This window comes from Phoca vitulina, unplaced genomic scaffold (genome assembly GCF_004348235.1).
Source record: "Phoca vitulina isolate PV1807 unplaced genomic scaffold, GSC_HSeal_1.0 scaffold164, whole genome shotgun sequence".
Classification (NCBI taxonomy): Eukaryota; Metazoa; Chordata; class Mammalia; order Carnivora; family Phocidae; genus Phoca; species Phoca vitulina.
The window spans coordinates 1-139,735 of record NW_022589867.1 but is presented as its reverse complement, the minus strand read 5'-3'; the positions used below and the strand labels follow the sequence as shown (position 1 = coordinate 139,735).

The 139,735-nt window shown below is 38.8% G+C and overlaps 2 protein-coding genes across 2 annotated transcripts; both read left to right on the top strand.

Annotated features, from left to right (window-relative positions):
* Positions 1–3,103: 3,103 nt before the first annotated feature.
* LOC116628985 (integrin alpha-1-like) lies at positions 3,104–15,765 on the top strand. Its single transcript, XM_032399283.1, has 6 exons — positions 3,104–3,463; positions 5,713–5,817; positions 5,980–6,084; positions 7,646–7,738; positions 9,854–9,970; positions 15,170–15,765. Exons 1-6 carry the CDS (start codon positions 3,374–3,376, stop codon positions 15,212–15,214), a joined length of 555 nt encoding a protein of 184 aa, XP_032255174.1. The 5' UTR covers positions 3,104–3,373; the 3' UTR covers positions 15,215–15,765.
* A 48,975-nt stretch (positions 15,766–64,740) lies between these two features.
* LOC116628984 (integrin alpha-2-like) lies at positions 64,741–139,681 on the top strand. The gene is made up of 26 exons (XM_032399282.1): positions 64,741–64,801; positions 69,241–69,361; positions 84,134–84,243; positions 85,198–85,289; positions 88,306–88,420; positions 88,593–88,720; positions 91,546–91,694; positions 96,453–96,603; positions 96,886–97,051; positions 99,053–99,129; positions 101,052–101,190; positions 102,645–102,790; positions 104,339–104,482; positions 120,512–120,715; positions 121,623–121,759; positions 124,240–124,379; positions 127,389–127,540; positions 129,283–129,393; positions 129,968–130,050; positions 130,478–130,619; positions 131,772–131,864; positions 132,450–132,526; positions 132,614–132,697; positions 136,105–136,207; positions 138,124–138,234; positions 139,185–139,681. Exons 1-26 carry the CDS (start codon positions 64,741–64,743, stop codon positions 139,302–139,304), a joined length of 3,156 nt encoding a protein of 1,051 aa, XP_032255173.1. The 3' UTR covers positions 139,305–139,681.
* The last annotated feature ends 54 nt before the right edge of the window (positions 139,682–139,735 follow it).

The following is a 139,735-nucleotide window of genomic DNA, read 5'->3' as shown; positions in this document are numbered from 1 at the left end:
AGCTTTTGCACAGCAAAGGAAACAGTCAACAAAACCAAAAGACAACCAACAGAATGGGAGAAGATATTTGCAAATGACATATCAGATAAAGGGCTAGTATCCAAAATCTATAAAGAACTTATCAAACTCAACACCCAAAGAACAACTAATCCAATCAAGAAATGGACAGAAAACCTGAACAGACATTTCTGCAAAGAAGACATCTAAATGGCCAACAGACACATGAAAACTTGCTTGACATCACTCGGCATCAGGGAAATCCATATCAAAACCTCAATGAGATACCAACTCACACCAGTCAGAATGGCTAAAATTAACAAGTCAGGAAACAACAGATGTTGGCAAGGAAGCAGAGAAAGGGGAACCCTCCTACACTGTTGGTGGGAATGCAAGCTGGTGCAGCCACTCCGGAAAACAGTACAGAGGTTCCTCAAAAAGTTGAAAATAGAGCTACTGTACGACCCAGCAATTGCACTACTGGGTATTTACCCCAAAGATACAAATGTAGTGATCCGAAGGGGTACGGGCACCCCAGTGTTTATAGCAGCAATGTCCACAATAGCCAAACTATAGAAAGAGCCAAGATGTCCTTCAACAGATGAATGGATAAAGAAGATGTGGTGTATATATATGCAATGGAATATTATGCAGCCATCAAAAAAATGAAATCTTGCCATTTGCAACAACATGGGTGGAACCAGAGGGTATTATGCTAAGCGAAATAAGTCAATCAGAGAAAGACAAGTATCATATGATCTCACTGATATGAGCAATCCTTAATCTCAGGAAACAAAGTGAGGGTTGCCGGAGTGGTGGGGGGTGGGAGGGATGGGGTGGCTGGGTGATAGACATTGGGGAGGGTATGTGCTATGGTGAACGCTGTGAATTGTGTAAGACTGAGGAATCACAGACCTGTACCTCTGAAACAAATAATACATTATATGTTAAAAAAAAAAAGAAGAAGAAGAAGAGAGTAGGAAGGGAAAAATGAAGGGGGGAAATCAGAAGGGGGGATGAACCATGAGAGACTATGGACTCTGAGAAACAAACTGAAGGTTCTAGAGGGGAGGGGGTTAGGGGATGGGTTAGCCTGGTGATGGGTATTAAAGAGGGCACATATTGAATGGAGCACTGGGTGTTATACGCAAATAATGAATCATGGTACACTACATCAAAAGCTAATGACGTAATGCATGGTGATTAACATAACATAATAAAATTAAATTAAAAAAGAAAAAGAATACCCCTGACCATAATCCTTTGTACCTTATTATTTTGCTGAGATAAAATAAAAAATTGGAGTAATAGAATTGAAAAATAATATGAACATTTTCTTAGGTGAGACCCAGTGAATGAATTTATTGCTTAAAATGTACCATAGAAAATTACTGGTGATACAAAGATTTATTCTCAGAGATACTCTTTATTTATTTTTGTACTTACTTATTTATTTATTTATTTTTAAGTAATCTCTACACCCAGCATGGGGCTCAAAATCATGACCCCAAGATCAAGAGTCACATGCTCTTCTGACTGAGCCAGCCAGGCACCCCTGGGAGATACTGTTATTAGTGTCATTTATAGTTTAAAAATTGAAACCTGGACACAATCTAAAAGTTTAACCACATATAATTGCTTAAATAAATTATCAGATAGTTATTCAATGGAAAGACAGCTAAAGAGGACACATTTTAGATTTTTAAAAAAAGTTAATTCTGCTATTTACTAGCTCTGTGATTTTGGAAGTTCTTCATTCTCATTCTAACCTTGTTTCCTTATAAGTAAAATAGGGATATTAAGAGAATCTACCTCATAAGGCTGTTAACAGGGTTAAAGGCAATAATGCAAGTAAGAAAATTAGCACAGTGTCTAGAATATAAATAAATGTTGAACATAAATAAATATTGATATTGTGGTTATTATTAAGCAGCTAATGAAAGTCATATTCTCAAAGAATCTCTAAGTTTATGGGAAAACACCATGACAATACATTTTATAAGTGGGGTGCCAAATCTTGTATTTTATATGATACATATTTTATAATATATATGTATATAATATATACATATATGATAGACAGGTAAGTTGTACACTAAAGTGTTACCAATGTAGTAGAATTATAGAAAACTTACTTCCTGTTTATTTTCAATATTTTCCAATGTTTCTGTAAATAACATTGTTTTTAATCAGAAAAAAATAAATGTTAATTACAGATTACATGATTTTTTATTCTTTAGCAGAAAACAGATGGAATTAGAGTGGGAGACCATGGCAGGCAATTTTAAGACATATTACAATAAGAAGGGGCAAGAGTCAAGGAGCGTGATTAAGAGGCCAGGCACAGCTGGTCAGAAATTCCTAGAATTCCAAGATTAAGGGATGCATTTAGTTTTAGGCAAACACAGGGAATTGCTTACTGTGTAACTCCCAGTCCAGAAGGCTCAATTAGATAGATCAGTTGATTTTCTGGCATCTGTCAATTAAGGAGCTCCCTACTCACCTAAGAATTCAGCCTAGGGAGGGTGTGAAGAAGGTGTAGGTCCTGGAAATTATGCTTGAGTGGGAAGAAGGGAGGGCCATAGCACCTGGTTGCTCCAATTCCATTGCACCTCTTCTACTTGTGAGGACTTTTGAATAGCAAATTCAGCTTTCTGCTGAATTTCATCCTGCCTGGCTTTCCTTCCCTATGAGCTACACTCACCATTGGCAGCATGATGTGATATTAAGCAGGAATTGTAGTTTAGTGGATAAAAACAGATGGGCATTGAAAGCAGAATCAATGTGACTCTCATCCAACTGGATTAACAATCATTATTGACACAGTAGCCTTAGCTGGAGGTAAAATAGTGACGGGAAGCGTATGGGTATCTGGTTTGCCTGTGCAGTGGTGGCAGATCCCATGTGGCTGGGCTAAGAAATGATTTGTAGGTTTAAGGAGTTACGGCAAGCTGGTTGAGGCATCCAAAATATGCTCACCTGTTCTGAGTGGATCAAGTAAATGTTCTCCCTCCTTCCCACCTTCAAAAAGACCAGTATGTCCAAAAAGATGATGAGCATAAAGAAATTTAATTCTGATTTTCCTTAATCCCAGTCCTACTTTGGGAGTGGGAGGATGAAGGAACAATATACATTATAGCTGATGCATACGGCCACTATTAAACATCCCTATTTTTTGCTTGTTTAATTATGCCAGTTCTCTATCCAGTGCCGTAAATTGCCTGCATTCACTTTCAGATTCAAAATATTACACAACTTAATTCATCAATTAAGAACAGATGTCCTACCTAATACAGAAAGGATGCTGTTGGAAGAGGAAGAGAGGTTACATTTTTATTTTTCTTTCTTGTAGATTAGAAAGAGTGGACATTTTCCAATGCCAGAACTTAAACTGTCAATTTCGTTTCCCAACTTGACATCAGATGGTTATCCTGTGCTATACCCAAGTGGATGGTCGTCTTCTAATGTAAGTAATGTGTGCCTTGGAATTACATCATAATTATTATCTTTTTCAATTTGTATTTAAACCCTTTTGTTCTGCATGCCAGTTGTGATAAAGAGCTTTACAAAAGCGACATGGAGAAGCATTTAGAAAATTTTAAATAATAATAACAATTTCCACTGGCTACTTAGTAGATGTATTAGTTTCCTACAACTGCTGTGGTAATAAATTACCCAACTGGGTGGCTAGAAACAACAGAAATTTATTCTTTCACAGTCCTGGAGGCCAGAGTCTACAATCAAGGTGTCAACAATGTTCGTTCCCTGTGGAGGCTCACAGGGAGAATCTGTTCCATGCCTCTCTCTTAGCTTCTGGGGGCTGCTGTCAACCCTTGGCATGCCTTAGCTTGTGGCAGCAGAACTGCATGCAGTCTCTGCCTCTGTCTTCGCATGCCTGTCTTCCTTGAGTTTCTGGGTCTTTGCCTCTTCTGTCTCATATAGCACACTCATCAGTGAATTTAGAGCCCATCCTAAATAGAAGGACCTCATCTGGAGATCCTTAATTACATCTGCAATGACACTGTTTCCTTTTTCCTTTTTTTTTTTTTTTAAGATTTTGTTTATTTATCTGAGAGGGAGGGAGAGAGAGAGAGAGCACTAGCAGGGGGAGCGGCGGAGGGAGGAGCAGACTCCCCACTGAACAGGGAGCCCCACACTGGGCTGGATCCCAGGACCTGGAGATCATGACCTGAGCTGAAGGCAGACACTTAGCCAACTGAGCCACCCAGGTGCCCCAAAATCACCCTTTTTCCACATAAGGTCACATTCACAGGTTCCAGGTGCTAGGACTTGGGCATGTCTTTTTGAAATACTATCCAATCCACTGGAGTAGATTTTAGATAACTACTTGTTGACTTGTGCCTTAAAATGTTTGTTACAGCTTTAATTTGTTTGAGATGATCAAACAGCTCTATAAAGAGACTTTTTAATTGCTCCTAAGCGAACACACAGCTGCACATAAAACAGTACAGTACTCTTTACTCACTTATCCCAAACAATAGCAATATCACTTTGTACCTATAGCTTTGAATGAGTCAATGTGGTAAATTGTTATGGTTCAGTCTCTAAGACATAGAAAATCACAATAAATGTTGAAGTAATGCATGCATATTATTAGCATTTGACAATCTGTCTTCTCTTCAGAGATTTTTTTTAAGTTAAAATACTCTCAAAAATCAAGAAGTAGAAAGAGTGATAGTTGGATTATAATCTTTAAATGTTTCCCTAAAGGCAAGGAAAAATTAAACCTCTACCATTTCTCTCTAATCCAAAAAAGCAGGTTTGTGAAGATGTAGGAAGACTAAAATTGTACTTTTCTTATTACTTATGAACTTTATCCTTATTACCTTTTATCAAGGATGTAGAGAGTCTTGATGAACGAAAGGTTTATTAGAGTAAGTCTAGTAAAACAATCCAAGAACGAGCTGTCTTACAAACATGGCATCTTAACATTTATAGGTCTGCTTACTTACATCTTCTTTCCACATAGACCAATTATCTTACCCTTGGTGTTTAGAGACTCCTAAAATATTATTGGATGAATACACAAATACAGATGAAAGCCCCTCTCTTTTTTTTATTTGTTTCACAAACCATCGTATGAGCCAACATAATGAATAACAAATGCTAACCTTTTTTTTTAGTATAGTTTTAATTTCTTTTCTCTCTCTGTATTATGGGAATTAACAACTAATGTTTGATGAAAACAATAAATTAATGAGTTATGTTATGCAATAGTAAGTTCCACTAGCATCCTTCCTTTTTGTTTTGTTTTTTTAAAGATTTTATTTATTTATTTGACAGAGAGACACAGCGAGAGAGGGAACACAAGCAGGGGAAGTGGGAGAGGGAGAAGCAGGCTTCCTGCGGAGCACGGAGCCGGATGCGGGGCTCGATCCCAGGACCCTGGGATCATGACCTGAGCCGAAGGCAGACGCTCAACGCCTGAGCCACCCAGGCGCCCCACATCCTTCCTTTTTGATAACAACCTCCCTGATATCTATTACAATTCAAAAGTAGCATTCTAACAGTAATTTTTATCTGGGAGTGGGTGTATATGGATGCTCCAGAACAGCTTCTTCCATATTGCACACTCCTGAAGATGGATCTTTCCTCTGTGACAATGGCTGTCAGATTCTTCACCTTATTGTACCGAGTCATTTTTCCCTCTGACACCTGGCATTGTCTGATAAAAGAAATATTTTCACTTTTTAGAATGCAAACTGCAGACCCAGTAGCCTTCAGGACCCTCTTGGTGTCAACTCTGGGAAGAAAACGATTATATCCAAACCTGAAGATCTCAAACGAGGCACAATTCCGGTAAATTCAGATAACCAAGACAAGTGCTAGTTTTATCTCATGCTTTTTAAGTGAATAAATTCAATATCAACCTAAAAATAGCTATCTTATAGAATACTTTAATATGGTATCTTTTTGTCAAATGGCAAAGATACTAATATATACCTCTGAACATTTAAACAGGACTGCAGTACGTGTAAATTTGCTACCATTACGTGTACTTTGATTCCTTCTGACATAAGCCAAGTGAATGTTTCACTTATCTTATGGAAACCAACTTTTATAAAAGTAAGTGACTGCATTGTTCTCTGTAATTATTGAATTATGTTAACAAATATTTGCTCATTACTTAGTATATGCAAAGCAGAGTGCTTCTGTAGGAAGAACTGGAAGCGTAAAAAAATGTGGTCCAAGCCCCAGCTCTACTTAACCAACTATTCGGATCTCATTTTCCTTGTTTATTAGTAACGAAGTTATCTCCAAGGTCTCCTTCCAGATGATACTTTTTTTTCAGGCTCTCTTATTCTTTTTTTTTTTTTTTTTGTACCTCTAGAAATAAACACCTATACAGTATCAAAGTTTGCATTTATCTTAATGCTGTAGAACTCAGTTAAGGGACAAAGAATTATAGAGAGACAGTGCTTGACTCCTTGACACCATTAACAATAGAGCTAACATGTATTATGGACTCACTGTATTAGATCAGATTTTACATATATATATATATGTATATGACACACATTTATGTATACTATGTATATAAACACATTTATATATACTATATACACACATTTATATATACTATATATATATGCACACATATATATGTATATATATAAAATAGGAGGACATTTTTTAGCTCCTAATAGTCAAATCTGTCTGACAACAAGCTACTTTAAAACTTAATCCATTGTAACAAACTGAGGGTTGCTGGAGTGGGGGTTGGGGTGGGAGGGATGGGGTGGCTGGGTGATAGACACTGGGGAGGGTATGTGCTGTGATGAGCGCTGTGAATTGTGCAAGACTGTTGAATCACAGATCTGTACCTCTGAAACAAATAATACATTATATGTTAAGAAAAAAAAAAAGAAGAAGATAGCAGGAGGGGAAGAATGAAAGGGGGGAAATTGGAGGGGGAGATGAACCATGAGAGATGATGGACTCTGAAAAACAAACTGAGGGTTCTAGGGGGGAGGGGTGTGGGAGGATGGGTTAGCCTGGTGATGGGTATTAAAGAGGGCACGTTCTGCATGGAGCACTGGGTGTTATGCACAAACAATGAATCATGGAACACTACTTCAAAAACTAATGATGTAATGTATGGTGATTAACATAACAATAAAAAATTTAAAAAAAACTTAATCCATTGTATTTTGTATGATTTCTTTCTCTCTTAGAAGTGTTTAGTTAATTATATGAAATTTCCAATTTTTAGGTTCGATCATATTAAGTTACAATTTTTATAAATCACAAACTGTTGGATGTTGGCAATTTCATGTTTAATCCTGCACGAACTCCTATATAAACTTCATTACCAGAGTGTAGCTATTTCATACCTAGCTATATGAAAGGGGGGCAGGGTTTGAGATTTGTTTTTGCTAAGGATAAATCTGGAGAAAATGATATAGAATTGTTTCATTCTATAACAAGGACCTAAGTGACAATTTGAGTGGAGAGAAGAGGGATGGGTCATCATTTGAAACCACCAGTTCCATTTGGATGTTAACAAAACCAGTGTTTTTAAATCTCTCGGGAAAATCTATATTTTAAAAATTGCACTACTCAAACATGACTAGCTCTCACTGTGATTAGCATAATATATTGAAAATAAATCCTGTTTGCTTTTCAGGCACGTTTTTCCAGCTTAAATCTTACTGTAAGGGCAGACCTTCAGAGTGAAAATACATCACTGATTTTAAGTACTGGCAATCAAAAAAGAGAGGTAAGAGCAACTCTAAGTTTTGAAAACATTATACATTTCACTCTGAATTTTGTGACATAATGTTTTATAATTGCTTATAGAACCTAAAGCAGTGACTAGCTAGTCACTAAGTAACAGACACTTTTTGCTTCAAATTATACTTAATTAGCTTCAAGTGTGATTTCAGTCTTCTTTGTAAGAAACTGGGAAAAACCATGATATTTACAATTAACATGCCATGTTTGACTTTACCGCTTGTAACTATCACAATAAATTGGTGTTTTTACTTTCACCTTGAAAACGAATGATGCATTTGTGATTTTCCTCCTTAAAAACTTACATTATAAAATGCAGTTGACATCTGAAGAGCAGACTTGAAAAACACTTTACAAAGTGTACACTGTACAGAAATAAATGTAAATTTTGAAAGGTTTTCTTCATTTAGTCATTGGGAAATCTGAAGCAAAAATGAAATATTATTCCCTCATACAAATTCACACTTCAGTCCTTGGTAAAAATAAAATGGTTTGATGTTTTTCCTCCTGTTTTATTATAAAATAAGGCCAGAATACTTATTACAGAAGTGGATATGTAAGCATTTCTCCTCTTATCATGGGAGAGTTTAAATGTCCCATGTGGATAGTATGAGTCATATAATTTTATTTGGAAGCTATGTAACATTCAGATGTTGTTTAAAAATTTCTTATTTCAAATTAATACTTATCTCAAATAATTCCAGTGTCAATGACCCCTGGTAGGTATTCACCTTTAAAGAACATATGCATATAATGTTTACTTACATTATAAAGAACACTGATAAATGCAAAGTTGTTCCACATGCAGAGAAGCCAAAATTTTACCAGTAGCACCGCCCCCCCCCCAAAACTGAGTATAAATTATATTGGAAAAGAGTACTTTTGATTCCTGGATATGTTTTGTTGAAATTTTATAACTAGCTTTATTTCCCCTAAATGTTAGCTTAAAATTCCCCACGGAACTATTATTCAACATCTTATCCTAAAAGAAAATTATACCTACATCGTTAAAATTACTAGAAGTGATCATTTTGTAATTGTGTGATCTTAGAGAAGTCACTGATCCCATCCAGAGTTCAGCTTCTGTATCTATCAGTTCAGGCAGTTGTTTTAGATGTATTTGAAATCTGTCTTCTAAGATCTTATTCTGTACATATGTACATTCGTGCCGGCTCTGTGTCCCCAAAGCATCAGCAGTGACCCACCCGTCGCCATCTGAGGAGTTTGTCCAGCAGCCAATATATATAAATATCTCCCCTGTTCTCTTTTTTACCTCCAGTCTTCCCTCTAGCTTTAGGAATTGAGATGTTCCCTCCAACAAGCAAACACAGAAACTTGAGCTATCATTAGTCATTGAGATCTACACTGAATTAGTTTTTTTCTCAGAAACCTTGGGATGAGACCCAGCGCAGACAAGTCTCGCTGCGGTTTGGGTGCCGCATTGAGTAGCTGCAACACTAACAGCTGTTTACCTCAAAGTTTTCCTTCAGTTTAAGACCTAATATATAGACTGAAGAGAAGTCGACTGGCAGAGACAGTGCAGTCTAATAAAAATACATAGGGGTGAATATATGTGCAAAAATTCATGTTATCTGTCTACTTGAGATTTGTGCATTTTATCATATGAAAATTATATGTAAATTTGTAGACAAAAAATAAAACACATGAAAATTAGAATTAGAAGACGACCTACTCAGGTTGATTATGTCGACAACCTGTGGTAACGCTCCAGCCTAGACTTTTACCATCATGATAATGCACTAAAGTCAATCAATAAATCCTTAAAATATGTAATACTTTTGGTTCTCACTGAGTTAAATTCACCTCTGCTCCCTCACATTCTGATTCATGGACAGTTTACTCTTTATGTGTACATTTCTAAAGCATAAGATTATAAATATTTTGGGTAATAATAAATTTGACATGCTTAGAGATTTTTAATAGATGGACATTTTTAAATGTAAACTCAAGGTTTTCTCTGTATGTAGTAATCAGATTAAGTACATTGTTTGGTAGAAAATTATAGCCTGCAAGAACTCAATGTACCAAGAGTTATAACAGGTGTTTATCAATGTTAACAGTCTTGTTTAATAAATTTCAGTTTGCTATTCAAATATCCAAAGATGGACTGCCAGGCAGAGTGCCATTATGGGTCATCCTATTGAGTGCTTTTGCTGGATTATTGCTATTAATGCTGCTCATATTAGCACTGTGGAAGGTAAGCACCAAAGTTCCTTTGACTTTCTATTTCAACTATCAACAGCAAATTGGTGAAATAAATTATTATTTATCCATGCTGTGTAATATGGTATTATACGACCATTAAAAATATTGAGGTGATGACCAAGACAAAAGAAAAAAATGTATATCCCAAACACTGCGCACAACTCGATCCCAGTTTTGTAAAAGAAAAAAATAAATAAACAAATCCAAAAATCATGATGGATCTCTCTGGAGATTGGGATTGTAAAAGACCTTTATATGTCTATAACATTGAGAATTGTAAATTAAGTATGCATTACTTTTATAAATAAAGAAGAATGAAAACTCTCTTTTATAAAAAAAGAACAAAATGAATTCTTATATCAGTTTAAGAATATATAAACAATAGAATGGTTAAGATGAGCCTTGTCCAAATACATATCTCTATGTATCTTAAAAACTAAGATTTCTTTAATATATGAAGAAATATGCCACATTTTATGCAATAGCTGTGTGCCTGAGTGAGAGAGGATAAATTTATTACTTAGTTGATGAAAGAGAAATCTTACTGTTTTACTGACTCCTATTTCAAATCCTCTTGTAAAACTATTACTATTGGATAAATCCATATATTTACATAGATATTTTGCTTATACTGAGGTGTGTGAGATTTTTCAAACTCTTAGCTGTATCACTTTCAAATTAAGCAGAACTGAGATGACAGAATTTACACTAAATTTAATAGAGAACAAAATCCTATCAAAAAGTTGAATTTAATGTTTTTTTCCAATGAAACATCAAATTGGTATTAATTCTAACATAATACCACCCTATATTTTGCCAAATTGCTTTATTAAATAACTAAACTCTGTTAAAAATACAGGTTGTGGTTACATATTCGTTTTTTTCTAATACCTGAGCAGCAGAATTCTCTTTAATCAAGTAGTTTAAATAATAAATTTCTGTCCCACCAAATTGCCAACAGTTCTACCCTTTTGACTCGCTTACAATGCCTAACTTCCTCTTTTGGGGGGATTGCACTCAGAGAGGATGATAAACAAAGCCATGTTAAAGGTGTAGGTCAGTAACATTTAGTTCAGTAAATAGAAACCATAGCTTTTCTCTCGCGAAGTCTCTAAGAATTCCTGGCTCTCTCAAACCTGCAGCTCCTTCTACGCTGCAGGGTCGTCAGTGCTCTGTCTGTAATACCCGGCTTTGCCACACCGTGGTCCCCAAGACCTGTCTTAGTGGTGTCGAGGTTGTGCTTGAAACAAAGAATGTGGTTTCTTCACTTAGATGCACCTCTATTCCAGAGAGCATTTTACGGATTTCTTTCAGTGTGCTTTTCTATTCTGAGCACTGCACTTGCCCATGTAGTTTTAGGAGACAGCTGACAAGAGAAAAGGAAAGCCAGAGCTGATATTTGGATAGATTTTCTCTGGTGGCATATCTCTGCTTAAAACAATTAAGTTTTATTCATCTAGTTTTTTTGGTCACCGGTCTGAAGAAGCGTAAAGGTAAAAATAAACACATTCTTCCATCCAGTAAATGTTTTGTTAATACGTTCTGCTGGCTTCTTGGATCCCTTTAGGCCCAGGAAGGAAGGTCATTTAGCAACCTTTGGACTGTTCTGACCAGTAGGTGCAGTTAGTTCAACCACTTCAGTGGGAGATCCAGTGATCAGATCCGTGACTCCACAGGGAGGGGGAAGAGAAGAGAATTTGGGAGGGAAGAGAATTAGGACATACCGAATGCTTTCTACATGCCAGGAACTGTTTTAAACTTTTCCACTTTAATGTTAACATCAGCCCTCTGAGAAAGACACGACTATGAACCTCATTTTATTAATGAGATGCTGGGACGTACAAGAGTTAAATATGTTCCCCAAGGCCACATGGTTTATCAGATGCAGAGTAAGGACCTAAATCCGGACCATTTTACTTCCTTGCCAACACTGTTAACCCCTTGCTTTGTGTTCCCTCTTGCTTTTATTCACTCTGTTGTGCTTACAACCTTTTCAACAAAGTATATTAACTACATGTTATATTTGAGGACATTAAAGCAAAGAGAAGTTAAGTAACTCTCCCAAGATTACCAGCTAGTAAAGGACTGGATGCAAGCAAAGATCTATCAGCAAAGCCCATCCCTTTCCAGTATCTCTCACTGCTAGAAACCTCTAGGCAGGGCTCTTTATTCTGGAGCTCCAGGAATTGGGTTTTGTTCAAGAGGGTCATGAACTCTCTGAAATGTATAAAAACATTTTGTTTTGGAATGAGAGTCCCTAGTTGGATTCAGACTTTCGGCAGCTCCATTATACTAAAAAGATTAATTGCCCCTCCACCTGCTTAAAGCCATATGGAACTTCCCTGAAGCATGTATTTGGTCTGCAGAAGACTCAGAAGAGCTACCCAGGGACTTTTTTTATACTTACTAGACCTGGAGCAGAAACCTCAGGACTATCCCTTCTTCCTCCTTCTTCCAAATCTGACCACTCTGGGGCACCTGGGTGGCTCAGTCAGTTAAGCGTCTGCTTTCGGCTCAGGTCATGATCCCAGAGTCCTGGGATCAAGCCCCGCATCAGGGATCAAGCCCCACATCAGGCTCCCTACTGGACAGGGAGCCTGCTTCTCCCTCCTCCCCTGCTCGTGCTCTCTCTCTCTCTCGCTATCTTTCTCTCAAATAAATAAATAAAACTTAAAAATTAAAATAACAACAACAACAACAAAATCTGACCGCTCTGGAAATTCATTGGAACTCCCGGGGTCCATACAGGGAACAGGCCAAAGATTCTTCCTGGAGCTGTGACTCTATTTCAAAAAGCACTGTCTTTATATAATTTATCCTTGCAGTACACATGGTAGAAAATAAAGTTTTTCAAAATGTTAGTAGTAGCTTGTTATACTTAATATTGAAGAGAGAAGGCTTTTAGGGGGCACAGGTTTAAATAGATTGAGAAACACGTTCCGGAATATAGTACCACACATTGAGGGAGAAGCCCAGTCAGGCCAATATAACCAATAGATTGAAATGAGACTCAGCCCACAGAGAAGCCCTAAGAAAGCAGAACGTTTTTCTCTCTTAACTTGATTTCATACTAATGGCTGAAGTTCCATCACTGACGATTTATTTACTAATCCGAAAGCTTTATTCCTCATCCAATATACATATCCTTGGTGGATGTGGACGGGGAATAGCGCCACCATTTTTTAGTCTTTTATATATTAGTTAAATTTATTCATTCAACATTTATTCCATATTATAGTCAGTAAGCCCGTAATTTCTACCAGGTACTGTTGAATCTGACCCTTTGCCATAGGGTTTTGAACTAGGGATAAGCATAAATAAGATCTAGCACTTACTGATAAGTAAATATGGAAAGGCAAAGAAGGAAAGTGAAAGTTGTAAGTCTGGGCACTGAAAACAAACTTAACTCATTTTTAATTTTAACTAGTATTGGCCCCAGCCAGTTTGAAGCTATGTACTGCATTCACCTAGTCTCCATTCTTATGACCCAACTTCCACTAACAACCCATGTTAATAGAATTAGTTGAGTGGAAAAGTTCAGATAACACAATTTAGTTTTAAAATAGAGCACTTAGGGGTGCCTGAGTGGCTCAGTCGGTTGAGCGTCCAACTCTTGATTTCAGCTTAGGTCATGATCTCAGGGTTGTGAGATGGAGCCATGCATGGGACTCCATGCTCAGCAGGGAATCTGCTTGGGATTCTCTCTCTCCCCCTCCCTCTGCCCCTCTCCCCCACCCCTACTACTCGCTCACTCTCTCTCAAATAAATAAATCTTAAAAATAAAAAATAAAATAAAATAGAACATTTAGTATGTGAAAGCAAAGGAAGGTTGAAAAGATGCAAAAAGACTTGAGAGGGAAAGGATAAGAGAGAGAGCAGGACAGGACAGGAGAGAGAAAAGTCTTACATTCACCACCTGTTCCTGTGAAAGCCTTGTTGGATTTATTTTCAACTCAGGACCTGCAGGCACAAGGTAAGGAGACTGATAGTTTGTGAATCCAGAACTTTTATTGTTGGCTCAAAGAAAAAATCCTGAGACATAGAATTGCCACTCGAAGCAGGACAAATTTATTGTTTTTTCACATTTATTTCTCTGTTGTCACCTTTTCCTCATCTACCACCAACTAGATTCTGACATAATGGAAGACATAAAGCTCTGTCATGGTGAAAGACATGAAGAAGTTACCTTCTGTAGCTTAAAACTGCATTTTGATCATTTATCCCATCTAAGCTCTCAATTATTCAATAATGATTTTTTTTAAATATACCATTCTCTTGCATAATTCACCATAACTTCATTATTAAAATGATATGGAGGTACTATACTTTCAAAGAATTAACTCATTGTCTGCTTGAACTATTATAATCCACTCTCAAATAAAAAAAAAAAATACACAGACTTAAAAAAACACTTCTCTAGGATGCTTAATTTCCTTTTATTTAAAATACCCACATTTTAGATGAGATTATTACAAAGATCCCTTCCAGCCCCTATACTTATTTTTATTATAATGTACAATAGGAAATAAATAAAGCACTTATAATTTTTATAATGACCCAAATTACAAAGTATAATGAAAAGTAACCCACATTCACCCCTTCGTGAAATTTCTTCTATGTTCAGTGAGTTCCTTTTCATATCCAAATGATACAGCATGTTTTCAAGAGGCACTTCCTGTCAAGCCTATAAAGGCAGATGTTCTAACACATTTAAAGTTAATCCAGACAACTCAAATCTCCCCCACCCTCAGCCATGGTGCATGTGCCAGTTTCCCTCCCCCAGCTCTAATGACCTCAATTTATGACCATCAGTTATTTGATGGAATTTCTCTGCCACATCCCTGAGAAAAAGGATGATGGCAAAGTGCCATTTAATGCCAGCTAACTGTAGTTTATATGTCTTTCCAAATATTTTCCCTAGTACTAGTAAAAACCACATGTACTAGTTTTTACTAGGAGACATGATATATTTAACCAACAAAAAAGTTTTTAAAATGAAATAGCAATTTGATAAATGTCATTTCTTGACAGTCAATATTACTTAATAGGTCAATGAAAAAAAATCTCAATTATATTAATTATTTGAGTGCCCAGAATCACTAACATAGTATTAAATTTTATCCAAGGAAATTAGTACTTATTATCTAAATTCAAATAATTAATTGTGTTATGTTTGGTATTTTCTCAACAGATTGGATTCTTCAAAAGACCACTAAAGAAGAAAATGGAGAAATGACATATTTTACAGGAGGAAGGAAAAAAATAACAATTATTCAATGATCTATCCTCAGGTTTGCCTCAAATATGTGACAAGAAATTTATTATTACAGTTAAAGATATAGTCACATAACTATATGTAATCCATCAGGGATTAATCATTTGGAAAATGACAGATCAAGGAAGATCCAAAAACAATACCATAAAGATATATTTTGTAAAATGATGAAAAATATTTTTAAATAATTACTCATTTGTGTTATTTAAGTAAAATTACAAAGTGTTTTGAAGATGAAGAATAACTTGTACAAATATGTTTATATATTAAATCAGCATCCAGAGTATTTAAGGAATGCATAAAAAGATTTTTATGATCATTGATAAATTAAACTTTTTCCATTGGTTCCTGATGGATATCCACATTCAGCATGATAGTCAACATTTGTAAATGACAAGAAAGGAATTAACTGAAAAAGATCACTTCTCCCTATTTAAATGAGAAAATTTCCTGGATAGAGTATATATAAAATATGGACTGAAAATAGAATTAAGTCACAGAGAATGCATTCAGCATCTTTGTGTTCGGTTCTGTACTTGGAGTTTTTTGGTTTTTGGTTTTTGTTTTCAAAGTGTTTAGAAACAATTGAGCTGATGGAAAACGAAGATAGACTTGTTTAAAGGCAACTCACTGGAAGGATTAATTTAAGCTTTCACAGAACATGCTTAATTTTGACATAAGCCCTAAAACTCAAAACTTTTATGCTGAAAACAACACTTCACAGCAGTTTTGTGGGGCATACCAGTGATTTGTCATGAAAAGCCGTGTTGTGCGTGGGATATGCTAAGATGGCTTCTGAATGGAACATGCAGATGCCGCGGAAATGCCCAGCTGGGCAGCTTTTGAACGTTAGCGGTCCCAGGATGTAACCCAAAGTAGGAGCTTTCTCAGCTCCTTGGCACATGGTTCATTTAAACCCTCAAGCTGTGAGAGTATGTTTGTTTTTAATTTTTTAAAAGGTATTTAAATTTCCAAACACATTTCTTATTTTTATGAAAGTCAGTATTCCATTTCAGTATTGCGCTTTACCAAGAAGCCACTGCTTTTTTAGTGTGGCATATCCATATTTAAATAGAACTCTGGAAATGTATTTTAAAGAATCTGAGGTTTGAACTTGCACCAACAGAAAGATATCACACCTCTGTATGAGCTTCTTTGCTCCTGAAGTGATCATTGTGGTGCATCGGACTCTACTGTAGATAAGCTCGTAGGTTGCTCCGTTTCTTAGGAAAATAACAGGGGATGAATGTATTATAGCCGCATGTGTGAACTACTGCTGTAAAATTTGCTGATACTTCTGTAACAGCTCCATCTCTCCACCGGGCTGACCATCACAAGACCAGCACCTGTCCAGCAACTTATCCAGGAAGTCCTGGACTCTACTATTCTCAAAAAGCATCAAATCAAGGGAGAAATTAAATGACATAGGTTTAATTTTTAAAACTAATTTCCAAGGAATTTCCAAGGCCGACTCAGAGTCGGCCTCCCTCGTAGCTCTCCACATCTATGTCTAAGATCCCAACAATCAAAGTCATGCACCTGGGAAGTGCTGAGGTCATCAATACTAGAAGAAAAGCTCAATCTTTCCAGAGATTTGATATCCTCCTGCTGGTCATTGTTCAGAAATATCCACTTCGGGAGTTTCCTTCACTCCCACTACCTATCTCCAGGTTCAGAAGTCATTCTTCCCACCTGTTCTTTCTTTGCCCAACAGAACTCAGGTCTCTCTTATTCAGAGTCGCCACATTGCACAGCCTGCTCAGCAGCTCAGCTCCAATCTCAGCACATTCTTAGAAGTAAATTGAACAGGTAAACTTAAATTCACACTTGGCCTCTATGACTGCTAGGCAAAGCATTCACTGAAGCAGGAATGTGCACATTTCAACCAAATACGATATTAACCCAGAGGGGAAAGATGGAAACAATGGCATTTTGAAGTTGTTAGGAAAGACAGGAAGAACCATTTGGACAGATCAAATAGCTACTTATAAGCCTGGCACAGTTCTTAACATAAGTTGTTCCCAGTTTTCAAATAGAATGTTTAATGAACCAATATCCCTTTTCCCTAATACTATTATTTGTTGAGCTTTATGTGTGTATATGTGTGAGCATCTGTATGTGTGTGTAAACACACATGTACACACACACGAATGGACAAACACAAATCAAATACGAAATACCTCAATAATACCAAATGACGGGGTTTGACAAAAACGACAAAAAAATAAACACAAAAGCTACACCAACAAGAAAAGTTTGATTCATCCATTTTCATTAATTCATTCATTCATTTTCATTAATATTTAACTTTAGTGCACAGTTCTGCAACTATCTAAAAGATGTAAATGTGGAAGCTTTGATTAAAATAATAAGTCAACAGTACAAATGTTCTAAAACATAATCAATGATTAAGAAATATACTAAACTATCATTTTATTCTAAAACACTTAATAAGAAAAGTGAGTGCTATTTAAGAATATGAGTTTATGCCAAAAACTTTTTTTTAACTTTGGTATTTTACAAAATTGATTATTTCTTCCATTGTGAACTAAAATATGTATGAAGTCCCTTTCCAGACCAAACTTAGAATGGTATATTGGTAAATTATTCAACAACTGGCTCTTCAGAAGGAAAAAAAATCCCTGATTTGTATAACTTGCCAATTTCCATGATTTAAATAGGCTTGCCATGGCCATTTTCAAGCTACCAATATAACCCTAACCAGCTTGCAAAATTCCTGAAAATTGATCTGTCAACTCTCATGAACCAGTATAAGCTGGCTTCAGCACACCATTGAAATAGATTAGATGACAATAATAGACAATAGATAGATGATAGATAGATAGTTAGATAATAGATACAGAGATATAACGTGTTAAATATATATACATACATAAATACACACCATATAATCATATTTCAAATTATGCTTTAAATGCTCATCTCAAGCCCAGCAGACAATGCTATCCCTCATTCTTCAATTTCAATTTCTAGAATTATAGCTTTCCTTTAATATTAATAAAATGATATAAACTTTCAGGCGAAGCAAGGAGTTGAAAGCAAGAAAATACAAAGGGTGACACAATGAAAATCAGACCTTCATAGGCACAAAGAAGCTGTCTTACTTTCTCGAGGAATCCAGAACCCTGAAACGATACTGTGAAAGTTCATCCTTTGCAAATATTTGTAATTTCTATGATCCAATTTGAAATTCAGTGGTCCAATTTATTCAGTTATTTTCTTTGAGCCTTAAAGTCATGGGCAATTTAATCTCTGAATATTTCCATGTCATCAGTATGCTTAAAATGAGGCTTATAGAGGGAGATATTTTTGTAAAATTTGATGCTTATTCAACCATAATAAATGTACCTACACTTGCAAATACCTATTAATACCTATAAATATATATATTCTCTTTTCCTTTTACAAAACCAATATCTAGACTCAATTGGAAAACAAATATCTGTACCAAAAGCAAAAGGTGGTTGCACGTGTTTGACTCAAGCTGGGTTGTAGCGGCCGTGAAAAGCTGTGCCCACGTTCTCCCCAGGCATCCCCTGCAAGGGCCACAGCTTGTAGGGTGAATGGCCGCACCTCCAGCTCCAGGCAGTGTGCTTTCATAGAGGATAATGCCTTTGTCAAACGTGGTAATATGCTCTGTGCGAATTAACTGTCTTGCTTGGCACAACACTGAGAAAACTAGGCAAGACCCAGGTTTAGAGCATGATTCATGTGCTTAGTGCAGTCACATTATTGTTAAAATAAGGAGGCTTCTGGCAAATCCTTTTTTAGAAAATAATACCCTCTGCATCCTTCGTTTATTTTCAACACCTCTCAAGTCCTCTGCATTAGTGATCACCCCTCCCCCCCACCACCACCAAGGGAGATTTTCAAGAAGACTACTGGAGGAAAATCTGTTTATATGTGCTCTCTGTTTGCTGTGAATACCAGCTTCAGTGAACTGATCATTTATACAGGATTTCAGGCCTCAGTTCTTCTGTGACACTCTAAAGGCATAACATGATATAGGCATAGTGTAATAGGGACAAAATGCCCTGTATTTCAGAGAAGTAATATCTTTAACAGATTTACCAACCTTTGTGGGACGCTGTCAGCAACTATGCCAAGGGTAGGATGTAGCCACCAGCACCCTACAATCTCCATCCTCACCCATGGACATAATAATCCAAAAAATTAAAAGAGGGCTCTAAAATCTTCAGACTGATACTATTTTTTAACGTAATTTAATTGTAAACAGCAGAAATTTTTTAATGCAAACACAGCTTCAAGATGAGTCCACTCGGCAACCCCTTAATATCAAACTGCTGTCCCTAAACCTCTCCTACACAGAACTTCTGAAATCACCCCTAGATGTTAACTCTGTAGTACATTACAAAAGGCTCAATTCTGCTGTTACCCAAATGGAAGCACTATTGTGCAACATCTTATCTAAAACAATAAAAATAGAGCTAACATCTAACATTGTAATCTGGTGAACAAGTCAGTATCTTTGATCATCATATTAAAATTTAACCTTGAATTTAAAAATTCCAAGATCTACCTTGAGGAAACCTGAAGGAGCTCCTAAGCCCCATCGTTCCCTGCGACATCTGGCACCAGGAAGTCCAGGTCTTAAGCAATGGGGATGGATACCTCTGCCTCTAGAAAAGGCCTGACCTTAACTCCTGAATTCACTGCACCCCAGATCAGCCTGGCCCCACTCCATATCAGATATACACATAAGCACTTCTTGCTGAAAATTTACCATACTGAAAAATATGCAAGGGTGAGTTATCACTTCAAATGTACTCTGCTTTGAGGTCAGCTTTTTTTTTTTTTTTTTTTGCCTTTTTAAATATATCAGAACCTTTCCCCCATAACTAATGAGTGCTGAACTTTACCTAAGACTTCCTTGCATTTGCCTCCTGCTGCGGGCTGGAGAATTTCCGTGCCGTGAGGACCGGACAGCAGGAGCTAGAGCCCATCTGCAGGATCTTTCTGCCTTCTGCCTTCTGCCTTTCAGTTGGTCTCTTCTCTTCTCAAGTGCACACTAGGGATGGTTTGTTTTGATTTGGAATTTCCTTGGCAAGGCCATTATAAACTTCGTGCCCCTTGCAGGACCTTGCATGGTTGCATGTTTTTTCTGGTGAGTTGAGACTTGGAAATCCTTTAATTATCTGACACACCACAGAAACCCTGGCCGTAAACTAGGGACCAGTGACACTCCGAACTATGATGATATTTGATTTTACTGTATTTCAAGTCACATCGTTAGGGGGAAAAAAAAGACTAAGTGGAATTTTAGAAACTCTTCTGCAAAAGACTGAGACTGGCAGTCTTCCTGTCATGCCCCCAAGGCTTCTTGCATCTTGAGAGACAGAAAAAAAAAAATGGAGGGGGTTGGGGAGAGGAAATAAAGCTATTTATCTTTTATATATACACCCTTCTTTCTCAAAATACCGCAAGCTTCCTTAGACCACATCGTACCCACATGCTATACTAACACATGTACTTTGCACAAGTAAATTGTTGATCAAATAAAAATATATTCTTCCTTGCTTATTAGCTGGGACTAATTTCCTGGAGTTTAGTACACTTTTTCTCAAGTAAAAACAATCATTTGAAGCAGCAACACATCAGATCTTCTTCATACTGGAATCATTTCATACAGGACATCCTGATACTTCGCATTTAATTCTGACATCTCTTGGCCTTATTGCAGGATGCAACAGCTGTCTTCATTAGGAAACATTGGCCTGTGAAGAGAATGGTGTACTGTGTATTACTACTGTGAGGGTGTAAAATTGTTAACAGTGTGAAGAATTGTATCCATTTGATTAAAAAGAAAAATATTGTATATAATAACTACTGCCCTGAAACGTGTATCATATCCAATAAAGTTTTCAACATGGTCTGACATAAGGTGTATTGCATTGTGTATTTTTTTATTTACCTCAGAATAAACTTATTAAAATGAATAACTTAAGGGTATGTGCATTTCTGTAAGACTTTTATTGGACAAACTCATTAGAAGAAAATGTTTTCATCTCCTCAAGAACAAAGAAGCACAACCTTTGTTGACTCTAGTAATTTATTAGATGCCTAACTTAAAACCATTTTTAAAAATCAGTTATCAGGTAACAGTCATTAAAGTGACAGAGTTAGAAATAGCTGAGAGAGTAAAAGAGTATTTTGAATATCCAATATATGGTGTATCCCGTACAGTGATTTGAGGTCAGAGGTTTGGTATTTTTGGAATAATTCTTTCTTATCTTGTGCATCAGCTGTGCATCTTACGTCAAGGTAAAGGAGCATCCTGTCTTATCTAGGAATTTTTTTTAAATGATTCAAAGAAGAATGTGATTGCTGTGATTTTAAGTACATAAATTTTATCCAAGATTAGTATTTCTTCCAAAGCTCCAGCTTTTTTTTTTTTTAAGCTCCTTAGTAGGTTTTCACTTTGATGGTCTAAAAGGAAAAAACAAAAGCAAATTAAGTGTGTCTGTGCTGTTTCCTGTACACAATATAGCAATGTGATTAGTCTTTTGCAAACTTGACACAAAAGCCACAGAATCCGTATTACTACATATCTTCTTCTAATGGGATGTTTTAATAATAAATTATCTGTTGTATAGCAATAGATTGGACCACATGGTGAGAAACAAAAAAAAAACTAAGAAATGAAAAAAAGTTATTTTCTTTATTTAATCTATAATTCAAAGAAATATAATTATTTAATATATAAGGACTGGAAGAAAATATAGGAAGGAGTTTTAGCAGTAATTACACAGGTTCATCTTGTCACTGTTTTCATCCTCAACCCAGGCTGAAGGATGACTGAGGTACTTTCACAGAAGAAATGGGCTGACTTAGGAAGTTATTTACAAAGTCTTGTACTAATTTGTGTCAGTACATGTCTCCAATGCCCTGTCTTTTCTCTCCACTGTGAGATAAGTAGTTTTTCTGCCATATCACCCTTCGCCCAGGATGAGAATACACAGCGGAGGTACTAGGAAAAAATCTAGATATATCCACTATAAAATAAATGGCATACATCAGAACTTATTATTTGTAAGGCCTAGGGCATAGGCACAACATTTGCTTTCCTGTCCTTTGTGGTGTCTTTTTCACTTTTATAAAATTAATGTAATAATCCACAGGCTGATGTCAGGAAGAATTTTCACCGAAGAGAAGTGATCAATGAGGACTAGGGGTGACTTCTATTTTCTTCTTTAGAATAGTTATATTATTTGACTTGTTTTTAAATAAATGAGTATCCATTTTTAAATCAGGAAAGAATTAGGGTAAAAGGGAATATATACACATTGTAGGATATCTGAAAAACAGAAAAATAATTTAAAAAGAGTCATAACACCAGAAATTGCTAACATCCTATTGTCCTTCTTCTGGGCATACATGCTTATTTTTTACATATTTCTACTTTGATATGCTTGATATCACAGAGAACATGGTACCCTGTACCTTCTAAAAATCTTACATTCTCAGGGCGCCTGGGTGGCTCAGTTGTTAAGCATCTGCCTTCGGCTCAGGTCATGATCCCAGGGTCCTGGGATCGAGTCCCACATCGGGCTCCCTGCTCCGCGGGAAGCCCGCTTCTCCCTCTCCCACTCCCCCTGCTTGTGTTCCTGCTCTCACTATGTCTCTCTCTGTCAAATAAATAAATAAAATCTTTAAAAAAAAAATAAATAAAAATCTTACATTCTCTTTTTAATTTTTCTTTCGTATTAAAATGGTGATAGCCATCAAATTCTTTCCCTCACTCTGGAGCTGACAACAAGAAGAAAAACTACCCCTCTCACATTCTCTCTAAGTTAATAATTATTATACACACATATATATGCTATACTAGAATTCTCCATAGTCCAGATGTCAAATAATTACTTTTTTTACCTACTTCTTCAAACAGGGGTGGGATGGGCCAGACACCAAGGAGTGGATATGGAAAGATGGGAAAGGTGGTCTCACTAAGTATAATAGCAAGTGTGGCCCCACTGATTATGCAAAATCAACTGGGTTATTTTATTAACAATCCTTGAAAAAGAAAGAATTTTTGCCAGAAACAAGAGCTGTCATCATTACATTACAAGCATTACAAACAAATGAAGACAGTGAAGGGGAAACAGAGGAACAAACAAAACACGAGGCATATAGAAAACACAGCAACATAGCTAATGTTACTCCAACCATATCAATAATTATGTTAAAGGTAAATGGTCTAAACACTCAAATCAAAAAGCAGAGATGGTCAGTCTGATAAAAGAATAAGGTCCATTTATATGCCCTCTAGAAGAGACAGACTTTAGATTCAAAGGCACAAATCAGTTGAAAGGAAAATGATGGGGGGAAAAAAATATGTCATGCCAAGAGGTACCATAAGAAAGCCAGAGGTGGCTGTATGAATATCAGACAAAATGAACTATAAGATGTGTACAATTCCAGACTTGGGAAGAGTCTAATTTTGTGAGAGAGAAGGAGATCCCTGGAATTCCTCAGTACACAGAAATCCAAGTTTATCCTTGAGCTGAATTTGATGTCTTGCGGATTTTCAAGGACTCGTTGGTGGCTGAAATGAAAATTTCTGTGTGGATTAGAGCAGAATCATGGAGTCATTCCACTCTGAGAGTTGAGTCTTAAATTAGTGTGTAGAGTCCCTGACCTGCACAAATTCCAGTTACAATGGTCCAATTCCTCCCTTATGGCAGGAGTAATAGAACGAGCACCATTGTGTGTAGGCACCCAGGCTGCCAGCCCCTTCACAGATGAATGCAGTTTGGTCATGTGCCGGTGCCCCAGTTCGTACTTGACTGGCAAGAACTGGCTTGAATTAATAAAAGCAGCATTGAAACATCTGCAGGTTTGGTCTTTAGCTTCCACTTTGCTCAGCTATTTTTTTTATTTTTGTAGTATCTTTCAACCGAGCATGTGTGGCAGGAATTCATTTAGATCCTACAATCCCAAATGACATTCCAAAAGCAAGAGTGGAAATGCCTCAACCTGGTAAATAAAGGATAGTATCCAGAATTGGTCATCAGACTATAATTAGTGGAGCTGGAAATTAGCCATGCTGGAGACTCTAACCGTCCTCGATGAAATGCCCAGGGCTCTTTAGTTTCACATGCTGAGTCTCTCATTTTCTATTTTCTTCCTTCCTTTACTCTCGGACTTTTATATTCTATTAGCACCCAAGTACCATCTGCTATTCCTTTTCATTCACTTTTCAAACCCTTCTTTCATTCCTACCCATTCTGCATGCCTCATCATTACAAGGTGGGTAATTCGGCAAAGATTCCAATTAGTGTATTATTTGACAGCACAGCAGTTTTTCACCTTTTAAGATGGACCATATCTTCATGAATGAAGATTGTATGTTTAAATGAAAAGTCATTTGTATTCTGTAAGAGCTATAAGAATTGGCACATGTGAAACAGGTAGTTTTGAATGGAACTGATGGGGCTGGGTGAAGTCTCCCATTTTTCTACAAGCAGAGGAAAAAAGGGAAGAAAATCAACATTTATTGCCTACATCTCACATGCCAGGCAATTTTCTAACATGTTATTTCATCTTATCACTAACACTGTGGTGATATTATTATTATTTTTGTTTTACAGGTGATGTAACTGAGACTCACAGGAGTTAAGGGGCTACTTCAAGGTTATAAAGCTAGTAAGTGGTAATGTTGAAATAAAAACCAAGTTCTATCTGGTTCCAAAATCATTTCCCCCAACAGCAAGGATTTCAGAAGTCATGGGAAGAGAAATGAAAACACAGAGAGATGCAAAAGAACACACATCTATCTTTGTAATTACTGGCGCATAGTAGGTACTCAGAAAATATTTGTTTATTATTGAATGAATGCCAGAATTGATAATCTGAGTAAAGTTTTATTTATCTGTATCTCTTTGGGAGGAAAACTGTGAACATATAATATGGTCATTAGTCATAGACTCGTAGATTTGAAGGCAATTTAAAAGTCATCCAGTACTGGAAATTTCTCTACAACATCCTGATAGTATGACCCAGCCTATTTCAGGCTCTTCCAAGAGTGAGGTTTTCACCACTCCAGCTGGAAATCCTGCTCTGCTTTTGAGAAGCACTAATTGTTTGAAAGCATGCTCTTGTATCTCAAATTCTAATATTAACTCTGTATTAACCAAAGTGTTAGTCCGTTTATCTAAATCTTATTTAACCTATTAATTGTATCTTAGAGTATTACATCCCATAAACTTACTACTTCTTGTGCAAAGTAACAGTTTAATTTTTCTGTCTCCATATTATTTTAATATCTAAAATTGCCGCTCAAGTTAATGTCTGTCAATTTATTTTCCTTCTACCAACTGTCAAGACTCTCAGACGAGTGTTTTAACTTACCCAAAAAAAAAAAAAATTCAATGTCTGTCAATTTATTTTCCTTCTACCAACTGTCAAGACTCTCAGATGAATGTTGTAACTTATCCAAAAAAAAAAAAAATCAACAAAATTGGAGATTAAGATATTAAGATCATTACAATATGATAAACTATTTTAAAAATCAAGACAACATATGACAGTGCAAACATAAAATACAACACAGCTATGATGCATTTTGCATCTAACAATCTTTTTTCATAGTGACAAGGTAGAATTATGAGAGTTTATAAAATGAAAGAACGCATTTTACAAAGAATATATTAGCTCATGTATGGCACTTCCATAGGTCGAGAAATTATTACCACTTATTTAAGATCTTAGATATAATGGTCAGCTCTTAGAAATCCTGATTCTCTTGGCCTTTTTGCTGGCCTTTGTCACAAGCCAGTTTGTTGCCCCTTCCAGAATGATATCTGTGTCCCAAGCTTGAAGAAGTTAGGTAGAAAGCCAATCCTTCTTTCTAAAAAATCAGAATTGTAAAACATTTCCGAGAAGTCCTTCCTCCCAGCAGACTTCCACTTATACCTTGCATAATAGTGTTACATGACCATTCCACATTGCAAGGGAAATAGAATATTTAACTTCCAGCGTCTATAACAGAAGTAGGAGATGATGGGTGAGTGCTCGCTTCAGCAGCACATATACTAGAGATGAGTTGGGTGGGATTTGGTATTAAGTGATTAAACCCATAATGTCCACTTAAATGGTATTTCAGATATAATCACCATGATTACTATCAAGTTTATTCTTATATGAATGGAACTTCAGACGAGGAAGGATCTCTGAAAGCCTTTTCAACTCCAAAACTCTATGGAAGTACAAAGGAAAAATTAAAAATATTTTTCACAATGATTTAACACATGTTCCTCATATCATGAATCTATATAGCATCTTTGTAAGGCTCATCTAACATTTAAAATTCTAAAACCATAATATTATTTTAAAATATTTAAGACTTTATTCATTTATAAAAATATTAATTTAACAGACATTTATTAAGTATCTACTGTATGCAAGTAATTTTATACCTGAAAACTGAGGAGCAGTCACCATTCCCCTAAAGAGATATCAAAAGATGGTTTTTACCTGAGGGTAATCTTTTCTGACAATTCTTTGGAAAATGCTTTTGGCAGAGTTTTGAGTTAAATGTGTTGACTCTCAAGCTCCAGTCTCTCTTTCTCAAGGAAGTCCTACCGAATGGCACACTATGATTTCTCTCTTCTCTAAATTCCTATGGTCTGTCCCAGTCCATATGGCACTAAATGACATTTTAGTTTTATACATACACATTTACGCATCTATACCTATTCCAGTCCCTTCTGAAGATAAAACTGGGCTCACATTAACAGTTACAAATATCCTTGGATGTATCCAACCCTTTGTTCTTTGACCTGCAGTCTACCTATTCCTGGTCCTTAAAAATATACCCCCTCCAATTCTTTCTGGGATTCCCAAAGGGCTGTCTTATGTTCATGAGCACAACTTCTTGGTTATCAAGTGGTGTCTGCCATTTTCTTCCTCTAGTTCTTGCCAGTGGCATCTTTTGCTGATGGCATCCTCAATACAAAGGTACTGTACTGTCTTCTCTTCTAAAATGGGGATGAGAATACCTTCCTTCTGCCTATATTTCTCTCTGATACACTTGTGGTCCCAATCCTTAAAAAAAAAAAAGAAAGAAAGAAAAGACACACTTTCTATCTTAACCAACCAACAGAAGCCAAGACAGACACTTTTCTGTAATCAAAGTTGTCCTCTTTTCAGATGCCAGACCTTGTTTTATCTAGCTCCTCCATTAGGGTAACTCCAATTATAAAGCTCCTCAAACTGAAAGCAGACTGACTCCCAGTGAATTCTCCCTTCGGTCCTCCAGACCTACACAGGCAAAGTCCAGGCAGGGGCCCTTGTTGCCTGAGCACGCCTTACCCTACAAGTCTCCTGTCAGCTTCCTGAGGGCAGGATGCTTTGTACTTCTGTTTTGCTCTGCGTCTGCTTTCTGTGCAGTACTTAGCCACAATAGGTACTCTGTAAACATGTGCTGGATTGAATGTGACCAGACCTATTTAGCATGAAGAGAGTAACTTTTCTTGCTGCACAGAATTCAGAAGTTAGCTGAGGCAAAAATGAAAATGAATACAAGATTTTCCCAGAAATGTTGATGGAATTGCATTTGATGGCATTGTCAGGAAGACATCCCGAACTGATAGAAATAAGAGAGGAAGAGGGGACTGCTCAGACATCCTAGGGCTACCTACTTCTCCAATGAGGCATTTGCATTATGTTTAAGTATTACTCCCACTGACTATAAAAGGAAACAACCATTCTCTTTAATCAATTTTTAAGGTCAAGTCAGGCAAATGTGCTTACATTGAAAGTGCCTTTTAAAGATGTAATTAAATATGAAGAATTAGTCTCTCTTCTTTCCTTTCCTAGACATTGTGGCATAAACATTGGCATTTTGTTTCCTTAACTCACTTCCTAAGTTCACTTCCCTCCGAGCTCTTTCCCCAGACGGCGTTTCTGTAGCCCAGACTTTACCCCACCTATCTCTCTTTCTATAAACATATTCTCTTTTTACTTTGGATTTTAAAAGTTTTTAAATCATGATGATTCAGATATTTACATACAGTAGTTTATCCTTTTCAAATCAGCAGTTCTACAGGTTGTGAAAAATGCACAAAAGCATGTAACCACCACCACAATCAAGATATAAAATGTTTCTATTGCCCTAAAAGTTTCCACATGCTCATTTTAGTCACTTTTCTCTCCTCGTCCCAGCCTTCTCAATGGGTCTGATTCCTGTCCATTTAGTTTTGCTTTTTCCAGAAGGTCATATCAGAGGGTTCATAAAGTATCTGCCTTTTCTCATTCAACATAACGTGTTTGTGATTTATCCATGTTCCTTATATATGTGTTTTCCCTTTTTACTGCTGAAAAGTATTCCATTGTATGGATGTATTTTGTGATTATGATATATTTATTAGTTAGTTTTTATTGTCTTTGAAACTTACAGGGTGGTGGCAGGAGGGGATTGTGATTATATTATAATTGGCTATTTTTGTTTTGTATTTCCTATGAGACAATATGGCTTTGAAAGACCATCATGCCTAGTACTCAACATAGTTATATGCCTTGTATTGCCTGAGTTGAAATGTACTCAGATTTTATAAGCTGCATGAACAACCTGATAAATGTATTTGATGCTTTCCTTATAAAGCAGTTTTGAAATATTGTATCTCAAAGTGTAATTTGGCCACCTAATAAAGAGAATGAACTTTGGAATAGGGGAGACTTGGGTCCACATGCCCACTCTGGCACTGAGAGCTGCACTTGCTTGGACAAGTGTCCTGACCTTGGCTTTCTAAGAATGAGCTTCACTCACACAGTAGAGAACATAATACCAGCCCATAAGTTGTGATGAAAAGCCAAAATCAAATAAATTTGGAATAATAATACATGTGGCATTCTTAGCACTTGGTATACAGTAAATAGTTATCTTACTCCCCTCTTCTCGGCTCCCTATCCTGAGTAGTCTCTTTGGTATATATGGATTTTTAATTTCTGTAATAATTTAGGGCAACAATTTAGGGCTTTTCCTTTAAATTTCAAATGACTTATTTAAACTATTTTAAATGGCTTGTTGTAATTCTCACTGTGGATGGCAATAACAAATGATTATTTTTTAGTCAAAAATATGCACATTTTCTTTTTTTTTTAAGATTTTATTTATTTATTTGACAGAGACAGAGATAGCAAGAGCAGGAACACAAGCAGCGGGAGTGGGAGAGGGAGAAGCAGCCTTCCCCTCAAGGAGGGAGCCCGATGTGCGACTCGATACCAGGACCCTGGGATCATGACCTGAGCCGAAGGCAGACGCTTAACGACTGAGCCACCCAGGTGCCCTGCACATTTTCTTTTTGCCCCAGTTTATAGAACATACATTTATATTCTAACCATGTAAAAGAGCAACAGCTGGTGTTTGTTTTGGTTCAAATTAAGTTATATATTAATGTACAGAAACTGACTATGGAACTGGTTGATCTAATCTTTTCTGATCAGCCTTGATGTTTGTCACTTATCTTCTTCATCCACATATTCACTCTGCAACCTACAACCCAAACATGATAAATACAGGAAGTTCTGCTGCTTTGCTGCAAATATGGAAAGCCAGTAAGAGGAGCATATAAAGTAACCCTAATTTGGGAGGTGGGATGGAAACAGACTATAATCAAAAATGAAAGGCAACTTATACACAGTAATGTATAATGTACCAAGCAGATGTGTATGTATCTTAGATTCTCAACCTGAGGCATTCAGTAGTTAGCTTATAGTATTACAATAACATTTCTTTGACTCAAGTCCTACTTAGAGATGTGTAGGAACCTCAGGCCTAAATCTTTCCTTCTGATCTTCTGTGGGTTACTAGAATGTATATCTCGCACATACCAATTAGCAGCAAAAGTGTCCTCTTGTCATCCTTTTCCTTGGCTCCTCTAACTACCATGATGGTCCCAACTTTCAACCTGGACTGCATGGCATGGTGTCCCGGTCATTGTGGTCTTCTCCTGCTCTTAGTGTTGATCACTTGTACATGCTTAGTGGTTTGAGGAAGGAAAAAACTTTTCCCTCTACTCTCCTAGGTGTTAGGGCTAGGGCCCTATGACTTATATGGACAAAGAACAGATTAACAAGAAAAACAAAACAAGTTTATTAACATGTCCATCAAGCATACATATGGGAAAATCAGTGATGGTAACTCAAAGGGGTGGTTAGAATGTGGGGATTATATAGCATCTTAACAAAGAACAACAATTTTGTAGACAGATTACAAGACAAAGGAAAAGTTAGGCTTTGGGGGCAGCAAATAATGGAAAGATAAATATATGGAGAAACTCATGAAAGTTAAGAGCTAGTGGATAAGGTTTGTTATGTAGATTTCTCTGGTGCCCTCTCCAGGCCAGTAAGAGTCTAGAGTTGTCCCTGGTGATGAAGAATTGTCCTGACCTTCCTGGTAGAAAGGAAAAGGCAGAGAGATTTTCTTGTGCCTGTTTATTCTCTATTGCCTTTACTCAAAATAATCCTTATGTCAAAGTGGCATATTTTGGGGGGTGTACTCTGAACCCTTTCAGGGGCTTCTAACTTATAACCATTTCCTCCTCTGGTCCATGGTCCAGTAATGTTTCTATTGAAATGAGAATATTTACCACTCCATTCATGTTATAACTTAGCCAAAAATGTCTCACTATCTTTTACTCTATCACTGGAATGTTAGTACCATTTTTACCGTTTTGCTTTGTAATCCTTTTAATATCTACCCCCCACTCCAGGATTTAGAATGGACACCTTGTTTTACTCAAATTAATCTTGCCCCTTAAAAACCTCTTGTTTCTTGGATCAATGTTTTACACCTTACCCTCCCCTAGGGGTAGTTCTTTTCCTGGAAGTCTCATAGCTCAAATGGATATATGAGTCTGCCAGACTAACCCTCAGTCTCTGTCTGGGTCCTCAAGTTAGCTTGCCTTCTCTGAGTACCTCCCCTGGGCCCTCTAGTTGAAGGACACACAGATATGCATGCATACATGAGTACACATACACACACCCCTACACAACTGCATGTATTTTTAAAAACCTTTTAATATTATTTAAAAGTGTACTAAGATATAAATATGTAATGCCAAGACATCAAATTGAACAACTTAAACATGTACAATTTATCGTATATCAGTTATACCTCAATGCAGCTGTTAAAATACAAATATAATCACTTAAAATCTTATACTTAAAAAAATATATATAAACATATGGAAGGAGTTTGTGCTAGGGCTGGAGCTGAGTTTTAGTCATATATGTCATGTGGAATTAGGTAGTTGGGGAAGGAGAAAGCAGAGAATGGAAAAGAACAGAAGCCAAATTGCAAGGAAATATGGTGGAAAAAATTTCTGAGCCAGACTCAAAAACAGAGCCAAAGGTCAAGAGGAAATAGTGTTTCTGGATAAATGTGGTAACTTGTTTGAACACTTTGTGACCCAGCTATTCTGGACCCAGCTATGCATCCTGGGGGGATTGGGGAGGAAAGAATGGCCACAGGTAAATCTGACTGGATCTTGTAATGCACTGGGGCATAAGAAAGCCTTCTGGGGATTCCATCTAAGAGAATGTCAGTCCAAGGGGAGGTAGCAGCCGCCTCATTTTAAGGCAGAGTCCCAAGCAAACCTGGCAACATGAAGCCTGAAGTCATCATAAGTTGCTGAAATGGAAAAGGATCTATGCCCATTTAGTGGTGAGGGAGAGCACGGGCCTCAAACAGCAGGGGCCAACAGCAACTAGCACTGATCTCCCAGTGCAGGTGTGGAAGTCATAACCCACGGACATAAGAAATAGTTCATGAGTTGAGAGCCCTAGTTATAAAAGTGGGAACAGTGAAAGGAGGACACTTGGGGGCATTTGCCTGAATGGGATCTCATCTGCACTCAGAGACTTGCAAGGCTGATGAGTTTCCGTTTATAACTGTGTGAAAGCCACTACCTCTATGTCTATGTCATGGGCCACAACTCTAAGAAGAAAATGAACTACATTACCATACTATACCATGTGAAAATGTATGGTTTTATAGACTTGAAAAATGTTAGTGCTCCATGAATTTAAGCCTTGAAACATCTTCATTTACCTTTAGATCTAGAGGTTTTTGATAGAAGAAACTACTTTCCACATAACTGTACTTTTATAAAGGTTCATACGGAGAATCTAAAGAAAATGTGCCTAAATATTCTTTCATTACATTAAATGGCATAAACCGGACCAAACTTCCGTATTCTCTGCTTATATATCTCATATGATTTCATCTATAGCAAGACTCTGGAGATAATATTAAGTAATGAGATTTCAAGCTCATAGAGGATAGCCAGGTAACATATTGGTTCCTACCACAGTGCTTAGACTATTATTTTGCACATGGTAGGTATGTGTTAAGTAAATGAATAAATGACAAAAGTGATGTTTTTGCAAGATTCTCAACTTAATCCAAGTGAAGGATCATGTTAGAAATTATAAAAATGTAAGAGGGAAAGAGAGGTAAGAAGTCTGGAGGAGAATTATGCAAAAAACTTAAAAACAAATACTAGAAGACCATAAGATGGACCAAAGTTTGTGAGCCAGGAATAAAAGTTTTGCTTTCTTATATAGCATAATAGAAGACGTAGAAGCAGAAAAGATTTAATGATTAAGACTAAGATGCCTGGCAAAACCTAAATTCCTAATCTTCTGAGGCTCTCCCATCTTCACTGATTTCATTCTTTTGATGTGTAAACAAAGCTCATTAACCTGACAGTCAAATAAATCCTAATGGCAAATTTGGCTCTGTTTGACTTTTTGATGTTAAACATTTGAAATGTGTTTCCATCTAAAAGGACAGACTCCAATCTAACTGGCACAATCAAAATTACTTCAACTAAAACAAGAGTTACCGTGATTCATAGGAGGCACTCAATGTTAAATTGCAAAATGGTTGAGAAAGGAGGGGTCTCGGCTTCAGAAAAGAGTAAAAGCTACCTGCAGAATCAAAGATTGTGTATTCTTGGCAGAGGACTTAAGAAAAAAAAAATTGTCATTGTGAGTGGTCTTATAAATGTGTCAAACTGAAGAAGACCATGTACTGAGTTAAAATTAGGTCTCATAGAATCAAGGCTACAGACGTGCCATGGAAACTAAAGGCACTCGCAGTTTGAAGATAGAGGGCCATGGAAGTGATGAAGAGTTAAAGAGGAAGTAAGTCCACAGTGAGGAGAATGGAGCAGGTACAGGCAGGGAGGCAAAGCCAACAACTCACACCATTGCTCAAAGTTGTATAAAATGATCTGTACTCTTGCCTTTTCCAGTCTCCATTTTAGGTCCCTGAGGCCAGGCTGTAATTAATTCACATCTTTGGGTTCTTTGAAATTTCCTCATATCCTTTCAATTCTTTGACTTAGGCTAGTTTAGTAAGATTGCATTTTCCTCCTTGAAAAATACAGTCATTTCTTTCTATATCTCTAACTGAAACATCCAAGTTTTCCAGAGACAGCAGAGTAACAAATAACCATACAGCTGGCTTGATCCATCATATGACACATTTCTTTAAAAAAAAAAAAAGCAACAACAATAAAAAACAAAATTAAAAAATCCTGAAGTTCATGTGAACGTTTTCCCTTCATTGAGCTTTTCCATGTTCTAAGAGATAAACTTCCTAACTTCTCCTTTTCTCTGGTTCATCTTAATAATTAGGTGTTAGTTGAATAAATGTGTTTATTCATTAATGGAAGAAATATTTACTGACCACCAACTAGGTGTCAGGCCCTGTTTTGGGGACTGTGAGTAAAGTTAATGAGACATGGTCACTGTCCTCAAGGATGTTCAATAGGAAAAATAAAAAGAAAATATTAAGAAGACACCAGGGAATTTCATGGAATGAGCAGTCAGATCTCTCAAATGACTAGAAACAGAAAACAGAAAGAGAAAATGAACTAAAGCAATCTCTCTCACTCTTTCCTTCTCTCTCTCTCTCTAATTTATTCATGCCTCAGTGTCTTGGTCTCTCCTTTCTGTTTTCTATGGAAAGTTACTAATTGGCTTTTTCTATGCTCATTTAAAAAATGGCTGCCCCAAGTGAACCTGAATTCCTAGTCCATGTGGCCAGCAAAGACCCTCTAGAATCTCTGTACCCTGAATACAACTCCCTAGGGTCAGGTGTCTCTCCGTATTCCTAGGAGGCAGGGTGACTCCCAGAGGGAAATCATGGCAAACTCAGAGAGCAACCTGTGGGCAGAGCTGGCTGATTGTGTTGCATGTCTGCCACACACATGAAAACAAATAAGGACAGTTAATCCTAGTAGTGCTAGAATGGAAGTATGAATAAAATGCCTAGATGAATTGATGGCTCCAGGGACCTGAGGAACATAGAACTATTTTAGTTTTGTTTACTTGTTTTGTTTTTAAGTTGGAAGTGTCTGGACATCATGCAACTCAACAGGTGCCGGGAGACCTGTGGGTGAGTCAAACGCAATGGATTCTGAACTTTACTCAGTCTTGTCATGGATTTACTGGGTAACATTTGAGGAGTCATTGGTTATTTCATTGCAAATTTTCCAGAAGTAACATAGAATTTCACATTCCTTACCCTTTTTAGGTCTAGGGAGAAGAATGTAGAACTCTTCAGAAATTCAATGTAGTAATTATTTTTAGGAACTATTTGCCAGGTACAGGACTAGACACTTGTGATGTAAACATGTAAGATTTCAGAGATCCAACATTTAAGTGAGAAGGTGGAGTATATACACGTTACTAAATTCAAGTCATATCATAATACATACAAAAGAAAGAGTTTTGGTAAGAGAGATAGCAGAGGCAGGTTGAGGTTCAACTGGGACCTTAAACACTAAGGTGCTTGAACTTCATCCTATAGACTTCCAAAGATATTCAGCAAATCAATCCTGCATTTTGGGAAGAGAACTTTGATGGTATAGAGTGGATCAGAGACAGGAGAGGAGAAAGCACAGAGAGATTGCATAGGAGACTGACATTGTGAGGAAAGACCAAAAGGGCTTGAACTAAAGAGAGTAGCAATACACACAGAAAGTAGAAGATGGAAATGTTAGGGATAAGGACAAATTTTTTTTTTAATTTTATTTTATTGTGTTACGTTAGTCACCATAAAGTATATCATTAGTTTTTGATGTAGTGTTCCATGATTCATTGTTTGCGTATAACACCGAGTGCTCCATTCAATACGTGCCCTCTTTAATACCCATCACCGGGCTAATCAGTCTCCCCACCCCCCTCCCTTCTAAAACCCTCAGTTTGTTTCTCAGAGTCCATAGTCTCTCATGGTTCATCTCACCCTCCGATTTCCCCCCTTCATTTTTCCCTTCCGACTATCTTCTTTCTTCTTCTTTTTTAAACATATAATGTATTATTTGTTTCAGAGGTACGGGTCTGTGATTCCTCAGTCTTACACAATTCACAGCGTTCACCATAGCACATACCCTCCCCAATGTCTATCACCCAGCCACCCCATCCCTCCCACCCCCCACCACTCCAGCAACCCTCACTTTGTTTCCTGAGATTAAGAATTCCTCATATCAGTGAGATCATATGATACTTGTCTTTCTCTGATTGACTTATTTCGCTTAGCATAATACCCTCTGGTTCCATCCATGTCATTGCAAATGGCAAGATTTTGGGTTTTTTGATGGCTGCATAATATTCCATTGTATATATATACCACATCTTCTTTATCCATTCATCTGTTGATGGACATCTTGGCTCTTTCCATAGTTTGGCTATTGTGGACATTGCTGCTATAAACATTGGGGTGCACGTGCCCCTTCGGATCATTACCTTTGTATCTTTGGGATAAATACCCAGTAGTGCAATTGCTGGATCATAGGGTAGCTCTATTTTCAACTTTTTGAGGAACCTCCATACTGTTTTCCAGAGTGGCTGCACCAGCTTGCATTCCCACCAACAGTGGGAGGGTTCCCCTTTCTCTGCTTCCTTACCAACATCTGTTGTTTCCTGACTTGTTAATTTTAGCCATTCTGACTGGTATGAGGCGGTATCTCATGAGGTTTTGATTTGGATTTCCCTGATGCCAAGCGAAGTTGAGCACTTTTTCATGTGTCTGTTGGCCATTTGGATGTCTTCTTTGTAGAAATGTCTGTTCATGTCTTCTGCCCATTTCTTGATTAGATTAGTTATTCTTTGGGTGTTGAGTTTGTTAAGTTCTTTATAGATTTTGGATACTAGCCCCTTATCTGATATGTCATTTGCAAATATCTTCTCCCATTCTGTTGGTTGTCTTTTGGTTTTGTTGACTGTTTCCTTTGCTGTGCAAAAGCTTTTTATCTTGATAAGGTCCCAATAGCTCATTTTGCCCTTGCTTCCCTTGCCTTTGGCGATGTTTCTAGGAAGAAGTTGCTGCGCCTGAGGTCAAAGAGGTTGCTGCTTGTGTTCTGCTCTGGGATTTTGATGGATTCCTGTCTCACATTTAGGTCTTTCACCCATCTTGAGTCTATTTTTGTGTGTGGTGTAAGGAAATGGTCCAGTTTCATTCTTCTGCATGTGGCTGTCCAATTTTCTCAGCACCATTTGTTGAAGAGACTGTCTTTTTTCCATTGGACATTCTTTCCTGCTTTGTCGAAGATTAGTTGACCATAGAGTTGAGGGTCCATTTCTGGGCTCTCTATTCTGTTGGGATAAGGACAAAATTGATATGGTGTGGTGGCGGGGGGGGGCCTGGTGGTAGCCCGGAGGATGGAAAGCAGAGGATCCTAGTTTAGGTGATTGTACATGGGGGAATGAGATAAACAAAGAGCTGGATTTAAAGATACAAAGAGGTCAGAGAGAACGCTGGGGAAAATTCATCTGAGCCTCCTACCTAAAAAACTCCAGCCTAGAGTTAGAAAGAGAAGAATGGAGAGGCCTCACTCCATCCCATAGTAATTCTCAGAATGTGGCCCCTGGGTGTTTCAAGATCCTTTTGGTGGTTGGTAGATCAAAAATATTTTCATACTAATATTGAGACATTATTTGCATTTTTCACTGTGTTTGCATTTGCTCTATGGTGCAAGAACAATGATCAGTAAGAGTAATCACTGCATTCGTCACCACTGGACACTCATAGAGAAAAAATGAGAGGGAGAGGGCAAGGGGAGCAGTGGAGAGAAAGGAAGGAGGAAGTATGGGAGAAGAGGACAGAGGAGGGGAGGGGAGGAGGGAGGGAGAGAAGAAACCAGGAAGGAGGAAAGAAGGAGGGAGGAAGGGAGGGAGGGAGGAGAAAGATAGTTTTACTTAAGAATGTCCTTGACAGGGCACCTGGGAGGCTCAGTCAGTTAAGCGTCCAACTCTTTAGTTTGGCTCAGGTCATGATCTCAGGGTCATGAGATCACACCCCACATTGGGCTCCATGCTGAGCTTGGAGCCTGCTTGGGATTCTCTCTCTCCTTCTCCCTCTGCCCTGAACCACACTCCCCCCAATTTGTGCTCTCACGCACTCTCTCTCTGTCAAATCTCTTAAAAAGAGAGAGAGAATGTCCTTGACAAAGCAGGAAAAATTAACTACCTTTATTAAATCTCAACTCTTCAGTACATGTCTTTTAAATATTTTTCATGAGTAAACCTGGTAATACACATAAAGCATTTGTGTTGCACACTGAAATAGGATGGTTGTCTCAAGGATCCATAAACTGAACTAGCCACATTTTTCATGGAACACCAGTTTTACTTGAAAGAACAATTGATAGACAAACTATGATTATTTAGTCTTGGGTATTGTATAGACATTTCTCAAAAATGAATGAAGTGGGCCTTTCATTTCACATAGAACAACTGATAGTATGTGCTGCCAATGATAAAATTCAAGTTTTCAAATTAAAATTGAAATTTTGGAAAATGTGTATATGCCAGCATGAGCTTGACAGCTTCCCAATATATAAAGACTTTTCTGATGAGATAGGTGATGATATGATTTTTTTGATATTGTGTACTGAAATGTGTCAACAATTAGAAAATCTGCATAACTCAGTGAACCAATATTTTCCAAATGATCAATATATGATGCGACAAAACTTTGTGTGGGTGAAAGATCTACTCAAAGTGCTCGATAGACCAATGAATTTTAATGCACAACATGTTGGAGGAGGTTATCAGGAGGATGTGACAGCTGGTTGACCTTCAATTTGGACCTGGGTAATTGGAAGCTCCTTATCTCCTCCCTTGTCCTTGAAATGTAGGTTCTGCCTACTGTTCCCACACTAGTAGCCACTTCAGGGACACAGCTTTGAGAAAGTAATGTGTTATTGAGACTATCTGAACTGTATATATGACTGAACCCTGCCTGTTAAGGGCTCTACATAAACTTGAGATTCTGGCAGCAGTGTGGAAATTCACTCATCTTGTGGCCACTCCAGACAAACCTAGAATATAAATTCCCTTGCTTATTAAAACTGCAGCCCCCCAATAGGAAGAGGTCTGCCTCTTTCTCCTCTCTCTCCTTGCCCTCCATGTGTGAAGGCCAGTTTCAGATTTCAACCCCAGGAACTCCCAAGGTTGCAAATCAACACTAGGATAAGAAAAGTTTATTGATGTAGTTTCAGATTCCCCATTGGAACTAGTCTTTAAGAAACTACCACTTTTTGAGTTGGGGGCAGTATCAGGAATATCCACAATTATGTCCTGTTTTTTCTAACTACCAGATTAATTCCAAATTAATATAATTTCACTGAAACTACCTATCCCAAGAGATTGGATGCAGGAGCAGATATGAGAAATCAAGTGTTTATTTTTTAAGCCAGACATTAAAAAGATTGGCAAAATTGTAAGACAATGCCATTCTTCTCATGATTTTCTTTATTTGGGGAAATATAGCTATTTTTTGTACACTTTTTGTATTTACATTAACACATAAGAGCCTTATTGTTGAATTAATATATAAATATTAGAAAATGTATCTGTTTCAATTTCTTACATGATAAACACGGGTAGAAATAATCCACATAAACAAAAGTTCTTTGGGATCCTCCATATTTTTTCCAGCTTTAATAAGGTATAATTGACAATTACAATTTGTATATATATATAAGGTGTACATCATTAGGTTTTGATATATATATATATAGTGATCTGATTATCACAATCAAGATAATTAACATATCCATCACTTCATACAGTTACCATTTTTTGTTTTTGTTGTGAGAGCAGTTAAGACCTCTCTTAGCAAATGTCAAATATACAATATTATTAACCGTAGTCACCATGCTGTACACTAAACACCCAGGATTTATTCATCTTTTAACTAAAAGTTTGTACCCTTTGACCAACATCTCCCCATTTTCCTCACCTCTAGCTTCTGGTAACCCCATTCTAGTCTCTGTACAATGAGTTGGCTTTTTTAGATTCCACATGTAAGTGAGATCATACAGTATTTGTCTTTCTCTGGCTTATTTCACTTAACATAATGTCCTCCAGGTTCATCCATGTCATTGCAAATGGTAAGATTTCCTTCTTTTTTATGACTGAATAATATTCCATCATCTTGTTCCTTGCACACAGAGCTGAGCGACCACAGTGCCCCAAGCATGGTTGCTGAGGAGGTTCCTCATCAAGGGCAGTATGGCTGGGGGCACCATCTACCTGGTGTATGACCAGGAGCTGCTGGGGCCTAGTGGCAAGAGCCAGACTGCCCTTCAGAAGTCTGAGGAGGTAGCCCCCCCCACCCCTCAGCCATGGATCAGTTCAGCCAGTACATGTGTGAGCAGACCAGTCTGAAGATACCCCAGCTCCCAGTACCTCCAAAGTTTAACTCTCACATCTCCAAGTCCTGGAATCCAGGCATCATTATGCTGATGTTGGCTCTCTCGGTGGCCCCGTCCAAGGTCCAGGGGTACTCCAAGGAGGTCTGGGGTTACCTGACAGAGCAAACCAAGTAGCCTGTCAGAGGAGGCCACCTGCCCCAGTTAGGAACAGAGGCAGAGGCACCATAGACCTGGAAAATCCAGCCTGGGACTGGGACCCCACTCCAAGAGCAGCTCCCAGCCTTGTTGGCCCAATAAAGGACTTTGGAAGTGTTAGAAAATATATACAATATTTCACCATCTTTTTATCCATTCATCTGAGAGATTCTCAATAATTTTAAGTGTAAAGGCCTCCTTGAGACCAAAGATTTAAAAAGCCCTGCCTTAATCCTATTTCCTCAGGATGTGGTGTCCAGCACAGTTATACCTAAGCAGAACAGTTCCCAGGAAGATTAAGGCATGAGTTCTCAAACTGTTTGGTCTCAAGAACCCTTTCTACTTTTAAAATTAATGTGGGGCAGGAGTCGATTCTTTGTTTCTTGAACTTTGAAATTTTTGCCTGCTCTGGAAAAATATAGCTCCTGATTTATTCTGTACCTCATGCCAGCATAATGTTAATTTGTCCAGTTCTGAGCACAAAAGCAAAGAAGGGTGCATTTTCCTCTCCAGCACCCAGAGACAAAGCACAGATTCCTGTCTCACATGAAGGGAGCTACACTGCCTCCCAAACAAGGGTCGGTTCCAAACACTTACTCACATTTCAGTGAGTCAGAAGGAAACAGACAGATATTCATCTCCCTGAAACCTGGCTGACTTCCTGCAAGAAGGCTGTGAGGAGAGGCTAAGTTGGTGTCAGCGTTAGTGAATGGCCACCTAAGAGCTCGCAGGTGATATCTGTAGTCTTAGTAAGCAGGTGAGTACCATAGACAGGTCAAAAAAAAAAAAAATTCCTTCAAGTGTTTGTCAGGATTAGTAAGTAGAATTAGTAAGGGACAGATTAAGAAAACAGGAAAGAACCAGGGGCTATACATTTTGAATTCAAAGGTATTGAGTTTATAGTCATGGTGCAAAGCAGTAACATCTGGTGAATACCAATTTAGTGCTTTAAGACTCCAGCCTCCGCTATGGTAAAGGAGAGCATTTGATTTTTACCAATTAATTAAGTCCTTCCACCATGAACCACTTTACTTGAGTGGCAGTATCCCAAATATTCCATAGTGCTCATACTAGCTGCTCCATAAATATTTGGAATGGTGATAATAATAATGATTAGTCTAATAGTTCCTTAAGTTTAATTTATTAAAACATTGGATTATTTCATAAAAGTGGTCACTGGAAGAATTCTGGTTTCAGCAATGTGCTGGGAATTTGTGGGTGAACTTTTGGAGGAAAAATCAGATTTAAAGAAAAGAGAATATCCTATTTCTTAGGTTGGTAAGTAAAAATCTCAGATATGGTTACAGAATGTCCTTTTTTCCAGATCTGAAACTCAAATAATGGAATAAAATGGTCATGCTGTAATACAAAAAGGAAGAGTCACAAGTTCATATATGGGTTCTCACTAGTCTCTGTGTCTTGAAGTAAATCGCTTAAACTTAGTAATCAAATCAGCTGCTTATTATCTTGGAGGAGAGGAATGAATGAGGATTTATCACACACACACACACACACGGTGCTTTTGCAACAGGTCTTGCTTAAATATACCTCGGATAATCATAACTTGTGAGCAGATCTTCTTTCCTGTCGAGTTAGTTTCTAACCTGGTCATTCTGCACTTATTTTTGTCCGTTTCTCCACCCACTTGAGAAAAGCAGAGAGAGCCACGCACGGCGCCACCCGTAAAAGCGTGGCTTTGGGCTCGCGGCGCCCCCCCCCCGCCTTCCACCTCTGTTTGGAGCCTGGAGCCACGAAGGGCTGCAGAAGGGCCAAGGTTCTCCGGGGGACCCGGGTTTCCTGCGGGCGGGCGGCAGGCCGGCCGTGAGGGGCGGGGTAGTGACAGGCCGGCTCCCGCCCGTCGGAGGTGCCCGGCCAGTCTGGTGCAGGGCAGGAAAAAGGCCAGGCTCGCGGACCCCAGCCCCGCGGCCTCCGGGTTCCCCCAGGCCTGGGCCGGAACCGCGCGGGGGAGTTAAGGTGTGGTTTCCAGGGGTGTGGTTGAGCGCAGGTGCCCGCGGGGCCGCAGGGAGTGGGCTCGGTGGGGCGGGGCCGGGGCAGATCCGGTGTTTGCCGTGGCCGAGGGGCGGGCCGGGGCGGGCCTTGGCGTCCCAGGAGCTGCCAGGCAACTTTTCCCTGCCCTCACCCCGCGGGCGAGAGAAGCTCTCGGGACAGCTTCTGGAGTCCGCGTTCTGGAATCCCTCCGCAAACCGAGAGCAGCTACCGTCCCCCCGCAGGCTCAGGATGCGGCCAGGACGGACAGGGGGCGCGCCGTTGCGGCTGGTGTTAGTGCTCAGTCAAGGTAAGCGAGGAGTTCGCTCTCCATCAGCTGCCGGAGGGACCTGCGCGGGTCCCTGGGGCAGGAGGGAGGAGTTTTGCGGGATGAGGGGGCAGGCAGCGCGCCTCTCTGCTCGGATTCCACGTGGACCTAGGCTCCCAGCCATCCAGAGCCGGATAGAGAGAGACTCCCCATTCCCTCTGTCCCCCGCCTGGTGTCCCCATAAGGCGTGTCTCACTCTGTCTGTGAAGCACCCTTCAAAGTCAGCTCCTGCGCGCTTTGGTTTTAGACACACGCGCACGCACACACATGCACAGAGGAAGTGGAGACTAAGGGGTGTCCTGAAGATGGAGAGTCCTGCAGCCCGGCTTAGACAGCAGGTGCCGCCCGGGACCCACACCAGAGGGTTCTTCGGGTCCCGGTTCTGGGAAGCAGCATGCACCACCTCAGCGCCATACCCGGTGGCTTTGCAGGAGCCTGGGGGCCCGAAATGCTTGTTTTTCAACCCGAGGGTGTGAATTATGCTTCCATTTCTTCAGGCTGCAGCACGGATGTTTCTAACCTTAGAGGACATAGAAAAACCTAGTGCCTCTTAAATACTCGGCAGAAGGGAATTCTTCCTTCCCTTCTGCCTTCCTCTAATTGTTGTAACGTTTCTGTTCAACTTAATATAAACTTAGGCCAGGAAAAGTTCTTTTTACTTTCTTGATCATAGCTGCTGCCAACAAGAGAATTAACTAAAGCGGTAGCTCCAACTGCAGGGCGGTGAGAGTGAGGCCCACCCATCGCCTTCTGCACTAAGTTGTGCGACCCTCATCCATCAAGTGTACCTTCTCCAGACGTTTTCCAGAGCCTAGTGTGTGCTTACTGTAAGAACTTTAGTTTACTGGGAGGAAGGGGGCCACATTTGTATTTTGTAGTCTGAACAGCTATCAAAACAAAAAAATGGTCTCTGATTTTCAAGTGTTTTTACAAAGAATATAAATATTTCCTAATACATATAAATATTTCTTATCCTCCTTTGAGGCATTTAGCCAGGTTATTCTTTATTATGGAAGAAACCTAATCCAGATAACCCTGTAGCATTTTCTCCCAGTCTGAGATAATAGAGAAATAGCACCACTATCGCCAACCCCAGCAGAAACTAGGCATCATTAGGTTTTCTGTCCAACCCTTTGTGTGGTGCTTCGTGGATATTCTGTGCTGGTACCCAAAGAGTGTTTTGAGGGACCATCAACCTAATCTAGGGGTTTCAAATAAAGTTGGATTCACGTTGAAAATCAGTCCCTGGAACACCACGACCTTCCCAAGAACTAATAGACATTTAAATCCAAGGTTTACATCTCTCTTTAATTACCCATTATTAACAGAAGCTATGGAAACATAACATCATTTTCTTATCTTTGAAGTGTTGAGGCTTGTTTTTTAAAGAGCAGTGAGAAATACTTTAGTGGAATGTGTTGCTGCAAGGCACGAAGTCAGGTATAGAGGTTTTTAACCTGGAGGTAGTTAATAAGGACAAATCAGTGCAAGCAAGCAGAGGTGATTTAAAATGACATCTGTAAAAATGATTTTTTAATATTTATTCCTTCCTTCTGTTCCAGTTATTTGCATACTCAAAAACAAATTTTCTCTAAATTCAGGATGATCATAATCAAGCTTGGTCATTTATGATATCAGTCCAGGTTCCCAGAGAAGCAACATCACTTTCTAATACCATGAATATCCCAAATTAACAAAGAATAATTAAATCTCTAGGTCAGTGATAGCTGAAGTTTTTTGGCATTACCCTACGTATGTAAAATTTTTGAGTATTCATCATTACTATACACATACATATATAAGTGTTTATAAATTATGTACAAGTACAACTGTGTAATATAAATATTACAAATATAAATACCAAAAATGAGAATGTAAAAAGCATATGTGTATGTATGTGTGTTTATACATCTCACATCCTGTCCAGCATACATGCCAACCACTGTGGAAACTTAAAACCCTCAAATCTCATTTTAACATTTAGAGTCAAATTTACTTTCTGTAAACCTTCTCATAGGTGTTTAAGAGAAAGCAGTGCTCAAAGTTCAGTTTCCTATTTATCACCTTGCATTGATCAGTCCTTGGTTCAAGTGCTTACAGTCATTGAAACGGTAACTGGCAGATGCAGGATGGAAGAGAAAGGCCATAAGGGGCCTAGATCATTCATAATCTAAATGATAGGTCCATAGCGGAAAGGAAAATGTAATTTTAAAGTGCACAGTGACACTTATATTCTCCAGTGTGCTGCCAGACCACAGATCATCCTCATCTTCTCTCCCTGCCCCAGAGTCCCCCCTCTTTACCGAATACTTTCAAATCCTCTCCCTCAGTCTCTTTCACAAGCTCATCTGTTTAGCCCAGTCCTTGGTGTTTTGACTTCCATCTGGGATCATTGTCTTCATTCTCCCAGTACTCTCTGGGCCAGTTCCCCACTCAAGTCAGAATCCCCAGCCAGACTCCTCTTCTGGTTCCGGATCAGTATTTCCATCCGCTGCCATCTCCACCCAGATGTCAAATAAGCGTGAGCTCAGTGCATCCTCAACTGAAGTCAAAACACCTGCCCTCCAGAATTCTCTCCTGTCTTGTCTGCTGTTGGTTACAGGGCAGCAGCATTCGCATGCAAACACGAAAACCCGAAATCTTCTCCCTTGTTTCAACTTGACAGCCTATCTCCAAGTTCTGGCCATCTTCCCCACCTTATGCAACTTCTGCCACCACCCAGTTCAGGCCCTTTCTTTGTATTTGGACAACTGTAAACTGGTTTTCCTGTTTTTATCTCTTATCCCTCTGCTCCATTCTTCTCGTGGTCACCAGCGTTATCTTTCTAAACACTTATTTGTATCCAATCAACCCCTTGCTTCAAAAATTTGGTGGCTCCCCATCTCCTGTCGGAGTGAAGTCCAGATTTCTTGGCCTGGCCTAAAAAGTCCTTCGCCATCTGGCTGCAGTCTGTCCTGCCTATTCTGGCTTTTTCTCTGCTACACTCCTCATGCACACATATCAACGCAAGTACACATACTGCACATAGGCACGGGCATGATGCACATGCCCCAAAGCCGTAGAGATACACCTATACACACCCTTCTGTGTTCTGACTGCACTTGATCAGACCATATTTAGTGTTATTTTCCAGACTATTCCCTTTGCCTTCACTGCCTTGATGCTTTTTCCCTTTTCCTCTTATCCCTTTGCAACTCACCATTGCCCCAAGACAACCCCAAGCAAAATTATAAAGTAGGGAAGTTTTTCTTTTATGACTCAAAGGGAAGTCTGAGGTCATCTCTCATTTCTGGGACTGACCCTAAACTGCTTCAGCACCTCCATGGCCATAAACCACCATCATACAAAGTAACTCCCCACCGCATGGCTCTCCAGCTGCACCTGCCCAGCCATGACTATGCTTTGCTCCCTTAAGTCCTGGTTCATGAGCCTCTGTTTGATTTAAATTCAGGCACTGGGGCTCAGGATCAGTATTTAAAAACAATTATTCAAACATTTCTGATGTACAGCCAGATTTGAAAGTAATTGCTTAAATATTAGGGCTGTATCTCGTCTTTCCTAACAAATTAAAATTCCAGTATTGCCTGTACCACCTTGTTATGAGATGACCTCCAAGACAGATAGGTTTCAACACCAAGAGTCAGGGAATGCGTCAGTTCAAATGAATTCCCTCTATAGTGGGTGATGACTATTCCTGTCTAAATGTGCTAATGGCCATGGGCCTATTAAAAGGGATAAGCCTGTGAATGTAAAGAGATGAGCTTCCAATGATGGAATTTTAGACATTTAGCAAAATAAAGGCACAAATTCAAGTCAGTATATCAAAAATAAAGTATTTCAGGAAGAATGGGGAAAATATCAGGGACCAAAGTTATCATCCTGATGTCGTGTGAATGTTCCCACTTAAGTTAAAAGCTTTGGTTTGGACTATCAGCCTTGCTTAGCTTGGGATGTTACTGAAAGATTCAGCGCAGCATAAAAGAGAAGGAACCACAGAAGGCTGTCATTCTAATTGGCAAGTCAAAGATAGGAGGGGTTTTGTGGGTTTTTTGTTTTTTGTTTTTTTTTCATTTGTTATGGTGACTAATGATTTACCTGAACACACAGAAGAATATCTCTCTAAAAAGAAGACTCTTAATACTGTAAATCCTGAAACAAGAGATTCTGTATGTGAAAGTGATTCCTATGATGGCCCTTCAGATGATCCATAGGTGCTTTGTTCATCTGGCTGTAGTGAATTCCATAAAACTAGCATTTGAACATATTTTTATGCAGTAACTGTTTCATGGAAGGCAATGTGCTAGGCTCAGCCATAGGAAACTTGAAACATGGTCCAGAGAGTTTACAGTCTATTTGGAAACAAGTCCAAACATGAGGGAAGGACACTGTCTCAGCCCCTGGAAGGTACCTAGCCAATTTCAGCCCTGCCCTCCTCCTTTCTGACAGAAGTGTGGTGACTGCCTCCTAGTCGGAGCAGCTAAGGGAGAGGGGGCCTCAAGGGGCTTGCACTGGGCCATTCCTAGTTGTCCCATGCTTCTCTCCAGTGTCTGATTTAGACGTGGGCATGTGATGGCAATGAGATATGGAGGGAGATATGCTTGGAGACTTTTGGGAAAGAATTTTTCATTCTTAAGAGAGATACTGGATAAGAAACATACTGCCAGGTCTAAAGGTGAAGCTTGGGATAGCTGTAGCCATCTTACAGCCATGATACCAGCTAGCTTGAGGGTAAAGCCAGTACACTGGCCCAGGGGAAAGATAGAAAGCAGGCCCTTGATATGGTCTTTGAGTTTCTGAATTATTGAAATTTAGAGCCCTCTCTTTGTGCCTAAAAAAATGTCTGTATAATTTAAAACTTGGTTATGTTGTTTTCATCATATTGTGTTGTTGTCTATGCTTATAACAGAGATATCTAACATATATTTCTGTGATGTAATAGATATCATTTATTGATAATTATAATTATATTGATATATAATTAATTGCTAAATCAGTAGTACAGAATTTAGTGTTGAGTTCAGAGGATGGAGAAATGTCACTGTGATGCATTTAAGTATCAAGCCTCCTGGTATGTCTTCATGGGCACAGGAAAGAATCTTTACAATTCAAATCTACTGTGAAGGACCTCAGAGGTCAGAGTCCAGTTCTCCCCCTTTAAAATGGCTGCCAGTGATAATAATATAGGACGGAGAGTAACATAGCCAGGAATGGGACCAAAGTCTCCTAGTTCCTGGATCAGATGTTTTAGATGCTTGACTAGGAAAGGAGAAGGTCATTATGTCCAGAACACACTGTTCAAGGTATTCACAGAGGGTGAAAGGGTGAGAGGGTGAGAGTTAGTAGGCACCTGACCCTAAATGGCCTTGTAAACTGTGGTAAGGAGCATGGATTTTTGAGGACAATGGGAAGGTTTGAAGAGCCTTAGCAGGGGAGTGACATGATCAGATTGGCTCCTTGGGTAGATCACTCTGGAGGCAAGGAAGATGGTGGATTGAATGGAGGCCAGACTGAAGGCACCAAAAGCACTTAGGAAAAACTGGTTCTGGTCTTGGTTTTAGCTTAGTACACAATTGGGGGATGATGGTGCAAAATTCAGTAGCAGTAGAGAAAGATCACAGGGGACAAATTTGAAAAGTAGTTAGGGAGAGTGGACAGGATTTGGTGAGGATTTACTATGATGGCAGCAAGTGAGGGAGAAGACAAGACTGAGCCCTAGGTTTTGGCTGTAGACAACTCAGTGAGCTGCTACTGAGACGGGGAAGGCAAGGAAAAAAGGCAACTTAGATGAAAAAGATAATCAGTTCACCTTGACGGGTTGTTTGAGACATCCAGGTGCACATGTCTAGTAGGTAGATAGTTATATATACAGCAGTATTAGAAGCAGGAGAGAGAACAACAGGGGATAGAGATTTAGGAGTCAGAGGCAACTAGAGTCATTGAGGACATGGTGTTGAGGAGTCAGGCAGAGACCAGAAGACAGCTTTGGCCACAACAGGAGGGATTACCTGATGGAGTCAGGTGAGGAGGAGGAGAAGCCAGGGAGAGAGGAGCAGTGAGAGTAGTAAGCAGAAAGAAGACTGCAGGAAGTAGGGCGCCACACAAATATCTTGAGAGGGAAGAGTTGGTTGGTAGGATCAGCTTGTTCACAGAAGTCAAACATGTCGAACAGCCTTGACGAGGGCAGTCTCCATGGGGCGAAAAGCTGAAGCCAGAGGGGGGTGGGCTGAGGAGTCAGTTCACTGTGAGGAAATGCAGGCAGCATCGGGAAGTTAGGCACTAAAAGAGGAGAGGGAGTGCCAGAGGGACAGGACGGGAGAGACTTGCATAAACAAACCAACAAACATGGGAGAGACTTGCATAAAAATGATTATAATGAGATTTTTTTTTTTTTTTTTTTTTTTGCTTCTGTTACTTAGGTTATTGCATGGTCTACTTGTGAATTTTGAGAACTGCATTGAGGCATCTGTATATGTGGCAGGAGTCCCTAGAGGGGGAGAGACTGGGGGAAAGGACGAGCGCTGACATCCAATGCAAAGGGGTCATCAGAGAGAAAGGGGGGGCAGAATTGTAGGGCCGCAACAGCAGCAGCTCTGGCAACAGCTTCAAAGCCACAGATGCCTGTATGAAGGAAGGCAGAGTGGGTTTTGGGGTCTGACATGGAGAAGACTTGAACTGATGAGACAGGTGAAGTTGATGACTTTGAGGGGTGCAGAGGAAGACAGCCCAGCCGTGGGAATTGGCACCCCCCACCCTCCAGGGTGGCTGCTTGGACCGATGAGGGAGCCCTTGTATATATTTATGTTTCAGAGCAGACTTACCATGCTAAAATAGCTGTAATTAATAAGCTTTGCATGGTTTTTAGGGTGCATAATATATAACAGTGTTCAAATTCTGGTCGCAGAATTAATATCTGTGCTTTAGTCAGATTTCTGAAGAAACAAAGAAGTTCTTTTAGAGTTATAGATAGGTTTCTCCAGTTAAGCTTTTAGTTCTTTATTTCTATCCAGTATAATAAATATCCTCAAAGTCATCTTTTCAGAAATCATAGTCCCATAGAACACAGAGAATTAGAGTTGGCTTTGAAAGGTTCTGTTAGTAAAATATTAAAGCCTTTTATTCTGTGTAACTCAGCGGTGTTTTCAAAGTGTTTTAAAACATTTTCATTTAATCATACAAATTAGAAAAGAAATTAATGCCGACTCTTAATTTTGTTAAAGTTATCATTAGTTCAAAGTACTTATAGTCAAATATTTTTTCCAGTCTGTACCTGCTGACTCTTGTACATATAAATTACATTAACTAACCAGTACAAACTTGAACTGCATATTTTGCTAATGTTTTCAGGGCCACAGAATATGGGGACTGTTAATAGTTTTCAAATATATTGTTCTTCCTTTGAAAGAGTTGTCTGCTTTGTTGTCCAAACAGTTCACCGCAACTGTGCAATTTTGTTGGTGAAAATTCCCACATTATTATTCTGTGTTCTGAAAGAGTAACTGCAGTTCTTCCTTTTAGGAGTTTAAAGTGACTAGAGACAGTTTTTACCACAGAAGCCATACATAACTCCTGATCATTGAAAAGCTTTCTGTATAAAAATGAGGTTAATGTTTAAACAGAGCCATGGAAATAAAGGAGTGATAGACACTGTATTGTCAGCATAAGAGATTATTTCATTGTGTTTTGAAAAGCATGAGCAAAGCTCTTGCGCCCATGGATGCCTTGAACATTGACAGTTGTCATTCCCTCTCATTCATTTGAAGGTGGCCTTTGTTTGTCTTTGTGCACGCCTGATCTCATTCCCATGGATACAGTGTAGAAATGCAGACTGGCTTCTGGTCAGCTCAGTCAGACAACTCTATTCCAAATTGTTGACCAGTTACCTTCAGGTCCTTACCAAATAGCTTCATGGACGCTTGTTAGAATATGGACACTGAATCTTTGGGCTTCTATAACCTTTCCAAAGCCATATTCCAAACGCTAGTGTATAAACAGATCTCTCAGAACAATTGACTTAGTTTTTCTCTGTACTTATTAACATTGTTGAGGGGAAAAAAAAGAATAACTTAGCCTTGGAAATTGGGATACTTCTATGTGATCTTTATTTACTTTTCAGCATAAAAACGTAATAGCTTGAATAAAAAAGCCTTAATAAAAAATTGAAAGATGATTAAATAAATAATTTATGTAAATGTCATAGTGTCTTAGTCCATTTGGATTTCTATAACAAAATACCACAGACTGGGTGGCTTTCATGATTCTAGAGGCTGGAAGTCCAAGCCTCTAGATCGGTTGGTCATGTTTCTGGCAAGAGGCCTCCCCTTTTTCGAAGCTGGTGGAAGGGGCTGGAGTCTCTCTGGAGCCTCTTTTATAAGGCACCAATCCCATTCATGAGGGTGAAGCCTAAGCACCTCTCAAAGGCCCCACTTCCTAACACCATCATCTTTGGGGGTTAGGATTTCAACATATGAAGTTAGGGTGGGGAAGGGGGACACAAGCATTCAGACCATAGCACATAGTAATTAAGAAACCCCTTTATCATCACAGTATTTAATTTTTGCCCCGAAATTATCAGACATCATTTTATCATTACTTTTTTGTTATGGTCTAAGTGAGATATGGCCTTAACCCTTTTTAAGAGTACAGTCCTCACGGTCTCTTACCTTCGTCCGTGTTCTCTTTTTGTGAAATACTCTCTATCCCTCAACCCATCTTCTGCACATCATTTATGTGTCAATAGCATTGAGGCTCATGCACCCCAGGAAACCTTCCCAACCCCAATTCAGTTTGGGTGTTCCCCGCATGTTCATAACACTTGTCACTTTCTATTTCAAAAATCCATTTACTCAGCTCTCACCCCCATCAATTGCAAATTCTGAGAAGACAGGGCCCATGTCCTTTTCACTTGGGCCCAGCTGAATTTTGTTGAGTGAGTGATGACAGTCTGAGACATGTATGGCAATTCCTGTCATACACGGAGGAAAGGCACACTTTCTGAATGAAGGCCAAGTGGAAAACTTCCTAGTTCTTTCCAGTTAGAATATGCAAAAAAGCCTCTATGTGCAGATTTATCTAAATTGGTTAAAATATTTCTTTCATCGATCTTTTTCTTTCTTCACTTCTTTGGCAGAGTTTGTTTGCTTTTAAAATGTCTCTTCTTTGCCTTGAAATGTGCAACTAGGCTAGCTCTATTGACAAGTAACAAGATGAATCAAAGCATGAGCACGGTGTAAACATCCTTTTGTCCCCAAAGCGCTGTCTCATTTCCCTACTCTCTTCTCATAAAGCAGCACCCATAATTTGGCTTCAGCGGACTCTCTCTTCCACTGAATACCTTCTTTAAAATCACCTTCAATCCTATTTATCACAGTATTCCCAAGACCTGGCATATAGTAAGTGCTCAAAAAAATGATTGGTAAAAAAAAAATTTTTTTAAAGATTTTATTTATTTATTTGACAGAGAGACACACAGCGAGAGAGGAAACACAAGCAGGGGGAATGGGAGAGGGAGAAGCAGGCTTCCCACAGAGCAGGGAGCCCAATGCCGGGCTCGATCCCAGGACCCTGGGATCATGACCTGAGCTGAAGGCAGACACTTAACGACTGAGCCACCCAGGCATCCCAATTGGTAAAAAAAAATTTTTTAAATAAACCTAAAACTAGGGACATCTGGGTGGCTCAGTCAGTTAAGTGTCTGCCTTTGGCTCAGGTCATGATCCCAGGGTCTTGGGATCGAGTCCCGTGTCAGGCTCCTTGCTCAGCGGGGAGCCTGCTTCTCCCTCTGCCTGCCACTCCCCCTGCTTGTGCTCTCTCTCTCTCTCTCTGACAAATAAATAAATAAAATTTTTTAAAAATATAAAAATAAACATAAAACTAGAATTCAGATAACTGTGAGGTACATAAGTCCATTGAAATACTAAACTTGATTAATAGTTTCAGAATATTAAAGCTGAATGTTTTAATATCCTTATAGAAAAATGACACATACTAAAATAGTCATCTTAACAGAAAAAGTATTTGTATTTCTCTCTTTTGACATTTATAAGTGTGAAAGTAACTTTTTATAGATACACTTACCATGTGTATGGAAATGATTGGTAAAAAATACACTTTTTTTCACTTGATATCTTTTGTACAATTCTATATGGGCTTCGTATTTACAGCTTTGCATTAATGCATCCTGCCGTATCATGGCTAGCTATTGTTTCATTGTTGGATATTTAGGTTGTTTCCTGTGGGCTTTTTCCCCTACTGTAAATAATGTGGCTATAAATATCATTGTGCAAGAAGCTTTTTCTTTCCTTTTTCCTTTTGGACAGTTTCCAGAGGGGGCATTACTGGGTCAAAGATTATTTGTATTTTTTAGCTCTTGTTGTGGAGTGAACAGTGTAGGCCTCAATAATGTGTGAATTTACAAATTTCACCAACATTAGGTTTTAATTCACCTTTTGTAGTTTTTTTTTAACTTTTTTTAGTTTGGTGGATGTAAAATGATGCTTCATTCTTTATATTCATTAGGGTGTACTTTTTAAGTTACAATGTAAAAATGCCTGTCTTTTGAAAAATATGTGTAGATTAGGATATTCTAGAATTTAGGCCTAGAAGAACATCAAGAGATCATCTAGTAAATGCCTCAGTTTAATAATAATCAGTTTTTGAAATGACTGAAGCCCAAGACTCCAGCCTGCAGTGTGCTGTCCAACATTCAAAATGCTCTTCAGAATTTCTTCCGAAAATCTCTTTGACAACCCCCTCCCCCCCTTGGTGACCTATTTCCCATAGGCTGATTATAATCCATTTCACTTGGGAAGTGGCAGACCTCTAGTTAAGATTTCCATGCTTCCATGGGTCAGACCGGTTTAGAGGGAGAGAGAGGACATTCTGTTTGCCAGAGCACTTGACTTCAAGCAACCAAATTTGGAGATTGTTCTGGTGAGCTTTTGCCATGTAAGCCCTCACCCTAAAACTTAGTGGCTTAAAATGACAACCATCATTTGTTATCTCTCATGGTTTCTTGAGTAGGACTTTGGGAATAGCTTGGCTGGGCCGTTCTGGCCTGAGGTTTCTCATGTGGTTACTGTCAGAGGGCGGGCAGCTCTCTCTTTGTGTGGCCCCATCAGGGGGCCTTGCCCTCATGGCACCCTCTGATAGCCTGACTTCCTGCAGGATGACTCAGGGATCCAAAGGCTTGTGTTCCCTCCCTCCCCCCAAACTGGCAGAAACTGCATGGCCTTTTCTAACGTAGACTCAGAAATCATGCAACTTCCTCTATTCATCAAAGCAATCATAAAGTCTCGTCTAGATTCTGAGGAAGGACACTTATTCTCTTGATGGGAAGAGTGTCAGGTAATTCCCAGACAGATTTTAAAACCACCACAGTAACTTAATCAACTTAATGGTGCTTACAAGACAGTTCATTGTTTACATCAGAGTTGCTCAACATGGGCCTTATTGACATTGGGGCCAGATAATTCCTGCCGGGCAGGTGGGGGTGGGTGGAGGGGCTGTCCTGTGCACTGTAGGATGTTGAGCAGCATCACTGGCCTTCACCCACTAGATGCTAGTAGCCACCACCCCCCAAGTGTGACAACCAAAAATAGGTCCAGACATTACAAAATGCCCCCGAGGAACAAAATTCTCCCAGCTGAGAACAACTACAATAAACAAACGTGTAGAGATGTACCTCAGAGATAATGGGGCTTCAGTTCTAGACCCCCACAATAAAGCAAATATTGCAATAAAGTGAGTTAAATAATTTTTTTGTTTTCCAGTGTATACAAAAGTTATGTTTAGACTATACTGTCATCTCTTAAGTGTGTGATAACATTATGTCCCCAAAAAGTACATGCCTTAATTTTAAAATATTGCTAAAAAGTGCTCATCATCATCTGAGCTTTCAGCAAGTCATAATCACTGATCACAGATCACCATAACAAATATAATAATAGTGGAAAAGTTTGAAATATTGCAAGAATTACCAAAATATGACACAGAGACATGAAGTGAGCAAATGCTGTTGGAAAAAATGTGACCAATAGACTTGCTAGACCCAGGGTTGCCACAGTCCTTCAATTGGTAAAAACCGCAACCTAAAGCTCAATAAAGTGAAGTGCAATACAACAAAGTGTGCCCGTATTAGGCACATTTAATGTTCATGGCCTTGTGGAAAGAACTCCAGCGCTGAAGAGCAAACTAAATGCCATTTTTCCTGGTGACTTTGCATATCACAAGTGAACTATTCCCTACATTTCTGGGTCAATGGGAGGATCAAAGAGGATTATGAACGGCAAAGTATTTTGCAAACTGGAAAAGCATATATGATGCTATTTTTTAAAAGTCCATATACTTGGTATTCATCTATTTTTATCATCATTCGTTTGTTGAAGAGATCTGTTTAAGGAACTTTATAGTCCTATCCGATAGCAGCTGTGTCAGACCCTGGGGGAATTGGGGAGGATTCAAGGCAGCCCCTCAGGAGCTCTGCTTTTCAATTCTAACATCACCTGTGGAGGTAAAGGGTAGCACCTAGATCCTTACTGAATTTAAATTTAACACTGAAAACAGTCTTTTAAACAAAAATTGCATTTTTCTTAATGAAAGAGGGAAAATGTTATGCTGCTGTAGTCCAGAAGCAGTTGTAAAGGTCACCTTATGCTTTTGGATTTTGCACAACCTTTTTTTTTTTTTTTTTTTTTTTTTTTAAGCACTGTAGCTATAAGCCAGCCATCACAGAGCTTAAATCTGTATACGGTATATGGTCATTTCTAGAGAGTTTACTTGCTTTGCGTTTTTTTAGGGGCAGGAGAGCGCTTTCTACATTATTTCTGCATTTTTGGCCTTTTAGTATGAAGACAATGCTATTGAAAATGAGTTCCTGTGCTTGTGTATGTGTTCAAATGATCTAATGTGACCTATGACCATTTGTCATTGTCATAAATATTCTAAGTAATGATTAGCTACACTTTAGAGTTTGAAGTCTGTTTCCAAAGTTTAAAGTCAGGATCTGAGTAACCCCACTTCCTGATTGTGTGACTTCCTGAAGGATCCACCAACTGATGGCTTTTGTGGTACACTTTGGGTATGCCTCAGCAAAACGCAGTAATGTGTCATCCTCCTATCTATTACACACCAGTTCTCAAAAACTTAAATGGAAATTCATTTAGAATATGCTTTTCGTGGTAGAGGTGAAGGTGGGATCACAAATTGGTATGTCTTTGTAAACTTCACAAAAATCATGCTATCCTTGGTAACATATAATGATATTAATAGTGAAAAAAACAAACAAAATCAGCTGTCTTTACTAAGTGCTCATCATTTGCTAGGCACTGGGTTGAGAGTTTTAAATGCATTTGTCTGATCACGATGAGGTAGATTTGTGTGTTATATCTATTTCACAGGTGAAAAAGTGGTGGCTTATTTAGGATGAGGAACTTGCCCAAGATCACAGAGCTATTCAAACCCTAAGCTCTTAGGCACAATGAGATATTGTTGGTCTTGCCCAGTATGTGGATTTTTCAGTTTAAAAAAAAAATCCTTATACTTCTAGCACTGGCATACTTCTGCTACCCCATCACCCCCCAAATAGTCCATCTTCTTTTCAGGGTTCACCTATAGCTAGATAAATAAAACAAAGTTAAATGTTCTCTGAAATTCTAAATAGAAAATAAAATGTCTGTATATTTACTAATCTACCTTTTCATCCATCTATCTGTGTATCTTCTCAGTAGCCTGCATTCAAGCATCTTCCTTTGAACCAGTCCAGAACTCATATTTATTAATTAAGCTGGTCTTTATTGATCTCCCATTATATGTTATTGTTAGATATTGATCTCCCATTATATGTTATTGTTAGATAGAAAGTGAAACAATCAGCAGTTTGTCAATCCAGTTGATTATTATTGATCCATAACCATGGACTGGGCACTCTTCTGAATACTGGGGAATACAGCAGTAAACAACATAGGCAGATTCCCTACTGCTACGGACAAAAACAGATTTACCATAAAACAAGAGAAGCTTAAGTTTCAGGGACCCTCACTCTGCAGGCCCCTTCCCAAGTGTTCACACAGCCTGACATGGGAAAGTTGAGGTCACTGTCTCTTTTGTGCCCTAACATATTTCAACAAAGATGTCAACAACAAAGTGGTTGAGAAATGTCACCAATTCGAAGATTTTCTGGATTAATCCCTGTAAAGAAAACTTGAGGGAACTTAAAATATTATAGCTCCTGTACGATATTGGAAAACAGTCCTAAACATTCACATGACATTACAAATAGGAATTATAAAAATGAAAGGAACTTCTCTTAACTATAAATAATAAACGTTTTTTAAGATTCAACTTACCATGTCTGAGCACCTGGGTGGTGCAGTTGGTTAAGCATCCTACTCTTGGTTTGGGCTCAGGTCATGATCTTGGGGTTATGGGATCAAGCCCTGAGTTGGGCTCTGTGCTCAGTGCAGAGTCTGCTTAAGGCTCTCTCTCCCTCTGCCCCTTCCCACCCACCCTTCTAAAAAATAAATAAATAAATAAATCTTTTTTTAAAAAGATTCAACTTACCATGCCAAAACATATTGAATACTTTTTAGAAAACATGATTTCATAAATTGTCAAGTGGAGAGGTGATTAAAAGATATAGAGGCCAAAAACTGTAGGAAAAGAGTATTACAGAAGTATGTTAGGCAATCAGTAAAATATATATTGTTTTTTCAGATTTTTCAGCTTTTAAAAATATGTAATTTGCTAGGATTGCTTTTCTCATCCTAATTAAGTATTTAATGCCTGAATTTTATTTCATAATTTTGTAATTTTTTTTCCTTAAAGAGTCACTCTGCCCCAAATTGTAGAAGTTTCAATTCCAACAAAACTTAGATCTCCCTGTACAGATTTAAATGAGGGAGGCAGACAAATAAAAGAGATAGATGTATAACATGTGAGGTAGTGATGCATTATTCAAAACACAGCAGAATAAGGGGAATGAGAATGCCGGGCAGGGGGTGGGAAACGGGCAGGTATCATTTTAAATGGGCTTATGTATTAGTTATCTATGACAACATAACAAATTACCACACAGGCAATGACTTAAAATAATATACATTTATTATCTTACAATTTCTGTGGGTCAGGAATTTGGGCCTGGCTTCACTAGAGTCCTCTGAGTCAGGGTATCTCTTAAAGCTGCACTCAAGATGTGGGCCAGGGCTGGGGCCTTGTCTGAATGCTCCCCTGAGGAAGGATCCACTTCTGCTCACTTTGATTGTTGGCAGAATTGATTTTCTCCAGGGCTGTTGGACTGAGGGCCTCAGTTCCTCTCTGGCTCCCACTGGAGGCTGCCCTGAGTTCCTTGCCCTGTGCATCTCTTTGCTTCATCAAAGACAAAGAGAGAGAGCATCTGCTAGCAAGACAGAAGTTACAGTCTTATGTAATATAATCACAGAAGTGATCTATCCTAGACTTCAATTCTGTTTTGAATCTTCAATTCTATTGGTTTGAAGTCACAGGGGAGATGGTCACACAAAGGCATGTACAGCGGCAGATGTGGATCACTGGGAGCCCCCTGCCCGCCACAGGTAGAGAGGAAAGACAGCTCTGATAGATGGGTGTTTGAGGCAAACAGAAGGGCGGCGAGAGTGAAGGTGACACTTTCTGGGAAAAGAATATTCCATGCCGAGGGACTGAATGCAAAAGGCCGGAGGTCAGAGTGTATTTAAGGAAGAGCCAGAGTCCAGCTGAGTGGGCTGAGGGGATAGGGCAGGAGGTGAGATCAGACGGGAGGGAATGATGACACAGCTCTCCAGGAAGAACTCACACACGACAACAGTGGAGTAACATTTAAGGCAGCACACACAACAGGAGATGCAAATGGCAAGTATCAAGGGAGTTAGAAGTAGAGTGTCTGCAGGCTTGAATGGTAGGCGAAGACCAGAACCAAAGTTCATAGAGAAGTGGCCTGTGAACAGAGATTTAATAGAGGAAATATTCACTTCAGTTATGCCTGTTGTTTCCATACGTTGCCTCAGGATATGAGAGGCATATCTTGTCACTGAGCAGGTTATTCAGCAGGCATTGACTTGCTAAATGCACAAAAATGCTATTCTGTGAGAGAGAGAATGAGAGAGAGAGAGAGAGAAGGAGAATTTCTCCTTTTACACAGAAGGAATTTAGGAATAAACTGTGAAAATAGGAAGTGGATTGATGAGTGGGTATTCCCAGTCCTCTTGGCCACTAGGAGACAGTGAGTCTGCCAGATGACATCTTTATGAAAAAAAGAATCTATTGAGTTATCAGGAGGCACTAAGTCATAATAAATAAATTTAAGGAGAATTTTGAAGATGTTCATTGCCTGCAAGATCAAAAAATGTGAAAGGACCTCAAAATCATCCAACTACATGCCACAGTAGTCCAAGACTTGACGCAGTTATTTTGTCAGGAAAAGAACTTGGATTTTTTTTTCCACACAAAATATGAACTTTAAAGTGGAATTAGTATATATCTGTCCTGTATTTATATATGCACATATATGGATTGACAGAATTATCTTTGAAACTCAGAATAATAAATTGAAAATTTCTAATATAAGCTGATTTCTCCCTGTCTTAGTCTACTGGGGCTACCATTAACAGAGTATCACAGACTGGGTGGCTTTAACAACAGAAATTTATTTTCTCACAGTTCTGGAGACTGGTCATCCAAGACCAAGGGGCCATCAGGGTTGGTTTGTGGTGAGACCTCTCTTTCTGGCTTGTGGACTGCTGCCTTCTTGTTGTGTCCTCACATGGCCTTACCTCAGTGATCACATGGGGAGAGAACTCTCTGGTACTTTTCCTCTTCTTATATGGGCACTAGTCCTATCAGATTAGGGTCCTACCCTTATGACCTCTTTTAACCTTAATTACCTCCTTAAAGGCCCTAGCTTTAAATATAGTCACATTAGGACTTGGGGTTTCAACAGAGGAATTTGGGGGGATGCAAGTCATCCATAACACCCCTGTAGCCTCAATAATATATTAATAGATTTACCTCTGGCCATGGAAGTGATGCACGTATTTCTTTAATATGAACACAGAGTAATTGTTAAATAAATGATACATGCATACACTGTTTTTTGTTTTTTTTTTTAAGGTAGACATGGGTGCCTTGGTGGCTCAGTCAGTTAAGCATCTGCCTTTGGCTCAGGTCATGATCTCAGGGTCCTGAGATTGAGACTCCCGCTCAACAAGGAGTCTGCTTCTCTCTCTCCCTCTGCAGCTCCCCCTGCTTGTGCTCTCTTGCTCTCTCTCTCTCTCTGTCAAATAAATAAATAAAATCTTTTTAAAGATTTTTTAAAAAATAAAGGTAGACACAAACCATGAGGCAGGGAATTATTACCCAGATGTAGATTGGAGTCTCTCCACTTCTTAAAATTGAGATAAGACTCCTTCAAATTCCTATTCCACCCTTATAGGAAAATACAATGTTATTCCAAGAGTTCTCTGAACTCCCAGGAGGTATCCATTTTCATTGTCATTCAACCTCCAACTTCCTGACTGTGGAGTTTTTGTTCTCCACTCTGTCAGGTCTAGTATTTGATTGCATCCTAGGTACAAGTTAATACATTAGCCTGTTACCGTTTCATTGATGCTGACAGATGACATGATATTTCTGAGTCAGAGACAAACGACTTTCTTATCGCACAACAAGCAGCATGCACACGAGCATGTTTACATCAGGAACACTTCTGCTTCTCCATGAAGTCTCATGGTAACTAGGTAAAGGGGTCCAAATGGATGCCTGCATCCACACTAGGCTGCATTACAAGACAAGAACCTGCTATTTTACAGCAAGAAGTCATCAAGCCTATTCTTTGTCCCGGAGGGAGCTCTTACCTCATCCATCAAGGCTGCTCACTGTAAACATGACCCTGAGAAATGGCCGACGTAAACAGCAGTCAGGATCTTAACGTTCTTGGCATACTCATTGTATGAAGTTGAATGGTACCCCCCAAAAGATATGTCTACATTCTTGCCCCCAAAATCTGTGTATATTACCTTATTTGGATAGAGGGTCTTGGAAGATTGCCTTATGGAGACCGTTGGTAGAAACAGGAATGTTGAAGCTGCTTCTGGTGAAATTCTCAAGAAGGAAATGAACATGCTATTGGAAACTGGAGGGAAGGTAATCCTTGTTATATCATGGCAGAAAATTTGGGCTAATTGTGTCCTGCAGTTGTGTGGAAAACAGAGCTTTCAAGCAATGAATGTAGATGTTTGGCTGAGGAGATTTCCCAGCAAAATGTTGAAGGTGCAGCCCTGCTTTTTCCTAACTGAATGTAGTAAGATGCAAGACGAAGGAGATAAATTGAGAAAGAAACTGTTCAACAAAACAGAACAGTATTTAATGATATGAGAGACTTTCAGCCCACCCAGATTACAAAAATAAAAGCTAATATTAGGAGACTCATTGTTAAGAAAGTGTTGCTCTGAAGAAAAGGCCAAAGCTGTGATTGGAAAATTTTGCAGAACAGATTAGGCATGTGATCCATGGATCCTCTCAACCATCTCGGCAGAGGCCAGGGATAGAGATGGAGTTATCCAAGGAAGGTCTGTGGAGAGCTATCTTGTGTAATGGCCTAGATCCCCATGGTGTACACAGGAGACCTACCAGCTTTTAGGAATGTTGTTTCAGCAGGAATGCTGCCCCCTGGTACTGAAGCAGAGGCCAGTAGAGCTGTTGTAGACCTCGGGCCTTGAAACCTAATGGAATTTGACCTGCTAGGTTAAACTTTCTTGGTACCTGTGACCCATCATTCCTTCTAATTTCTCCCTTTTGAAATGGAAATGTCTGTCACATCCTTGTCCTACCACTATATTTTAGAAGCAGACAACTCTGTTTTTCAAGGTTCATAGAACCACAGATGGAGAGAAATTTTGCTCCAGGACAGACCACACCTGGAGTCTCCCCTGTCCCTGATTTAGATGAGAGTGTTTCTCCTGGACTCTTAAGCCCAGTTTTCCTGGCAACTGTTGCTGTCCCCTACGAGTGTTCCCCTGTGTCTTGGTGACTTCTACACCTTCCGGCTGCCCCCGCAATGCCTGACTCACTGCTCTGTGCCCCTGCACCTGCCAACCCTCTGCAGCTTCTGAGGAGGACCAGTTTATAGATCTACATCTATATCTATATCTATCTATATAATGATTAATTTAGATTTTATTTTTTTATTGAGATGTAATTGACATATAACATTATATTACTTTTAGGTGTACAACATAATGATTCTATATAAGTATGTATTGTGAAATTATCTCCACAATAAGTCTAGTTCATATCCATCACCACACATAATTACAAAGTTTTTTCTTACGATGGGAACTTTCAAGATTTACTTTCTTAACAACTGTCAAATATACAATACAGTGTTTTTAACTGTACTCACCATGCTGTACATTACATCTCCATGACTTAGTTATTTTATCACTGGAAGAGTTCTTATGTTTTTGTTTACTGGTTAACAGAGATATTTCCCCCGTGAAATGCCAGCATACATCTGCAGGAATGGGCCAAAGTGCAATCTGAGTGCCCTAGTTAAAAACACCACACTCTTCCCAAATCTGCCTCTTGCTTTTGGCCTTGACTCTCTTCTCTTAACATAAATTTCTTCCCTTATATTTCCTTGGACCTTTTTGCAAGTGAAGCCTTTCCACGCAAAGCCTGCCCCACCAGCCCGTCAACATATGTAGACATGTTTAAATTTTGCATTGACCACACAAATTAGACCCTCCTTCTGCCATCTTTTACTACAAATATGTATCATTAATCTCTTATAATGATATTTTGGAAGTCAATAAACTTCTGCTGCCAAATTTTTGTTGTTGAATATAGAATGACCTGTTCTGTTTTATATTTATTTCTGCTCTGGTTTTCGAAATATTTTTTTTCCTATCTGAGCTTCACTACATTATGAGAACAAAACTGGGTTAACTAATCTGATCACCAAACATATATTTCTCTTTTGAATTATCTTATAACTTAAAATTGGGTTCCAGAATAAAGTGGGAGAACTAATTTCATATTTGCTGAAGCTAATTCTTAAATTTTAAGGCTCCCCACTTATTTCAGAGATAAGCAGGAATTCTCAGGGCAGGCGGTTCTCAAAAAAATTTTAAATGAATGGAAGATAAACGAATTCTGCATTAATCAAGGTGATTTATCTATCTGGTTTGCCTATGGATATGAAAATGGCAACAAGCCAGGTTATAATCAACAAGGATTGTGGACATAGAGGAAATGAGTTAGACTTCCAGGGGATACAGTGCTTATATTTGCAGTAAATTTTACTGAGATTCACTGGAGTACTTGGACTTCATTACTGTCAACAAATGCACAACAAAGTACCTTTGTTAAATATGTTGAGTTTGCGGCACTATTATTGCACTCACAGGCATTCACTTAAGGACAAGGAGGGACGATTTACACTTTGGGTAATGATATATCCCTGGCAGGGCAAAGCTCAAGTCACCTTGAAACTCACTGCATCTAACATAGAACTGGAAATATATAAATTAATGGAACAATCTATGACTTTCTGTGCCAGTTTTTTATCCCATACTCTTCTCTTTCACATCTCTTTTTTTTAATTAAAAACATTTTTATTTAAATTCAATTAATTAACATATAATGTATTATTGGTTTCAGAGGTACAGGCGTGTGATTCATCAGTCTTATATGATACCCCAATGCTCATTACATCACGTGTCCTCCTTAATTTCCATTACCCAGTTACCCCATCCCCCTAACCACCTCCCCTCCAGCAACCCTCAGTTTGGAGTCTCTTATGGTTTGTCTCCCTCTCTGGTTTCATCTTATTTTATTTTTCCTCTCTTCCCTTATGATCTTCTGGGTTTTTTTTCTTATATTCCACATATCTGAGATCATATAATTGTCTTTCTCTGATTGACTTATTTCACTTAGCATAATACCCTCTAGTTCCATCCACATCATTGCAAATGGCAAGATTTCATTTTTGATGGCTGCATAATATTCCTGTGTGTGTGTGTGTGTGTGTGTGTGTGTGTGTGTGTATGTGTGTGTGTACTGCATCTTCTTTATCCATTCATCTGTCAATGGACATCTGGGCTCTTTCCATAGTTTGGCTATTGCGGACATTGCTGCTATAAACATTAGGGTGCAGGCGTCCCTTCGGATCACTACATTTGTATCTTTGGGGTAAATACCCAGTAGTGCAATTGCTGGGTCGTAGGGTAACTGTTGGTGGGAATGCAAGCTGGTGCAGCCACTCTGGAAAACAGAATGGAGGTTCCTCAAAAAGTCAAAAATAGAGCTGCTCTGTCACATCTCTATATGGCTGAGCAGGATGTTCCTTGTGCCTGGAATGACCTTTGCCTTCCCCTTTATGTCGTGAATTTCAGCTCATCCTCCAAGGTCCAGATTAATTGCCACCTCTTCCATGAAACCTTCAAACTTAGATTTACCCTTCTCTCAACTTTTGGTTTAGGGTTCTTTGTAGTTCTCTGAAATTTAATACTCATCCCATTATGATGTAATTATTTGTTTTTTACTCAAATTACCAGAAGGAAACTCAAAGACAACAGGGATCTTGTCTGTTTTGTTCATTGCTATATCCCCAGGGACTAGAAAATGCCTGGCACAAAGGAGCTAGATAAATATGTATTGAATGATCCATTTATCAGTGGGTTCAGACATATGGGCATGGTTGTGGGAGAAGGGAACACGATGAACCAAATATGGTTGTTATTTTCCATACCATCCAGTTAAGTTATAAGAACAGATATAGAAACATATTTCTATACACAATTGGACTGTAAAGAAGGAATAGGCATTGAATTAGACAGAATACATACATTCAATTTACATAAGCTAGGGGAGCCTGAGTGGCTCAGATGGTTAAGCATCTGCCTTCGGCTCAGGTCATGATCTCCAGGTCCTGGGATTGAGTCCCGCATCGGGCTCCCTGCTCAGTAGGAAGCCTGCTTCTCCCTCTCCCACTACCCCTGCTTGTGGTCTCTCTGTCTCTCTCCCTCTCAAATGAATAAATAAAATCTTTAAATAAATAAATAAATAAATTTACATAAGCTAATTAGCTATCACAGGCTAAGTGTGAAATGATGACATAGTGAGTTGTAGATATATATCTGAAGAGAAATAAGTATAGTGAACTGAGATTGTCCAGGTTTATCAAAAGAGGCATGGTCTTGAGGGGAGGATTGAATTAGCAGGAAAGAAGAGATTTAGGATCAATGGAATAAGGACTGGCAATGGAAAATGATATATTTAGTGAGGAAATGAGCAGACCATTTATGAAGGAAGTTCTGGACAGTAAGGTTGAGAAAATGAGCCAGACCCAGACTCAGAGCTCAGCCACCAATTGTGTGACACTGAGCAAGAATGGTATCTAACCTCCTTATTTATACATTGGTAATAATAGCTACATTTTGCTTCTTCACAAGGTTTCATGGGGGATCAAATGAGTCAAAATGATTCTGAATAGGTATGCAGACATAAGCATTAAGAAATAGTATGATACAAGTTTATAGTTTAAATGAGGAAAAAATGTTGGAAGGAAATATATACAAATTCACTGCACTTGCATTAAAATGATATGGCTATGAGTGATCTTTCTTCCTCTAAATTTCTCTATATTCCAAATTATCATTGAAGAGCATATATTAATTAAAAATTCATTTCATTCAACAAGTGAACTATACTAGGTGTTGAGAAAATAAGAGTGAATAAATGAAATAAAATCTGAGCTTACAAGGAGTTTAGGTCTTACTAGGCAGAGACAGACACAAAATAATGCAGATACATAAGATAATTTCAGGTAATTGGTGCTGTGATAATGGTATATTGATGGAGTAGAATGTTGCTGCTAGATAGAGGAGTCAGGGGAAGTCTCTACGAGGAGAGCAGAGACCTAAATAATAGATGCCAAGACATAGATGCTGAGCTGGGAAGAAAATGTTGTAAGCAGTGGGTTAAGCAGCTGCAAAGGGCATAAGCAGAATGAGCTGCTTGTGCTCAAAGAGCAGAAGGAAAGCCAGTGTGGCTGAGACATAGTGAGGAAGGAGGGTGGCGAAAGTGAAGTCACCAGATACACAAGGTCACATCATGAATGACCTTTGAAACCATGGTAAGAAAATTGGATTTTATTCTCAGTGTACTGATAAGACATTGGGATATTTCTATGACAAAGGAGGCAAGAACATAAAATAGGAAAAAGACAGCCTCTTCAACAAATAGTGTTGGAAAAACTGAACAGCTACTTGCACAAGAAGGAAACTGGACCATTTTCTTACACCATACACAAAAATAAACTCAAAATGGTTGAAAGACCTAAATGTGAGACCTGAAAAAATAAAATTCCTAGAAGAAAACATAGGCAGCAATTTGTTTGACATCACTGTAGAAACGTTTTTCCAGATATGTCTCCCCTGGGAAAGGAAATAAAAGCAAAATTAAACTATTGAGACTATACCAAAATAAAATGCTTCTGCACAGTGAAAGAAACCATCAAGAAAACAAAAAGACAATCCACTGAATACGAGAAGATATTTGCAAGTGATATACCCAATAAGGGTGTGTGTGTGTGTGTGTGTAAAGAACTTCTAAAACTCCACACCAAAAAAAAAAAAAAAAAAAAATCCAATTAAAAATGGGCAGAAGACATGAGCAGACATTTCTCCAAAGATGACATACAGATGGCCAACAAACACATGAAAAGATGCTCAACATCACTCATCATCAGGGAAATGCAAATCAAAACTACAATGAGGTACTAGCTCACGCCTGTCAGAATGACTAAAATCAAAAACACAAGAAACAACAAGGGTTGGCAAAGATGTGGAGAGAAAGGAACCCTCATGCACTGTTGTGGGAATGTAATTTTGTGCAGCCACTGTGGAAAACAGTATGGAGCTTCCTCAAAAAATTAAAAATAGAGTTACCATTGATCCAGTAATTCCACTACTGGTATTTACCCAAAGAATACAAAAACACAAATTAGAAAAGATACATGTATCCCAATGTTTATTGCAGCATTATTTACAATAGCCAAGATATGGAAGCAACCCAAGTGTCCATCAATAGATGAATGGATAAAGAAGATGTGGTATGTGTGTATGTATATTTATATATACATATATACATGTACATGTATATATATACACACATTTTTATACACACACATATATATAAATACTACTATGGAATATTAGTTGGACATAAAAAAAAGAATGAAATCTTCCCATTTGCAACAACATGGATGGACCTAGAGTATATAATGCTAAGTGAAATAAATCAGTCTAAGAAAGACAAATATCGTATGATTTTGTTCATATGTGGAATTTAAGTAACAAAACAAATGAACAAAGAAAAAAAAGAGACAAACAGAAAAGTGGACTCTTAAACACAGAGAACAAACTGGTAGTTGCCAAAGGGGAGGTAGGCAAAGTGGACTAGGGGATGGGTGAAATAGATACAAAGGACTAAGAGCACACTTACGGAGATCAGCACTGAATAATGTATAGAACTGTTGAATTATGTTGTATGCCTGAAACTATTATAATACTGTATGTTAATTATACTTAAGAAAAAAAATAATAAATAAAAGATACTGGGATATTTTTGGAAGAGAAATGAAATGATCTGATTTATATTTTTGAATAATATTTTATATATGTATATATATATACATACATGTGTATATGTGTATATACACATACATATATGTATATATTTATATATTAATATATAAAGTATATATTTATATATAACACATATAAATTGAAATTTAACTGCTAGATGATAAAATGAATTTCAATGTGATTTTGTGTCATTACATGATCTGCTGAGGTCTAATTAATGGTTCTAATTAATTAAAATGATGCCATTACATCATATATGGCCTTTCCAGCATTAGATATTAGAAAAGGAGGAGCATTTGACATCATCTCCCCAAGCTTTTACTAGTATGTTAGATAATTGGTAACATAATTAAATAGCATTTATTGAGTTCTGCACAATGGGGTGAAGTTAAACTGTTGTTTGAAAACACCAGTATTCTGAATGTCAATTCTCATTCCATGATTAATTTGCTACGTTATTTTCTTCTGCATTTTATTTCCTGAAAAATAAGAAGGAAGAATGGTACATGTGAAAAATAGATGTTAAGGAGAAAATTTGCAAATGTAGAGCTATGCAGATTTTATCACAGAGTATTTCAAAATTACTCTTTGTCCTTTTCTTCCTGGGTGACATTTCTAATAAATAATGAGCTGAGCTCTCTTGAATGAAGAGATCTGTGGTAGAATGACTTTGGCACATAGAGAAGCACGTTAACTACCTTAAGTCCCCAAAGCTTTATCACTGACTTCATAATTCCTTTGGTGCACTGTGCAGAATCAGCTCCCAGAAGTACCCAGGCCCCATGGAGGAGCAGGCCCTCTTCCTCCAGCCTTTCCATGCCTGAAACAATAGATTTATGAAATACTCTGTACTTTCATTCCTGCCCAGAAAGTGGGATATTCTCTCACGGAAACACATATTAATAGAACTTGGATGTCAGTTTCAAAGAACCCACTTCTGCCTTCAGTGTCTGCAAAAATAAACACTGATGGCAGACAGCATGAAGTGTACCCCCGTCTCCACAGATGGCATTTATATCCACACAGCTTGCTTTCTCCAGAGTGAAGGTCTGACAGCCATCAACCTTACTCGTTCCCCTATTCCCTTTCCATCACAAATAAGGTTTTTCAAAAAGTCTATCAGGGCCTTATCCTATCAAAGTCTTTGTTGTTTTTGAAAATGATTATCGTTTCTTGAGCACTGAGAAAGAAGCATCAAAAACCAAAACCACTTTTGACAGTTCTCAGTGGAATAAAAGTGATAGGACACCATCCCCTACATTTTCATCCTCAAAAATGATCTCTTCTGAAAGAAAATGATATAATTTTCAAGGAGCTGTTATTTTTCTTCCTCCTTTGAAGAAACCATGCATTTCCAACAGATATTTCATATAGAATCCATATCAAAATCTTCAGGGGAATTTAGGAGAAAAAGTAAATAGCCTTCAGCTTCTGCCCTTGGGCAGATTGGAGCCTTATTGTGTTAGGAAGGACAAACAGAATTGAAGTTACTTAAGAGTCTCTAGAGGTGGGGCGCCTGGGTGGCTCAGTTGGTTAAGCAACTGCCTTCAGCTCAGGTCATGATCCTGGAGTCCCTGGATCGAGTCCCACATCAAGCTCCCTGCTCGGCGGGGAGTCTGCTTCTCCCTCTGACCCTCCCCCCTCTCATGTGCTTTCTCTCTCTCATTCTCTCTCTCTCAAATAAATAAATAAGATCTTTAAAAAAAAAAAAAAAGAGTCTCTAGAGGTAATATGTGGTTTTAGAATTCAAGCTATTGAATCCGACAGCCCTGTGTTCAAATCCTGCCCTTACCCTTATTCCTTTCCACCTGTGAGACATACTTATCTCCAGAAACCTTAGAAATCTCTGCAAAACAAATATAATATTAATAATCATCTCCTAAGGATGCTATGAGGTTGAATGAGATAATGAATCATGCATATAAAGTATTTAGCATGGTACCAGAGCCACAAATAAGTACTTAAAAAGCAGTAGCTATTATTTCTTGGTAAACACTAGTAAGAAGAATAATTATTATATAAAACAAGTTTTTAAGTGGCCTTTGGGAATTATATTACAAACTTATATTCACAAATTGTAAATATGGACTATGTTTTCATCTTTCTTAATAGGCATTTTAAATTGTTGTATGGCATACAATGTTGGTCTCCTAGAAGCCAAGATATTTTCCGGTCCTTCAAGTGAACAGTTTGGCTATGCAGTGCAGCAGTTTATAAATCCAAAAGGCAACTGGTAAGAATATTCTTTTTATGATTTAAATAAAAATAGTAAATAAATTTAATATTTAACTCTAATAGCTTGTTCAAATTGGTACATGAATGTATTATTAATAGATAGCCCTCAAATATCCTTAAATGAAGAATTTGTCCTTGAGAGTTGGTAACTTTCAGATTGATAATTAATGAGATGGTGTAATGGTACTTTTTAAAAACCTAGATAGAGGGGCGCCTGGGTGGCTCAGTCGTTAAGCGTCTGCCTTGGGCTCGGGTCATGATCCCAGGGTCCTGGGATCAAGGCCCGCATCGGGCTCCCTGCTCAGCAGGGAGCCTGCTTCTCCCTCTCCCACCCCCCCTGCTTGTGTTCCTGCTCTTGCTATCTCTCTCTCTCTGTCAAATAAATAAATAAAATCTTTAAAAAAAAAACCTAGATAGAAAACTTTTCCTATATATTCCATAGTAAATTCATAGTAGCAGTTTTGACCATTTAATTAACAGATGGAAGGAGGGAAGGAGGAAGAAAGGGATAGATAGGTGGGTGGATGGATAGATAGGTAGATAAGTAGATGATAGATGATAGATAGGTAGATGATAGATAGATAGATAGATAGATAGATAGATAGATAGATAGATACAGTTGTCTTCATTTCTTATTCTGTAAACTGGTATCCACCATTGAGCTTTGTAAATGGTCAGCTAGCTGATGCTGCCTCTTGGCCATTTCTAGATTTCTAGAATTTTTCCCTAAATTTTTTCCTTCATCAAGGCTTTATCTACTGGCTTCATTCTAAGTCAACCTTCCCTCCACTGTGTGGCACAGGACCCTCACAAGCCTTTGTGCAAAATTATAAAGTTGCCTTTCTCTAGTGCATCTGCATCATTTGTTTCTGCATGAAAGTGCCCCCAGTTTTTTGATGCTGTGTAATGGTTACATTTAAACACATTACCTTCATGGATATGGAACTATATACTCCCATTGCTGGCTTAAATTTCCCATAAAAATATTGAAAATCCATGCAGGGGTATTCAGATAATTCTGAAAGTTGTCTTTAGGTAGAACTGTAGCTCCTCTCTTGCCAGTCTTGATGTTCACTGGTCACAAGAGTCCTATCACTGGAACCTTAACTCCCTGTTCCAGCAGAAGGTTCCAGACTTACCCCTGGAGCTTCCAATCTGGATCCTTTAGAGTTCTTTCCAACGATTGAATAGGCTATTGTTGACTTATCAAGTAAGAGCTATAATTAATAATCTTTTTTTCTGTGAGAACTTATGTTTGACGCTCAAAAAATTAAATTCAAAGACACATTTAAAATCCAAATTATTCACATTTTGGAGCATCCCCATCTGTGTGATAAAGAAACAAAATGAAATTATCACTCAAGAGGGTATTGTGTTTCAGACGGCATCTTGAAGGAGGTGAATCATGAGGTGGGTCTTAAGGGGAGGAGATGAATAGTCAGGAGAAAAGCATTAACTAATATGAGGAGACTTGGAAAGTAAGATACGCTGCAGTTTGTCAGTCATCCGGAAGGATAAGAATGATCTGGTTGAAGACCCAAAGTGTAGCAATTATTGACATCATTTGGGATATGAGAGGGCATCTCTAACAATTATATTATTATGCTTTGATAACAATAAACTGTAGTCAAAAGGCTAGAAAGATGTTATGGTTGGTATAGTTTGACCTTGGAATCTAGAAGATGAAGTTGCTGATGACCCACAATTTTTTATGTCCAGCCCCGATTCTTTCCTGAACTGTAGACACCCATAAGAACCATCACTACATGAATGCCTACTAGACATACCAAGCTTAACATAGCAAACTTAAACAAATATCTGATTTTTTGCACCAGCTGATGAGACCAAAAATCCTCGACTCCTCTTTTTCTGTCATGCCCCCCCATATCTCATCCATTAGCCAGTCCTGTTGACACCACCACCAAAATACATGTGATAGCAGACCATTGGTTTCCCCCGTCTTCCCTACAGCCCCTGCTCAAAGCCAATGAGCCCTTGTGGGTACTGTGGCAACCACTTCTCACCCCACCCCCTGCTTCCCTTCTTACCCCTCAGGGCAGCCTTGTGGACTCTTAAATACGTGATTCAAATAATGTTACTGCCTAGACTAAAACCCTCTGTGGCTTCCTACTGCAATTAGAACACATTAAAATTCCTTAAATGATCTTCCATGATCTGGTCTCAGTCTGCCTGTCCCATCTCATAATTCATCCCCTCACCCTTGTGCTCCATGAATTGTGTCTTCTGTCTGTCCCTTGAACATACTAAGCTCATTACTACGTCAAAGCTTCTGCACATGCCTTTCTCCTGGAAGGAGCAGCCTTCCCAGGATCTTCACTTGGCTGCTCAGTTTCCATTTTTCAGTCTCAGCTCAAATGTCTCCTCCTCATAGAAACCTTTCAGAGCGTGTCTTCCTAAACAAGGACTGCAGCACACCTCCCAGCCACTCTCCTGCCTTCCATGCTGATTTATTTTCTGGGTAGTAGTTATTAGTATCTGAAATCACCTTTATTTGTTTATATGCTCGTTGTCTGTCTTCTGCCCTGTCTCTGAAGAGAGGCACATTGTTTGTTTCAATGGCACGTACTCAGAACCCAGAATGTTATGAGTTGATTGACTGAATGAAAGTCCTATTTCCAAATGATTCACCTGAGGTACTCTACAAAGTGAACTATAGTCGTTTGACTTAAGTGTGAGCTGAACAAGACCTTTGGAGGGACTCTGATGGTCTGCTTCGTAAGTGTGGCCTTGCTGAGGACCATCTGCCATCAAGCTTGCAGTTGTTCTTTTTATTTATTTATTTATTTAAATTTATTTTATTATGTTATGTTAATCACCATACATCATTAGTTTTTGATGTAGTGTTCCATGATTCATTGTTTGTGTATAACACCCAGTGCTCCAATCAATACACGCCCTCTTTAATACCCATCACCAGGCTAACCCATCCCCCGACCCCCCTCCCCTCTAGAACCCTCAGTTTGTTTCTCAGAGTCCATAGTCTCTCATGGTTCATCTCCCCCTCCAATTCCCCCCCCCTCCATTTTTCCCTTCCTACTTTCTTCTTTTTTTTTTTTTTTTTAACATATAATGTATTATTTGTTTCAGAGGTACAGGTCTGTGATTCAACAGTCTTACACAATTGTTCTTTTTAAGTGACAAGGTAAAGAAAGGTTGCTCTTTCTGGGACAAGGTCAGCCTGGGAGAAAGAGCCACCATCAGTAGGAGATGCTATTAGAGATGATAAGCCTACCAAGGATCGGAAGGTAACTCAACTACTGGCCACATTGCAGGTTGGAAGTTGAGCAAGACCAACAGGGACAAAATGTTGACAGGAATCTAGGAGGCAGAGTCCCAGGAAAGTGAGAGATAACCATACATCCTTTCTCTCTCCATGATTCTCTCTGAGCATGCAAAACATTGTTAAAAGATGAGTGTATTAGCAACTTATGATGAGATTCTGGTGCTGATCAGGTTATGTCCAGACCAAGGACAGTAGACATTCCTAAGTCCTTCTGCGGCCTTCTCATGACATTCCTGAAAGATGTATAAACACAAGACAATGACTACTGGGGAACAAGGCATCGCTCTATTGTTGGTTGGACTAGTGCTTTTAACTCCAGTGTAGAGCTTTCTGGTAAGGTGTAATGTTAGTCTTACTACCCTCAAGCCTGTCTATAACACCAGCTGGTAAGAGCATACCCCAGCACACAAGAAGAGGAGAAGGGAGAGTACCTGTCTTACCTGAGAGGCTAAATCCTGTGGCAGTGAAAAGCTGGAAGGAAAGAGACCCAAAGCTGGCCTGGCATGCCAGTCTGCCCTTTCACTGTGCTGGCCTTGTTACAGCAAAGAAGCAGAAGAGGCCACGTCATGGACAGCATCTGCTAATCCACCACACGCTGGACCCTGTGTGAGGTGCAAAGTAGAAAACATCAACCTTACCTTTGAAGGAGTGTGGAGTAGAGTCAAAGCGGAAGACTGATATGCAGAGCTGGCAGAGATGTAATAAAGGCCAGCCCCGTGTGGTTAATAGTATGGGTGACCTTTCAGTGTCGTAACTGTATTATCTTACTATTAAGAGCTCATTCTCTCCTCCCAAAGCGTGGGACACTTGAGGGACAAGATTTGCTCCTGGTCCTTCTCTCATTAGCCTGGCCCTGCCCAGGTGCCTTGCCACGGAGGACAGGGCTGTGGCAGGATCCAGCGGATGGTGTGTCCCCCTGCAGGGCTGGAGTGAGGATCCAGCGGATGGCGTGTCCCCCTGTGAGGACAGGCAGCCCTCACAACTCTCAGGCTCAAGGAAAATAATATGAAACTTGGAATCCAGAATTGCCTATTTGTTTTGACGATTGGCACTGTGCCCTTCTCCACTCCTAATTTATGACAACTGCACAGACATTATGGAAGTAGCAGATGTGGGAAGGACTGTTTAAACATTAACTTTCCTCCTGATACTAATCAAGTTAACTTTGGGCAAAGAAAGTGGGATTACTGTGAATTCCTTTATAACTGTGAGTCTTTTTCTCTTGGACTTATATAACACACACTCTCTCTCTCTCTCTCACACATACACACACACACACCACACACACACACACACACACACACACCCTTTTATTTCCTTTACTCTCTTACTGCTTGTTCTGAAACTGCTGTTTGGATAGTTTTTCCTCTGTTCTCCTTGACTTTCTTTACAGTCTGTATTGTTGAGCCCCAACTCTATCTCTCAGCCCTTTCCTTCCTTCTGACATCTCGCTTATGGCTCTGAGTTTTCTTAAACCACACTCCTTATTTTTCAAGTACAACATCAGCTGTCACATATGTCCCATGTTTCTAAGAATTTATAGGCATAGTTTACATTGGGATGCACAAGATTTTAACAAAATGATCTTGATGCTTTTGCTCATTTTATTTATTATACTTTTATTACACTGTGGACTTTTATTCTAGAAATAGTGATGATGTGGCTTTGAGAATTCTAGAGTTTTTTTAACAGTCTCAAACAAGCTGCATAATTTTAAATGCAAGATTACTCCCAAGCAGAGCAGCAGAGCACCCCTCTGTCTGTAAGTAAAGCTGTGGTCTGCTCCCCCTTCTGTGTCACTTTGAGGCCCCCATTGTACACACAGGATGTTCAAATGTAGATGATGCAATTCTTATCAGAAGCAATTATACAAAGGATTGAGATATGTTTAAAGTCATTTCCTGGAAGCTTGTGGTGATATGTACTGTCTCGGTTTGTCTAATCCAAAGGCCTGCTGCATGAACAGTCTGAGCTCATTATATGACTCAAAAACCTTAGAACAGTCACTTGTGTAACAAAAACTGTCTGGCAACAAGGGGTATTTCCAGTGGGAGAGATGTAATTTCTTGTGTCAGCAAGGACTAGTGCATACTTGTTCCTTAAGTAAAGAAGAGAAGTATAATGAACATGTGTTATGGCCAATAAAAAATTCCATTTATATATGAGCTTATATTATAGTTCAACTTTTTAACTAAGAAAAATATGAATAAAGCTCTATGTGTGTTATAAATATAACCGCTTGTCTATAGGAGATATGGAAGAGAATTTTAGATGAATAAGAAACATTCAATTCTATAACACATATCAAAGATTATGCCATATGTAGGTTGGAAATAACAGTACTTGGTATTTACTGATATTTGCAATATTTAAAAGTACTGAGTACTCTTTCTTTGCTGAACACATAATACTCACAATAGCTCTATTATTACTCCTTTTACAAATGAGGGGACTGGGACTTGGAAATGTTAAGTAGTTTGCCTAAGATTACAGAGCTAAGAAGTAATGTGCATATGGTAGATTAATGCAAAACAGAGATAAGATGTTCCAAGTGTACATATTTTTTTTAAGTATCCTAGGAGGAGAGCGGCAGAAGGTAATTGGCATTTATAAAAAATATTTAATTCTATTGTCATATAAACTTTATAAAGTAAGATCAACTTCATTCAGTACTTTGAATTAAAATTTCTGCATGGACAGAGATGACAGTTAACATCTGCCTTTTCATTGTCTCATAGGGATTTGTCATGTAAGTCGGGAGCCAGAGCACAAGGGTTTTACCCTGTTTCCACACCACTAGCTGGGTGACTTTGATAAAGTCACACAACCTCTCTGGAGCACAAAGAGAGGGCCATTCCTACCAAACTGGAATGTTTTGAGCACCTTGTGAGAGAATAAAAGTAAAGCACTTCACTGGTGAAATCCAAATAAAATCTGTAGTTTAGTTAAAAAAAAAAATTAAAGCACTTCAAATACTAAACCACTCTAGGAATAAGTCTAACCAAAGAGTGCAGTTTTCTGTACTAGAAAAACTGTAAAACACTAATGAAAGAAATTGAAGATAACTCAAAGAAATGGAAAGATAGTCCATGCTCACGGATTGGAAGAATAAATATTGTTAATATGTCTATACTACCCAAAGCAATCTACACATTTAGTGCAATCCCTATCAAAATACCAACAGCATTCTTCAAGCTGGAACATACAATCCTAAAATTTGTATAGAACCCCAAAAGGCCCTGAATTGCCAAAGCAATCTTGTAAAAGAAAAGAAAAGCTGAAGACATCACAATTCTAGATTTCTAGTTATATTACAATGCTGTAGTGATCAAAACAGTATGTACTGGTACAAAAATAGACACATAGATCAATGGAACAGAATAGAAAACCAGCAATAAGCCCACAACTATATAGTCAGTTAATCTTCAGTAAAGCAGGAAAAAGACAGTTTCTTCAACAAATGATGTTGGGAAAACTGGACAGCTACATGCAAAAGAAACTTTCTTACACCATACACAAAAATAAATTCAAAATGGATTAAAGACCTAATGTGAGACAAGAAACCATCAAAATCCTAGAAGAGAACACTGGCAGTAACCTCTTTGACATCAGCCATAGCATTTTTTTCTTGATATGTCTCCTGAGGCAAGGGAAACAAAAGTAAAAATAAACTATTAGGACTACATCAAAATAAAAAGCCTCTGCATAGTGAAGGAAACAAATAAACTAAAAGGCAACCTACTGAATGGGAAAAGATATTTGCAAATGACATATCTGATAAAGGGTTAGTATGCAAAATATATAAAGAACTTATGAGACTCGGGGCACCTGGTGGCTCAGTTGGTTAAGCATCTGACTCTTGATTTCAGCTCAGGTCTTGATCTCAGGGTCATGAGTTTGGGCCCCACACTGGGCTCCATGCTGGGCATGGAGCCTACAAAAAAAAAAAAAAAAAAACTTATGGCACTCAACATGCAAAAAACAATCCAATTTAAAAATGGGCAAAAGACATGAACAGACATTTCTCCAAAGAAGGCATCCATATGGCCAACAGACACATGAAAAGATGTTCATCATCACTTATCATCAGGGGAATGCAAATCAAAACTGTTTTGTGATATCACCTCACACCTGTCCACATAGCTAAAATGAACAACACAAGAAACAACAGATACTGTCAAGGATGCGGAGAAAGGGGAACCCTCTTGCACTGTTGGTGGGAATGCAAACTGGTGCAGCCACTCTGGAAAACAGTATAGAGGTTCCTCAAAAAGTTAAAAATAGAACTACCCTATGATCCAGTAATTACACTACTGGGTATTTACCCAAAAAATACAAAAACACTAATTCAAAGGGATACATGCACCCCTGTGTTTATAGCAGTATAATCTACAATAGCCAAGATATGGAAGCAGCCCAAGTGTCCATCTATTGATGAATGGATAAAGAAGATGTGGAATATTATTCAGCCATAAAAAAGAATGAAATCTTACCATTTGCAAAGACATGGATGGATGTAGAGAGTATAATGCTAGGTGAAATAACTCAGAGAAAGACAAACACTATATGATTTTATGATTATGTGGAATGTAAGAAACCAAAAAAATAAGCAAAGGGAAAAAAGAGAAAGAGAAACAAATCAAGAAACAGACTCTTAATTATAGAGAATAAACTGATGGTTACCAGAGGGGACGTGGGGGTGGGGGGATGGATGAAATAGGTGATGGGATTAAGGAGGGCACTTGTGATGAGCACAGGGTGACGTATGGAAGGGTTGAATCACTATATTGTACACCTGAAACTAATATTACACTGTATGTTAACTAACTGGAATTGAAATAAAAACTTAAAAAAACAGAAATAGACGATATCCACTGTTTTAAAAAAAAGAAATAAATCATAGCCACTGTTAAAAAAAAAAAACACTAAATCATTATGCATATGTGAAGTACTCTCCTTAGCACTGTGTAAAAATACATAGGAAGAAAATCAGGATTTTTAATAACAAGTTCCTCCCTACTTCTCTCCACTGCCTGTTTCTCAACCATTTCTCATCTGTCATCGATTAGCTTCCATGCATATTAGATTAGCTTCAGTCCATTTCTTCTTCTTGGCCAAGAATGCTATTCTGATCCCTTTTCCAAAATAATCATGTCTTTGTCTTTCATTATGGCCTTTAAATATTAGCCAATATCATCCTTTATGTCTTTTTCCAAAGATAAAATTCTCTTGCCATTAGGTTATCCTGGCAGTGCCATTTAACATGCTTACTTTGTCTATTCTCAGAGTTTGCTTTTATTTTAAACCCATGACATATATATTCCTTCTTGTTCTTTCATTACATTTTATTTTCACTAACTTGTAACTTAGTCCAATTTTTGATTCTGGAAAGGCATTAGAAGTCTGACTCTAATAATCTTACACTTTTAAGCTAAAAACTTAATACTTTTATAAGTAATTATTATGTTATTGCCATATAATTAAACCATCACTCAACACTATTAATGTAGATGTGCAAAATATCATGTCTCCTACCAACAAAGACCTTCTCTAAGCAGCCAGTAGGGGCAGAATAGTGAACCGAGTATCTTTTAGAACCCCATGAACCACCCTGGTGTTGATCCACCTACATTTGTTACACCATAGTTGTCCTTTTCGTTTCCACTAAGTTTAAATAATCTTTATGGCTAAATTTTTTCCATGGTTTCTGTTATTTATCATAAGTAAAAGTCTATAGTAGAAAGGGCACTTTAAATATCCCCAGCTCAGACTTCTTTCTCCCTTCCCCCACTCTGGACACAAATTTGTGTGTATACCTACAAACACACACACACACACACACACACCCATCTTTTGTGACTTGCATAGGGGATAGATCTGCTACTCCCAAATGTCTGGAGACCTTCAGTGATCTGTGAAAATTCTCCATGCCTCACTAGCTTGTCTTATAATTTAAAGCTTTCCACTGTGTTGATGCCTGAATGTCTGTTCCTGGAACAAAGTTCATTTACAAAAGTGAATGGGGCTTACATATGCACACCTTCCTGGTGGCCAGTTGTCTGAAACTTTTCCATCAGTCTAGCTCCATCTGAAGAGGGATTTGGGGAATACAAAGTGGCATGGGTGGAAACTGTTAATTTGTTTATGGCTAATAGGATGGGCAAACAATGAATACCTGTCCTCTAGAAGAGTTCTAAACAGAACTTACTCTGATAGAAAGAATCAGGGGTTTGGAATGAAAGGACACAGGTGCAGATCTAGACTTTGTTGCCAATTAGACGCTTAGACTTGTTTTTTTATAGGAAAACAGGAATAGTTATAACACTTGACCTCTATTTATAAGGATCAAAGAAGACAGTGTACATAAAAAGTACTTTATAAACTATTAAACAGTTTATAAATGTTATTTTTCCAAATTTTATCATTGATAAAACAACCATCTGCCTAAGCACCTTGTTGAAATGTACTATCTCATGGGCTTTGATTTAGAAAAATGTGGTGGTCTTAAAAATCATTCCTTCCCTTCGAAGAATGTAGAATTTATATCATCACAAGGCTTTAAATTGAATATATCAACTTTTGATTTTAACTTTAGCAAAACTGCATGTTGGATGAGTCAACATAACAGAATCAGCTTTTATTTGATTCATCTGTTTACAGTACAAAAGCTAATTTCCAGGCTTTTTATGAAACAGAACAATAGGCTTAAGATGTTTTAGCAATAATGAGGTTGGTGGACTCGACATCAGGGAACTGAAAGACCTTGAGGGTTTAGCCATCCCCTATTTAAGGAAGCCATCTGGCAGCCAAAGGAGTCTGAGGTAGCATAATGAAGCTTAGAAACTAAAATTTCCTTTCAACACATGCCAAAGGGTTTAACTATTAAATTTATAGCAACAGTATTTCCCAACCAGGAGCTAAAAATGAACTCTCTTTACCTGTCTTCCTCCTTCCTGGAGACTTGAAGTCTTCCCGGGTGATTTCTTTGCATCATAAACTCCTTTTACATTTCAAGCAGGAAGCAAGTAGCTATAGAGAACTCACCAGAACCCTTGTGTCGTGAGTGGCTTGGAACTAAACAATGTAAGGAACAATATTTATATTTATATACTATAGACTTTGAAATTTCTTATATTAATGTGTTATATACAATAGGCTTCTAATCCTAAGTAAAATATCCCCTTGGATGTCTGATAGATATCTCAAACTTAAAATACCTCACACTGAGCTCTTGAGCTCATCCTATCTCAAAATCTTGCTCTACTGAGAGTATCCCCCTTATCTGATCATGACCACTTGGTTCCTTTTAGTTTCTTTTTTTTTTTTTAAGATTTTATTTATTTATTTGACAGAGAGAGACATAGTGAGAGAGGGAACACAAGCAGGGGGTAGTGGGAGAGGGAGAAGCAGGATTCCCGCTGAGCAGGGAGCCCGACGTGGGACTCGATCCCAGGACCCTGGGACCATGACCTGAGCCGAAGGCAGACGCTTAACAACTGAGCCACCCAGGCCTCCTTGAGTCTATGTGTGTGTGTGTGTTTGCACGAGTATGGGTGTGGGTGTGTGTATTTAAAAACTAACCTCTCAAGAAATCCTGATGGCCCTACCTTCAAAATATATCTAAAATAGGATCACTTCTCACAGCCCTGTAGGAACCCCTCATCACCTCTTGCCTGGATTTTGCATTTGCCTCTGAAGTGCTTCACCTGCTTCACCTTGGCCCAATGCAATAATTCTCAACAAAGCAGTCTTCCAAATCCTTCTAAAATATGTCAGATCACATCACTACTGTGTTAAAAAATCCTCCAATGGCTTTCTCATGTCACTCACGGGCAAAGCCATGTTCTTAGAATTTCATATCAATCTTATGGGATCTGGCCCCATTACCAATCTGACCACATTTCCTCCCACATTCTTCCTCTTACAGTGTGGTCCAACCACAGGGCTTTTGCACTTGCTGTTCCCACAGCCTAGTATTCTTCCACCAGAGTCTTATGGTTTACTCCTTCACCTCCTTCGAGTCTTTGCTTAAATTGCACCTTTTCAAAATAACACCCTCCACACCACATTCTTATCCTTCTCCTTTTTCCTGTAAAGCACTGATCATCATCACGATATGTTTTATTTACTTATTAAATTTATTGTCTATCTTTTCCCCACTAGAATGTCAGCTTCATGAGACCAGAAATGTTTGACTGACTTATTCATTGACGTATCCCCAGTGCCTAGAATCAAGTCTGGCGCATAGTAGGTCTAGCCACCATGTACAGCCTCACAGGCTGCATACTTAACAAGGCCAGAGCACACTATTTATATGGAAATGGTATCCCCTGGAGTTGTGCAAAATCTCAGCCCCACAGGATTTCAATAAACGTTTGTTGAATAAAGGAAACATGTTTTGCCCTACTATCTTAAGTACATTCTGTCAATAATCTCTAGAAAAATCGCTAGTATTAAAGGAACACTTGCAGAGTTTATAGACTCACAGACCAAAGGAAGATATTTATAACAGCCCCTGGATTGTGGGTTTAAACTACCTACACCACCATAAATACTGTTTACTAACTAAACAAAGTATTTTGAATTCCACTGGAGGTGGGCAAATTGGCTGTGTTTTGGAACTCTACATAATCACTATTTCCCCACAAGATAATTGAACAGTAAGTGTTATTTTAAGTCATCTTGGAAGAATTCCCAGTTTCACTGTAGGAAAGAGAGTTTATATCTTGGGATTTTGTTTTGTTTTGAGAATCAGCACACACGACTGTTCATGCAGCTCTTTTGTCTGTTGTGATTACGTTAAATCCATTCCTTCAAAGATGTTTTACCATACTGCAGCTGGGTTTACTCACTCACCTATCCTATTCTCCACCTTTGTAACATTTTCTCCTGGCATGTTTCTTCCTGTTACAGCTGATTACATAAGATTTTATAGCTAAATATACCAGCCTCCCTCACCTTCCTGTCTGATTAATATAAGAATGTCACAATTCCCTTGGAGTAGCCACTGGTGACGTCGTAGCCTTTCCTTATGAGGATGAATTGTCAGGAACCAGGATTTCACCGAGGCCTCGGGTAGAAGCGAGGAGAGTCTACTGGAAATGTTGCCAATAAGGGAGGTAACAATGGTCTTTGAAACATTCTCTGTAGTCACTAGCATGACCTGGAGGCTACTAACTAATGTGGTTCACCATATTGAAAGAATGAGTCATATATGATGAGGACACCCTGGTTCTTTACCAGTCACCAAGATGATCTGGTTTTCCACTGTTACCTGTTGTCTTGTGTTAGAGTTTAATATGGCATCATACTGCCAGAGATTTACATGTTTTCTTTGAGAGATTTACAAGTACTTTCACATCCTTTTTGTTAAGAGGCACACAGTTGTGCAGATGTTTCTTTTTCTCTCTTCTTCCCATTTGATTCGTGTAGGAGGCCACAGCTCTCACAGCAGTAGTGGAGATGTCATATCCCCTCCTGAATGTGAGATTATCAAATCCCAAATTCTTTGGTGAGGTTGGAGGAAGTGAGGTGGGGAGGTGTGTCCAGGGAGCACTTAGTCAAGAGGAGACAGCAAGTAGCCTTTTGAGCTTTCTCATTGAGAAGTAGGTAACACCATGATGGTGCTTTACTGCTGAAGACTTTGGAGAACAAGATGGTTAAATTTTAGGTGAGAAACACTTAATTTTTACTCTTCAGTGTGTTTTTTGCCCTTGGGCTGGTGAGGATGGATGGAAAATGTGCATAATGAAAGTCACCCAAATTACCACATTTAGTATTATTTGAACGTGATCTGCTCTTACCTACATTATGAACAGTACAGCCTGGGCCCACAGTGTGGATGTGCTCTTACAAGTTGACCTTGGCTGGTGTCCTTCCAGTCCATAGCCTCCTTACGCACCACACAGCCACACCCTCATCATGGTAGACATGGCCTGACCATCAGTTTCCAGATCCACTCCTTGATTATCCTGGAACGCAGCCCATTTGTCCAGATAGTTTTCCCAATCTGGGCACTATGCCAGGCCTTTGTGCAGCTAAGAGGAAAGAGAATAAGCTAAGGGTTAAGAGCTTGGGCATCAGAATCAGTTATACTTAGCTCTCACTTACTGTGTGAATCATTAACTGTCTTCCAAAATAATTGGTATTTTCTTCTTTCCATGATTATTCACACTCTTCCCTCTGCTGAGAATGATGACTGCCACCTTCATCTTTCAATATCCATTTTTGCATCCTCTGACCATTTTAACCTTTGTTCCAGAGAGGAACTTATTTATATCTTTCTGTTCATTTGTATTGTTATTGTTTTACTTGTCATGTATCTTAAATAGTTTTACTAGATTTAGTAGATTGCACCTTAGTCTTTTTGTATCCATTGTGGCACTTAGTGTGAGGCACATGTTGTTTAATCAACAATGATAAAATATTTTTGCAGAAGGCTCATGAAAGAATTTAAGTTTCATCTAATCTGCCCAACCTTGACAGGGAAAAAAAACATTGAATCAAATATGCTTCCTTAGTAACTGAATGCTGCTGAGTAATTAACCTACTATAGATTCTGAAGATCAGACTGTTTACATGGACTCTTTCTGTCCATTCTTCTGTAACCAGAAATGTTAGGTGAGTGTCTCCACAGGGAAACATTTAGTCTCTAGTTGGACAAGCTGGGTAGGAAATGAAACTAACCAAAAGGAGGATGGGAGCACCAGTCTCCAAACTCTGCATCCTGTGTTCTGGCTACAAACACGTTACACATAAAGAAAGCTCCACAGTATATTTGCTCTGTGTTTTTGCTAAGGATCCTCTTATATAGACAATAAACAGTAAAACCACTTAGATAACTCATCTGTTCCCTAAGTAAATTAACATATGAAAATACTTAGGACAAGAAAAGCACTCAACAAATGTTAGTTTTTGTTTTGGTTTTAATATTGTTTCATTCTTTAAAGTTGTGCTGACCAATATGGCAGCCGCTAGCCTCATGTGGCTACTGAGCCCTTGAAATGTTACTTCTCCGTACTGATTTGTGCTCTGAGTATAAAACACACTGAATTTCAAAGACTTAGTATGGAAAAAAGAATGTCATATAGCTCATTAATAATTTTTATTTATAATGATTGCATCCTAGTTTGGTATATCAAGTTAGATAAAATATATTATTTAAGTGAATTTCACCTTTGCTTTTTATTGTATTAATGTGACTACTAGAAAATTTTAAATTACATATGCAGATCACATTTGTGACCTGCATTATATTTCTATACTGTATGCAAATATTCATTAAGAATCTTGATCAGCTAAGAGAAAAGGAAAAAGAACAAATTATAACTGAACAAATAGGAACTATTTTCTTATTAAGATTGAAATTAAATGTGGGGGATTTTTTCATTGTTTTGTGGTCAGTTTTAAACTTTAAGAAACTATACTAACATTTTATATCTAATGAAAAATAATTCCTATTTCTAGGTTACTAGTTGGTTCACCTTGGAGTGGCTTTCCTGAGAACCGAATGGGAGATGTGTATAAATGTCCTGTTGATCTGTCCAATGCTACATGTGAAAAACTAAATTTGGAAGGTAAGTAGTAATTAGCAATATGACTTTTTACAAGTAACAAGATCTCATTTGATGTAACTCTAATTAAAAAAAATAACAAAATCAATCATAGTCTGTCTTGAAGAAACATAGACAACTTTTTTGCCTTTATTATCTTTAGTCATATGGGGTCCAATTGTATCCAAATTTCCAACACAGCTTAAAGACCTGATTTAATAAGATACATGAGAAATGTGCTGCCTCTTGGACCATCTACTCCCAGACTGTGGACCAGTTTCCATCAATGTTCAGGATTATTTTGCTGATTATTTATAGATATCTAAGTCTAACCATACCTCTTTCCCTCCTCAAAACAAACCATTAGGTATAGACCTGTCAATACTAGTGTTGCTTTTAGAGATGCTAAGAAACACTCTGTTGCATTCTAATAAAAAAATTGTCACTATTTAGAATACTTTGTAATTATTTGTATTTATTATTTTACATGGCTAGTCTCATGATTTCCTTTTAAAATTCAGTCATTAATGTTTTGGGCCAGATTCTACTGTATGCATTTTTTGATAACACTTTAAGGATTTTTTTTTTCGGATCCATAATAAAACATTAGATGAAGCTGTTGTGACCTTGAAAAGAGTAGGTTGGCAAATTGTAGACCGAATAGTGTCCTCAGGTGTGTATTGTTTGGCCAGCATTTTGTTTTTAAAAAATTTAAATTTAAATGCCTATAAGTCATGCCCTTTACAGTCACTACCCCCTAATATCTGACATTCTGTAACCTCACTCATTTAAGTGTACAAGCTACCAGATCACTGAAGGCCTCCTTTCTTTACATGTGATTATGTAATGTGAGTACCTGGATATATGACACTAAATTCAATGCTACACATAAACATCAGTGTGTGGGTCTTTTTTTAAACAAGTTTAAATAAATGGTGAAGATTTATTCACTTTTTAAAATATTTTTCCCTTTGAAAGCTGCCACAAGCATTCCCAATGTTACTGAAATGAAAACCAACATGAGCCTTGGCTTGACTCTCACAAGGAACATGGGCACTGGAGGATTTCTCGTGAGTGTTTACCTTTCAAATTCCCATCTATTTCAAGAAAGTATGAAGTTAGTGTCTTCTCACCATCCCACCTATCAAATCAAATCTTGACACTTAAATATTAGAGTTTGCTTTTGGATAAATCATCCATTGTGGATATCCAACATGAAATGCCCATCTGTTGATGTATAGACTTCTTAAGATATTCAGCAAAAGCATTGCCACAGAATGTCTTAGAAAAAAGCAACACAAGGAACACCGATTCTTTGCCCTTGGAAAGTACTCTTAGCATTTGTTGATAGTAGCAGAATTCCAGGTCTCATTTCTCCTTCCCGTAGGAACATTCAAGATAGGTACTGCTAATTCAGAGAGTGGATTTCAAAGCTGAAGAGTATTTCTGTCTTTAATCCTTTGCTGTAACTGTTGGTAAATCTGATACCATCTAAGTCATGGCTTGGTCTCTTCTTATTTCATATTAGTGTTTACTCTCATTTAGTTTCTAGAATGCTGAGGAAAGAATCACAAATCAGTGAGAAAAAAATACCTTCTTTAACAAGCGGTCTGGGGACAATTAATTGGTTAATAACTTGTATATTCAAATATGCTTTCAAGTGAATTAAAGAGTTAATATTAAAAACTGGAAGAAAATGGAAATTTTCTGAAAGAGGGAAAATTTTCTGAGCTTAGAACTAACAGGAGAAATAATATAGGAAATTGTTGAAAATATCTGACTATATTAAAAAATGAAAACCATCACATATCAAAAAAATTTTTAAGGCAAATAAAAACCCAATTTTATTAGACATTTCCACCAGCTCATAGATGATCCTAGTTATATCGCCCTGTTAAAATAGCCATAGAATGCTTAATTTAACTTCACATTAGTTATGGCTATATGATTGACATGCTAACTTAAAAGCCTATGTGTATAATAACTAAATTATTCTAAAAATGTAATCAATTTTTAACAATATCATTCTACTTTTACTAATAGATACTAGTATTCAGACATTGGTATTCAGATATCAGGTATTGCTTATAATATGTGTAATTCAAAGCAAAATGAATATTGCAATGAATCTTCACAGTTTATGATATCCTAAAGTCTTTATAATAGCGTTGCTTTCCTCTTTTTTTTTTTTTTTTTGTTTGCTTGTTTGTTTTTAAGGTTGAATAAATTCAGGAAGAGGAACATATTGAGATATAGGGATTACAGGTTGTGCTTCAAAATTTTAATGTGTGACTTCAGGTAAAGTAATTTAAAATTGCTAGAGAATTTAAGAGATTAATTTAACAATCAATGTAGCAAGCAGAGAAGGCGCAAAGGTGGAGGGAGGGAGAGAGAGAGAGGAAAAAAAGAAAGAAAAAAAAGCCAAAGCTTCCTTTACATACCTAAAAGGTCAAAATCTTAAGATACTCTTAAGAATTATGTGGAAAAGACTGACAATCATCACATTTTTTTTTTAAACTTCTTAAGTTCTGGGCTTAAAGCAGGAATGTAGTTCTGGCATTAACAATTGGCATATTCTAATTTCAACTTCTAAATGCTGTTTTCCATTGCTTTTAAAACAACAAAAAAAAAGATCTTGAATATTTCATGAGTTACTGTTTTTCAAGGTGATTTAAAAAAGAACGATTGGGGATGGGGTTATAGGAATCAATAATTGGTATCTGTTATTTGGTAAACTAACCAAAGCCGTCAATTGTGATTGTCCCCTAACTAACTGGCAAAATGAACCAGTTTTATAGGAGGAAGAACTATGGCTTATTCATTGAGCATGAAACATGACCACAGCTGCTTTTCCTTCGAGCAACCAACAATTAAACTGGATCAAATAAATTCCCTTTTATTCTTCCAATTGCTTTTTGCAAGTTCACACTTTTTTGTTAAGCTTTAATAATTGATCCACAGCTTTACCTAATGTTAAACTTTGTAGGTGCTCTTTAAGATCTTGTCTAGACTTCTCTTTCCCATTTTTGTCCTTTTACATCTAGCAATTTTAATATTATTTAATGTGACGTTTTCTGTGTGATTTAATCACAACTGAAGCAGGAGTTCTTGGCATTCAAGGGCTGCTGAAAAAGAGAGATTTGAGGCTGGGTTGACGGGACTATGGAGAATTGTAGTATGTCTGGTGCGGGCAGGGAGACAAGTGGTAGCTTGGATGACCTAAGGTTTTATGTAGTAGAAAAAGGGGGATCAGAAGTCCTCAAATAAATACTTTAGAACAAAGTCAGAAACTGGCAGTTCATGAACATCATTGTGTTTGTTGAGCCCATAGAGTTTTTTGTTTTTTTTTTAATTGAATTTTCACAAAGAATTTGTCCTCTCAGGCTCTCCTTGAAAATTGGAAAGATCTGGCAAGGCTGGTGATGGGCAAGAGCCATGGTGGCTGCCCCTGGGTTCTTCATTCATCATGGCGTCTATACCAGCCCAGAACACTCCTAGGTTCCTGCCTGGCCCTGGGGCTTGTGGGCCTATGGTTTCCGTTGAATAGAATAAGAGGTAGTAGACAGAGAGCATAGTAGTATAGGTGAATGGTATAATCTTTGTTCAAGAATAATAATAGCAATGAAGTTGGCTCACAATTATGTAGCATTTTGCTATTTACCCTGCACTGTTCTAAATGTTTTATATCTATAGACCCACTTAATCTTTACAACAACCTTAAAAGGTAATAGGTATGATTATCCTCATTTACAGATTCAGCCCCTGAGGCCCAGGTAACTGAGAGACCAAAGAGGAAAGAAAGCACCTGCTTTCTCTAGCTTGGGGGGTGACCAGAGGGGCTTCTCCCTGCACCATCAAGACCTGCCTCCCAGCCCAGGGGCCACCTTCTTTCTCCCTTACTTCGGGTTGTTCTTTCTTTCTGAGACACTTTCTCTCAGAGGCTTTTTTTTGATCTGTTAGTTAGTTACAAGAGTTGACAATTCCTAGTATCTGGTAAAATCATAGAAATGATCTCTGAGTTTTACCAATGGAGACGTAGAGGACTCATGTTTTCCATGTTTTGTCATTGCTCTCATTTCTCTGAAGACGTGTGGGCCCCTGTGGGCACAGCAGTGTGGAAGTCAATATTACACAACTGGGGTTTGTTCTGACGTCAGTCCCGATTTTCAGCTCTTGACCAGCTTTGCACCTGCAGTTCAGAGTAAGTGATGAATGTGCAGAGGGTCTGAGCAATGCCTTACATGAAGGGGGAAGGTGGGATTTATCAAGTGCCACCCAACTCCTCAAGTCCATTTTACTTTGTTCCATTTGCATATGAGTGTGAAGACTGAATTACCTATGGAAATCTGTTTCTTTCATCTTTTCCTGTGTAGCCTGCCCTTCCCTCATAGATGTTGTGGTTGTGTGTGATGAATCAAACAGTATTTATCCCTGGGATGCAGTAAAGAATTTTTTGGAAAAATTTGTCCAAGGCCTGGATATAGGCCCCAAAAAAACACAGGTATGGATTTGAATAATGCATACACTAACCCACAGCTTTCTTTCTGAGAAAATATTGTTAGCTATGACGTCTTAATTTTTGCATTTGTCAGATCCCCATATTAAATGCATTTAATGGTAATCTTGACAGTTAATTGAAACTTGTACTACATTGACTTGTTCTGTCTATGCCTTTGCCCAATGCTGGTTTTTGAGATTTGAGACTTCTGTTTCTGACACAAGCATCGGATGTGGGATAGAGCATTTTTTGTGTGTGTGAGAAAGAGAGAGAGAGTGGAAGTGGGGGGAGGGGCATAGGGAGAGGGAGAGAGAGAGAGAGAGAGAATCTCAAGCAGGCTCCACGCCCAGCACAGAGCCTGACTCGGGGCTCGATCTCACGACCCTGAGATCATGACCTGAGCTAAAATCAACAGTCGGATGCTTAACTGACTGAGCCACCCAGGAGTCCCTGGGATATAGCATTTAATCCTCTTTAGTTGCTTATTTTTCCCTCCTATAACTCATGAATTTATTAATACATTTTAAAATCCTGTATGTATTTTTTCTTGACAGCCACTTGGACTAATAATTTCTTTTTATTGTTTGCTGGTAAAACAATTGTCCTTGAATTCTGGGATTTTTTATAAAGAAGTCCATAGACAGTATAATCCTATCTTTTATTATTTTTTAGTCTTTTATCATATTTTAGTCTTTCCTTCCTTTTTTACACAGGACACGTCTTTTAAATAATTTTGTGTAGCTGCCTGTGTTTTAATGAGTCTTTAATTTGCTTTACTGTCTTCTTGAGATAGGCATCCAAAACTCAGGAACAGAAGCTTCTCACTTTCCAAAAACCAAATAGCATTTATTGTTAAAGTTTTGGGTCTTTTTTCTTTCTTTTTTATTGGATTTGCCATTTCATGGCTCATTCTGGTTGTAGAACCAACATCAACAGGAACCAGTTCACAGTTACCAGTGTATGTTTTTGGGTTGTTCCTGTCATCTGAGGCCTTAGTGTCCAACATCTAGTAACAATTGTTGGAACATTTCCCCTAAATGCTTTGCAGTTAGCTATATTGAAATTTGATTTTCTGCTTTCCTGTATAGTATTACAAAATATTATTATATGTTTTCCCCATTGACATTGCTTTTCAATACCTAAAGGACACTAATGTCCCCTGAAACTTTGGAGGTTTCGCTGTGTGAAACTTCTGTGAATAAGACTATGTGTAGGGGCACGTGGGTGGCTCAGTCAGTTAAGTGTCTGACTTGAGCTCAGGTCATGATCTCAGGGTCCTGGGATCAAGCCCCACATCAAGCCCCATGGCAGGCTCCATGCTCAGCAGAGTCTCCTTGTCCTTCTCCCTCTGCCTTTCCCCCAGCTCGTGCTCTCTCTCTCTCAAATAAATAAACTCTTTTTTAAAAAGACTAGGTATGGCACTGATTTCTGTATAGCACCATCTTAAGGCCCATCATAAGAGAAGTTTTCCTAAGTATCTGCTTATTTTATGTCTCTAAATGGATTACCCCCATTACAAGATTTACTCTATTTCATAGTCTCTCGCAAGGAATTTATGGCCTTCCTCTTCTTGTCTTCCTACCCTAATACATCTTCTTCATCTCTAGAGGTGCTTTACAAAGTCTCTTTTTCTTCCAATCTAAATTTGACCTTTCTGTAAGTCCTAATATACTACATTTCTTTGAGTCTTCTATGCATCACTCCCCTTTCTCACACCGAAGTTCTGGGGCTGTCATGGGAGTTACTAACATCTTCCTCTCATTTTAGACTTTCAAATCCTTAGAGTTATTTTTGATCCATCCTCTCTCTCAAGTCTTACATCCTATCCTAAGGAGAAGGTTCCAGCAATATCATATTTTTCACTTCTTCCTAATGCCTACTTGATTGCTTCCTAGCAAAAGTAGCTGATTGAACTCAGAAATCCAGGCCTTGCACCTTCCACCTTCCTTACAGACTGACCTCTATTTTAGAGACCTTTTTACCACTAATCTCCTATTGCCACTTCCTGTTCTGAAAGCCCCCAACTCCTAGGCATAGAGGATGATTTCAGTGCTGAGAACCAGGATGTTAATAGAAGTGTTTGGCCTTCTTGATCTAAAGGATTAGGATATGTGCCCCAGAATCTTGTTCAGAAGTTGTTCTCTCTGTCAGGTCTTTCAAATAAGACTCTCCCTAATGACATCTTCTCTGAAGGCCAGAAACTTCTTGCCCACATGCTCATATAGCAGGTTTCTTCCAAAAATGCTGAAGTCTGTGATTAGAGGAAATCCAGAACAATAAATTGACTGTGTTGATTAGCTCACTGTTTTGTTTTGGGTTTTTGTATTCAAATCTAATTCTTTGTTTAATATGCAAATATTCTCAATTGATGAGCTGTTATCTTCCATCTATGACTGCTTATAATTGTTTGCTAGCTCATATCCATTGTTAATTAGAAAATTTATATCATTTAATCTTCTTGTTAATGAACTTTATTCTAATATTTATCCATATTAAAATATTACAAGACAGTGCTTTAAAATCTATTACTAGATAATCTATAACTATTATAGTTGAAAATATGTAACTATTACTCTTGAGAACCAAATTATACCAGATAGGACCTCATCTTGCTTATCAACAAGTACTGCTGCTTTTTCCTGACAGCCTCTAACAAAGAAGTCATTCTATTGGAAGAAAAATAACTATTCTTAAAAACAAAATTGGAAATGATTCCCTTATACTATCAGCCCACATCCAGATGCACTTTTGATTTTGATTATATTGGTTAATTAGAAATTATTTATAACTTAATGACAAACCTTTAATGAACTTCTGCTTTCTTGAAGGTGGGGTTAATTCAGTATGCCAACAATCCAAGAGTTGTATTTAACCTGAACACTTTCAAAACCAAAGCTGAAATGATTGAAGCAACATCCCAGACATACCAGTATGGTGGAGACCTCACAAATACATTCAAAGCAATTCAATATGCAAAGTAAGTTATGATGCTAATAGCCCAATATTTTGATAAAATAGAAGTGCTTGTAAATAAGAAAGACCAAAAAAAAAAAAAAGACAAAAATAACGTACCTTGTACTTAACACTTAAATCAGAAGTAATAAAGAAGAAAAGTTCAAACGTTCTGTCACTTGAACACTTTGAAAAGGCAATAGGAAATGAAATTTTAAAATCTTTGATTTCTAGGACTTTTAAAAGATATTCCATGATTTTTTTTAAAGATTGTATATGCGGGACGCCTGGATGGCTCAGTCGTTAAGCGTCTGCCTTCCGCTCGGGTCATGATCCCAGGATCCTGGGATCAAGCCCCGCATCGGGCTCCCTGCTCTGCGGGAAGCCTGCTTCTCCCTCTCCCACTCCCCCTGCTTGTGTTCCCTCTCTCGCTGTCTCTCTCTCTGTCAAATAAATAAATAAAATCTTTAAAAAAAATAAAATAAAGATTGTATATGAAGTAGATGAAACGACATTAAAAGACCTTAGATTAAGTAGGAAATGGAGCAATCTGCAATTATTTGTTAATATTTATCAAGGCCACAAACGACTTGAGCTAATGGAGCACTTCATGCATATTAAGAAGGGTCATAGAATCTTAAATGTTAATGACCTAGGAGTCTGAATTAAATGGAATGGGTTCACTATGCTTATTACAACCCAGGGCAATTTGAATGTTACAACTATGCAACGCTCTTAATTTTTAGCTCAGTTTCTCTGTTTTCTCAGCACTCCTGCGTTCATCTTCACTCTGTTTTAATCACGTACCTTTACAAAAATGCTAAAGATTCTCCTATTCTTAAAAAATAAATGAGAAAAATAACTCACCTTCCCTTAAACCCACTTCCTGCCTTTGTCATTGTGTTGTGCATTTCTTCCTTCCACTACCATACTCCTTGAAAAATTGTCTTTACTCCCTCCCTCCACTTCCTTGAAACATATGGCTTGCCACCAGGTAAACGTGGGCCTCTTTATCAGCCAGCAACCCAGTGGTCCTGCCTCAAACTTCATCCTCTTCAGCTTCCCTCACTATCTGCTGCTGATGAGCACACACTGCTATTCCAGCCCCGGTTGCTATGACATCACAAACTTTTAGAATCCCTGCCAACTTTCTGCAACAATTTTGCCTCTTCATTGGCTCCTTTTCCTATTTTTTCTTCACTAAACAGAGACCTCTTTTTTTGTCTCCCTTTCCTCTTAGGCATTGTCTCCACTCTCATGGCATCTCCATTAGCCCTGTGTAGGTCACCACATTGCTATGTGGTCAGCTCTGAGCTCTCTCCCAGAATTCACACAGGCATCCAGCTGATGCTGGAGATGTTTAATTTGGAGTGTTGGCTCACTTATCAAATTCAGTACATCCTAAATCAGCCTTATTCTTTTCCCTACCCATGCTCACGACTTTTCCATTTTGATTCATGCTACTGCCTTTCCCCTCAGTCATTCAAAGTAAGCACTTGCAGGTTTTCTTTATTCTTTTTGTTCTTCCTTGGTAGCACACGTCTGGCCAGTCACCATGTATCCTGTCTTTCCTATTTCTGCATTTCCTATTGTATCTGCCCCTCCTTTTTTCTGGGTGTATATGCTAGTTGCTGTTTCTATCAACTGGTGACTTTCCCTATATGTCTCAAAAGTGGATTTCCTACAAGTGGATTGATTTGGTTAATCTCTATTGTCCCTATTGAGATGTTCTTTTGGGCCACACCATTTCACAGGCTGTGGCCAGTCAATAGGTCAGTTGCTAACTGGCAAAGTGCCCTTTATGGCCTAGTAACCTAGACTCAGAGGAACAGTAGGTTGACATGGAGAATGGCCTAGAAGGAGCTACAAACTGCAGAGGGCCTGTGTTTTCAGCAGGAAGTATGGATGTGGTATTTTTCCCTGGAAGGAGCTCAGGGACCTGGTAAGATCTCCTCACAAAAAGAATGGCCACTGTCTGTTAAGATGTGACTTTTTGGCTTTTATCATCTTTTCAGAACTTTGATTTTCTCTCCTGTACCATCATCTTGCTCTTACCACTATTTCCCAAGCTAATCGAAGCCTTTCCATTGTTAGGAGAATCACCTAACTTCTTACTCACACCTTCCAGAAGTTAATTACCTTTTCTTCTCTTTTCTTTTCTTCATTTCTTTCTTTCTTTCTTTTTCTTTCTTTCCTTCTTTCTTTCCTTCTTTCTTTCTTTCTTTCTTTCTTTCTTTCTTTTTCTTTCTTTCTTTCTTTCTTTCTTTCTTTCTTTCTTTCTTTCTTTCTTTCTTTCTTTCTTTCTTTTTGGTCTGTTTCTTTACAACATCAAATAGAATTCTGACACTCTTTTAGTAAATATTGCCATTTTCCATTTATCTTATTTCATTGACTGTCTATGGTTATGATTTATTATTCCAAGACCTGAAGTTAATCAGAACAAATGAGGCACAGTTTCTACCCTCAGAAATCTTATAATCATACATGAATTCTACCATGTGTCATAAAGAGTATAATTCACTCAACAAGTATTTCATGTGAGTACTGTATTCAAATTTGTCTGGGTGACAAATATGAAATATTTTTCTACACTTCAACATTCTGTTGTGTAGGAAAGTTTTAGGGAGTAAAATGATATTCTCAGTTTTAAACATGTTGAAATTAAAGTGTCCCTTGCACATTCAGGTGAAAATATTCAGCAGGCATTGAATGGATAAATATGAAATAGGATGAATGGAAATAGATGTAGACTTTAAAGTGTCATCATACAGGTGGTAGGTCGTCCAAAGGAGTGGGTGGCATTCCCCAGAAAGAATGTGCAACAGCAGTATCCAATAGACAGGAACAAAGTTGTTAGACAACTGGATACCGATCTAGAAACAAAATAAAGCTGAATTCCTGACTCACTCCTTGAATCAAAATAAATTTCAGCTGCACCAAAATTTAAATCTAAGAAAATGTAATTATTAAGGGACTATGAGAAACTTGGGAAATTAAAGAAACAAGTCTAGAGATAAGAGGTCCTTTTAAAATACCATGTCAAATATAAAAGAATACACATAAAAAACTAATAAAATTGATGTCAAAATATGCAATTTATATACAGAGGTAATACCACTAAAATTTAAAAGATTAATGAACTGAGGAAAATATTTGTGATATATATGAAAAAAGATTATTTTCTTAATTAACAAAGAGCTCTTACTAATTAGAAAATAATGAACAATACAAAGAAAAATGGTCAAAGATAAAGAAAAATCAAGAGTTCATAGAGAAAAAATACAAAGGGCTAATAAACATAAAATATTCATTATCTCTTCATAATGAAAAAAAAACACATATTAAGACAATTATATATTCTCACTTATCAGAATGTCCCCAATTTAAAAGTTTAGTAATCCTCATTGTTAAGGAAAGGAGATGGAGATACTTGCATTCTTTTACATTATGGAAATACAAATTGGTAGAAATTTTTAGAGTCCAATTTTGCAATATCTTTCAAAGTTTGAAATGTGTAAATCTTTTGTCCCAGTAATTTCACTACTAAGATTTTATCCTACTGATACATTTGGAAAAGTATGCCAAGATATATACACAAGGACATTTATTACAGCATTACTTGTAAAACTCAAAATGGCCTAAATGCACAATAATGGAGAATTGGTTAAACTACGGTTACCCCCAAATAATGAAATATTATGCAGCCATTAAAAAGGAGAGCTTTGGAGGCACCTAGGTGGCTCAGTCAGTTAGGCATCTGCCTTTGACTCAGGTCATGATCTCAAGGTCCTGGGATCGAGCCCAACATCAGACTCCCTGCTTAGCAGGAGTCTGCTTCTCCCTTTCCCTCTGCCCCTTCCCACCTCACTACTTGTGCACTCTCTCTTGCTCTTTCTCTCAAATAAATAAATCAAAATCTTAAAAAAGAGAGAGAGCTTTGTATGTGCCTATGTGGAAAGATCTCCATCAAAATGAAAAATTACTGTATTGGGGCACCTGGGTGGCTCAGTTGGTTAAGTGTCTGCCCCTAGCTCAGGTCATGATCCCAGGGTCTTGGGATGGAGTCCTGCATCAGGCTCCCTGCTCAGCAGGGACCCTGCTTCTCCCTGTCCCTCTGCTGCTCCCCCTGCTTGTGCTCTCTCTCTCTCCCTCTCTCTCTCTGTCAGATAAATGAATAAAGTCTTTTAAAAAAATGAAAAATAATTGGCTAGACTATGTCCCCATTTGCATGAACATTTGAGGAGTAGATTACGCATATACATCTAAATAAAATGTTTTCTATAAGGAAACAAACAGATAAAGGTGGTTACCTTTGGAACAGTGGCTTGGTGTCAGATTTTTATTTTATACCTTGCCAAATGCTTTGACATTCTTTCACCAAGTGTATTTATTACTTTTTAAAAAGCAATTTCATATTGAGAAAGTAAATGCAGATCCAGTGAGTAATACTGGTGATAGGACTGAATATCTTTGCTCTGTTGATTAATATTAATGAATTGAATTTTGTTATCAGAAGATAATTCTAAGGATTCTTGATGTAAATACACACACACATGCCATAGAAACTATGGAAATTATTGTTAATGCCAAGTAAGATTTATATATATTTCCCTATAAGCTGCAAATAGAATGTAGGTAAATATGTCACCAGACCTATAGAGAGAAATTCTAAGTCACAGTAGGTCATGCTCAAAGAAGTTAGTTTCACATTTATATTTCTAACCAGAGGTCCACATATTAGCTTCATCTTTTGATAGTGAGTCTTTAATCTTATCTGCCACAGAGATTCTGCTTATGCAGCAGCGGCTGGAGGACGACCGGGTGCCACCAAAGTAATGGTGGTTGTGACTGACGGTGAATCGCATGATGGTTCAATGTTGAAAGCCGTGATTGATCAATGCAACAATGACAATATACTGAGGTTTGGCATAGCAGTAAGTAGATTTTCTTTTTAGTTGTCTTTCAGTGGATGGGTAAGTGCTCCTTTATAACATCACTTCGCAAGACTGCACTTTCTCATTTGGTGCTCACAGCTTTATAGAAAAGATTTTCACTCTGTCTCGCTTCTTGTTGATTTTCAGTCCTGTTGATGAAGGGGGTGTGGATTTACTTCTCCAGAGGTCCTATTGTGTTCAGAAATAAATACTAGAAAGTGCTAGTAGGGATATTGGAGTACAGCTATAATGACTTTTTTCCCCTCTTCCTCTATTTTTAAGGTTCTTGGGTACTTAAACAGAAATGCCCTTGATACTAAAAATTTAATAAAAGAAATTAAAGCAATTGCCAGTATTCCAACAGAAAGATATTTTTTCAACGTGTCTGATGAAGCAGCTCTACTAGAAAAGGCTGGGACACTAGGAGAACAAATTTTTAGCATTGAAGGTAAAAGAACATCTTTCAAAAACTTTTTTCAAGAATTCTTGATTTTATTACTGTATTCTTGCTCTGTTAATGTTAACTTATATACCTTATATGAAAAGAACTCCTATGAATCAGTAAGAAAAATAGACAACATGAGTGAGTTGTTCATAAGATACAAATGGCTGATAAACATAAGAAAATATTCCCAATTTCAGTAATTATTTTAAATTGTAAGTTAAATCAATGTTACTTTGTGCCTAAAAGATAGTAATATATAATCTTGGAGATATTATGGGGAAGCAAAGAAGCTCATACACTATTGATAAGATTATAAATTGTATAGCTTTGGGGGGAAGACAATTTAGTAATATCTACTATAACTGTGAACAGTTTTACCTTTTTACCCTGCATAGTTTTTATAATCTAAAAGTTTTACCTTTTTATACTGTTACATAATTTCTGAAATTCTTGAATTCATTTACAACAAACATGTATACTTTTAAAATTAGAAAAACATAGTGAAGATTTTTAATAGTTCAGATTTCAAGGAAACTTGTTATTTCCCAGATCTACAATAATTTACTTAAATGGCCTTGGAAGGTCTAGTCAGTGTAGAAATACCACATATTCAAGAACTCACTGTATGGAACACACTTCCCAGTTGGTAAAAAGTCCCCAAATTCTGGTTCCTGGTGGCTAACCCAAATAACTCTCAGCAATAAAGAGCTTATTTTATTGAGCACCTATTATAGGTCAGGTTCTCTTTCAGAAACTTGGTCCAAGGGCACTGCTTAAATTAAGTATTCATTCCTTAGTCTTATCTTCACCTCCTGATTATCCACCGGAGACTTCTACCCAAAAAATATTATTGCTTCTTTAAACATCCAATGGTACTTCTGAGTTGTTGAAATAATTGTCAAAATCTAATGTGCCTTGAGATAATATAAAATAATATAAAATTATTTGGCTACCTATGGTATGACTTATGCTTGTTTGTGGTTGCCTGAACATGAATAATCACAATGCAACCTAAATGCTAATTAGAAATGATTTTGTGCCTTATCTGCTATTTTGGATTTTGGGGAAGCACTGCTCTACTTTATTAAAAATTATCTTGGGGCACCTGGCTGGCTTGGTCAGTGTAGCATGCAACTCTTGATCTTAGAGTTGTGAGTTCGAGCCCCATGTTGGGTGTAGAGATTACTTAAAAATAAAACCTTTAAAAAAATTATCTCTACTCAACCTGTGTGCATTATTACATCTTCTAAACAAGTGACTGTGTCATATGGTATACATTATATATATCACTCCTCTATATCCAAGTGGTAGTCCAGGAATTTATTCCTTTTTGTGAAGATTAATGAAGTGTAATCATTTGACCACACTGTATGGAAAATTAATACTAATTGAGTCCTGTGGTTTGAGTGTCAGAGGCAAGCACATATGTAGAAAGAGGACAAACTTCCTAACTGGTAAAATTCCTACTCAGTCTTGAACCCTGGATCCTGAAGCCTAACCCAAATATCTGTTTGGTCTTCATTACACATCAACTGCCTGGCTCTTCCAACTGCATCTAAGATGTGTGTACACTTACTAGTACCAATATTTAAAAGCTAAAAATTCAGTTAGTTTTTTAGCTACTAATAATAATTTTAAAAAAAGGCCATCACTTCAGGTTTTATTTTACCTCATCCCGTATGTTGAGTGTTTTTGATATCAGGAACATCATAAGCATACCAATAAGTGCATTAATGCATAATCAAGATTAACATCAATTTCAAACACTACCTTGGAAGTCTTGTGGGTTGTTGTTAGAACACTTCCTTAGTGATTTCTCCCTCCCAGAATTTGCCAGCTCTATATTTTTGAGCGAACATCAGAACACTGTGGGGGTATGTGTGTGTGTGTGTCCATATATGTGCATGTGCACATGTGTTTGTGTGTGTATGCACATGCATGTGTGTTTGAAAATTTGATTTAAAAACTGACAGTGATATAATTCTTGAAATTACCATCTCCCAGGTACTGTTCAAGGAGGAGACAACTTCCAGATGGAAATGTCACAAGTGGGAATCAGCGCAGATTACTCTCCTCAGAACGTGTGTATATCACATAACTTCTGGCCATGCTGTCATTTGGCTGAACACTTTGGGGCACAGTAGCTTTATATATAGAATGGAAAAAACAGCCATCTAGTGATCAACAGTTCTGATTCCCAGTCATAGTCATTCAGTTTCTTTGTGCTGCTGATTTGTCATCTAAAAGATGAAGGATAATAACGCCTTCCCTTCCCTGTTTCATGGGGATTTTTTATGGAAAAAATGGTAATATGCAAGAAAGTGTATGAGTACTCCAAGGACAGGCACTATATTAACTCAAGGGATTATCGTTGCAGGAATTTCCTTTAAATCAATTAACTACTGGAAAAGTTTATTTAAAAACACAAACTCTTGGGGCACCTGGGTGGCTCAGTTCATTAAGTGACTCCTGATTTTAGCTCAGGTCATGATCCCAGGGTCTTAGGAGTGAGCCCACCCCATGCTCAGTGGCATGTCTGCTTGAGATTCTCTCTCTCTCTCTCTTCCCCTCCCCCAGCTCATTCATACACACTCCCTCACTCAAATAAATAAATAAATCTTTAAAAAAACGAAACACAAAACACAAACTCTTGTCATCACTGCCACTCTTGAATTCTGAGGTGCCAAGTATCTCTTTTCAACAAGCAGAGACAGAAGATAGTTGAAAAAAGTGAGAAGTTAGGAAACATGTGAGATGGAAAGCTTTCTTAGCTCAGAAAATGTGTTCTTCCTTCTCATAAACATCCACTTCCACAGGTTCTGGTTCCAACTCTGCTCAGGGTCCCAGTGGAGCAGCAGGGGGACACAGAATGGGCAACACTGGAAAAGCTTAGGGAACAGTATGAACTCAGAGGACTTGATTGCCAGAAGGACGGACCAGGAATGGCTTGGTTTTTTGCTCTAGAAGTAAAGGTGCTGACTTTGTCTGGATCACCAATCGTTAGGAATGCTCGTAAAAGTTATGGGTTTTTCCCTCAGAAATATCGCACACAACTTCCTGAGGTTTTTGTACATGTCCTGAAGTCCCTTCCTGCACCCTGATGTGGAGTCCCAAATTTATGACAGGCATTCACACAATTTCATGGTCTCTTGTCCTCAAAATGGGACACATTTTCCTTTTTGCTCTATTTTTAATGGCTTGTATTTTTCAATCCAAAATCCATATCTTTGATGTTTTCTGAGATCTAAGATCAAAAACTTAAAAATAATAAATCCCATCCTGACAAACCTTGCCCTCTACGATGACTTTCAGCTTTGACGATCCTGGTTGGATTTTGAGTCAGTCCAGAGCATCCTCTCCTGGTTTGTGTACCAGCCTCTCCTGGTGCTGTGCTGACCCATGGCTGTTCTCCAAGTAGATAGAATGTCACCCTATGGTAACCTTTTGTAGCTCTGCTATCTTCCAATAGATGGACTAGGATATAGATGATGGAGGAACATTTGAGAAGGAGTCAAGAGGAAAGAGGAAGAACATTGGAAAATAGAATAGGTCAGAAGAGAGCCTCCCAAGAGGATGTGGCTGGATAGCAGCAGGGCCCCACCTCTCCTCCTCTGCCAGCCGCACTTCCTACTTCTCAGGCATGCCTCACATCCCACCCTGAGCTTTACTCATGAGTATGTGGGACAGGAGGCTCACAACTGTTTGGCATTTGTCCATGTACACCTTTGAATGGAAATTGGAAGCTGGCTATGTGCTCCTCCTGTAGGGTGGTAGAGATTTATCTACAGAATGTATCACGGTAACATGGCCTGGGGGAAGGCTGGTTTTCCAGCACAAAATATAGTAAAACAATGTGGACATATATCAGCATACATTCATATACGTTTTACTTCATCATTTTCTCCTTAAATCTAGGCCATTTATTTCAATGTTTTGCATACGCTGCATTCTTGTGCTTTAAAGGTAGTTTGTGCTCATGATCTTCATTTTTCAATTATTTCAGGATATTCTGATGCTGGGTGCAGTAGGAGCTTATGCCTGGAGCGGGACTGTTGTCCAGCAGACATCTCATGGACATTTGATCTTTCCTAACCAAGCCTTTGACCAAATTCTGCAAGATAAAAATCACAGTTCGTATTTAGGTAAGGCATAGCAGCATTTGACTCAGCAAATTTAAGTTCCCTTTTTTAAAACGAGCCCCTTGCCGAATCTCGGGATCTGTTCAGCAAAGCCCTTGAAGTGTCATCTAATTATTATATTTATTGCACATGTTTATGTTGCCTCTTTGCAAATCGGGCCTTATCCTAAAACTTTAATGACACACCGTATTACACTTGCTGATCTCTTCTGGCTGTTCAAGCAGCTGTGATTGTGCTTCTCTAAAATGGAAATAGTTCCTAAAAGCCAATATAGTAAGTGGTAGTCTTATATTACTTTAGAGTTCTTAGTCTTTTTATTCCTATAATAAGCAGCCACGGATTTTGAGCACCTACTATGGGACAGTTCCTGAGCTGGCAAATCTATCTACATAAACATTTTAATCTTTCCAGGGACGCCTAGATGCCTCAGTTGGTTGAGTGTCTGACTCTTGATCTCAGTTCAGGTCTTGATCTCAGGGTCATGAGTTCAAGCCCTGCATTGGGCCCCAAGCTGGGTGTGGAACCTACTTAAGAAAAAAAAAAATCCTTCCAACAACCCTTTGAAGAAAGTATTATTATCCCCATTTTACTTTGAGAGCCCAAGAGGTTAATACCTTTCCCAAAGGTAAATAACTTAGTAAGTGGCAAATCCAGAATTCGAACCTGGGACGGTCTGATTCCAAAGCCTATGTTCTTTACACTGCGTGACATTACCTTTTAAATTCATGTAATTATCCATTCAAGAAATACTTGTTCAGTGCCAAGCTCATGAGCGGCTGATGGGACAACCCCGAATCTAGGGCCTGGTTTATAGGTAGGTGTCCTGCCTCTGCAGGGCAGTGCTTCCGTCACAGGGCAGGAGCAGTTCATCTTAGGAAAAGGAAGATGAGCCCGCAGTGATGCGCCCGGGGACACTGGGAACTGTGCATCCCCCGGGAAGGAGTGCTGACAACAGCGACTCCCTCCTTGGCCTTCTGCGTTGAGCTCCTCTCCAGCACACAGATTCTACCACTTCAGCTAACGAAGAGCGAGCCCTTTGGTGCGGGTGCCCCCACTTTAGCTAACGACCCTGTGACCTCACCACCATGTCTGTTGCTCCATAAAAGCTGGAGATGAAGCTCTGAGTAGGGGTGGAGAGGAGTTGCATAGTGTCTTGGATTGTCCGTCTGTCTGTGCCTGCCTGCCTGCCTGCTGGATTGCCCTTGTCAGTAAGTTACACCGAAAAAAAAAAAAACAAAAAAACCTGTAAACTATACGGAGCGGCTTGCTTTGTGTTTCAGCATTAAAATACCTTCTCAGTCTGGAGGATACACTACTGACCATTCTCCACCTTCTAACACACTCCCCCACCCCCCACCGTGCAACGAAAAAGGACCTCTGGTCATCTCTACTAACTTTTCGAGCCTATCTGGCTGAGCATTTCAACAGTCCCTACTCTGCAACCTCTTCTCTCCTAGGTTACTCTGTGGCTGCGATTTCTACTGAAAAAGACCTCCATTTTGTTGCTGGTGCTCCTCGGGCAAATTATACCGGCCAGATCGTGCTCTACAGTGTTAATGAGAATGGCAATGTCACAGTTATTCAGGATCACCGAGGTGACCAGGTAAATGCCATGGTGTAGCAGGTGAAATTGTAGGGACGACTGGGGCAGAGGAGGAGTGGGAGTTGATAGAAATGGAAACTAGCATTTATTGAGTACCGACCTGTAGCTGGTTCTGTAATCTGTATTTACTTGAATATTCCTTAAATCAATAACTGGGTGATGGGCATAAAGGAGGGCACGTGATGTCATGAGCACTGGGTGTTATATGCAACTGGATGAATCACTGACCTCCACCTCTGAAACTAATAACACTATGTTAATTGAACTTAAATAAAATTTAAAAAATATATATATTCCTTAAATCTTCACAACACTGAGATCTACCATCCTCTTCTAACAGGTTACTGAGAGTTTACTTTCCTAAGGTCAAATAGCTTTCATGGGGTTGAGTTGTCATTAAAACCCTGTCCTGTGCGGCCTCAAAGCCTATGCTGTTTGGTTATATCCAACTGCAAGGTTTTGACTCCCCCAGATTGATAACACCCGGGTCTTATTTGATCCTAATGACAGGCACCGAACATGGCTCTGTTGGCAAGCTCCTACTAAGAGCCAATGATCTAGAGGAAAAATGACGAGAGCAGTACAGCATTGTCAGGACTGAGCTACTACGTCTGGGCCTGTCTAGGTGTCCTGTGGCTTTGAGGGTTCTAAAATTAAAGCAACTCTCTTTTCTACCGCTTTCTCCTCAGCATGACCGTTTGGTAGTCAGAACCGCTGATGACTCCCAGTCGTGGCCTGCTGGAGCAGAGGCCAGCTGACAGATTCCTATTTCCTTACTAAGCAGTTTTGGCCCATGGGCTTGGCACATATTTGAAACGGGCAACCCTGATCTCTGACAACCAACAGAAATTTTCCTTCCTTGAGTCAGAAACCAACCATTTAGATTTCCCTTCTCTGGGATTAAGTGTGATGCTCCTGTCTCTATGGATTTTCCAGGAGTAAGAGGACATGAGTCTTTGACTTCCCTGATCACAAACCAGCTATGGTCACATATTTTTCTCTCCTCTTTACTACTTTAAAGAAGGGTGCTTTTATTTTGAGAAAAACGATGACTGTGTTCTAGAACGAATGCTTTCTTTTTTTTTTTTTTTAAGATTTTATTTATTTATTTGACAGAGAGAGAGATAGCAAGGGCAGGAACACAAGCAGGGGGAGTGGGAGAGGGAGAAGCAGGCTTCCCGCTGAGCAGGGAGCCCAATGCGGGGCTCGATCCCAGGACACCGGGATCTTGACCTGAGCCAAAGGCAGACGCTTAACGACTGAGCCACCCAGGTGCCCCTAGAACAAATGCTTTCTTATCCGTTTCTGAATCCTGCAGAGGTAGTCACGTAGGCATGCACTGAACATTCAGATGGCCAACCTCCCTTCACTGGATCTCCACCTGGTCCTCGGTCCCACTCCATCTGAGAACTTCCCTCCCGTCCAATATCATGCCACGGACAGTTCCACTCGACTTTTGTTTGTTGAATGAGTAAATGAAAGTTCAGTGTAACATTAGGAGTATAGGAGTCCTAGGAATCCTAAGGTTAATATGCTTTCTCATTCCAGATCGGCTCCTATTTTGGGAGTGTGCTGTGTTCCGTCGATGTGAATAAAGACACCATTACAGATGTGCTCTTGGTGGGTGCACCAATGTACATGAACGACTTAAAGAAAGAGGAAGGAAGAGTCTACCTGTTTACCATCACAAGGGTAAGAAAAATTATTAAACTGACTTAGTTTAATTTACTTCAGTATTGGTAAATAAAAGTCAATCTGCATTTTTGCAGAATAAAGAATTATTGAATGATTTTCATATGTAGTATGGTTTATATTTCATCATTTTGAGGATATAACCATTATTTATAATTTTTTTTTTTTTTTAAAGATTTTATTTATTTGACAGAGGGAGACACAGCGAGAGAGGGACCACAAGCAGGGGGAGTGGGAGAGGGATAAGCAGGCTTCCCGCTGAGCGGGGAGCCCGATGCAGGGCTCGATCCCAGGACCCTGGGATCATGACCTGAGCCGAAGGCAGACGCTTAACGACTGAGCCACCCAGGTGCCCCACCATTATTTATAATTTTTAAAATCACATTAAAAAGCATAACCTTCAGAGAAAGAGTTTATTGCACTGCCGTTTTCTATGAAAGGTCTTTGAATATATAAGATATATATATATAATATATATCCAAAGTATTGTCATTTTTGAAATGCATGCACATACAAACATCTGTGTATTTCCCAAGTACCTCCTTCAATTATTCTTCTTCACTGTAAAGAGATCATAATAACAGAACAAACTATCTTATTAACATTTTACAGTGAAAAGGACAAATTGTACCAGGCACTTTGCACATTTTTGTTTAATCCTGGATGTTTTTTACATTAGTTTGTCAGGAAATTCTGTTGTTTAATATAACAGTTATATGCAGCTCTTGGAAATTTTAGTCCTTGCACCTAAAACTTAGCAGCCTCTAACTAGACTGAGCTCTTTAAATCCACATCCATAGTATAATGAACTCGGAGCTGAAAAGAAAACCAAAATTAAAGACACAAGTTGACCTAGAAAACTGGAGAAAGGGTGGGAAAAAAAGGGTAGCTGATTAATATAGTAAATATTATGTTTTGCTGTTGTGATAGTTTGTCCTACCTTATTTATTTAAATGAATGCAAAAATTAGCTCTCAAACAGGAGCAATTAGAACAATTCTAAAGCAGGGGTGCTTGGGTGACTCAGTTTGTTGGGCATCCAACTCTTGATTTTGGCTCAAGTCATGATCTCAGGGTCATGAGATAGAGCCTTGAGTCTGGCTCCTCACTGAGCATGGAGCCTACTTAAGAGTCTCCGTCTCCCTCTCCCACCCCCTACTCAGTGTGTTCTCTCTCTCTCTCTCTCTCCCCCCCCAACTTAAAAAAATTCTAAAGCATATAAAGAATGTATAATTGAGTATTCAGTAAGGAAGGGGCATAAATACTTGTTTAAAAATTTAACAAATCCCTAGTTTCTTAAATGTTTGTTACTTCTCAAATATTCTGAATTATCATTAGTTGTTGAAGATGAGAAGATCTCCTAATAATTTGTCAATCTCAGTTACAAAGTGATTTCCGTAAAATTATTATAGAGAAGAATCAACACTGACCTAGTTTCATGGTTGAGAAGCATCGCTTTCTTGTGAAGTCATAAAATATTTCCATTCCTGATTTCAAAATCTAGAAGAAAAAAAAAAAAAAACAAAAAGTCTTTGGGCAGAATTATTTTTTATAATGTGACATTAACAGTCTCTATTTTTTTTTTTTAGTATAGTTGACACACAATGTTACATTAGTTTCAGGTATACAACAAGGTGATTTGACAAGTTTATACATCATGCTATGTTCATTCACAATTATAGCTACCATCTGTCCCTTTACATCATCAATTCATTCACAGTATTTCTTATGCTGTAATTTTTTTTTTTTTATTCCTGTGACTTACTCATGACACAACTGGAAGCCTGTATCTCCCTCTCCCCTTCACCTATTTTGCCTGACACTCTAGCCCCCCTCCCCCCACTGGCTCTGGCAACCACCAGTTTGTTCTCTGTATTTATAGGTCTGCTTCTGCTTTTTGTTTATTCATTTGCTTCGGTTTTTTTTTTTTTTTTAGATTCCACTTATGAGTGGAATCATGCAATATTTCTTTCTCTGACTGACCTATTTCATTTTGCATAATACCCTCTAGTTCTATGTTATCTCAAATGGCACGATCTCCTCCTTTTTTATAGTTGTGTAATATTTGTGTGTGTGTGTACAAATTTTCCTTATCCATTTGTCTATTGATGGACACTCAGGTTGTCCCCATATCTTGGCTATTGTAAATAATGCTGCAATAAACACAGGGGTGCATATATCTTTTCAAATTAGTGTTTTTGCTTTCTTTGCATAAATACCCAATAGTGAAATTATTGGATCATATGGTATTTCTATATTTAATTTTTTGAGGAACCTGCATTGTTTTCCACAGTGGCTATACCAATTTACATTCCTACCAACAGTGCACAAGGATTCCTTTTTCTCCACATCCTTGCCAACACTTGCTATTTCTTGTCATTTTGATTTTAACCATTCTAATTGTTGTCAGGTGATATCTCATTGTGGTTTTGATTTGTATTTCTCTGATGAGTGATGTTGAGCATCTTTCCATGTGTCGGCCATCTGTATGTTTTCTTTGGAAAAATGTCTATTCAGGTCCTCTGTCCATTTTTTTAATTGGATTGTTTGGTTTTTTGGTGTGGTATAAGTTCTTCATATATTTTGAATATTAACCCCTTATTGGCTCTATCATTTGTAAGTATCTTCTCCCATTCAGTAGGTTGTCTTTTTGTTTTGTCAGTGGTTTCAAACCTTTGCTGTGCAGAAGCCTTTTACTTTTATTTTTTTAAGATTTTATTTGAGAGCGAGCACAAGTAGGGGAAAGGGGCAGAGGGAGAAGCAGGCTCCCCACTTAGCAGGGAGCCCGAAGCAAGTCTTGATCCTAGAACCCCGGGATCATGACCTAAGCCAAAGGCAGATACTTAACCACTGAGCCACCCAGGTGCCCTGTGCAGAAGCCTTTTACTTTGGTGTAGTCTCAATAGTTTATTTTTGCTTTTGTTTTCCTTGCCTCAGGAGACCTAGCTAGAAAAATGTTGCTATTGCTGATGTCAGAGAAATTACTGCCTGTGTCCTCTTATAGGATTTTTATGGTTTCAGGTCTCATATATATGTCTTTAGTCCATTTTGAGTTTATTTTTGTGTTTCATGTTAGAAAGTGGTCTAGTTTCATTCTATAGCATGTAGCTGTCCAGTAATCCCAGCACTATTAATTTAAAAGACTGTCTTCTCCCCATTGTATATTCTTGCCTCCTTTATCATAGATCAACTGACCATATAATCATGGGTTTATTTCTGGAGTCTCTATTCCTTTGATCTATGTGTCTGTTTTTGTGCCAGTACCACAGTGTTTTGATTACTACAGCTTTGTAGTATAGCTTAAAACCTGGAGCTGTGATATATCCAGCTTCATTCTTAAGATTGCTTTGGCTATTAAGGGTCTTCTGTAGTTTTGTGCAAGTTTTAGTATTTGTTCTGGTTTTGTGAAAAACACTGTTGGTATTTTGACAGAGATTGCATTGAATCTGTAAATTGCTTTGGGCAATATGGACATTTTAACAATATTCTAGTCCATCTTCAATTGTGTCATCTTCAATTTCTTTCATCGGTGTTTTATACTGTTCGGAGTACAGGTCTTTCACCTATTTGGTTAAGTTTATTCCTAGATATTTTATTTTTGGCACAGTGGTAAATGGTGTTGGGTTTTTTTGTTGTTCTTGTTGTTCTGTTTTTTACATTTCTCTTGCAACGTCATTGTTAGAGTATAGAAATGCTACTGGTTTCTGGGTATTAATTTTGTATCCTGCCACCTTACTAAATTTGTTTATTACTCCCAGTAAGTTTTTGGTGTAGTCTTCAGGATTTTTCTATATATAGTATATATACAGTATCATGTTGTCTGTAAATCATGACAGTTTAATTTCTTCTTTACCAACATGGATGCCTCTTATTTCCTCTTTGTGTCTGATTGCTGTGGCTAGGACTTGCAGTATTATGTAGAATAAAAATGATGAGTGAACATCCTTATCCTATTCCTGAGCTCAGAGGGAAAGCTCTGTTTTTCACCATTGAGTATGATGTCAGCTGTGGGTTTTCATATATGGCCTTTATCATGTTGAGGTATATTCCATCTACCCCCACTTTGTTGAGAGTTTTTATCATAAATTGAGGTTGAATCTTGTCACATGCTTTTTCTGCATCTATTAAGATGATCATGATTTTTACCCTTCATTTTGTTGGTGTGGTGTAGGACATTGATTGATTTGCAAATATTGAAGCATTCTTCGGTCCCTGGAATAAATCCTACCTGATTATGAGGAATGATTGTTTTAACATATTATTGTATGCAATTTGCTAATATTTTTTGTGGAGGATTTTTGTATCTATGTTCATTAGGGATATGGGCCTATAGTTTTGTTTTTGTTTTTGTTTTCTTAGTTTTAATTGGCATTGGCTGTGTTTTATTTTTTATATTTTATTTATTTTTGTATTATTATGTTATGTTAATCACCACACATTACATCCTTAGTTTTTGATGTAGTGTTCCATGATTCATTGTTTATGTATAACACCCAGTGCTCCATGCAGAACGTGCCGTCTTTAATACCCATCACCAGGTTAACCCATCCTCCCAACCCCCTCCCCTCTAGAACCCTCAGTTTGTTTCTCAGAGTCCATCGTCTCTCATGGTTCATCTCCTCCTCTGATTTCCCCCCCTTCATTCTTCCCCTCTTGCTATCTTCATCTTTTTTTTTTTTAATATATACTGTATTATTTGTTTCAGAGATACAGATCTGTGATTCAACGATCTTGCATAATTCACAGTGCTCACCATAGCACATACCCTCCCCAATGTCTATCACCCAGCCACCCCATCTCTCCCACCCCCCACCACTCCAGCAACCCTCACTTTGTTTCCTGAGATTAAGAATTCCTCATATCAGGGCGCCTGGGTGGCTCAGTCGTTAAGCGTCTGCCTTCGGCTCAGGTCATGATCCCAGGGTCCTGGGATCGAGTCCCACATCGGGCTCCCTGCTCGGCGGGAAGCCTGCTTCTCCCTCTCCCACTCCCCCTGCTTGTGTTCCTGCTCTCACTATCTCTCTCTCTGTCAAATAAATAAATAAAATCTTTAAAAAAAAAAAAAAGAATTCCTCATATCAGTGAGATCATATGATACATGTTTTTCTGATTGACTCATTTCGCTCAGCATAACACTCTCCAGTTCCATCCACGTCGTTGCAAATGCAAGATTTCATTCCTTTTGATGGCTGCATAATATTCCATTGTATATATATACCACCTCTTCTTTATCCATTCATCTGTCGATGGACATCTTGGCTCTTTCCAGTTTGACTATTGTGGACATTGCTGCTATAAACATCGGGGTGCATGTACCCCTTCGAATCCCTACATTTGTATCTTCGGGATAAATACCAAGTAGTGCAATTGCTGGATCATATGGTAGCTCTATTTTCAACTTTTTGAAGAACCTCTATACTGTTTTCCAGAGTGGCTGCACCAGCTTGCATTCCCACCAACAGTGTAGGAGGGTTCCCCTTTCTCTGCATCCTTGCCAACATCTGTCATTTCCTGACTTGTTAATTTTAGCCATTCTGACTGGTGTGAGGTGACGTCTCATTAAGGTTTTGATATGGATTTCCCTGATGCCGAGCAATGTTGAGCACTTTTTCATGTGTCTGTTGGCCATTTGGATGTCTTCTTTGGAAAAATGTCTGTCATGTCTTCTGCCCATTTCTTAATTGGATCATTTGTTCTTTGGGTGTTGAGTTTGATAAGTTCTTTATAGGTTTTGCATACTAGCCCTTTCTCTGATATGTCATTTGCAAATATCTTCTCCCATTCTGTTAGTTGTCTTTTGGTTCTGTTGACTGTTTCTTTTGCTGTGCAAAAGCTTTTTATCTTGATGAGGTCCCAATAGTTCATTTTTGCCCTTGTTTCCCTTGCCTTTGGTGATGTTTCTAGGAAGAAGTTGCTGTGGCTGAGGTTGAAGAGGTTGCTGCCTGTGTTCTCCTTTAGGATTTTAATGGACTCCTGTCTCACATTTAGGTCTTTCAACAAGTTTGAGTCTATTTTTGTGTGTGGTGTAAGGAAGTGGTCCAGTTTCATTCTTCTGCATGTGGCTGTCCAACTTCCCCAACACCATTTGTTGAAGAGACTGTCTTTTTTCCATTGGACATTCTTTCCTGCTTTGTCGAAGATGAGTTGACCATAGAGTTGAGGGTCCATTTCTGGGCTCTCTATTCTGTTCCATTGATCTATGTGTCTGTTTTTGTGCCAGTACCATACTGTCTTGATGATTACAGCTTTGTAATGGAGCTTGAAGTCCAGAATTGTGATGCCACCGGCTTTGCTTTTCTTTTTCAACATTCCTCTGGCTATTCGAGGTCTTTTCTGTTTCCATACAAATTTTAGGATTGTTTGTTCCATTTCTTTGAAAAAAGTGGAGGGTATTTTGATGGAGATTGCATTGAATGAGTAGATTGCTCTAGGTAGCATTGACATCTTCACAATATTTGTTCTTCCACTCCATGAGCATGGAACTTTTTTCCATTTCTTTGTGTCTTCCCCAATTTCTTTCATGAGTATTTTATAGTTTTCTGAGTACAGATTCTTTGCCTCTTTGGCTAGATTTATTCCAAGGTACCTTATGCTTTTGGGTGCAATTGTAAATGGAATAGACTCCTTAATTTCTCTTTCTTCTGTCTTGTTGTTGGTGTATAGGAATGGCACTGATTTCTGTGCATTGATTTTATATCCTGCCACTTGACTGAATTCCTGTATGAGTTCTAGCAGTTTTGGGGTGGAGTCTTTTGGGTTTTCCACATAAAGTATCATATCATCTTCAAAGAGTGAGAGTTTGACTTCTTCTTTGCTGATTTGGATGCCTTTTATTTCTTTTTGTTGTCTGATTGCTGTGGCTAGGACTTCTAATACTATGTTGAATAGCAGTGGTGATAGTGGACATCCCTGCCATGTTCCTGACCTTAGGGGGAAAGCTCTCAGTTTTTCCCCATTGAGAATGATATTCGCTGTGGGTTTTTCATAGATGGCTTTTATGATACTGAGGTATGTACCCTCTATCCCTATACTCTGAAGAGTTTTGATCAAGAAAGGATGCTGTGCTTTGTCAAATGCTTTTTCTGCATCTATTGAGAGGATCATATGGTTCTTGTTCTTTCTTTTATTAATGTATTGTATCACATTGATTGATTTGTGGATGTTGAACCAACCTTGCAGCCAGGAATAAATCCCACTTGGTCGTGGTGAATAATCCTTTTAATGTACTGTTGGATCCTATTGGCTAATATTTTGGTGAGAATTTTTGCATCCATGTTCATCAAGGATATTGGTCTGTAATTCTCCTTTTTGATGGGGTCTTTGGTTTGGGGATCAAGATAATGGTGGCCTCATAAAATGAGTTTGGAAGTTTTCCTTCAATTTCTATTTTTTGGAACAGTTTCAGAAGAATAGGTATTAATTCTTCTCTAAATGTTTGGTAGAATTCCCCTGGGAAACCATCTGGCCCTGGGCTTTTGTTTGTTGGGAGATTTTTGATGACTGCTTCAATTTCCTTAGTGGTTATAGGTCTGTTCAGGTTTTCTTTTTCTTCCTGGTTCAGTTTTGGTAGTTGATACATCTCTAGGAATGCATCCATTTCTTCCAGATTATCTAATTTGCTGGCATAGAGTTGCTCATAATATGTTCTTATAATTGTTTGTATTTCTTTGGTGTTGGCTGTGATCTCTCCTCTTCCATTCATGATTTTATTTATTTGGGTCCTTTCTCTTTTCTTTTTGATAAGTCTGCCAGGGCTTTATCCATCTTGTTAATTCTTTCAAAGAACCAGCTCCTAGTTTCGTTGATCTGTTCTACTCTTCTTTGGTTTCTATTTCATTGATTTCTGCTCTGATCTTTATTATTTCTCTTCTCCTGCTGGGTTTAGGCTTTAGTTGCTGTTCTTTCTCCAGCTCCTTTAGGTGTAGGGTTAGGTTGTGTATTTGAGACCTTTCTTGTTTCTTGAGAAAGGCTTGTATTGTTATATACTTTCCTCTTAGGACTGCCTTTGCTCTATCCCAAAGATTTTGAACAGTTGTGTTTTCATTTTCATTATTTTCATGAATTTTTTTAATTCTTCTTTAATTTCCTGGTTGACCCATTCATTCTTTAGTAGGATGCTCGTTAGCCTCCATGTATTTGAGTTCTTTCCGACTTTCCTCTTGTGATTGAGTTCTAGTTTCAAGGCATTGTGGTCTGAAAATATGCAGGGAACGATCCCAGTCTTTGGGTACTGGTGGAGACCTGATTTGTGACCCAGGATGTGATCTATTCTGGAGAATGTTCCATGGGCATTAGAGAAGAATGTGTATTCTGTTGCTTTGGGATGGAATGTTCTGAATATATCTGTGAAGTCCATTTGGTCCAGTGTGTCATTTAAAGTCTTTATGTCCTTGTTGATCTTTTGCTTAGATGATGTGTCTATTTCAGTGAGGGGGTTGTTAAAGTCCCCCACTATTATTGTATTGTTCTCGATGTGTTTCTTTGCTTTTGTTATTAATTGGCTTATATAATTGGCTGCTCCCATGTTAGGGGCATAGATATTTACAATTGTTAGATCTTCTTGTTGGATAGATCCTTTAAGTATGATATAGTGTCCTTCCTCATCTCTTATTACAGTCTTTGGTTTAAAATCTAATTTGTCTGATATAAGGATTGCCACCCTAGCTTTCTTTTGGTGTCCATTAGCATGGTAAATGGGTTTTCCACCCCTTCACTTTCACTCCGGGGGTGTCTTTGGTTCTAAAATGAGTCTCTTGCAGACAGCATATGAATGGGTCTTGTTTTTTTATCCAATATGATAGCCTGTGTCTTTTGATTGGGGCATTTAGCCCATTTACATTCACGGTAACTACTGAAAGATATGAATTTAGTGCCATTGTATTGCCTGTAAGGTGACTGTTACTGTATATTGTCTGTGTTCCTTTCTGGTCTATGTTGCTTTTAGGCTCTCTCTTTGCTTAGAGGACCCCTTTCAATATTTCTTGTAGGGCTGGTTTCGTGTTTGCAAATTCCTTTAGTTTTTGTTTGTCCTGGAAGCTTTTTTACCTTTCCTCCTATTTTCAGTGACAGCCTAGCTGGATCTAGTATTCTTGGCTGCATATTTTTCTCATTTAGTGCTCTGAATATATCATGCCAGTCCTTTCTGGCCTGCCAGGTCTCTGTGGATAGGTCTGTTGCCAATCTAATGTTTCCACCATTGTAGGTTACATATCTCTTGTCCCGAGCTGCTTTCAGGATTTTCTTTGTCTCTAAGACTTGTGAATTTTACTATTAGATGTCGGGGTGTTGACCTATTTTTATTGATTTTTGAGAGGGGTTCTCTGTGCCTCCTGGATTTTGATGCCTGTGTCCTTCCCCAAATTAGGGAAGTTCTCTGCTATAATTTGCTCCAATATACCTTCTGCCCCTCTCTCTCTTTCTTCTTCTTCTGGGATCCCAATTATTCTAATGTTGTTTCATCTTATGGTATTGCTTATCTCTCGAATTCTGCCCTCGTGATCCAGTAGTTGTTTATCTCTCTTTTTCTCAGCTTCTTTATTTTCTATCATATGGTCTTCTATATCACTAATTCTCTCTTCTGCCTCATTTATCCTAGCAGTTAGAGCCTCCATTTTTTTTATTGCACCTCATTAATAGCCTTTTTGATTTCAACTTGGTTAGATTTTAGCTCTTTTATTTCTCCAGAAAGGGTTTCTCTAATAACTTCCATGCTTTTTTCAAGCCCAGCTAGTATCTTTAAAATCATCATTCTGAACTCTAGTTCTGACATCTTACTAATGTCCGTATTGATTAGGTCCCTGGCAGTCAGTACTGCCTCTTGTTCTTTTTGTTGAGGTGATTTTTTCTGTCTTGTCATTTTGTCCAGAGGAGAATAGATGAATGAGAGAACAAAATGCTAACAGGGTAACAACGCCCCAGAAAATATACACTAAATAAATCAGAAAAGACCTGAAACCGGGGGGAAAGAAAGGGAAAGAAAGAAAAAAGAAAAAGGAAGAAAGAAAAGAAAAGATAATAACAAACAAAAACAAAACAAAAAAAAACAGAATATGATCAAATATGATCAGGCTGGTGCATAGATCAGTACCACACACTAGATTCTGGGCATATTTTGGTCTATTAGAAGAAAATGCCTCCCAAAATTTTAAAGAAAGAAAAACTTATATAGGTACAAAAATAAAGGTTAATACAATGAAGGAATGGAATACGACTGTGAAGATGAAACTTATAGGAGATTTTATAAAAGGAATTGATTAGATAAGAAGTTGGTTGAAAAAAGAAAGAAGAAGGTTAAAAAAAAGGGGGGGGAGAGAATGTGATCAGGCAGGAGACTAGAACAAAGCCATACACTAGAGATTTAGGGTACATTTTGATCTGTTAGAAGAAACTGTATCTCAAAATTTTAAAGAGAGAACAACTCATATATATATATATATATACATACCAAAAATAAGGGTAACTACTATGAAGGGAGAGAATATGACTCTAAAAATGAAAAATAAAAAATATTTTTTTAAAAAAGGGATTGATAAGATGTTGGTTAAAAAAGGGAGAAAGAAAATTTTTTTAAAAAGACAATTAAAAAAAATTAACTTTGAAAGACTAAAGAATCATGGTAAAAAGGCATGAATTCTATGTGCTGTATTCCCCTAGCGCTGGAGTTCTGCCATTCTCGCTGATCGGTAAACTTGGTCTTGGCTGGCTGTTCTTGCTGATCTTCTGGGGGAGGGGCCTGTTGTCGCGGTTCCCAAATGTCTTTGCTGGAGGCGGAATTGCCCTGCCCTTACTGGGTCGGGCTAAGTAATCTGCTTAGGTTTACTCTCGGGAGCTTTTGTTCCCTGCAAGCTTTCCGTACAGCTTTGGAAGACGAGAATGAAAATGGCAGCCTCCCAATCTCCGACCCGGAGGAGCCGAGAACTCAGGGCCCCACTCCTCAGTGAGCCCCCAGAGAAAAGCAGTCAATCACTCCCATCTCCCGGGTCTCCGGCCATACTCCGTGCTCACCCGGCCTGTGACCAAACGTTTCTATCTCTGGCACCCGGCCCGTATGGAGTCTCCAAACCCAGCAGATCCCTGTAGTGCGCTCCCATGCTGCTCCTCCCTGGGGAGGAAGGGGAGTCTCCCCGGATCTGCTGCTTGTTGGGTCCCTGCGGGAGGAGCAGTGGCCCAACTGTGCTGCGGATCACGGTTTATGGCAACCCCGAGCTGGAGAGCCCACTCCTCTGCTCCGTCTTTGCAGCCGGCTTCCCTGCTCTGATACCTGGGGGAGCTCTGCTGCACTCAGGCACCCCCTGTCTTTCTGTGACCCCAAGGGTCCTGAGACCACACTTTCCCAGCGAAGTTTCCACCCCCCGCTTAGCCGCTGGAGTGACTTCCCTCAGCGGAGCAGACTTCTAAAAGTTTTGATTTTGTGCCCCGCTGCTCTATCACTTGCCGGTAGTGGCTGATGGAGGCCCCCTCCCCCGCCGTCTATCCTCCCGAATATCCCCTCAGATTCACTTCTCTGCACGTCCTACCTTCCAGAAAGTGGTCACTTTTCTGTTCAGAGAGTTGTTGCTATTCTTTTCTTCGATCTCCTGTTGAGTTCATTGGTGTTCAGAATGGTTTGATCCCTATCCAAGCTGAATTCCTGGGACCAGATGAAATCCAGGTCTCCTACTCCTCTGCCATCTTGCTCTGCCTCCCCGGGCCTATAGTTTTATTTTTGTGGTGTCTTTGCCTGCTTTTGGTATCAGGGTAATACTGGCCTCATAGAATGTATTTGGAAGCTTCCCTTCCTCTTCTGTTGTTTGAAATAGTTTGAGGAGAATAGGTATTACTCCTTAAGTATCTGGTAGAATTCCCCTGTGAATCCATCTGGTCCTGGACTTTTTCTTTTCTTTTCTTTTCTTTTTTTTTTTTTTTTTTTTTGGATATTTTTTTGATTGCCATTCAGTTTTGTCACTTGTAATTGGTCTATTCAGATGTTCTATTTCTCCCTGGTTCAGTTTTGGAAGAGTGTATGTTTCTAGGAATTTAACCATTTCATCTAAGTTGTCCCATTTGTTGGTATATAATTTTTTATAGTATTCACTTACAATCCTTTGTATTTCTGTGGTATCAGCTCTTCTCATTTCTGATTTCTTTTTTTTTTTAATTTGGGTCCTTTTTTTTCCTTGATGAATGTGGCTAAGGGTTTGTCAATTTTGTTTACCTTTTCAAAGAACCAACTCCGTTTCACTGATTTTTTTTCTTTTTTTTTCTTTTTTGTTGTTGTTTCTAGGTCTTTTATTTCTGCTCTGATCTTTATTGTTTGCTTTGGTTTTGTTTGTTCTTCTTTCTCTAGTTCCTTTAGGTGTAAGTTTTGATTGTTTGAGCTTTTTCTTATTTCTTGAGGTAGGCCTGTATCACTGTATACTGTATACTTCTCTCTTAGAACCGCTTTTGCTGCATCCCAAAGATTTCGGACCGTGTGTTTTCATTTGCATTCATCTCCATGTATTTTATTTCTTCTTTGATTGCTTCATTAACCTATTGGTTGTTCGGTATCATGGTGTGTAGTCTCCATATGTTTGTGTTTTTCCTTTTTTCTTGTGACTTATTTTTAGTTTCGTACTGTTGTGATCAGAAAAGATGCATGGTATGATTTCAATCTTCTTAAATTTATTGAGGCTTGTTTTATGGCCTGGTAGTGATCTATTCTGGAGAATGTTCCATGTGTGCTTGAAAAGAATGAGTATTCTGTTTTGGGATAGAATGTTCCATATATATCTGTTATGTCCATCTGGTCCAAAGATGGTCAAAGACATTGTTTCCTTATTGATTTTTCTGTCTGGATGGTCCAGACAGAAGTGGGGTGTTAAAGTCCCCTACTATTATTGTATTACCATGAATTTCTCTCTTTATGTCCATTTATGTTTGCTTTATGTATTTAGGTGCTCCAGTGTTGAGTGTATAGATATTTATAATGGTTATATCCTCCTGTTGGATTGATCCTTTTGTCATTATGTAATAATTGTTGTTACAGTCTTTGTTTTAAAGTCTATTTTGTCTGATATAAGTATTGCTACCCCAGCTTTTTTTCACTTCCATTTGCATGGTATATCTTTCTCCATCCCTTCACTTTCAGTCTGTATATGTCTTTAGGTCTGAGGTGTGAGTTTCTTGTAGGCAGCATATAGATGGGTCTTGTTTTTTTATCTACTGTCACCCTATGTCTTTTGGTTGGAGCATTTAGGCCATTTACATGTAAAGTGATTATTGATACTTTTTGCCATTTTAAAAATTTGTTTTCTGGTTGTTTTATTCCTTTTCCTTCTTCTTTGTGACTGATGAGTTTCTATAGTGTTATATTTAGCTTTCTTTCTCTTTCTTTTTTGTGTGTCTATCATAGGTTTTGTGCTTGTGGTTACCATGAAGTTCACATAGAACATTCCAAGTAAAGAGCAGTCTATATTAATTTGATGGTCATTTAAGTTCAAAGGCATTCCAAAGGTGGGGGGGGGGCTTTTTCTTTTTCCCCTTTTCTTCCCTTTTCACTCCCTTCTCTACATTTTATGTGTATGTTGTCATATTTTACATCTTTTATTCATAATTTTCTTATCTCTAATTATGGCCATTTCTTTTCCACTTAAAGAAGTCCCTTTATTTTTTCTTGTAAGGCTGCTTTAGTGGTGATGAACTCCTTTATCTTTCATTTGTCCAGGAAACTCTTCATCTCTCCTTCAAATCTGGATGATAATCTTGTCTGGTAGAGTATTCTTGGCTGTATGTTTTGTTTTGTTTTGTTTTCCTTTCAGCACTTTGCAAGCCAGAAGAAAGTAGCAGGATATACTCAAAGTTTCTGCAGAAAAATCAGCTGATAGCCTTATAGATTTTCCTTTCTAAGTAACTTTTTGTTCCTTTCTTGCTGCTTTTAAGATTCTCTCTTTATCTTTAACCTTTGACATTTTAGTTATGTGCCATTGTGTGGACCTCCTTGGGTTCATCTTGTTTGGAACTCTCTGTGCTTATTGGACTTGGATGTCTATTTCCTTCCCTAGATTAGGGAAGTTTTCAATTATTTCTTCAAATAAGTTTTCTACACCTTCCTCTCTTTTTCTGGGACCCCTAGAATGCAAATATTTGTTCACTTTGTCATCCATGAGATCTCTTAATCTATCTTTTTTTTTTTATTATTCTTTTCTCTTTTTGCTGTTCAGCTTGTGTTGTTCTCCATTACCCTGTCATCCAGGTTGCTGGTATGTTCTTCTGCATCCTCTAATCTACTGTTAATTCCCTGTTATTTCAGTTATTGTGTTCTTCAACTCTGATTGGTTCTTTTTAATATTTTCTATATCTTTATTGAAAGTCTCACTAAGATCTTCCACTTTTTTCTCCAGCCCAGTTATCTTCACAATTATTAAATTCTTTACCAGGCATGTTGCTTATCTCTGTTTCATTTAGTTGTTTTTCTGAGGTTTTTTTTTTCCCCCTTTCTTTTGGAGCAAATTCCTCTGTCTCCACATTTTGCTTGACTTTCTGTGTTTGTTTCTGTGGATTAGGCAGAACAGCTACTGCTCCTAAACTTGAAGGTTGGTGTCCCTTTGCAGACTGTGTGTGCTTGGTGACTTTTCTGGTGGCTGGAGCTGTGGCTGTATATGCTAGTTATTTAAACTGTGGCTTTTTGCAGAAAAAAGAAAATAATAAAATTTGAAAGAAAAGGAGGAAATAAAAGTTTTTAATTTAAAAATAAAAACTTGTTTTAATTAAAAAATTAAAAAAAAAAAAAGAACTAAAATTCCACAGCTTATTTTCTGTGCCCTGGCACCACAGAGGCTGGTATGGGCTTATGGACCCTGGGCTTGCTGATGTTGCAAGCCCCCTCTGATGACTGAACCCTACCATTTATAGGGTTGGGACCTGTATGTTATGGCATCTAAATCCACTGGTGATTGTGTTTGGACCCTTGCTCCAGTCTGGGCCTTAAAGGTGGAGGGGGAGAGAGTGTTCCCACCACTCCTTGGCCCTTTTAAACTGTGGCTTTTTTTCTGTGTCCCAGCACCACACCACTGAGACTGGTGTGGGCTTGAGGACCGTGGGCTTGTTGAGGTCAGTGAGGTTGAGAGCTCACAGAGACAACCAGACCTGCCCATCTGCTGATCAGACCCTGTTCTGCCCGAGGTTTTAAGGTGGAATGGTAATAAGGTAAACCATCATTTTCCAGTCCCTCTGACTTGGAGAGCTTAGCGTGCAGCTCCTCCACAATGTGGCAGAGTTCTAGTGTTGTCTCTTTCAGATGCTAATTGCTCTTTTAAACTATGGCTTATTTTCTGTGCCCAAGGACAGAGGAATTTGTGCCTGCCCTCACCATACTCTGCATCCCCACGCATCAGTTTCCCTTTGTTACTGTGTCTCTGCCTCTCTTTGTGTTCTTTTGTCATTTTCTCTATCTTTGGTTGTTCAGTAGCTGTTCAGTCAGCCCTCGGTTGTTTTTTGTCTTTTTGTTTTGTGTTGTTTTTCAGGAGGAATTGTTCTATTAATAGGTGTAATTTGATGGGTTCCAGGGAAGGGGGGTGAGTTCAGGGTTACCATCTTGAACTGGAACCTAATGGTCTCATTTTCTACTTCCTGTCCCATTATAATTATGCCACTGTTCAGTAATTTTTAAGAAAAGGTCTAAAATAAGATACTGTGTTTTTTGTTGTGTCTCCATCTTAATTTTATGCAAGATACTAGATTTTCATCAGCAAATTTTAAAAGTTTCAGAAACAGGTAAAGATTCTAATATTAAGGGGGGAAAAGAGGCAAAGATATGGGCAGTGTTATGTAGGTTGTGCAGCCACAGTAGGGAATTTGCTCCTTTCACTTTGGTTTATGAGCACACATCCTGTGAGCTTACTTGCTAGAATTCTCATTTATAATTCTCATCATAGAGAATTTTGAAATCTAGGTTTGAAATCCTGTCTGCTTTTTAACAGTTTACAAATTGGTTTGGGCATCATTTGCTGTGAATTTTAATGATAAAAGTTGGAAGGTTTGCTTTAATCATCCCTCTCTTCCCCTTTGCAAGGGCGTTTTGAATTGGCACCAATTTCTTGAAGGCCCTGAGGGTGTTGAAAATGCTCGGTTTGGTTCAGCGATTGCAGCTCTTTCAGATATCAACATGGATGGCTTTAACGATGTAATAGTTGGTTCACCTTTGGAAAATCAGAACTCTGGAGCTGTGTACATCTACAACGGTCACGAGAGCACCATTCGCATTAGATATTCTCAGGTAATCCGTGGAGTTCCATAGTGATGCATTCACTTGTGAGTATCATCATGTTAGAGTGACAGAGTACCATGCAGACAATCTGATCCATCCCACTTATTTTAGAACTGCATTTGTTCAGTAAGCAAACATTTAGTGAGCCTCCTACTCTGTGTCAAGCACTGTCCTGGGTCTGGAGATACTGTAAAGAACAGGACAGGTGGGGTGCCTGGGTGGGTGACAGCGGTTAAGCGGCTGCCTTCAGCTCAGGTCATAATCCCAGGGTTCTGGGATCGAGCCCTGAGTCAGGCTCCTTCCTCAGCAGGGAGCCTGCTTCTCCCTCTCTCTCTCCCTCTGCCTGCCTCTCTGCCTACTTGTGTTCTCTCTCGATCTTTGTCAAATAAATAAAATCTTAAAAGAACAGGACAGATAAAATTCTGCTCTTTGTGGATCTTACATTTTTTGTGGAGGAGACAGAGGGGAAAATAAGGTAAGTGAGATAAAGTGTTCCAGATCATAATAAATGATAAGGCATTTAAAAAATTTTTTAAATGTTAAGGAATGGGAGTTATTAGGTAGTTTAAAGGGTGACCAAGGGGGCCTCATTGATCAGGCAACTTTCCAGGGAAGTCCTAAAAGACGTGGTCTAGGAGAGCAATCATACCTGAGCTCGCTTTAAATCCTGCTCAGCCCAGTGATCTGCTGCTTTGTGATCTTATGTTTAAAGATTCATGCTGTTTCTTTAATGTGGCTGCAAGCATGATAAACAGATGAGAAAAGCTGTGATTGAAAAATCAATGGGATTTTGTGGAGAATAAAAAACTTGAAGTGGCTATATAGAAAATCTAACAGTGCAGTATAGAAGCTCCTTTCCCCCCCCCCCATTTCAGTTGTTACACATTATACTTTCATGTCAAACTTGCTCTTTCAGAAAATCTTGGGATCCGATGGAGCCTTTAGGAGCCAGCTCCAGTACTTTGGGAGATCTTTGGATGGTTATGGTGACTTAAATGGGGATTCTATCACCGATGTGTCTGTTGGTGCCTTTGGGCAAGTCGTTCAGCTCTGGTGAGTCAGCTGAGAGCCAGACACAAACTAGCTAACTAAAAAAATGACCTGTTAAGTAGAGCAGATAGCTGTGCTGAAATTGTGGAAATGCCACATGCATTCTAGAAGACTCCAGGACAATTATGTGTCATAGTTTATGTGTCAAAGGAAGAAATGTGTTTTTCCTTGTGGGGGAAGAAAAATATTTATTTAACATTGCTGTCAAGTTCCTCTTCTCTATATGGTGAGCAGATAAAGGACATAGAAAAGACAGAGCCTTTGAAATGGTATCCAAGATATTTCTGAATATTATCTTCCAAATAACCTTACCTCAGCTCACAGAAAGGAAGCCTCATGAGAATGCTCTAAAAATACTGAACACTCAGACCACACAAGTGAAGTATAACTTCTCATGTGGTTATGAAGTAACTTTTGAAATTATTAGTCATAAACAAGAAGCCATTATTTAGGTTTAGCTGACCTCTCACTGACCTCAGTAGGAGTTGAAGAGCAGGGAGGAGCAATAGGGGATTCAAGAGCTGTGTGATTCAAGGACAAATATAAATATATTGGGTTGGCCAGGGATTGGAATCAGAAAGAAATTGAGCATTCGATCAAGAGTCCCCCCAAATATATTTCATTTGTCTCTGTTGAAAACTGTGTTTTAAATGTCCAAATACTTCAAGAACCGAACATTACATAGACTACAATATTTCACATGTGCTTTTAAAAAATGAAGTGCATTGTTTTGAGTGCATCATTTTAATGAAAACTTCACCTGGGAGGAAAACAATGCACAGATCATACTTAAGACTGACACATTAAAAAAATATATTTACTGAATAAAGTCAGTTAAGAGTAACATGCCATTAGAAAAATACAAGGTGTGATAACATAGTCACAGGACTTACGATTTCTTATAAATTTTTTAAAAAATACCTTCCAGGGAACATCACCCTCCAGCCATCTTGGTAGGCTTCATCCTTCATAGCCTATGTAATTATTATACTATGACACTCCCTTTTTTAAAAAAGATTTTAAATAATTTCTATACCCATCAAGGGTTTCGAACCCACAACCCCAAGGTCAAGAGTCACATGCTCCACTGACTGAGCCAGCCAGATGCCCCGATACTCCCTGTTAATGTTGCCAGTGATGGCCAAACTTTTTTATTTAAAGGTGGATTTGATTCTTCAAAAAGTCAAGACACATGGAGTCAGGTCAATTTATTGAGGTGATCAGTCAAGCTAGATTCTTGCCATTTTGTGGTCCCATTCCTATAAGGTGCTGAGACTAGATTTTCTGGGTAACTTCCTGAGAATAAAAAAAAAAAAAAAAGTTTACAAAATCATTTCAATCAATGCCACCATCTCCACTGGGATAAAAGATTCTCTTAAAGAGATTGACTTACAGAAAACATTCACTTAGATATTTTAGATCTTGTAGGTTTGAGGACGTGGTGTACTTGTTGTTAGATGTTTTATGGCTGCTTATTAGGGGGCCTTATAGGTACATGATTAACTGATGAAACAATTTTTCAGTTGACTCAAGTCCTTCAGATGGTACCTGAGATGAAAGAGAAAATGTCTTCTGCATCTTCTTGCGGTACTTCTCAGAACAGTGAAATTACTAATTACACTACTGACTGCTCTGTAAATAACGGAGCGTGTGCACACAGGGTCATTATGCTGAAGTACAAAATTTTACTGGCAGAGGAACTAGGAGATCATGAGCTCTAACTCCTCACATGCTAGCTATTACTCAGTAAATTGATAAGTTACTAAATGTTTTTTGTTTGTTTCAGACTTTTTCATTAATAAAAGGGAGACAATATTCTATTTCACAGGAGTGTTATAGGGGCAAATGAGGCCATGTGTATGTGAGAGATTTTTAGATATCTCAAGGGCTGTGCCAGAGTCTGAAGTCTTTAGCACCCTGCCTGAGAGACTCCCCAGCCATTTTCTGATATCAGACTAGTTGTCACCATCATGGTCCTATGCCACACATCAAAGAATTGCTGCCAGCCATTAAGGGAGGCAACAGGGAGACGGCCACAGCCATGCTCCTCGGCCACGGCCATGCTCCTCGGCCACGGCCACGCTCGCTCCTCGGTCATCAGCCACGCCACTCCCACCTTGCCACCTGCTCTCTTCCCTTCCTTTGTGGAAGAGCAAACATCACCGTTTGTGGTTGGGAATAGGCAACAGGGACCGTGACTTTGACTTTATTTGCAAAGAGGTTGCAGACTCACATCCTGCGCTTATGCATGCATCAAACAAACAAACAAAAAATATTAAATGTGGATTGGGCTGGCAGTGCGGTCACAACCACAGAAGACCTTATTCCTACCTGCCATTTTAGAGCTTTCAAATATGAAATACTGCCCAAGTGCTTAGATCATGCAGAGAATAATTTGATAATGCTGGCCCTGGGTCCTCTAAGTAAAGGTTATAACATGTGCACTTGGCAGTAACCTATCTGTTTCCATTTATGTCTTTCAGGTCACAGAGTATTGCTGATGTATCTGTGGAAGCTTTGTTCACACCAGAAAAAATTACTTTGTTCAACAAGAATGCTGACATAAAACTCCAACTCTGTTTCAGTGCCAAGTTTAGACCTACTAAGCAAAATGATCAAGTGGGTGGGTTGACCTGAAATAATCTGTGTGGAGATAGGTTTGCTTGTGGAGTTTTAGTCCTGAATATAACCTATACTTTGGGCTTATAGACCAGAAGGAATAAGGGTCTTGCAGATATTTAAGTTGCCACACATTTGAGGTGCCTGAGAATGGTTAATTAGGTATGGAAGATGTGGTTAGATCTTCCTCTATTTTTTCTAGAAAGTAAATTTCTGCAGCAGAATGTTACCATCTCTGGACCTAGTCCCAGGCTCTCCCAACTCTATCTAAGTGTCTTTTACCCATGGGTTCCTTACCTCAAACCTTGGGCACGCACAGATGACACTGATGTTACACCCATATTTTATGCCATATGTCCACTATGACATGATCTAGATACAGTGTGTATAGCACAAGTACCAAATATTCCTATTCTTGAGGAATTAATAGGCACGAGATAATAGAAAATATAAACAATATGTAGTTTGTGCCCAGTGTTTTAAATGTTCTAAATAATCTGGAGAAGTGGGTAAAAATCTGAAACGTGTCCTACCAGCAAGGAAGAGTGAGGAAAATTGGACAAATGTCACCAGGAATTGTCATCTCTCTCTTGGACCAGCGAGCCCTCTTTCAGGGTGTGACCGAGTCCTTCCACACCACTGCCCCTCACTCTCATCTCTCCTGCTCCAGCACCCACAGAGCATGGCAATGGACTTAGCACTTGATTAAACACTGCCTTCTTCCTCTCGCTGCTTTTTCATGGGTTCTCATCCCCCTTCCATCAGATTTGGGCTCTAACCTTCAGACACCTGTAGTTCCTACAAGTGTTTCATTAAGTGGTTAACAAACCAACTTAACCTGCCTCTCTATTTTCAGTCTTTGTCATGATTCATACCAAGAAATACATAGGTTAAAAACAGAAAGCAGAAGTTAGATTCGCATTTTTGCACGCTTTCCATATTTTCCTACTTCTTATAGCTCTCTGGCATTTTTCCGTTCAGGCGTTCAAATGCTGACCCAACTCTGAGTAGCACATCTCACAGATCTGTCTTGTACCAGGTCCGTTTGAGTAGCCAGGAGAGTTGAGTCAAAAACCATTCCTGTATAAACACTAAGTGGCTAGATGCAAGGTACAGCATGGGGACTACAGCTAACAACACTGGGTTGTCTATCTGAAGGTTGCTAAGAGAAATTTTCAAAGTTCTCACCACACACACACACACACACACACACACACACAGAATTGCAACTGTGTGAGGTGATGATCTGTTAACCTTATTGTAATCATTTCCCAATATTTACATATATAAGGTAACTACACTGTATAGCTGAAATTGATACAATATTATATCTCCATCACATCTCAACAAAGCTTGGGGTGGGGGGGAACATTAAGTGGCTAGTCTGCCTAAAACATTAAGTCGGGAAATATATTAGTTGGCAGAAATGGCTGGCTGGTTCACTCTCCTGGCCTGAAAGCATGGATTTGTCTCCTAAATCTTCCTCTTTTTGATGGGGCTTTGTTGCTGTAACTGGAAAGCAGCTTTTCGCCTTCAGAGAAGGTCCTTACTTGGGCTTTCTTCCCACAGGGGACCTTTTCCTTGATGTCTCCAGGTCCACACAGACAAGCCAGTCATGATCATTTGTCACTTAATTGTCTGGCAATAATAGTATGTGAGACCAGAATCCCATCTTCACAACTTTGAGAAGTAAATTTCTAAAGCATATGGTCTTTATTATTTATTGTATCAGGTACTCGCTCCAGTTTAAAGTTAATAACCTAAAAAATTGATATATTGCCTATGAGGCTATCCTTTTCACCAGGCTACTTGAGGAAAATGAGCTAGTATTACCATGTGTACTAACTCTATCCTGGCTATGTTCGCCTCCCTGGCATTTTTCCTTTATATCATTTTCACCACTTTTTAGTTCATTTGATTCACTTATATTTTATCTATCTTTGTTAACTTCATTAAGTCATTGGAGCAAGAAAAATTATCCAACATCTCTAATAGATATTTTAAAGGTAACCTGTAGAATTAATGTATGTTGGAAGTCCATTCAACCTTTAAAATATTGAAAATAGTAAAATAAGTTGGAGTAACCCCAGATAAGGCAGCTGATGCTTTGAATATCATCAGGTCTTCTTTCTCAGTTTTGGACAGCAGACTCTAGTTGAAGGCTCTGATACTTTGTATATTGGCTACTAACATCAGTTGTTATTGCATTTTTTTTTTTCATTTTCATTTCCCTGGGTTAGTAGTATTATCTCTGTTTTATAGATGAGGAAATGGAGGTTCAAAGAGGTTACACAAATGGCCTAAAGTCATAGAGCTCATAAATCGTGGATTAGAATTCAAACCAAGTCTGTCTGACTCCAAACTTATTACTGTGGAGTTGCATGCCTTCCCCCCCCAACCCCGCAAATAAAGCATCTAGGGTGTTCCCTCAGAGTTGATCTCAAATAACAGTTAATCCTCACAACTGCATGGAAGCCGAAAGAACATGAGCCCTGATTTCAAAATTGCCCTAGCTTTATTTCTGACGGTGACCTAGCTGTGTGAATGGAGCTGGTTTATTTTACCTCTTTTATTCTGTTTAGTATCTGAAATATGAGATCATATCCACTTTCCAGTATAAGGGAACATCTGAGAATGTGTTCAATTGTAGGCACTCAGTAACTCCTCCTTTATCATATCACCATGTTAGGGGTGATAAAACCGATGCTTGAGGATGTGAATAATTTGACCAAATTCCCTCTGTAGATTTCCTGGTGGCAAGTCCACTTTGTTCCCCACTCTTCAAGCCATGCTTCTTTGAATCCCCTCTCTCTGTAACCACAGTCCCCTATATCGTACCAGAGTCTGAATTACAAATGCCGTGGCCATCCACTGCTCACAATCCATTCATGGAAAGACTGTTTTTATATTTTCTTGAAGTCCTTGACTTCACCCAGTAAGACACAATAAGGCAGGGATGGTTTTTCTGTAAATGTTTATTTGCAATAAAATTTCTTTGTGATTTTTATCATAGCCATTATCTACAACATCACAATAGATGCAGACCTGTATTCATCCAGAGTAACCTCCAGAGGTTTATTTAAAGAAAATAATGAAAGGTGCCTGCAGAAGAATATGCTCATAAGCCAAGCACAGAGCTGCGCTGAGCACACCATCCACATACAGGTGAGGCCTCAGTCCTCTCTCTCATCTTTTCCTCTGAATGACTCATGAATGGTCAAAGTCTAAAAAGGAAGCTTGGGAGTTAGAAAATGCTTGCCCTTTTAATTAATGCTTTTCTTGTCTAATTTTATAAGTAGGAAATCCTATATTCTTTATGCTAGCATATGGTCGCCTTCTATTAATATGTTACTAGCGTGAAATTTTATTTGGGCTTACAACTGAAAGGCTAAAAGTAGGATTCTTAAAGAAATCAAACACAGTGCTTTCTTAAACATTTAACAGGAAGGAGCTTTTAGTAGACAGTAAGTTTTATTCTAGCATTTTCCTATCAGGGAAAATTTTTAAGCTGCTGAAAAGGACAATTCCATTTGTGATTTCCACTATTGGATTTAAATTAATATAGGTGAAGGATGAGGTAAAAATTATTTGCTCCAGTCTTATGCCATAGTTACTATAGTTGACATGAATTTTGAAAGTCTTGCAAGTAAGAAAAATGCTTCTCAGGGGAAAATTTCCAACAGAAAATTGATTTTATAAATTATATGACTGTTTCCCCCCAGAACCATGTAATGGTGTTTGAAAGTGTGATTTCCTCAGGAAACCATTTTTAAAAGAGCTGCTTAAGAACTTTCCTAGAACATGGTTCTCAGAGTTCAAGATCCATAAGAATTGCCAAGAGAACTTTTATAAAGTGCATATTCTGGGTTCCCACCACCAGAAATTTGGGTTTAAAGGCCGAAGGTAAAAGCAGATTTAAGGAGTACTCCCAGATATTTTTGATATAGATGAATGATACAGAGATCACATATCAAAAACTACGAAATATGAGTTGGAAAAACAGAGTTAATAGAAGAATTAAAATCAATTGCATTGTTTAATTTCTTGCTCATGTTAAAGGAGTCTTGTTTAGGAAGGCCTGGACCTTTTTTGTTGTGAAGATGCCAATTATACACATCCTTTAAAGGGCTAAAAGCCGGCTCTCATTCTCTGCTATTTTTGTGCTAAGTCATAGATCAAATGAAACCTGGGGGGGAATGAAGTCAGCCAAGCTGTTGTTCGCATATATATCCTGTTCATGCTGATGTGTACTTGTGAAGTTTTTAAGAAAATGTGTGTGATTTGGGTCAGAGAAGAGATCTTGTTTCAGTTAACACACCGTATTGGGTATCAATCCCAAGCCCATCCTGTGTGCCAGCCTTGCAGCCAGTTGAGGAACCCCCCTTTACCTGGTTCTATAGAGCAGAGTTAGGCTCTGACTAAGGAAGGGAGTTCTCTTGTCATTTCCTGATAGCCAGCCCTGAGCACCTTCCCATCTAGGTCATAATAGGCCCTCGCGGAGACTTGGTCAGGATACCTAAGGACTCCTAAGTCTTGGCAGTAGGAACTGGGAAGACTGTAGCCAACAACCTGAGAGCCGTGTACTGATAGGACTTTCAAGTATTAAAACTGGGCATATCCTCTAAATATTTATAAATTGTGTATGAATAACAAGATTACTGGTGAGCTTAACTAAGAATTGCTGCTTCAGATTTTTACTTGAACCCAAGTCTCTAAGTTTCTTGGTAGTGGAGAGGCTAAGGGCAGAATTAAGACAGAAAAGAAGCAAGAGTCTGGAAAATTCAAAACAAGGATATTCTCCATAATGGAGAGGGGACTGTGTTCTTAATTATGAACACATTGGTGGTCATTTTCTTGTTTGGAAGCTGCCGTGCCCTAGTAAACTGCCTTGCTCTGTCTGTGTTTAGAAGCCCTCTGACGTTGTCAACTCTTTGGATCTGTGTGTGAACATCAGTCTGGAAAACCCTGGCACCAGCCCCGCCCTTGAAGTCTACTCTGAGAAGGCCAAGGTCTTCAGTGTGAGTTCAGTTTGCCCTTCCTGGAATTCAGACTGGCTAAGAAAGCTTCATAGTTGCTGCGGTCGTGTTTGAAAGCTACCTAGGACATAATTTTTCAACTGTTCGTCTTCTACGTGAAAATACCCATATGTGCAAAATTCACCAGCGGGCAAGTTCCATGAAGGACAGGGATTTTTATCTTCTTCACTGCTCTGTTCCCAGCCCCCTGAGCAGTGCCTGGCCCACCAGAGGTGTTCAATAAATATTTTTTGAAGAAATAAATAACCATAAAGTCAAACACCTTGTGCTCACCACCCACTTAAAAAATGTTACCAAAACCTATGTTCTCGGCATCCCTCCCTACCCCCATTGCATCCACGTTCATCTTGCTCCCCCAGGCAAATCATCACCTTGCATTTTGCCTTTATTGATGCCTTTCTTCCTATGTTGCTAACCATGTATATATTCCTAAAATGTTGTTTAGCTTTGCATGGTTTTGAGCTTTATATAAATGGAATAATTCTACATGTATTCTTCCACAGTCTGGTTTTTAACTCAAGAGCAAATGTGTGGGATTGTTTTTCCTTTTTTGTAGATCCCTTTCTACAAGGACTGTGGGGATGATGGAGTTTGTATCTCGGATCTAGTTCTAGATGTCCAACAACTGTCAGCCACTCAGTAAGTCTGCTCTTGAGCTCAGTGTAAAATGTAGAAATAAGACACGTTAGATCACTTTATTCAAGTGAATGTTTATGGAGATTTTTTCTACAAAAGAAACATCCATAACTAATAAAGACCCTTAAAATCTGAATTTCAGTTTCTACCATCCATAAAGGAGTAAAACAGTAAGAAATCTCAAACCATTTGTATTTGGGCTCGTTCCTCTCCCTGCAATGTAATTAAAATCAATGAAGAAGAAGATCTAATAGCATTGACTTATTTGTTGTCTGCATCATTTTACTATGAAGATGGTTTATTAAACAACTTTCTCAGTCCTCCAAATCTAAAGAGTTTTATCTTATTTTTAAAATGAGTGAAGTATTTGAACACTGGCCTTTTTAACCTTAATTTTTTTTTCTCTTTTTTACCTTTTTCCTTTTAACAGAGATCAACTCTTTATTGTCAGCAACCAAAACAGAAGGTTAACATTTTCAATAACACTGAAAAACAAAAGAGAAAGTGCATACAACACTAGAATTGTTGTTGATTTTTCAGAAAACTTGTTTTTTGCTTCCTGGTCCATGCCGGTAGGTGACGACGCTCCAGGCTCACCGCTCTTGTGTTTCCTGCCTGACATTAGTGACCACCTTGCTCACACCCACACCCCCGTGTCCTGTATGCTATCTGAAGAAGCACCTTACGCCTAAGTGCGATCAATCCTAACTTTGGGGCTCCCAACTAGTTAAACCACATGAGAGCGTAGCCTGGCTCTGTATCTAGACCAATTCTGCTTCACAGCTTGGTCAGTTTTTCCTCTGCCCTGAGACTTGGCCAGACACAACCATAACTCTTCTCAAGCCATCTGTGGGATGAGGCTGCCGTGGTGCCGCACAGAGGCTCCGAGCTGCACTTGCTCCGAGAAGTTAGAGTCCCCTAGCGCCCGGGCCAAGCTCTGTAACCACAAGTCTTGCTACTGCCAGGATGCTGCATTCCAGCGAGGTCAGTTAATCACGTTGACTTGATCACTATACCAGGAACACACTTGGCCATGAATGCCCCTCTGGCCCCTCCATTGCCACCAAGCAATGAAAGGGAGAGGAGAGAAAAGCTGAGATTTCCCAAATTCACTACTTGATAAAAGGATTAAAAATGGCTTCCTCCCAGTTAAAGTCGAACTTAACAGATTTCGTGTTCTAAATCTATTCTGACTTCGGTGTTCAATTTCCTATGCCAAATGGGAACTTCTTATTTTAAAGAGGAAAAAAAAAAAAACAAAAACAAGGAGAACTAAAAAAGATTCTTTAAATTATTTAAAATACAAACACCAACATATGATTTGCTTTCTTCTCTTGAAAGTACAAATTTCAAATATATTGAGAGAAAGGTATGTATTAAAGACAGCCTTTCTAAATATTGGATTAAAGTTTTTTGTGCTTCTGAAATATAAGAACTATGATTTATAGTTCTGGGGGAAAATTCCAGTGTTTGACCTCACTTTTGGCTTATTGGGTGTCCTGCTTAGCAATAAAAATAGAATAGCTACCCGGACAATGTAAGTTTTTTGAGTCTTCGGGGACAATAAATTCATTGTGAACCAGCTTTACTGCTAAAATGCCCATGTGGTTTATACATCCTTCAGCATGTATGTGCACACGCATGCATGCCCACACACGTGTGCATGCACACACACACACACATGCACTCTACATATTGATCATGGTTTCCTTGGTCTCTTTCAGGTTGATGGGACAGAAGTAACATGCCAGATTGCTTCATCTCAGAAGACTGTTACCTGTGATGTTGGCTACCCTGCTTTGAAGAGGGAGCAACAGGTACAACTTGCATTTCATCCTCAAATCCACACTAGCCCGTCTCGGTACTAGTGTTCATTCGCCACCATCCCATCTTCATTGTTAGGTAACATCATTTGACAGGTGTCACAAACTGCATATTTACAGGAAGTTTTTAAAATATCTGAGTGGTTTAAGTTATTAATAAAAGTGGGATTTTCCCCCATGCAATTCATTTCAAAAGCACATACAAGAGGGAGAGTTCTTTTTTTTTACTGAGTATATTGACCAACACTGGTCCGAGTGCTGTACAGTCACGGCTATCCTGTTAACCCCTGGTAAGCAAATTTCACTTCGGCACAGAACGCTCACATTCTGACAAGTAGCCATGCCTGTGATGTGAAGATCTGTACACGCGACTTGAAAGGTGTAGGCCCTCTAATTCTAAAGGTGAGGCGTGCTAAGTACAGCAAGGTGGATGAACAGATATTCTACAAGTTCGAAAGCTTAAGGCATGTACAATTCAGAATCAAATTGGGGTGAGTTTGCTTTTCTGGGGAACTTTTTCTTTAATTGGTCCCTGTGTATGAACCATCCCAGATTAATGAACTTTAATTTTGTGTATAGGTGACTTTCACTATTAACTTTGACTTCAATCTTCAAAACCTTCAGAATCAGGCATCTGTCCATTTCCAAGCCTTAAGGTAAAACATAATGAAGCCATGAATTGATAATAGATGGGCTTTAATAATATTTCTCTCTAAGTAGTTTCCTAATGTCTGTTTCAATAGCGAAAGCCATGAAGAAAACAAGGCAGATAATTTGGTCAACCTCAAAATTCCTCTGCGGTATGATGCCGATATTCACATAACGAGGTAGGTGAAGCACTGAGTAGCCTCTGGCCACTGATATCACTCCGTTTGTAACACATTTGGTTCGTGACTAAAGAAGTCCTCTATATGTTCATTCTTAACTGGAAAATTTGAATTAAATATTTCCCCCTTGCCAACTAAAAGAGAAGTCCAGGGACAAGTGCGTCCTTAGGAGAACCTTGAGTGACTTTGTCATTTATGGACTGAGAGCAAGACCAGAAGAGCCAGGGGAGCAGCCCCTCTGCCACCTGCTACAGGGAAAGACCTCTGCGGGCCTTCAGATGAGGTGCCCGCTTTCCCTAAGGGCCACAGCAGAACGCTTTGGGCCCTGAGGAGTTGCCACCACTTCCTTCTCCACGCCTGCTTCCTGCCATCCCCATGAGCTCGCAAGCAATGCCCCATCCCTAAACACTGAAGCCCCAAGCACAATGCTTTGCACATAGCAGGTCCACCACAAATAGAAAATCTCATCACAGAAAATCAGCTTCTGGGTGGAACATTCCTGACATAACCGATTAGGGGTTTCTTCCAACCGAGAGGAAATGAGGCATTTCCCAAAGGAAGTCATCTACAAAGAAATACTGTATTTATTCCCTTTTCTTGCCTGACCAGAGCAAGCGTAGCTGAAAGCAGTGGCAAAATGATCCTGGTTGGTAGCAGCTATCTTGAATTGTTCAGAGGGGCAGGTGTCCTGAGAAGTGGCTAACACGTGGAACACCATAGGCACGAATAGGGTGACGCATCACCTTAACTCCCCCTAAGAAGGGAAGCAGGTTCATGGGCGCAGACATACGAGCACAGCTATGCAGGTACACAGGCTGAAGGTGATGCCCCGCTCCCAGCCTGGGAACCAGAGTTCTCCACCTGGTGAGGCACGGAGGCAGCTTCCGAGCACACATCGGTCATGCCTGGAAAATGCGCTGCAGTGTATTGCCAAGAAGCCAGGCCTCAAACAGTGTTTAGGGACAGCGAATTTCTCCAACTTGCCACATCGCCGCACCCCTTAAAAGCATGGAACACAGATCATGCAGTAGGTCACTGAGCAAAAACAAAAAGGAAAATGTGTCATTATGTCGAGAGCATGAGACACATGAGCAAAGATTAAAGAATGCTTCTGCAAACAGCAAAAGCAGAACAAAATACAGCCCAAGTCATCCATCCCTGAAAAATTAATCAGTAACTGCAGATTCCAAAAGGACCCGCAGTGCTCAAAGAACTGAAGACCAATGCATCCAGAGAGATTGTTATTACCACAGTACCTGATTTTTTTTTTCTTCCTACCTACATTGATTCTTACCCTAAATGCTTTTTCTTAACACAGCCTTTATAGGATTCTAGTCTCACACCACAGCCAGTTTTTCCAGATAGTTTAACATGAAATAAATATAAGATTGAAGTGGGACTTCACTTTCAGTAACATCTTAGCTCTGTATTTTTGTGATGGTAAACTGGATTTTAAGACCATCTGATGTTCTTTAAAATATACCAAAAAGTTTTTTTTTACAAATTAATATGGAGAATTATGATATGTAAACATTAAAATGGCTCCTAATCCCACCACCCAGATAATTCCTCTTCATGTTTTTTTAAAGAAACCAAAAATCCAAACACTACAGAAAGACAATGAAAAGTGAAGTCATCCCTCCCACCTCCTCTGGAAATTCCATAGATGACTCAGCTATTTTTCAGAATACCTTCCAGATGCAAGATTTGTCTGTCTACCGGGATATACACGTCATGTGCGCACACACACACCCGAATGGAATGATAAAATCCTTCTCTAACCTTGCTTTTTATGTAATCTTAGAGAAGTTTTTATATCAGGACATACAGATCTAACTTATCCTATTCCTGGCTGGATCATAATTTATGTAACCAGTTCACAATAAGATTTGTTTTGCAGATTTATTTTGTTTAACCATCACAAGTACTGTAAAAAATTTTTTTTTAAACTTTTTGAAAAATTCCTACCCAATCATTAAGCAGTGTAGCAACTACTTTGATAAATCTGCAATTATACTGTGCAAATATTATGGGTGGAAATCATGATAGAATTATTTTAAAAACAGGGGCCCCCTGAGCATAGCTAACTGCTTATAAATACATTGATCATCCACACTTACGTAACTTAAGGAAAACTTAAGTAACTTAAGGAAAACTTAAGTAACAAATGGAAAAATGTCAGATCACTTTAAAATGCAAAAGCGGAATATACTAACTTAGAAACTAACTCTTCTTAGGGGCTCACACAAAGGTCTTCTGGAAGGTAAAGGGAATAATTCACGCAAATACAGCTAGGCTTTCTGTTTCAAAGTCTAGTAAGTATTCCCATTTTCCATGTAAGGCTGACAAATCATTGTTTCCTCTCATCTACATAACCTTGACAAATGCCACATCTATTTGAGTCTCCTTGGACATATTTTCCTTTAGAGAATTTGGAAAAGTTTTAGGCATTAAAAAAAAAGACAGAAGTTCCATAAAGAAGCCCAAAAACTATCTCAGAAAATGTCTAGTTCAAATTTCTTTTTGAAATAGAATCATCATCCTAGAATTATGATACACTGCCCAGGGGGAAGAAATACTGCTTTTTGGACCCCTATGCCTGCTACCGAGGCCCCCACAGTCCCAATGAGGTTAGCTTGGTTGGAATCCAGCCTTAGCCCCGGAAATGAGTGAAGAGGAGTGGGAAGGGTATCCAGTTATGTTCCAGTCTGAGCAGTCCTGTCGGGGTTCCTGTGACCTGGTCCTCCCTTCACTTGCAAACCTTAGTTGGCAACCCCAAGCAAAGAGATCAAATCATCTGATACCTCTAAGTTTAGTCTGATGAAACCTCTAGGTCAGCCTTCATAAACGCGGTCTCTACGCTAGTCATGGCAACAGACTGACCAACCTCAATTCAGACCAAAAGCATTCGAGTTGGTTTGGAACCAGAGAAGGATAGGGAGAAGGAATAACAAAGAAAATGTATGCCCTATTTTACAGGCATCCAGTACAAAATACTGCAGGAGCTAAAACTCCATACCCTATCATTGCATTTCAGCCACCCAAGTGGAAAATCCTCTGGCTTATCAATCCATTCATCCGATCAACAAGGACTAAGTGTGCACTGCATTAGCACACCAGTCAGTGTAATAGCAATCTTGAGTTCTACTAGTTCTAAAGTACAACTGGTAAACATAGAACACAAAGAATCTTGCATAAAGATCATGAAGGGATATATTTTTAAAGGAATTTGTTTTAGTCTTGGAAACATTAGCCTGTAAGTAGCTTTTGTTTTCATTAGGTTTTTAGACCTAAATATAAACGTTTACTTGTAATATAAGCTAGAAGATATTTAAATAAAGGAAGTATTAAGCTTCGAGAACAACAGCAAAACTAAAATATTTGGCTTTACAAACATCATCCAACAGATCCACCAACATAAATTTTTATGAAGTCTCCTCAGATGGGAATGTTCCTTCTGTCATGCACAGTTTTCAAGATATTGGTCCAAAATTCATCTTCTCCATTAAGGTTGGTAAGCCTGTCATAAGAATACTAAATCAGGAGGAGGGGGAGGCGGGAAAAATGAGACCAGGAAGAGAAGAAGTAAAAAGTTGAAATATACCAGTAGTTCTCAAACTTGAGCATGCAATAGAATCCCCTGGGGGGAATGTTAAGACACATGTCATGGGCTCCATCCTCTGAGTTTCTGATTCAGTAATCTATGGTGAGCCTAAAACTGTGCATTTCTGGGGCGCCTGGGTGGCTCAGTTGTTGAGCGTCTGACTTCAGCTCAGGTCATGATCCCAGGGTCCTGGGATCGAGCCCACTGGGCTCCCTGCTCAGCAGGAGGCATGCTTCTCCCTCTCCCACTCCCCCCTGCTTGTGTTCCCTCTCTCGCTGTCTCTGTCAAATAAATAAAATCTTTAAAAAATAAAAAAAATTAAAGTGTGCATTTCTAACAAGTTTCCGGGTGTTGCTAATGCTGCTGGTCCCAGTGCTATACTTTGAGAACCCCTAGGACTTCCAAAAAGTAAACAGCTGAGCTTTGTGCATAGCTATGTATTCTGGGTAAAAAATTGATGTATTTTGAAGGCAAATGTTTAACATTAATCAACGAAGTGTTAATATAATGGTATTACTGTGGGCAAAAGTCTCTGGAATATAATTAAAATGCCAGTTTATCCTTGGAGACCACTTCTTCTTGAGAAGCTAACCATTTATACACAAATACCTTCAGTCAGTTTACATTAGCATTCATAAGCAATTATAATCTAAAGATTGTTATCAATTATAAGAGAAATTTGTGAAAAATTGCTATTTTATAACAAATCATAGAAAATTTGAAAAGTAAAAAGAATTTAATTCCCAGGTTAGTTATAAGATTGGTAGGATTATTATTCCTATTGTTATTTTCTTTTTAAGATTTTATTTTTGAGTAGTTTCTATACCCAGTGTGGGACTCAAACTCACAACCCCAAGATCTGGAGTTGTATGCTGTAATGACTGAGCCAGCCAGGTGCGCCCCATGGTTGTTATTTAAAATGTTTAATAGGGACGCCTGGGTGGCTCGTTGTTAAGTGTCTGCCTTCAGCTCCAATCATGATCCCAGGGTCCTGGGATTGAGTCCTGCATCTGGCTCCTTGCTCATCGGAGAGCCTACTTCTCCCTCTGCCTGCCGCTCCCCCTGCTCGTGCTTGCGATTGCGCGCGCATGTGCTCTCTCTCTCTCTATATATATATCTGACAAATAAATCTTTAAAAAATTATTTAACAACCAGTAGGACATGAGCACTGGCCTATTAGAACAGATTCCCCACCAATGAGAACAAATGCTGTACCTGCACATACCCCCTAAGTTGCTATTTTTATTTTACAAATGAGGAAAACAAGCATACAGAGGTCAAGTATCTTGCCCAAGCCACACTGCTTGTCAGGGGCAAAGTGGGACTTCAGCCCTGGTAGCCCAACTCAACACTAAGTGTTTTTAACCAACTTCTAAGTCACAAATTACTTACCAGTTCACATTATAGATGTTGAGATTCTCCACGAACAGGTGAGACACAGAGACCCACCTGAGTTTGACTCTAACAAGACTTACTTTCTTTTTTTTTTTTTAAAGATTTTATTTATTTACTTGAGAGAGAGAATGAGAGAGAGAGAGAGAGAGAGCACATGAAAGGAGGGAGGGTCAGAGGGAGAAGCAGACCCCTGCTGAGCAGGGAGCCCGATGCGGGACTCGATCCCGGGACTCCAGGATCATGACCTGAGCCGAAGGCAGTCGCTTAACCAACTGAGCCACCCAGGCGCCCCAAGACTTACTTTCAAATGGACTCAATCTCACCACTTAATAGTTGCCCTCCATCAACATAGAGGTTATTGATCATTTTCTTTGCAACATGTGCATATTGCAGCAATAACCAGAATGTTTTCTTCCATATTACGCAGGTAACAACAGGGAGTGTTCCAGTAAGCATGGCATCTGTAATCATCCACATCCCTCAGTACACCAAAGAAAAGAACCCACTGATGTACCTGACTGAGGTGCACACAGATCAGGTAAGGGCAACTGAATTGCCTATAAAAGTGTGCACTTTCATTATGGAAATACCCCCATGAGGTTAGGGTGATCATGTCTTGATATCGTACAGATGGAAAACTGAGAAGATAAATGCTCTGCATCCTAAGTGCCAATTAACTAGCAGTCAGTTTCATATTAGAAGCAGGTTATTGTTATATGGAAACAGTTACAGATGGCAGAAATTATTGCTAAAGCTCGGCTTTGGCCAGGTGAAGATCTTTGTCAGCGTCCTGTTTATGGAGATGTTAGCTGACTGCCACTGTGGGAGACTAATTGGTCTACACAGCTGCAATTAGTAGCTGGTCTTTAAGATGCCCGCCTGGACTTTGACCTGGTAGTGACCAACCCTGGCTCCTCGTTTTTATCAGCTGGGTTTCCTGCCCAGGCTCAGGCCCACCCCCAGTCAATTAAATCAGAATCTTCAGGGCAATGGCTCTAGCACCAAAGATTCCTTAGGAGCCCCCACCCCCAGGTAGCTCTAACGTGCAGCCCGGGTGGAGAAGCACTGTCGAGCCAAACCCCTTGACATGGGCTCCGCCTTTGTCTGGCACGTAGAGCTGGCTCTCCGGTAGTTACTCCTGTGGTGTGCACGGGTGACGTCAGGAAATCAAAGTCTTAAAATGGTCCACAGAGAGCCCTGAATTCCGTCAGTTACAGTCTATTATTATTGCAAATGGTCTTGTTACGTATCGGGCTGTAAGAACCAGTGCCACCCACACACACCCCCCCCCCCAGTTGCATCAGGAGGATCTGAATACTTCCAGGTTTACGTGAATGGCTACAGGAGGGGTGGCAGGGTCGGGGAGGTGAAAGAAGCCTAAAATCCCTCCCCTGCCCCGACATGTGACCTCAGGATTTCCTAACATGTTAAAAGGAACATCAGAAATAATTTTGCTTCCTGAGACTGATTGGATGTCCTTCCTTACAGGCTGGTGACATCAGCTGTAATGCCGAAATAAATCCACTGAAAATAGGACACATGTCTCCTTCTGTGTCTTTCAAGAATGAAAATTTCCGGCACATAAAAGAATTGGTGAGGACAGGTTAATGGGGTGACTATTTCTTTGGGTGATTCACTGTTTGTTTTACCTGGAAATCAAAGCACTTCTTTTCTATCACCTCATGTTACAGAATTTTCTCATTTTGGCTTTGATGGCCCGTATGAATCAAGATTTAGAAAATACACTCTCAAATCTAGGTTATTGGGATTATTACTTATGCCGGTAATATAAAATCCATGTATCAGATTTCACAAAATCAAAAGGATTCCATGTGAAACTACTGTTTTGTATCAGGCACTTTGTAAGCATTGCAAAGACCTGTGAGAGATCTGCGCATGTGCTTTGAAGGTGAAGCTCCTTACATCCCCCTTCCACATCATCACTGAGGTCTTATTTAGCTGCTAAAATGCCTCTCTGGCCACCCTTCTCGATTTTCCAATATTTTATTATCTCCTGCTCCAGAGTGATGCGCCTTTCC

Excerpts from the sequence above, each read along its gene's own strand:
- LOC116628985 (XM_032399283.1), top strand. The coding sequence starts at position 3,374 with ATGCCAGAACTTAAACTGTCAATTTCGTTTCCCAACTTGACATCAGAT. Across the intron at positions 3,464-5,712 it reads GTGGATGGTCGTCTTCTAAT|AATGCAAACTGCAGACCCAG; the intron begins GTAAGTAATGTG and ends TTCACTTTTTAG. Across the intron at positions 7,739-9,853 it reads CTGGCAATCAAAAAAGAGAG|TTTGCTATTCAAATATCCAA; the intron begins GTAAGAGCAACT and ends AATAAATTTCAG.
- LOC116628984 (XM_032399282.1), top strand. The coding sequence starts at position 64,741 with ATGGAAAATGATATATTTAGTGAGGAAATGAGCAGACCATTTATGAAG. Across the intron at positions 64,802-69,240 it reads TATGAAGGAAGTTCTGGACA|GCATTTTAAATTGTTGTATG; the intron begins GTAAGGTTGAGA and ends CTTTCTTAATAG. Across the intron at positions 101,191-102,644 it reads AAATCACAGTTCGTATTTAG|GTTACTCTGTGGCTGCGATT; the intron begins GTAAGGCATAGC and ends CTTCTCTCCTAG.